Source organism: Ammospiza caudacuta, chromosome 6 (genome assembly GCF_027887145.1).
Source record: "Ammospiza caudacuta isolate bAmmCau1 chromosome 6, bAmmCau1.pri, whole genome shotgun sequence".
Taxonomy (NCBI): Eukaryota; Metazoa; Chordata; class Aves; order Passeriformes; family Passerellidae; genus Ammospiza; species Ammospiza caudacuta.
In genome coordinates this window covers 55,358,442-55,476,021 of record NC_080598.1, presented here as the reverse complement: position 1 = coordinate 55,476,021, position 117,580 = coordinate 55,358,442, and the positions used below count along the sequence as shown (strand labels likewise).

Genomic DNA, 117,580 nt, shown 5'->3' with positions numbered 1-117,580 from the left:
TCCCCCACCACCACTCACACACAGTTTTGGGTCTGCCCAGGAAGGGGAGGGAAGCTCTGCTATCTCCTCGTGTAGATAAAATGTCTGATGCAAACAAGCCCAAAGGGTCTGTGGGAGGTGGGGGCTGTCTGCTGCAACACAATCCATTCACTCATCACCTCACTGAGCCCCAAACCATCTCCTCAGATGTGATCTGACTACAAAGGCTTCGTTCCAAAGGGGAAAGCTGTGAATGATCTCTGTGCAAGGGGAGACACCACGCTGGCACTGAGAGCTGGGTCTGTGGGGCACTGCTAAAGCGCTGAGAGCCAGCGTGGCTGCAGCCCTGCCACTGTAATGAGCAGGGACCCTCATGGGGGTTGGGGCTATTTCATCAATAACACTTGCTCCCCTACCTCCTGCCTGTGAAAAAGGAGAGAAGTTCAGTTCTGGACTCTGCACTGATGCAACGGTAAAATTGCAGTTTAAAATAAGCTCAGAAAGGGGAAGCTGAGGGGCTGTTTCAGCAGCAGCCATAGTCCAGCCTTGCTGCAGTGACCCAGGTGGGCTCCCCTGGGTGTTTCAGCTTCTGTCACGGTGCTTTGGCAGAGCACAGAGCTCAGGGAGGCTTGGCACAGCCTGGATGCAACTTCCAGAGCCTCTGCAGGCTCACACCTTGGCTCTGCTTTCAGCAGCCAGCACATGGTGCAGCCTGACAGTGCCTGGAAGGAGCCTGTGCCACACATGCACGCAAGCAAACTGGGGAACAGGTAGGAAAAACAAAGTGTAGGAAGTGACATCTCTGCTGGCATGCAGGTGAATCCTCATGACAGACTCTAATCCTTCTTGTTAACATACCTAAATTTCTTACTGCCATTTAGCAAGTTGATGCTATTTGGACAAAATGCCACAATCAACATATAAGTTGGCAGGCACAGCAAATTGAAAAGGCTTTGAATAATGTTGTTCCAATTCCTAGCTTGAAAGCTTATAGCTTACAAACAACATAACATGTAACAACATTGTGTATTGATTTCATTAAATAATAGCATGGGGTGGGGGGGGGAAATTGCTCTGAATAGAAGCTTTTAGGAAAATCACTTTATAGTCCGTAGCATCTGATAAAAAACAGTGCTAGCAGCCGAGACCAAGGGGAGAAAGAGCTGAATCAGAGGCCCTCGGGATGCAGTGCCAGTCTCTGCTGCAAGGGTGTGGGAATCCTGCAGCAAATTTTACTAATTCTCCTCCAGCCCTGCAGTAGCAGCGTGTGACTGCAATCCCCCAGCCCCGCTGGGCCCTGCGTGCCCAGGGAGAGCTGCTGCAATCCCGCATGGCCAGGCACAGCCCCAGCCCTCCCCAGCAGCACCTGAGCTCGTGGCCACAATTCATTTTGCCAGAGAAAAACACTTCAGACTAGAAGGGGAGAGATTTAAATCAGGTGTTAGGAGGAAATTCTTCACTGTGAGGGAGGTGAGGCACTCGCACAGGGTACCCAGAGAAGCTGGGGCTGCTCCAGCGCCCTGGAGTTGTTGAAGCTCAGGTTGGATGGGGCTTTGAGAAACCTGGAAAGGTGGTCTTTAAGGTCCCCTCCACACCAAGCCATTCCATGATTCTATAATCTGGGTAGGAGCTAGAGCAGCCCTGCTGGGGTTTTACCAGGACAGCTAGACCAGACTATCAGCAAAAGGCAAAGTTGTCTGGGTGCAGGGGCTGGTCATCTGCAAAAGTGAATTTCTGTCAGATAAATGTACCCAACAACTCCTCTGCTCCCTTACCCCAAACAAGCCCTAGTAGGAAAAAAAGCTGCCCAGTGCATATCCAAGTGGCATTTTCCATCACTTCTATCTCCATTGTCTGCTGGATCTCACAACACTTCCAGCTGGTCTGGCTCTGTGGGGGTAAGGCCAGAGCCTGGCCTCCAGTAAGACAAGCGGGAAAAGCCTCAAAAATGGACAAATTAGCTCATGCTCAGAGCAGCAGGAACTGTGTTGGGTGTGTGAGGCAGCCATTTAACCTCACCATTAAATTTCCATCAGGTGACACCAGTGCCCCTGCCAGGGTGGATCCCCGTTAATTGGGCTTGTCACCTCCCCATCCCTGGCTGCTCTCATTCAGAGCAGCCTGTGAAGGCACAGATCTTGCCAGCCAGAAGCACACTATTAGTAGCACCAGCAGTGGCACTGTTATTGTTAGCCAGTCTTGTATTTATTTTTTAGGAAGTTCTACTGCTGGACTGCAGACCTGCCTGCAATGCTCTTCCAAGGGGGGGCTGGGGAGGGCAGACTCCCCGGCACCAAACCCATCATTAATCTATTTTGAAAACAAGATTGTGTTTTCCAAATAGCACTGCATGACTCGCTCCCATTCTGCCAACACATTTTTATGGTGGTTTGGGATTTTTAGGGGGTTTCTTGGCGATGGGGGAGGAGCTTAATGACATAAGTGTACTAGCGTGCCTGCAGCCAGCCCGGAATAGCGCCTGTGCTCCTCACCCTGGGCTGCTGAGGGACTAAAGCCCTCCTGCATGGGGTGGGCAGCAGAAATCCCCTTCCCAGGCCCTGGCTGTAATGCATTCCAGCTGCAGATGTGCCCATTGCAATTGCAGCAGCGCCGGGAGGCAGCAGCATCACTGGGCACGCAGCAGAGCAGGGGTCTCGCCTGTCTGTCTGTCTGTCTGTCTGTCCCTGCTGGGGCTAAGGATGAGACTCAGTGAGAGGCTGCGTGTCAGAGCTCATGAAGGGTTCGCAGTGCCTGAGCGCACAGCACCGCTCCAGACCCCGGGATTTGCCTGCCCCTCGGTGCACAGCAGCTCAGGATGGCTCACAGGGCTGGCTCGGTGTCCCAGCTGCTGCTGCTGTTCGAGGAGGTGTGTGCTGTCCCGATGGGCAGGACCGGGAGGGACGGGCACAGACCGTCGGCCGTGCAGTGAGCCCAGCATGGAAAGTGAAACCCCGCGTTCAGCTCACGGCTCCGGACCCCTCTGGGGAATTCCCAGCACTCAAGAGCTGTTTGCTTCCTGCGGGGTCCCCGCGGGAGCCTCGGGGCAAGCACAAATGAGTGCGGTGAAGCACAAACCCTGAATTCTCCCTGGGACAGGGGAGGCAGCGGGTCTGCAGCGAGGGCTGGAGAAGCCCAGGGTGAGTTCAGGGTGAGCCCAGGGTGAGCTCCTGCTCCATCCCTGCCTCCAGAGCTTCCCGTGCCCGCGGTGAGTTCCTGCTCCATCCCTGCCTCCAGAGCTTCCCATGCTCAGGGTGAGCTCCTGCTCCATCCCTGCCTCCCGTGCCCTGGGAGCTCCTGCTCCATCCCTGCCTCTGAGGATTCCCGTGCCCAGGGTGAGCTCCTGCTCCATCCCTCTCCAGCCTGCCCCAGGGTGGGTATCACACACCCCAGCAAGCGCTGGCAGAGGTGAGAGCACAGACCTACAGCTCAGGAACAGAAGCTCTGCTTCCAGCAGCGCCTTTGCCTCCTGCTGATCCTGTGCAAGGTTCCTGGCTCCCTGCCTCAGTTTCCCCTCTCTGTAAAAGGGGCTGGCAGCCACTCCTGGTGAGCTCTGAGACCGGCAGGGAGGGGAGGCCCTGCGAGATCCATCACACGGCTCTGCCCTGGAGAGAGGCAGGGAGAGGGAAGGGGAGATGCAGATGTGCCAGCTCTGTAGCAGGAGCAGCAGAAAGGACCTTAGAACCTGGGGTTTCCACAACATTAATTTTACAAAACGAGGAACGGGAAGGGAAGGAAATTAAGAAAGTCAGGTGGGAAACCAGGTGGCTGGTGAAGTCACATAACTCGGGAAACTGAGGCAGAGACAAGCTTCACTTGGGAATCAATTCACTGACAATGAAAAGCCTTTTCAGCAGAGGCTCATCCACTCTTGAGACTCAGACATTCCTGGCAATGAGAATTCCATATGCTACTTGTCAATACTGCAGAAAGTCCCAGCTGCTGCAGGGAAAGGAGCCTTCCCCCCAGGACAGAGCCGGGCCGGCTCGGGAGAACATGAGCGTGCTGCAAAACCAACCTCTGAGAGAGGCCACTGGGTGCTTGGCTGATTTAGAGCAGCTTTGTGCTTATTCATCTTTGTGCAGTGTCCCCTGTGATTGCACACGGCTGCGTGCAAGGCTGGGCAAGTTGGGAGAAATTCAATTATATTGATTTACGGAAGAAAGAGACAACAACAAATGGAATGGGGAGTTGCTATTCCATATTTTATCATCAGCCATTAAGACTTCGTGTTCTAATATCCTCTACCTTTAGAATGAAATTAAAACAATCATTTTCAGGATGAGGTGCTTCTCCACGCAGAGCTGCCAGCTAACCAAGCATTGGCACACATCAGTCAAGAGCTCCTCAAACCTGGGTGCCCTCAGAGACTTGCTGGAAATCAGCTGGAGAAGGTTCCTCTCAGTAAAGGTGCCAAGCATGTTGCCCACTCATATTGCACACCCAGCATGGGCTGCATAAATACACAGAGGGAATCTGAGGAGGTCTCTGTGTAATGTCCCTGCTTCAGACCTACCTTCTGCTGGCTGTTTAGGAGAGCAGGGAAACAGAAAGCTCAAAGTTAAGCTGAAGCAAGCAGAGAATTGTACTGGTCTGTAGCATGTTCCAGCTCCCAGTGACCAAAACATGATTGATTTTAGGGGAGAAAAAAGATTTTTTGAGAGGGGTAATAAAACCAGTCACCCAGAACTTGAGGCTATCAGCTGAGAAATGCCTGGCATCTCCCACTGCTGGATGCACCCATCACCAGAGGCAGCTTGATGTGCTGCTGCTCTGACACGAGGTGTGCTCCCACAAGGAATAAATCCCTGAGCATCTCCTGAACAGTTTACCTCCTCTGCCTCACCTCTCATCAGGTTTTGCAGTACCATGATGGCCCAGATGGAAAACAAAGTGCAAGTGATCCTCCAAAGCTCTTCCTTTCAGCAAGCTTGGTGTGAAACCACCTCATGGAGAGGTGTGCTACCAGGGGAGGAGTTTTCCTCTCCAGCATTCAGGGTTTGCTGGGGACACAGCCAGGCAGCTGCTCTGTCTTGCTGAAGACATTTGTTCTTTTTATGGGCAAGGGCTAAAAGGCTCTTGAGACACATTCCAGCATTGTAATACTGCTCTGAATAGAAAACAATAGAACAAAACTCTGGTTTGATGAAGTAGAGCTTGCTTATGTTAATTGTGGTTTAGAAGCTCTGCTCAGGACTTGAGTGAGTGACCATTTGTTTGCAACATCTTAAGCTACCACTGCATGCAGTTTATGGCAATTTAACAGAGCATTTATAGCCAAGGTTAATAATTTCCCTGCAGTTTTTCTTTGCTCCTTGCCACCACCTGACACCTTGAATGGCTCCTGCCCACCCAGTGCCTCACTGAGCAGCAATGTGCTGCCAAAAAGGCACTGAGGCCTCTTCCAGCTCACCTCGTCCCAGCTGAGTGATGGGAGCTGCTGCTCTGACCCAAAGCACAGCCCCTGATGCTGTCAGTGCTGAGGGCTTCCCAAAAGCCACCCTTAATAAACACCACAGCAGCCTGCACACCCCTCAGGGGCTGGTGGGGCTCGGGTGCAGCTCCCACAGGAGATGAGGAAGGCTGAGGGCACCCGGCCTTCCTCCAGCGAGCAGAGCAGGGTGCTGCCACAGCTCACAGCTGTCTGGCTCTCCTCCAGGTGATGCTTGCTTGCTTCTCACAAGCAAGCCACCCACAGCCAGGCCCTGCCACAGGGGCTTTCCCCAGCACTGCTTTCTGCATGAACCACAGAGGCAGCTCGTGCTCAAAGCCAGGGTGGGTGCAAAGTGACCCCCTGAGCCCTGCACACGGGCACTGCCCAGGGCTCTGCTCCTCAGAGAACCTCCCAAGGGCTTGGGCTGCTACCAGCAAAGGCCTGTCTCTGGATGGGGAGAGCCCAGAGGGCAGCTGCCTCCATAGATGGATGGATGGATGATGGATGGATGGATGGATGGATGGATGGAGGCATGGATGGATGGATGGATGGATGGATGGATGGATGGATGGATGGATGGATGGATAGATGATGGATGGATGGATGGATGGATGGATGGATGATGGATGGATGGATGGATGGATGGATGGATGATGGATGGATGGATGGATGGATGGATGGATGGATGGATGATGGATGGATGGATGGATGGATGGATGGATGGATGGATAGATGATGGATGGATGGATGGATGGATGGATGATGGATGGATGGATGGATGGATGGATGATGGATGGATGGATGGATGGATGGATGGATGGATGGATGATGGATGGATGGATGGATGGATGGATGGATGGAGGCATGGATGGATGGATGGATGGATGGATGGATGGATGGATAGATGATGGATGGATGGATGGATGGATGGATGGATGATGGATGGATGGATGGATGGATGGATGGATGGATGGATGATGGATGGATGGATGGATGGATGGATGGATGGATGGATGGAACCATCTATGCATGGATCCATGGATGGATGCTTCAGTGCCTCCCCCTCCTCAAGGACACCCAGCCCCTGCAGGGCAGCTCACTGAGGGCTCTCTCTGTCCCATCCTGAGCCTGAAGCTCTCCCCTCCCACACCTTGAGGCCATCTCTGGGGAGAGAGGAGCTGGTGTTTGGGTGGAGGGGGCTCTGGGGCATCCCTGGGGTGCAGGGCAGAGCTGTGAGGGGAAGCAGCAGCTGCACACCTTCCCTAGGGAGCAGAGAGCTTAGCTGCAAGTTTCGGTGCCAGTTTCAAAGGCAGTGCTTCTCACAATTAACCCTCTGACCTCCCTGCACGCCCTGCCAGGGTCAGACAGGGCAGGTTGCTCAAATGGGCTTTGTACATCTCTGCGGGTAGAGATGCTGTGTTCTCTCTGAGGGCCCTGTTCCCATGTTTGCCACTGGTGACATCCATAAAATCCAGGCAGGCTGGAATTTAATCTCAGTCAATATCTGAAAATGTCATCAAAGCTGGAGCAGAGCTGGTCTCTCTCACCCTTAGCCCAAATCTGCTCTGTTTCTGTGTAAAGCTGTCACCCTCTGCTCCTTGGGAGCCTGCACCATCTCAGAGGGGCACCAGGACAGAGGGACACTAGGACAGACAGTCTCTCAGCTAGACCTACTCCCCTCTCTGAGCTCACGTGACAATTAACAGATTCAAATATTCTACCTCTTGCCATTTAACCTTTTTGGGCAGAGTTAATTTGCAGAGGCAGATTGTGAGCTCTGTGGGACAGAAATCACATTTTTCTACTGTGTTGTACATAGTAACTGTTTCTATGTAATATTCCATAGAAATAATAGTCTTTATAAGACAGGCTAAATATAACAGCTCTAATGAAGTTACCTCTGGTCTTAAACATTACATGCCACCTTTCCAGCCTGCAGGCCTTCAGCACACACATTGTTCCCCCTTAGCAAAAATAGGGGAGTAGGATGGTTGTTTTTCTGTCCTCAGGCAGCTTTACCTGCTTGCTTTTTGTCTGCAAGCTGCTTAAATAAATCCTTTACTTTCTAAATATCACACGGTGATCCTCAGGACATGTCACATTTCTGTTTTGCCTCCTCCTTCTGCCCAGCTCTGTCCCACCACTCCATGTCCCACCATTCCATGACCTCCTCACCCTCACCCCTGCCTTTTCCTTTCCTGGCATCTCCATCCCTCCCTACTTCCCAGCACTCCCCAAATCTCAGCAGAAAACAGCTCTGCCACCTTTTGCTGTGCTTTTTTTTTTTTTAAATTTCCTGTGAGCGTACCTAAAAACGAGGAGATAACTCTTCTATGAAAGAAAACAAAATCATCCCCCAACCTCAGGAAAAACAAAATGAAGCCTTTTCTTGTTAGCTAGAGCAGAATTGAAACTTCCCTCTAAAAGCTGTCAGCATAATAGCTTCAAAACTAAGGAAACTAATGACTTCAGCTGATGAATTAGGCAGCTCAGGTTGATTGCTACTTGTGAGTTAGATGGCATCACACACACAGTGCAGAAACACATCCAGGCTAAAAACATCCACAGCCATCTCCAGGGCTGCAGACAGTAATGGAAGACAAGGGATTCCTTCCTGGCCTGAATTGAGAGTGCCTTGGATCACTGCACCCTAAAGATGTGGAGTTATTAGATGTGTTTGCTGGGACCATGTGCTCCCATGGCAGGGGAGGCTGCCTGCCATGGCTGGGTGTCTGCAGCTGCTTCTCTGGAACCCCAGTCACAGTTGGCTGCTGGTCCAGAACTGAGAAGTGAAAGACACCCAAATGAAATGCAGTCAGGTCAGGCCTTGGCATTTCACCCATGGCCTGCCTTGCTTCAAATCACTCCCAACTTCTGCTGCCCATGCAGGGGAAAAGAGCTCTCCAGAAGTTACAGATGCTCTACAGACACACAAAACCAAACAGTGGCTCAGTTGTAATTGAGTGTAGATGTGGGGAGGTGGGGCAGGGGGGAGAACTCAGTATTCCTATTATGCATTTCAAGCTCACAGACAGTAAGAGTCTCATTTTCCTTTCCCACCCCCTGCATTCTCCTCCACTGAGGGCAGAGTTTGGAGAACCCAAACAAGCAAAGAGTGCCCTGATGATGTGCCAGGGCAGATGCAGTGGTGGCACTTGCTGTTTGCACACAAGTGCCTTTACTGTGTAAAAGTGACTTCATGCTCCTGTAAAACAAGCCAGAGACCCTGTCCCACACTCCTCCATGACAGCAGGTACACCTGCTATAGCTGTAACTACAGAGCTCTGTCCATTCTATGGGCAAAGAAGGGACATTCCTTATTTGTACCCAAATAATGAATGGATGGAACAGGGGAGCAGTTCCCTTAAAGTTCCCATTTTTCATTCCCTGCAAAGGCCAGGCCCAGGCAAGAGCCCTCTGTTCTGTGGATCCCTGTGTGCTGTGGGCTGTCCTGCACCCTGCCAGGCTGCCCAGGAGCAGGGACAGGAGACTCAGAGCCTCCCAAAGAGCTCAGCACCTGCAGAGCCCTGTGCCCTGCTCTCCCCACTGCTCGCCCCAGCCAGGAGGTCACTCTCTTTGGCACCAGTGACCAGCACAAGTCACAGCCAAAGCCCTGTGGCTGAGGTTGTTTTGTGCAGCCTCTGTGCAAAGGGGACCCCAGCAGGGTGGGGTTAATGCCCCTGGTCCCTGGCTGGCTCCTGGAGGCTGTTCCAGAGGGCAGGGGGGGTTACCTGCTGTAGGCTGACCCTGGCTGGGTGCCCACTCAGTCACTCTATCACTCCTTTGCCACTGGGACTGGGGACAGAATAAGATGGAGAATGACCAGCAGGGTGAGATAAGGCAGTTTTATCACAGCAAAAAGAAACAAGTGGAGATCTGTGCCTGCAAGAGCTGAAGAGGAAAAAGGTCATGGTGTACACCCCATCAGCAGTGATGGTCAGACACTTCCGGGGAAGCAGGAATCAGCGCAGAAAACGGCTCCTCTGGAAGGCAAACACTGAAAACTCACTGAAATGAAACTCATTGGAACCCCCCCTCCCTCCTCTCTCCCTTAGCTTATATCTCTGAGCTGGCATTTTACAGTGTGGAATATCCCTTTGGCTGATTTGGGTCAGCTGGCCTGGTTGTGTCCCCTCCCAGGATCTTGCCCACTGCCATGTCCTTTGGTGGGAGAAGGAATGCCAGAAGGACACAAGGACACTGGGCTGCTGTCATCAACACCCATGCAGCTGCCAGTGCAAAGCAGAGCACTGTGAGGGCTGTGAGCTCTGCCTGTCAGAGCCAGCACAGCTGCCTGATGGGATCCCAGCTTGGGATGTTCAAGTTACAGGTAGCAGGTCAGTTTAGGGAGCTACACCTGGAGCTCCGTGCCTGCAGGAGTTTGAGATGCTCTTCTGAGCACGACACTGTCACAAGGAGCAGCCACCTGCCAGGCCCAAGGCCTCCAGGCTGGGGCTGTAACTTAGCTCCAAAAAAACCAAAAGCCAATGTAATGTTCTCATTTTCTGTTTTACCACTCAAGAAATGCTGAGTTCTCTCATGTGGCCAACAGCACCCAGCTGTCAGTGCTGAGCAAAGGCAGCCACAGCCACCCTGGCACAGCAAGCTGAGTGTGGCCACAGCCAGGGGGAGAGCTGCACCAGCAGGGCTGTGGAGAGGCAGGATCTTCCTTCTGCTCTGCTTTCTGTTCAGGCTTTTCTCCTTTTATCACTTTCATTCCTCCCCTAATCTTTTCCTGCTGTTTTCTTCCTCTTCTCTCCTTGATCTGAACCCACCCATGGTTCATTCCTACCAAAGCCAGTGGATTCAGGCTCTGGCATTTGAAGCTCCCAGCCCTGATCCAAGCTGATTCTCTCAGGCAAGGATCATCATCTCCCACCAAGGCTGCTCCCCAATCTCTGCACTTCATTTCCCCCCTCAGCTTTTTCCTCCCCAGCCCCCAGAGCCCCCATCTGTCTGGGTGGGGTTGGATTTGGGCACTGCCAGCAGATGTCCATGGGGCAGAGGACAGCCCTTGGCTGGATCACTGGAGCAGAGCTCTGAGGCTGCCTGAGCTTTGATGTGATCTGTGAGCCCCCCATGGGTGCACAGGGCCCTTCCCTCTGTCCAGCTCTGCTCACCCCATCACCCCCAGCTCAAGAGTCACACCATGCTCCAAGTCAAATGACATTCACAGTGATTGGTACCTATGTCCTTCATTCCCACTCTGTTTCACTATGGCACAGTGAGAAAATACTCTTCAGGTTCAGCTTAGTGCAAGAAATTCTTTCATTAAATGCTCACCAGAAACCCTGACCTTATCCATGTGCTTATGCAGCACAGGACTCGGCATTAATCCAACCTGCAGCCACCAACAAACCAAATTTGTTGCTAGCAAACATGCAGAAATGCCTGGCAGCTGATGCCTCCATGACCTTGTCTCTGGCATCACAAGGAATTGCTGTTTTCCCTTTAGCTGATGCTTTCTGTTCCATTTCCCAGGACGTTGAACAATCAATCATGAGCTGGGGAGGGAAGAGGGGACGGAAGGAGCTGCAGGACATTTCCAGCCCAAGTGAAAAGCATCAGGATAAGAGTCTGGCACCGAGTCATTCTACAGAAAAATTAGCAATGATCCCCACTGCAACAGGAACAGGAGCTGGCTGGATATCTGTCAGGGTTTTGGCATGTGTGGGTTGGGGTTGTTTGGGGTTTTTTGCTTTTACACAAATTAATTTAGAAATTGAATGCAGAGGTGCCTCTTTTATAGTAGCTCAGCTCAGAAAAATGTCAATTTGCAGTTTTTGTGAGGGTTTAGGTGATAATGTTCCTCTTGCTTTCACTGTAGCAGCTCATTTCTACAGCATGGACACACCAGTTTCCTTTCTCTGCTCATTTGTGAGGAATATATGTCAGCTGTATATATGTTGTTTGTTTTCTGTGTTTGTATTTCAGACCTCCTTTTTTCCCTCTTCAGGCAATCCTTATTGACAGACTAATAAATATTACAGCCTCTCTTTGCTGTGGATTAGGAGGGCTGCAACTCTCAGTTCAAATGCTCAGAATGAGCCATTTTTTCACTGCACATAACAGGGGAGGGGAACAAAAAGCATCATAAAGCACGAGGGCAAGCAGGCAGGGGAACACAAAACGCTCTGTGGCAGCTCTGGGCTCACACTGTACCTGTTCCTGAAAGCTTCATTTGTCATTTCAGGGGTTGGTATAGCAGAGGATCCAGCTGCAGGCTTGAATCCCTGTATTCCCATCTGGGCAGCTCACAGAAATCATCCAGGAGGAAAGACAGACAGCAGCCACCACAGGGTTTGTTGTTTGCAGCAGGCCAGGTAAGGATGGGTGCAGAACAGCAGCGTGCCTGCATTTCTGAGCTGGGCTGAGCTTCCTGAGTCAAGGGCAATCTTCTGGTCTTCTCAAACACCCAAATATCTCAGGATGGCACAGCATCACCTGCTCTCCCAGAGCCAATGCTGCATTAGTTAATCCCGTGCTGCAGGGTGGGACAATTCAAGGAAAGCCACGCCAGATGTGCGGGCAGGATTGACATCACTGATGCAAATTATTATGGCTGCAAAATTCAATGCTTTAGGAAAGGCCAAGGCATTGGCACTAACTAAAATCACTGCTTTTCCTCTAAAAAAACCCCATGTTCCTTGCCTTTCCTGCCGGGAAATTACCCACAGGCTCATGGAGCTTTGAGAGCACAGGGAATCAAATGGATAAAACTGACAGGAGCAAAGGAGAAATGAGATATGAAATTAAATAATGGATTATAACACTTGTCTCTTGTCTGTAAGAATTTGGAAAATAAGAGACAGGAAGCTGCCCAGCACCAGAAATACCATCAATAAAAGCTCATGCAAGATTTTATTTTTATGAAGACATGCTCAAAAGGAAGACAAGCAAAGCATGGCTCTAAAACAAATATAATTTTTCACAGTCAAAAAAGATTAGTCTTGCTCAATAGTCTACAGCTAAGTGGGAAGAGCTGGTAATTAGGTGACACTGAAAAAGAAAGAGAACACTGCAGTCTCACAGAAAAATGTTGGAGGGATATCACTCTCATATAAAGACAGAAACTTCTCAGGTCTGAGATGGGAGATTTACATCCAACTCAGTATACTGAAATGCCTGGTTTAACAGTAGGTTATAAGGGCTGTCAGGGACACCAAAGTGGAAAAGACCCTGCTGAAATGCCTTTCAGCTCACCTAGTTTAGAGATCTAACCTAGGAGAGCAGGAGTTGTGTCCCAGAAGAGGGTATTTCTCTTCATCAAATCAAAAGGGAGGCTTTACAACACAGGTAAACATGGGTTGATCACATGAGTGATATGCAATTGGTCACCATCATCTGAAACCAGGATGGGATTCATCTATCTAACTGAAGAAAAATTCCTATCACAGTACAGGAGCTTGCAGAGAAAAAATAAAGAGAAGCAGAACCAAACAAGGGAACAAAAACAACATAACAGCCCAATTCCCAGTAGCAGGTAAAGACAATGCAGAAAGAAATACCTCTAAAGTAAAATGAAAAAGAAAATAAAAGAAAAACTTAAGCTAGTGTTTCTGAACATGCTGGAGGAAGCCAGATTCACAGGCCAGGGCTGGCAAAGACCTGCTTATTCTGGGAAAACATATATATTGATTTTGGATCATTGTCCTTAACATCCCAAAATAGTGTGATTAAAGATTACAAAACAGTAACCATGTGTCGAAAGTGTGTGTGCCAGTCACAGCAGAACAGCCATGGAAACAACAGATAAACAAAGCTCAGCTCGTCTGTTACAACTTCAATTGTTCCAGGAGGGGAATTATTGTGAATAAAATCCTCTGAGCCCAAAGCAATTTGGCTCAGTTTGGGATCTCAGCTTATCTACCTCAAGGGAAGCAGTGCCTGCTGTCCCAGAACACAGACATGTGTTCTGAGGTGGTGTTCTGTGTGCTGGGGGCAATCCCACCCCCTCTAAAGGGATCCCCAGAGGGGCCAGGCCAGTGAGAGAGCAGCAAACCCTGGTCAGGCTCATGCAGGAACAGGGGAAAAGGGCAGCTCTGGCTCCCTGGGATGGAGAGTGATGCTGGCCAGGCTGTGGCACCTGGAAGGGCATTGAGGGCAGCACAGGGGTGAGGAGGCCAGCCCTGAGAACAACCAAGTCCTGCTGCATTGCTTGTTCAGTGCAAGTCTGTCCGTCTGTCCCTCTGGACAGTGGGGCTGCAGTGTCCCAGAGCAGCCCAGCCAGGGCAGTTTTGGGAACAGCTCGGGTCTGCAGCCAGGGACAAGCAGAAGATGCCTTCAGCTGGCAAGAGGATTCTTTTAGATTTATCTCCTACACTGTGAGATGCATCCAAGTCATTATTGCAGTCGGGCAGCGTCCCCCTCCTCCCACACACGCAGCCTGTGGAGCAGCCAGGGCTGGGCACCCCCAGCCAGCCCTGTGGCTCCATCCCAGCTCCCTGCAGGGGCAGCAGGCTGCTCCCAGGGCACCCAGCACATCCTGGGGCTGCAGCTCCCCGGGCTCTCTCGTGGCTCCTCTGCACCCAGAGCTCTGAGACTTCAGGCTCTGCTGCAAGCCTGATGCTCACGTTTGGAAACCAGGAATTTTTAGCCTCTGGCAGAGGCGCAAGAAAGAATGGAGAAGGGAGAGGGTGATGGAGAAGAATTTGATGCTGCTCTGAGCACAGTGAAAACTATAGAAAGAAAAAATAATCCTGCAGAGGTAGAAGAACTGATTTACAGCTGAGCTCATCCTTAGAGTGGCAGCCACCAACATCTGCTGATGGCAGTGAGAGCCCTCCCACTGTGGCTTCACATCAGCTTCTGTACAAACTCATCTCAGGGCTGGCAGCCATTCTGGGAGGGCTCTTCCAGTGTGTTTTATCGCTTTGGCTCTTGCAAAGGGAACAAATTTGTGTTCCTGATGGCCAAGGGCCACGCGTGACCTTCAGCCTCCCCTCTCACAGAGATTTAAACCCCCAGATCAGATCCCCTGTCCCACCCTGGCTCAGGGATGCTCCAGGCTGGTGAGTCCTGGCACCCATCAGGTTCCTGCCCCCCAGAGCAGGATGACAGCACACATCCAACCTTCCCTCACCTGCTCAGGAGCAGGGCTCAGGTACCCAGCCCAGGGCACACAGCAGCCACCAGCCAGCAACTCCTGCTCACATTCCTCTGCAAAGGACTCAAGATGCTAATGGGTTTTAATTTTCCATGAATTTGCAAAAGCAGTGTCCTGTAAAGCTGCAGATGATTGTTCATGCTTCCTCACCTAGTCTAACATTTATTATATTTTTCAAACAGACATTAGTATTAATTTAATCCTGATTTTTTTTTTTTCCTGAAGCAGGCTATAATTAAATATGCTTTTCCCTGTGACATTTGCTGGGATATAGTGAGGCCAGGGCATTTTTAAAGACTCATTCAATATAACTAGCATTTCAATTAGTGTAAGCACATGAAGTAAACATTTAAAAAAAACAGCCTAGTCATTTGAACTCATCCACATGGGACAATTTTATTTTTAATTGACTGCAGTTTTTTATTTTTTCAAAGGATAGGAAGTCTGATTGAGTGCTGGAAGTCCTAGCAGAGTGTGCATGCTAAAGCATGCTGAATTACATCTCATTTTCTCCTCAGAGCTGTCATTTATTTTCCTTTCTACAACTGAAGCTTCATGTTGACACTTAATCTCTGTGTTCCTGCCCTTACTTGGGGGAGGTTTTCATACAGGAAATTTCCTACTGAGCAGCACTGTTTCCCTGAAGAAACTTCTCTTTTGGTCCATCCCATCAGCATGCCTGAGCATTGACTGGGAAAACAATGAGTAGTATTTTCAATGGCTTACCCTTCCTCTTTAAAAACTGTAACAGAGAAATATAGTATTCATCTCATTCCTCTATTTCAGGGAACATCTCTTAAAAAAATACAATAAAGGCCTCCTTTGGGAGTTCACAGGTCCCAGCTACCTACTGAGAAGTGGGTTATTAAAGCCAGAGTCACATCTCAGAGTGTATCAGTGCAGCATCACACACAGACCCCTGACCTTGCTCGGGGTGCTGGGCAGAGGCAGCAGCACTGCAGCAGGAGCAGCCATGGACACTTTAATAAGTTGTCTCCAATTACCATAGGAGACATTAAGGAAAGAGACATTTAATTACAGCTCTCTGTTAGAGGGAAAAAAAATAAAAACCAAACCCAAACATCATTTTAACCCATCTCCCAGAAGCATGGGGAAGGAAGGCCACCCTCCCTGTTCCAGGTGTCCCTCCTGTGCCACGGTGACCCAGAGTCACGGGAAAGGACACCAGTGACTCCTGGAGAGCAACTGGAAGGCTTCACTTTTCCAACCCACTGCAAAGGCAGCTGCAATACTGCACTGGAGAGGTTCTCCTGCTTGGAGCAGGCTCCCTGTGAGCCTGCAAGCACCCGATGTTTTAGGGGTGGCATACTGGTGAGAGAGCTCAGCACCTGTGCGCCTGTCCCGGAGGCACAGGGAGAAACTCTGGCTGAAGCTGAAGGGACAGGCTCGGGGAAAAGGTGACCCTGACCTTTCCCTGCAGGAAGCAGAGGCCTGGGGCCCCAAGGTGACTGCTCAAAGGTATCTGCAGGAGGCTCCCACCATGGCAGCAGCAGCTCACCCTGCTCAAACCAACTGGGCTGCAGTGGATTGGGCAGGGCTTGGCTCCAGTTCCCCCCAAGACCTGGAGAAACATGGGGAGGGACAGCACTCAGGAAGAAACCCAGCACCTGCACCATTTCTCTTCCCAACAATACTGCTGCCATACCAAAAATGAAGCACAATTACAAAAGCCAACAGAGTTTCTAAAAATAAAAAAATACCAGTAAATGCCTCCATATGAAATGCAGCATTTTATCTAACACTCCCAATTGAGCTGAACGCTGTGCTGCTCACTCTGCCATTCCCAGGAAAAGCACAGTGCATCTCCAATTGATTTACCCTTATTACTCATTTTGTACTGGGCTTTGCAAATTCCTCTCCCAGCACAGCACAGAAATTTTCTCCATTGCTGACAAATGGCAGCTGGCTGACTCCAATAAATCCCACTTGGTCACTACCAAGTATCTCCATAATCATTCCTCCTAACCCAGTGGGTGAAATACTGCATTAGTGGGAGGCAATTTCAGCAGTTGCCTTTGTCTTTCCTCTAGCCTCTTTCACAGATTCCAGAGCTTTATTTCATTATTCCAATTTTTCATTATTTCAGATGCTGGAGATGCTTTCCTCAACTTAGGTACAGGAGGAGATTTGAATGCCATCATCTCTGGGTAGAAAATCACCTTTAGAAAAGCTCAACCCAGAACCATCAGCCACTTCCAAAGGGAACAGAACATCCCACTGCCCTTTTCCCATTCTACCTGGAGGCACTTGGCTTGAGCTGGAACCCAAGGGACCCCTTGGTTGGAGTAAGATTTGTGAGCAGTTTAGCACCGTGTTTGGTTTTGTGCTGCCAGCTCCTACACACTGACAAGTGTCCTTAGCATGACACTTCTGGGGCTGCCATTTCCTGCCCAACAGGAAAATTGCTGACCCAGGGGCTCTTTGCAATTTATCCCTGGCCATGCCCAATATTTGCTGACAAGACCCCAGGGGGAGGGTCCATGATTCCTTCTCCTGGGTGTGAATAACTCACCTCCCCCCCTTTTTTTTTATTGAACTTGCATCATGTGAATACCAGAGATAAACAGGGTAGAAGGAGCAAGACGATGAGTTAAACATGGAAGCAGACCTGCCTGCCATGCCAGTGAAGCTCCTCCACTGGAAACCACGTCCCCACCTCTCCCTGTGGCAGCAGAGAGGAGGCACAGGAGGGCACCACAGGGAGTGCAGAGCTGTGAGCTGTGTCTGGAGTGAAAGGTGACATCTAGAAAGCTCCTTGCTGCAGGAAGAGGTGGCACTCCTGGCTCACCAAGCTCCTGCCCCTCCCAGAGGAGCCTCCATCCACCTCCCTGCCCCCTGGGCTTTGCCTTGAGATCCTGGTGCCCCCCAGGCCCCCCAAGGAAACCACGCTGTTCTTTCCTCGGGAGCACCTGGGGCCTTGCCTGGCCTTTGCCAATTAGAGGCAGAGTTGCAGAGATTGCAGAACTGCCCTCATTTTGTATTTCATTTTTTCATTTAGATTAGTTCAGGGATCAGAAAATGAATGAGCTTAGCTCAAGTCCCACAAGCCTGCTTTTCCTCCAGGCAGCCAAACACGCTGCTCCACTTGCTAGGCAAACATTTAATCACTCCCTGCACCCAGCATCCTCTGTCACACAGGAGGAGGGCTCTGCCTGGGCTCCTCAAAGAGGCAAAGCAGCCTCACAATTATTTCCAAGCAAGCTGTGGCTGATGCACGAGGATGAACACAAAGACAGGAAATCACCTTTTGGGTAGAAGAAACCTTGGACTGGGTTAAATGGATTTCTTGACTTCCAGAGCATCTTCAATGGAGCCATGAAACAGGAACCAGGGAACTGATTGCAGCCAGTAACCTGCCTGTCTGATAATTCATTCCAGGAAACACAGGAGAAGGGAGATCCACCTTTGCAGGTCACCAGTGCCAAATACCACAAGTTTGTGTGGAGGACATTTAAATTCTGTAAAATCTGCCTTCCAATGAGAGCAGCAGCAAACTCACACTACTTGGTTTATTCAAAATAAGACTGGGGGGTAGCTGCCCCCTCATTTACCAGTAGCAGGCTGGGAAGAAGTGGCTGATCAGTGTTTTTAATCTGGCAGAAGGTGATGCAATGAGATATGCTAAGTAGAAAACAAAAAAGATGCTGGGCAAATTAAGGCAGCAAAGGTAACAAAATTGAAGCCACTTGCTTAGAGACCTTGTGAATTCATCATTGCTTGAAGTCAAACCTGGGCATAATTCCAAGAGCTACGTTGTTACAGCTTGAGAATAAATTACAGGTGTGACAGAGCTGATGTTCTGGAAGCACAGAGATATGATAAAGGCCGTGGAAACAGCCACATCAAGCGGATGCTATTAGGAATAAATTGGCTTTCCTCACCTGATGGGAGCTCTGAAATCTGTGGGAGAGGAAAGGGGAGACAGGCATAATTAGAGCAAGCTCCCACAATTGCCTGTACAGATGGCCCATCCACCTGAGGCATCTCCTCCCAAAGAGAACAGCCCCACTTGGGCTGGCAGGCTGGATGGAGCCTTTGGGGTAAATACCAGCAGTGCTGGGCTTGGGAGAGCACTCCCCACTCAGGCACCAAATGCCCAACACTCCCCACTCAGGCACCAAATGCCCAACACTCCCCACTCAGGCACCAAATGCCCAACACTCCCCACTCAGGCACCAAATGCCCAACACTCCCCACTCAGGCACCAAATGCCAAACACTCCTCCCTCAGGTACCAAATGCCAAACACTCCTCACTCAGCACCAAATGTCAAACCCGTGCTCCACTCGCACCACCCGCTCTCTCCTCTGACCTGGGCAATTGGGGCCCTGCTTTGTGGGACCCTCTGTCCCCAGCTGGGCACGCTGGGCTGGCATCCAACACCTGCAACCCACCATGTTACACGTGAAGGCAGCTGCATGTTCAGAACCCCACTCCTTGGTCCCCAGCCTTCCAAACCTACAAGAAGTCATCCCACTTGATCATTTATCACGAGACTTGTGGGTCCTTCATGCATCCCAGCACAGCTTATGCCTCCCCTTCAAATTATATTTGTCTGGACTTTTTTTCAGAGAAATCCCCCAAACAAATAATTAGTGATTCATAACGTATTGAAACAGTCCCCAATTCTTCAGAACAGGCATTGCTTAGGCTGTCATCTGACAAGATTAATCACTTTCCAGGGCCACTGGGAGCACCTTCCCCATCCCTGCCTCCTCAGAGCTTTGCTGACTCTGGCTAGGTACAGGCTGGAGGTGCCACCTGGCACTCCTGCACTCAACATAGGCTGTTGAGAGAGAGTTTCTGTACAAAGATAACCAAACTCAAAGTTTCACAGCAATGAAGAACGTGGTACATCTGTCGCTCAGCTCTGCTAATGATTAATTCCCTTTGCTGCCTCATTTCCAGGACTTTGTCAAGAGCTGATTTCCAGCCTACCACACAGCCTGGGTTGAAGCATCCAGCTATTCACCCTCCCTGGCCAAAAAAACCATCTCCTGCAAAAATTCAGTCCAGGGCTCCAAGTTGCTCCCGGGGCACAGCTTACACTCAGTGCCTCCTTTCCATCCCCAAGGACTCAGTGCCCCCTTTCCTTCCCCAAGGACTCACACCACCTCCCTGGGGCCCCTCACCATTCCTGCCATCGCCCTCTGCAGCCTCAGCCTCACCCCTGGACAAGAGGTGGATTTTTTGCCAGCAGACTTCAGTAGCTTTGAATGGCCAGAGTAATGCAGATTTATGCCAAGCTTCCTACATGGAAGGTCTCCTCATAATGGGGGGCAAAGGGAGTGCAGAGGAAATGCAAGGACACATCCATGCCCCTTCCTCCTGTAGGGTTGACAGTTTCTTCCCTAGTCCTGCTGCAGCTGCTATTTAAGACAGCAGCCTGCACACACTGCCCAGCTTCCAGCCACAAACACATGGCTTCCAAAGGCTTCTGTGGGCATTAATCAAACACTTCAGGACACATACTAATTTACTTAAATGACATGTTACTTTGTCTTCTCATCTGAGACACCTAAACAGATGAACAGAAATCACAAAGTGAATCTCAAAGGAATAATTAGTATACAAAAAATAAACCAAGCCAAGCTAAAGCCACCCAGGCAAGTGGCCCTTGGGGGTCTGCCTGCAAAACAACTCATTTAGAACAAAACAGTCACACACTGAAGAGATTTGGACACTGTTCTCCAAAGCTCCAGCTATTCTAGAACAACCTGCTATAAAAGGCTGCCATGAAAAAAAGGGAACTTGTGATGTGCAGCCAGACTCAGCAGGGAAAACAACCCAAACTTTTCATCCATTACTCAGGAATGGCCTTAGAGACAGGATCATGGCAGCAGTCCCAAGCCCAAACTCCCCCACAGACTGCAATGGGGTTTCCACTGCTCCCAGCACAGGTTCCAGGCACCTTGTGTTGATTTCTAGACACCCACGCTAATCTGCAGCTGGAGCACAGCCCAGCAACCTTGTTGATGTGTATAATACCAAGACATTCTTCATGTGCTCTCCAACTTCACTCTGTGCTTTGATTATGCCTGGTTAGGAGTTTCCAGAAAAACCTGCTAAAAATACCATCCTTGCCAAGGAGCAAGCCAACCCCAAGGGCAACATCCTTCCAGTGTCAGAGACCTTCAGCCTCCAGAGAGCAAGTCCACGCTGACATCTCTCTAGAAGCCTCTTGCATGCAGCTAAGGACCCACTCCCCCAGGCTGCTGCACCACCTCAGCCTGTGATGCTCCTCCAGCTCAGGTCAGCCCCTTCCCACCAGCACTGGCTTTTCATGGGGCTTGTCTTACACCAGCCAAAAATAACCCTCTGCTATTAGACAAGATCCAGCACAAACCTCTTTGACACCACCTTGCTTGATCACACGGCCTATAATGACATCTCTGGGGCTTTTGGTAGCCATGTACCACAAGGATTAGGAATTGTCTCTTCCTTAAGTACTTTTCTATTACTGTGAAACATCAGCTAAAGGTTTTACCTCCCAAACACCCACAGGCTGGCAATGCCAGCCCTAACTGGTCATTATTCTAGGACTAATCCAGGGGAAGGACATGTCCTAGCTCACAGATGAGTTAACCTTGCCTTAGGTTTGGCAGAATTAGCAGCAATTATAGTTTTGCTCCACCTCCATGAGCACGTTAGCAACTCTCAGCAATGCTCTGAGTCCCCCCAAGCAACCAGTAGTTGTTTGAAGCCTTTAGCAGGTTCTGAATTTTTAAACAAAGATATATTCTCCTGAGGGTTTACAGGCCATTAAGTAAACATTTAACTTTTTTGTAAAATGTAAAAACATTGAAAACCATCTCAATTACTCAGCTTTCATTTATACAGCACTGTGACCTCTCCATCCCAGGAGGCTGTAGAAACAAAACTGAGTTACTAAATGAAAAAAACACACCTTTACAAGAAAAACAGAGATGATTCCACTGCTTTATGGCAATCTTTAAATGCAAGAACAGCAACAAAAATCACAAACACCCTCTTAGCTTCATTGTACAGATAACTTTTTCTTTTCATAACAGAAGCAAAATATTGCAGAAGGATGGAAAACTGGACCACATTCACTGCCCTCTTGTTAGTACAATTACTAGTGAAATCCTTGAGATCACCCAGTTCAATCCATGGAATTACCATCTGCAGTGGACAAAGTGAAAAGGAAGATGTTTCATGAAAGCAACAGAATTCCCTGCTCTGTGTCCTCAAACAAACGGGTCCCCCAACTAAGCAGGAAGCCATTTGAGGAGCTGGACATTCTCTCCAGTCAATAAAGCATTGCTGAAGCCTTGCTGCTCCCCAGAACACCAACACATCTCCTCATTAGCAAAGCACATCCTTGTCAGGTTTCTGCCTGACCCACACCTAATGAGAGGCTGGCAGGTAATAATTTAAAACTGCATTTGCTCTAACATCATGAAGTTTTTTACTATCCACTTGATCCAACTCTCCCTCCAGACTCTGTAAATGCACCTAACAAAGTTTGGATTAGGCTCCCTATTTTATTTATGTCTACAGCAGGGGCTACACTCCCTCATTTAGGGGAGTTACGGTTTAAAGCATTAATACAAAAAATACCTTGGGAAATCCAACAGAAGTTAGGGAGTCATAGGTTACTTTTATATATATATACACACATATACACACACACAAAAAAATCAGGTTTTCTCCTCTTATTGTAAGAGATTTTCTCTGCACCTTGAGAGCCAGACTGGCAGAAGAGGAGTTGGTGTATTTCTCATTCTGGAGGCCCTAGGCAGTGCACATTTGAGGGAAGAGAAGATGTAAGTCAGTTGATATTTATTATGATCTTTTTTCTTGACGCTGAATGCTGAACCACAAATCTGGAGGCCTGGCAGATCCCAGCCCTCACTGCTAACAATGCACTAAAGTAAAACCGTGAGGAAGAGAAGTTATCCATCCATGCCTTGGGCTAACGGCATTGTTCATAACAAATTGCTTGACTAGTTTATCTTCCCTGTGTGCATGGAACAGTTCTCTTAAATTATTTTTCTGCTGCTAAATCCCACAGTGGTTCTGGGTCACTCATTGAAAGTCAAAGCAAGAGGCTGCCTGTGATGGAGAACAGGCACAGGGTATTGTTTGCTTCCCGAGCAAAGCACGGCGCTGAACCCACGGCCTTCCCTGATTAATTGCAGAAACTGAAATCTTTATACAAATACTTTTAAAGGATAATTTATTTAAGCTTAAAAGTTATCTTCTCAGAATATTTGTGCCAGTGAGACTTGACCACACAGGGGGGAGAAGCAGTCACGCAGCAAAAGGGAATTAGCTTAAAGGAGAACATCCAATTGACTGCTTTTGGGTTTGGTTTATTAATAGCTGGTTTTAATTTATTTTTTGGGAGCATTAACAGCACAGCATATTGATAAGAGACACAAAGCTACTTTTGGTATTAGAAAAGCTGCCCCTAAAGTTGTACTGGAAAGGCTAAACATAGTAGAAAATATACCATTATAACATTTTCAGCATTAGTGACACTCTTCACAGGACACTTCTTACCTGAGCTGTCCCTTCAAGAGAGGTGGGATACAGGGCTCAAAAGGAATTGAAATTCAGCCCAGTGGGCTTACCCACACAATAAATCTACTTTTACAGAGCACTTACAAGGTTCCAAACCACTGGGGAGCTAGTTCTGTAATCAGAGGCAAATTCCAACAAGCAACAAAAATCTGGGATTTTGAGCACATACTTGTCTAGAAGCTCCAGAAGTTTCCAACCATCCCAGATTCCCCACTGTATCTTGTGTCAAGAACACAATACCCCAGAGGACCTTTCCAAACACTGGTATGAGGCATCAACATTTCTTTGTCCAGCTCCAAGCACAGTGCCCACCACTGCAGCGAGGGGTCCAAGTCCTTGTCCCCTCCTGGGTTAAGCCCAGGCAGCCATGGCACCAGCGTGGTTAATGGCCAGCTCCCACATCAGAGACAGAGCCCTAGGCTCTACCTTGATCTATAATAAGGAAGGGAATAAGCACTTTCAGGATGTAATACATTAGATCAGTTTTCAACATCTAATTTAGGATTAAATTAATTATACCCTAGAAAAGCTTATTTCTCTCTAAGGGATTCTGGACAGCGAGCTCAGGCAGTGATATCCTTATCCACAGATGAATCCTGCACCTCGCCATAGACTAATCAGGCACACGTGGATCTCTGGCAAACCCACTGCACCCATTCTTCTATTTCATTAATTCACTTTCCATTGTGTCTTATTCTAAAACTTGAATACACAAGGCAGCATCAAGAAGTCTGCAGCTGCTGAGATCTCCTATTCATCTTTTTCTAATAGAAATCAGCTCGGTTTTGTCATACACACAGTCTCATCTTCCATTTCAAAAGGAAGTCTAGGTCTTGCTAAGCCATGGTCTCACACATTACGTGTCAGACACATTGGGTCTGTGCCCCCAAAGTGTGCAGAAAGGGAAAAGCATCTCCCACTTCACATTTTATTGTGTGAATCATTCCACACACCTGCTCCTGTTGCAAAATACCTTCATGAAAATGAAGAACACATCCAGAATCAGAACAAACAGCTCACTTCTCCCTCACCCTTGGCTCCAGATACAAATGTATCAGTCAGCATGACCCGACTCCCATTTCCTGATCTGCCCACTGTGAACTCCTTACCTGATCAATGTTTTTACCCGAATCAGAAAATCCTGCCCTTTGGTGCCCTTGTTAGGCTAGGCTGCAGCCTTCCTCCATACAAACTTCTCCCCTTTCAGCAGGGGAAACTTCCAGGTGATTGCTCCATCTATCAAAGTTCAGATCTCCTTGACTCCAGTGTCCTCAATAATTCCCTTCTTGATAACCCTAGAAACTTTGTCCTCAATAATTCCCTTCTTGATAACCTTAGAAACTTTGTTCCCATAAAATTTTACAGTGATTCCTCCTTAGTTCTTCTGCAACAAAAGAAAACAATTTCTCCACCACTCTCAGCAGGCTCTTTGCAGAAATGTTTTTGTTTGATTTTGTTTGTACAAATACATTTTGTTGACTGTTTATTAGAGGCATGACCAGAAATTACATTTGCTTTTACTATTTCAAAGGCTATTTTGGTGGCTGAGCCAGAGCATGCTTTAGAAGTGAATAATAGGTTTGATATCTGGTTTTCTCTCTCCAACATCAGTCTGCATCTTTCAGACTGGAAGATGGTTTATGAAATTAAATTCAGGTTTATACTGTTACTTCATAAAGCTGATACTTGGGGATCATATTAAGATCTTGGTACATTTAGTAGCACCAAGAGTGAACTCTTCCCTTTCAGCCTGAACTCCAGCTTGTACTTGCAAGGCAGCTCCTGCTCTAAGGGAGAAGTGCTTGGTGCCACCATGTTCAGATTCCAGTTTGTTTACGTAGGACAGGCTGTAATACAGCATTAATTCAACACTGCATTCCCATTTACAAACACATACCATTACCAGGCACAGGTACATCACCTGTGCTTCCAAAACCAGTGGCATTATGGCTACTTTACCTTTGCTTTTAGACTATGTGTTCATGCAGGGGAAGTCCCCATTTCCTCACCTTTTTGTGCTGCCTGATTGAAAGGAAGGTACTTCCTTTTTATTTGTTTCTCTTTGTTTTACTTTGGGGTTTGGGGGCACATGGGGAAGAAAGGCTGGTTTGTATTGAAGATTTAAGTGCTTGGAGTTAAGTAACTCCCCTAAGAAAGCAGATTGCTACCTTACAACATTGGTACCATATTCTCTACCAGCAGGAAAATTACAAGGAATGCTTTCCAGTAAGGAAACACCCTCAGCTCTCAAAAATGCTGCTTGTGCTTCCAAAACCCCAAATCAGTCTCCATCCCTACCACTTTGCTTTACAATATAGAAATGCATGACTAATTCCTGCCCTCCATAGGCTGCAGAGGGGGAACCACCAGTGTCCTGCTGCAGGAGTTCTGCTGCCTTTAACACACATGAGCAAAGCACAGAACTTCGTGTCTCCTGTCCTGGGCTAACCCTGGGCTCCCAGAGCACTGCTGGGAAATCTGCTCAAAGCACTTTCAAATCCTCTCTGTGCTTCTGTGTTTAGTGCTCAGCAGCACTCCAGCGTGTGAAGTCAAAACACATGATCTTGTGAAAATTCCAAGGTGCAAAATTTCCTACCCTTCTGAGCATCTTCAATAGCAACATTGCACACTGCTGAGCTTTGAGGGCAAGTGTTGCCTTTTCCTATGAATTTAAATGTGTTTATTTCATGTGAAAGATGACAATCTTGTTAACTTGTACAGCCAAGTGCTTTGTACATGAAGCAAAGAGGCAGCAGTTTATTCTTCAGGTCCTCCTTATCTGAGGGATGACACTGTCAGGAAAGGGAAAACCCTTTTTGTTATCTCCTGACCAAAATCTGAAAGGTAGGGGGTCAGTTACACATCCGAACCACATTTTACATCAATAACATTTTACTACATATTTTATTACATCAATGGCTTGAAAAAATTTTATTTGATGTCAGCAAACATTGGAAATCATAGAAAAATGAATTATGTAGAATTTCACAAAGGAATTTACCCCACTATAATTCCTCATACAGTAAAATAATCCAAAACCAAATGTTACTTTTCAGTGGCTAAGCAATTTTATAATGCTATGAACATTCATCACAGTAAGTGTGCTGAATAATAGAAAACAGGCAAAAAAGACATTTAAAATATTACTTACAACAGCATTATTACAACATACTTTCTTTAAAATCCCAACGAGTATTTCATCACTTCAAAAGCTATACAGCATTTCCATTATATTTGCAAACTTAACCTTATACATCTTTTAAAATCTTGAAAAAACTTCTTTTAAGCAATCTATAAGCAGTTAACAAAATTGATAAAATCTACATAATGGAATACTATACACTCCAGTATAAATTTTATTTTAGGAGAATATGAATGTAAACACTCATTATTATACAACATGCATAGACTATACTGACCTTCCATCTTCTGAACTGTAACTTTCACTGCAATTGTGCTTTACTATCAACAGGAAAAGCTGCATTAATCCAGGGAGTGGCAGAAAGTATTTGCTTTAGGGGCATTGCACAAGATCACTAGATTTGGACTTACTGAAGACAAGCTGGAGCTAATAAAATATTTTTTCTCCTTTTTTTTTGGAAAATATCAGCCCACTCATCGCTGAATGGGCTATGTACAAATTCATACCAATTTGAAAAATAAATGCATTATCAAAAAAAATCTCCTATGATATTTTTGCATTTCATTGACTTGGAGATTTTGTTCACAAATCCAGTGATCAAGTTAGTGTAATGCACTGTTTGGCTCATATTTGGTGTGCAAGAATACCAACAGAATATTAGCGAATTCATAGAATAAAAACTGAAATTTAAAGTGACAATGAGCATATTTTAATACATAATGTTTCTGATGTATTTGTACAAGAAAGAAAAATGTTTGTCAGGACATTGCTTTAAGAGAGAGTAAGAGTTTCACTCTTATTTTAACTATTAAAAAAGTGTTCTAGTGGATATTTATGGGGTCTTCCTGGTTGCAAACTTGTAAAAATATATTAAGAAACCATTATCCCCATAGGTATTAAATATATTGAGACACAACCATTGTGGTTGCACTACCAGGTATGGCTACTACGGTCTTAAGCATCTGATTGTACATTGTTGCTTTACTGTTAAGCACAACTGAGGCATGTATTTTTTTCCCTTGGTTATAAGATTATATTACAAAAATTGATCACTGTTTCAAACCAGTTAAACACGAATATTCAAGTAACAAGGTTGTTTTAATGGATAAGTGAAAAAAGAAGTTACCTAGCACTTTACACAACTACATAAAAATTAAATAGAACAAATGAAATTTGTTTATGCATATGCAATACACTTTTATATCTTTAAGATTTCTAAAACTAAAACTTAAACTATCATTTTCTTTAACGATACCATATTTTGCACAATAACTTATACTTAGGAGAAATAATTTCCCATTTTCCACAAAATATATATAATTATGACATTCACATCGATAGTTTAAGAAACAAAATTTAAGTGAATATTCTTATTTTATGCAGTTATCTTTGTGGACCCTTCTAGTCAGAATGCAACCAGTTGATGTATCTAATGCTTGACCCATTTAACAAAAGAAAAAGAGGGTCTTCACTTAAACAAGGTCAAACCATTTCAAAAGCTAAAATGATTTTATCGCATTTAAAAACATAGTTCAAGAGAATGTAAAAAACTAAACGTTTAAAATACAGTGCTATTATATTGCATGTATCAACTACAATAAGATAGCAGTAAACTGAAAAATAATTAAACAACTTTTTTCTTCCTAATATCACAAATGATACACGTTTCCCCCTACCCCATGGGGATGAAGCCAAAACACAACTTTTCTGATAAGATGGACAGATTTGAGGGCAAAAAACCAATGAGAAGTCCTCACAGGTACCTAAGTCTCCAGCAGAAGCCTGTCCTGATGAGCTCCCCCAGCTGGGATGCAAGCTCCCACACCAGTGAGGACCTGTCTGCATGCATTGGTACCAGCAGGAGGTTTAATATTCAATACCAGAGTGTTTCTAAAGAGCAGCATTGCTTTACACCACAACTGTAACTGGATTCACAGTGCTATTTGCCCGGTCTTTATTCCTAATTCACACTGGCTAACTCCTAGCATTCCTTCCCACAAGAGACTCCCAGCTCCAACCGGCACAGGTCTGAAGGAACATCTGAGCCACCAGAGCTGCCAGGTCACAGCAGCAGCTAGGCAATACAGAGGATAGGGAACAGCTCCCTTCCAGCCTCCCATCACCTCAGAGGGTCTCTCTGGAGCTACTAGAATGGAACTGCTCAGAAACAGCTGCCAAGTGGCTCAAAGGGCCCTTTTGGGGCTCCACACTCTAACCTGCCCTAGGAAATCCCTACCTGCGCTGTGCCTGTGTGTTGCTGCCCAGTTTCTGACATGGAACTTTCCTCCAAGGCTAAGACCAACCTCAGTGCCACAAAAGGCCACCTCCCCTGCCTTTCCTGGGGCTGTGACCACACCGCAGGAGGTGTCAGAGCCAGCTCTGTTGCCCAGCTGACATCAGCCTGCCCTGCTCAGGTACAAAGGGAAAAGCCATCACAGCACACAGCACAGCCCAGCAGCCAAACCTCAGCACCAAGTCCTGGGCCTGGCCCTGAGCTTTATCAACCTCAGCTGCAGGCCAGGCCACAGGCTAGCTCATTTCAAGTTGTGTAAGAATGGTGCTGTACATCACTGTGTGCCATCTTGGCTTCAATCCTCTGTAGAGGAAGAGAGGCAAGGAAGGTCCTTTTCTCCACCTGCAAAGACACCTGGTGGTTTCTTCCAACATCATTAAATTAACCATTTTTAAATGCTTTGTGACTAGTGTTATTTTGCAGCTTTCCCCTGGACAAGAAGTAATACTGCTGCTTCTAGCTTCCCTGGACACTGCTCAGCAGGCAGCAACCACCCTGTTCAAGGTGCAAAGTCCTCCTACGGGACTTGCAAGAATAGCTCCAGTTCAAGCCAGCTAGACAGGCCACAGCATGGGCCATCCGAGCAGAGGGCTGGGATTTGAAAGCTGCATGCACCAAGTATTTGGAAAAGCACCTCTTAGATTTGAAATTGCATATTTTGGTTCAGAACATGAAAGCGATGTGTGCTTCAGAAGGGTTAAAATGGCCAATGAAAATTAACCCAGTTCTTCTCCATTACACTTGCAAGAAACCAAAAACTCCTGAAGGTTGAATTTTGTGCTCCAACCCTCATCCAGACTTCCAGTGGGAGAAGCAGTTGGATGTCTTTGGCAAACAGTGCTCTGAAGAGGAATGAGACACTGGGACAGAAAGTGATCTATGGTAGCCAAATGCAAAAAGGCACATATTCCCCAAAAGGAGAGGCACCAGAGAAAGTTGTTTTGACTTAATCCCACAGATGATCAGGAAAAAGAAAGTTGTGTAGCACTCACTTAACAAGTTACAATGCAAATGCTGATGCCAGGGGTTAAATAGCGTATCAAACAGTTTCAGGTTAAGTATTCCCTTTTGCACTAAATAAAAGCCATTAAAATATACAGGAATAAAATGCTCAATTAGGGAGCTTTCTATGAAGCAAGAACACACAAATACAGTGGAAAAAATTGCACAAACCAGAAGTGTAATGAGTTACATCTACAACCTTGGACTGACCAAATCTTAGAAATAACATTTCCTATCACTTTGCATTATGCATGATTGCTTGCTAACATGTCCTGTCACTGCAGAACAAACCTGCCACGGCTGGCATGTGCACAGGCCCCTCCTTTATAGAAAGCTCACTAATCATAGTGTCATCGTAAGAATACACAGGAAGCGGAGACCACGAGGCCATGCAGCAATACATACTTATACCCTAAGGACCAAGTGTTATAAGAACTCCTAACGTGTAGAGTTACTGTGGGGCTGCTAAGGAGCTCCTTGTTTTGCAGGTTGGTCAAAATTTATAGACAGGTGTTACTGGTTTTAGAAGTCCCCATGCTTAAGCATGACGTTGGTGAAATGGAGAGCTGAGCTACCTGGGTGCTTTTGAAAGAAAGTGGAGGCAGTATGGAGGAATGAGGGGAGATTAAGGCAGATGTAGCACAGGACTGGAAGCGTTTGCCTTTTTTTTGGTAATAGCTGCTTGTCCACAGATATGATGCAGATGGCTGTCTGAGGTTTGCTAATACCTGATATCCTGGATAACACAGTAGTCAACACAAATTGTTCTAGGCTACAGCACCTTCTCACGAAGCAGATGCATATCTGACATCAAGAACAGAAGTAGCCTGGAGGGAAGGGGAGAGAAAAAGCAGACATTTAGTTTAAAATGAATACACATAGGCTTTCTAGCATCTGCAAATTTCAGCCCAAATCTATGGTACTGACAGTGACAAAACATACAACCCTGCCACATGGGGGGAATTCGAACAGCTTTCACTGGGATTTGTTGTTGGGAAACTGAACACATACAAATTAAGACTAGAGTTGATGCTGCTTTAAAACCAACTGCCTCAACTCCCCCCTGCAAATAAAAGGAACTACGGCCCCTTGCTATGGCAAAGCCCAAAGCCCTCACAAGTCTGATGAACCTTTCAGGAGGCTGGTGGCCAGACAGCCAAGGCATGCCAGGGAAGAAAGCACCCACGGGATTTCAGTGTTAGGCCAGCAGAGCCTTCTGGCTACTGCTGAATCCACCTGACTTGACCAGACACTGCCTGTCCCAGTGCCCCCAAGAGCAGGCACCAGCCATGCAGCACTGCACAAGGAGGAACCAGGAACCCTGTCCCAGCCCATGCAGGTCACTTTTGTCACAACCCCAGTGATGTTTCACCTTGGCCCCAGAACCACTGAGCCAGACACCCAGTCAGCACTTGGCTTATGCCACCTCTGAAGGCAGGAGCTCCACATTCACAGCTTCTTTTGGTCTGGTTCCCACCACTCAGCACTTGATCTGCTCCAGAGTGGGCACCTTCCATCACTAATCTCAGGATCACACTTGTTGCTCTAGTTGTCATTTTACCAGACCTTGCTGCCATGCCTTCAGTCTCCCAACTCATTTGGGATCCTCATTGCTCCAGTATCCACCCACCTGGCCACACCAGCCCACTCCAGCTCCTTCTGAAGCCATTGCTTCCCTATGTCAAGTGAAATTCCCCTTTTTTGACCTCAGCTTTCAGAAGCAAGGATGTATCTGAAGCTAGGAAGAATTCCAGAGGGCCCAGAGAAGAAAAGCTCTGCATTATCAACATATAATTCTACAGGACACAGGAAAAGACAGTAGCAAGAGCCACATATCTTTCAAATTGGTGGCTATGTACTAGCACCAATGCTGGTTTGCTCCATCTCTCAATTCTGGAAGAATGGAACAATTTCACTCACACACACCAGTGAAGGCAAGTGTTCTGAGTTTGGTTTTGTCCATTTGTCATACCTTTGGACTTAGTTCCCAAATGTAAGCAACTTTGAATTGCATGTTATTAGGTTTTGTGAAGCAGTGAAGTTCTGCTTTTTAAATGTCTGAAGGACAATGAATGTCCAAGTGATGCAGCCCTAATCAGAGCAACAAAAATATACAGCACACTGAGAAGTCTTTACCCCATGCTCAACCAAAATTTGCCTTATGCTGTTGACTGTGCTTGCATTTACAATGCACAGTTTTTTCACCAAGTCGTCTTTTAAATTAGGCCAAAGGAAGTCCTTGATCAGACTTTTTAACACACAAACCTCTACCATGGTTTTCTTCTACAAGACTAAGTATTAACCTTTATTTTTAATACTGAATTTTTGTAACTAACTTCCATACTTAAACATCCTACAGTCTCTTTGTTAATTTCAAACCCACATGGCCTTTGGAAAAGTGTTAACTCTGAACCTCCATCAAGAACAGGCTGTTCCTAAAATTTGCCTTTACAGAAACAGCTGTAAACTTAAGGAAACTTTGCCTTTAGGCAACTCCAGAGTGAAGTTCCATGCACTCACGTTGCTTATAGCTTTCTTCCCTTCATTTGAGTGAAACCACTCACCAAAAATTAAAGAGCAAGCTTTGGCTTAGAAGATTCTATGATCAAACCTAGCCAAACCTAGAAGAGCTGGGAGAACTGAGTGCAGGGAAAAAATCCAAAATAAAGATGCATGGGGTTTCAGCAGAAAGAGGTATTAAAACATCTATGTTCTGATGAGATACACATACTGTCAGAGGGCTGCAAATTTAATGTTCTCCTTCCACTTTCATACAAGCCTGGATCTCCCAATTCCCCAAATCAGTACTGGAATTGTATACCCAGATGAAGTAAAATATGCACTGACTGAAAATTGACAAAAATGGCTTTTGCAAAGACTATATATATAAATACACACACACATCTATCTGAACTGAGCTCAGATTGGGAATTTGATGTGACTTTTAAATTGGATTTACCTCATCTTCCTCTTCAGACATTTTAGTGGAATTATCAGGAGATTTTACAGGCTTCTGGCTATTGGTTCCATTTGTCTCCTCTTTGCCATGCTCTGCCTCCCACTCCTGTAGGACTTCATCTATGTTGAAACGACGTCGATAATTTACAAAAAAGTTCTTCACTTGCACCACAGATTTGTTTCCAATCACATCAGAGATTGCCTGAAAGTCTCGGCCATATTTCCTGATTGCTAAAAGCAACAAAAACAAAAGCAGTGAGTTATTTCCATAAAGACCACAAATCAGGCTCAAGTCACAGCATAAAGATCCAAAGCTGAAGTTCTGTCAAGGTTTCAAACCTTCTTCAGATTAATGCAGAATAAAAAAAAGTCTAAACTGGGAAAGAGACACAGTTAAAACCAGTGCTGGAGAAGAGAATAGAGGTGTAGTAAAAGATGGGTGGAATCAAATGTAAGGCCTGTTTAAATCTGCCTGTACTGCTTGAAAAGTTACACAGACAAAGATGACAGCAGTGACTCCAGCTGAGTTTCACTTTCTGAAAGCTTGGACAGGCAGACACTATGTCCCAACATTCACATGATGCCATTTATGTTGCTCAGGGAGGGGAAGGAGGAATATTGTATCCCTGTTCAAGTACATTCTTTGGGCATTAGTACATGGCAGTGTCCAAGTCCTCCTTCCTTACCTTCTGAAGAGAAACTCAGCTCTGAAATGAACCAGGGTTTTGACTACCAACAACTGAAGTACAAATAAACTTGTAGTGCCATACCTTGTACAGCAAGAAGCTGCTCATCTGTGGTCCAACGTGCATTAAATTTCTGGACGACCTAGACAGCAACAGCAACAAAAATTAGGTAACTTCATTTATATACTTTCACTTGTATCTGAGCTCATGAAAACCTCTCAAAAGTGCAACAAGGAATTCACTGTTAGTTAAAGTATATTATTAGCATTTATCTTCACAATTAACAAAGGTCAGAAAATTATCTCACCTCTGGAAGTCTGTATTGTTCTATACCACCTTCAAGCTTTTCTTTGAGCGCGCTGTTTGTCTGTTTGATATTCTGAATCTGAAAAGAAAGTTTCATCCCTTTAAGAAGAATTTAAAAAAAAAATCTTTGGACAAGCCCTTTTCCAGCAGCCTTGGCAGGAACCTCAAAAGCTCAGCCTTCCAGTTTTTGTCACAGCCTGCCCTTTCCAAAAAGAAAGTTTGCTATATTGGAATAATGTACAGAAGGAGCAGCTGGCAAATCAGGAGATCCCATTTAATTTATTCTCTGCTGTCTACAAGTTATTTGAAGCAAGAACTGTCCCAACTTCCAGGTCTGTATAAAGCCCAGCATAAGAAGACCAAACCCATCTGCAGCAAGTAATGAATCAAAGACTGCTAAAGAGTTCAGCTTCTCCCGGAGTGCCGGAAAAAGGCTTCAGGCCAAAATACCAATTCTATTAACTTCAATAAAGAGCTTGAGACAGATCTCTGCTTTAGAAACAGCAAAATGCTCAGATCTAGGCGATAAACTCATGTAGCAAACCTGTATTTACTCACAGATATTTGAAAAACATTTGTTTAAAAGGCAGATCCATCAGGGAAGCAAAAGGTACATAAGGAATCTGTATGATACCTGTCTAGGAAAGACTAAGCCAAACAAATTTGCAGCTTCTGAAAGTACCACATGAAAAGGCAAAAGAAAGAGCTGCTGCAGTTGGAAATTGCATACTGCTGAAACCAATGCCACCTGAGGAAAGTCACAATTAAAACTGTAGAAGGAATTCTGAACTGCAAGAAAAGCTAGGGGCCAACAAATGTTCCTTCGAGTCCCTGCTATGAACTTTCCCTTGTTTTACTTCAGGTCAAAAGTAGGCTTGCCCACGGAACTAAAACCTGAGAGATGTAAAACCCAGAGCTGCATTCAGAGCACAAGGACAGTAGCTTGTCAATTAAGGCACGTAGCATTGTGCATCATCACTGCCAAGCTCCAAGTTTCTGCCAGCTTTGCAGACTGCACCAGGCAGTGCCAGCAAACCCAGCAGTGACTCCTGTGCCATCCCGCTCGTACCTGCCGCTTGATTGAGACCAACTCCATGTCCAGTTGTCTGAGTACAGTGGTAGCAGCTGTGGCATTGGCAGAAACAGCCTCCACATCTTCCTGGGAAAGGAACATTCCTTTGGGAGGTTTCCTCTTTGCTCTGTTCTTGGCCTGTGTACTGTGCTTCTCCTTCTTCACCTGAGGGACAGTTTCAGCAGGTGGCACCTGGCAAACAGCAGTCAGTCATTTTACAAAATCAAGTATCTTTAGAGATCCCTTCCAGCTCAAACCATTCTGTGACACTGATTTTTAGCCACATCAAAGGCTGGAGAACAACAATGTCAGTATGCAGACAGGAGGACATTTTTGCTTTCAGTGGCATGTCATACAAACAGTCTTATACAAATCTCTCCTTTCCTTTAGCAGCTTTCAGTGTTTACAGAGATACTGTGGTTGCCTTCTCTACCCATTCTCATTTTGGGAGACAGATGCCCAATTTTGCATTTGTTAAATGTTCTGGTTATTTTCAAACCTCCAAAACCCTTCTTCTTGTTTTCATCATCAGATCTGGACACACCACCAAGAAGGAAACAAAGTGAAGTGTGGAAACAGAAAGAACATAACTAAAATACTTTACTGAGAGTTGTTTTACTACCTGACAGAGACAGGAAGGAATAAATCAAATTTATTTAAAGGCAAAGGATAAAGGAGTGAGGTGACAACAGTGTAATTCTTAGACTGTTACACCATTACTTGGAAGCCAGGTTTTCTTGCATAGCATTTGAATATCAACTGTTCCATCAAAATGGTGCAGTTTTACCTAAAATAAATATTAAGTCTTTTTTTGAAAAAGGAGTATTTCACAAAGCACTTCCTATTTTTATCCTTTATGTCTAAAGCAAAGACAGGTAGATTAGCCAGGACACTTACTACAGATCCTTCAAGAGCAAAGCTGATTCTAAGATAGCAAACCCATTTCTTCCTGAAGTTACACTCAACAATCAACTCATACCTAAGATTTTTTACCCAGTGACTGGAGCCTGGCCAAGAACACAGAACAGAGGGGTGGCAAGGAGAGAAAAAGCAGAGGGGAGGCATTACATGTGAATCCTCTGCTTGATTACTGCAAGCTTTAAACACATTGGCTTCACTTGGTGCTATTGTTTTCCTCCTAATTTGCAGCTACATACAGTTTCTACACAGTTTGTGGCATTTGCCCATTAGCATTGAATGCTTGCCTTTGAAACCACATGAAGCTGAGCACCAAACCCAAGTATGAAGTTCTGACTCCCAAAGGACTCCAGCACAGCTGCCATGAATAAAAGCTTTCACCCTCCTCATGGGCACAATGGCCAGAGCCCCACAGCAGCAGCAGCAGTAGTGTGGACAGTTGCCTGCTCTCAACCTTTTTCTTCCATCCACTGGTGCACAGTATTCCAGGAGATCTAATGCCTAGGGCAAGCCCAGAGGTAACTCTGGCCATTGCAGGAGGGATACCCCTATGTCCCTCACAGCAGGTGGTGAACAGGAGAAACCAGACTGGTTAGCTATGAACAAGTGAAGTAAGCTCTGCTCTCTGCTTCAGAAGGGAGCACTTTGATAACTGAGCCAGGTAAATTATTCAGCATGGACAGACATTTCAGATCCACTCATATTTCATCTACATACACTGCTTCCCAGGACTACACAGCAATGCCTCACTGCAGGTTCAGCCTGTCTGCTGACCAACAGGCAATGCCTGCAGTCCAAACATCCCAGAAGCTTCAACATTAAAGAAAAATGAAAGCAGTTTCAAATTACTGTTTTACACAGTTAAAAAAATGCAAAGCTCTTTTGTGTTGCAGACAAGAACCAGAGCTCCAGCAGAACAGTTTTTGACAGCTCCAAATGCCTCTAGGCCCCAGCAAAAATTGGAACATCTAGTCTGTCCTGGAAACTCTTCATTCCTGGCCACACACATTTCTCTTGAGAATTAAACCAATTTTTGAAAACCAGAGAGAATTAAAATGCAGGGATTTAGAAGGGATTTAGCAGTACTCCTGTTTATTTAGATATTGCCACTGCTATCCAGTGCACTTCAGTCTTACAAACTCCTTAATACAATGTTCCCTTCCTCAGATTTCACTGTGTAAAAAGAAGATAAAGGTATCTCAAGCTGCATAAAAACAGAGCATGAAGTAGGAGGCACTTCCAGGAACAAGGAAGATACAAAGGAAGCAGGTCTAGGTCATGACCTCAGTATTACAGAGTCAATATGCAAGGAAATCCAAACAGTTGCACTAACAATTAAATTTAAAAAAAGAACATTCTTCTTCCAATGATCCTCAAAAGAGGAAACAGATGAAAGATTTCAGATACTCTGAGAAATCCCAGTATTACGGGGTAAGTCAGATAGCAACCAACAGGTCTCAGAGCTGAAAAAACCATCTCTGCAGATCTGGGACAGGGAGGTTCCTTACAGTAAGAGTCCTGGGCTGCTGGCACATCACAGCCCCTGCATGTCTGACCACATCACTAAAGAAACCTAATGACCAAGGACAAACTTGTCCCCTCCTGGTTACCTGCTCTGTCTCTCAAGGCATTTCAATAAGCCCTAAATTCAGGTACTGTAGGATCAGAATCACTGAATCCTTAAGTTGGAGAAGACCTCCAAGATCACAGAGTCCAACCTTTGACCAAACACTCATCAACCAAACCACATCACTAAGTGCCATGTCCAGTCATTTCTTGAACACTTCCAGGGATGGTGACTCTGCTATGTTCCCAGGCAGCCCATTCCAGTGCTTGACAATCCTTTCAGTGAAAAAATTCTTCTTCATGTCCAACCTGAACCCTCCTTAAGGACGTTTTCTCTCATTGTATCCCTGGATGTCTGGGAGAAGAGACCAATCTCCACTTTGCTACAGCCTTTCAGGCAGCTGCAGAGAGAGATAGAGGTCTCTCCTGAGACTCCTCCTCTCCAGACTGAACAGGCACAGCTGAACTCTGAACAGGCTATGAAGGCTGTCAGCTCCATTTTCAGGACAATCCCTGTCCTGAAGAGTCCCCACAAGGCTGCCATGGCACACACAGCCAGACTCAATACACTGCATGAGTTTCAGATTGGTTCGAGTGCCATGGCCTGTACCAGTGTTACAAGGAGGGCACAAAGCCTCCTCCCACACTAACATTTTCTGCAAAAATATCTTGATGGTAGCTGTCCAAACCAGACATCTGATCTGTTTTGGCCTTACATGCAGCCAAGCTGGAGAAGAACTATCCTTCTCTCTTCTGCAGCAAGTTCAGGACATGTCAGCATTGGTTGGGAAATAATAAAGGGGGTTGAACAGAGTTCTATTACAGATGAAAGCTTTTGAAGAGCTTACAGAAAAATCTTAACTGCAAATTCATTAAAATAATGGGAAATGAGACAATAGCATTATTTACAAAACACTATAGAGTTACAGTACACTGCTGGAACTTAGCCAAGTGAGAACCCTTCCTGAGTGTTACTGAGGCTTCTGAGAACTCAGTTTCTTGTAAGGATTAATACAAATGGCTTCACATCCACTCTGCCTCCAGGAAGACATCAGGAACATGCTGGTTCCATCAGTGGAAACAACAGCAAAACTTTCCTGGAAAGTCTAGAGAGCACCCTCACGTGGGTGAAGAGCAGATGGAAATGTGGTGATTTTTCAGTTATTTCCATGCAAAATTATTTGTTGGAGGAATTAACCTCACAGAGTGACTGACAAAACCATTACTCTAGAACCCTTTTTAGACTGTGTGGGATCATGTCTTTAAACACTTCTAGAGGGTTTTCCCTAAAGATAACCTTTAAAAAAATTAAGAAATAGAATGACCAGGAGAGAGAGACTGGGAGAGAAATCAGGCTAGAAGAAACCAGGAAAGGGAGCTAACTTCAAGGAAAGAAAGTCTTAATCATCTTCCTGTAACTCATACATTCAACCCACACTGCTGCTGAACAAGGTGTTTTTATTTAGTAACAGGTAACCTGCAGGTTAGGCACATGGAGATGAAGTATATGATCTCCTGCAGGGCATCACAGGCTGGGTTTTTGTAACTGTTGTATTTGTGTAGCTATTTTCATCCAGAACTCTATGCCCACAGAAAATGAAGTACTTGAAGTGAAACACAAGTACTACATTTTGAGCTGATGTGACAACAGGTTAAGGTCACCCTGCCAGACAAAATTAACTAGGCACAAAAGCTTTCTCCCTTACTTTTCACCAATACAGCTGCAATCCTGGTGCTGGTGAAGTGACAAGGATTGCTGGGGATTTCAATACATCAGGAATGTACCTTAGAGTCTAACATGTATATAAACATTCTTCTGTTGGTCTACCTAGAACAAAAGGATGGATCCCCCCCTCCACCAAGCCATCTCCATAGGGGGATGTGCTTCTACTCCATCTCCATGCAGTTAAGTTGATTTAAACCACTGAGGGTGGTTTAAGCTAACACAGAGAGAAGATAAAAGGGACTGGAAACAATCACATAGTACATTAGCATGGGATGGTGAAGTGTTAAATTTTCCCAGCTCTATCCATAACAACTTCTTTATCTATACTTGTCTTGATCTAAGAATAATTCTGAAGACAATTCTTTTCTTGTATGACAACTAGACAAAGTACTGAAGAAAATTAGATACTGTCACAAAGTAGCTAGTAAATAAACACTTTCATTTGTACAGGAGTAAGAAACAGAATTATACCTCCTTTTTGCTCTCCTTGTTTTGTTCAACTTCAATGTCAATAGGGTTATTTCCATTTGCTTCTTCCATTTCATCCTCACTGGAAGACAAAAGCAGACAGTACTGTATTAGTTTGTGAGGCTCTCTTTTTCTATAAACAGCATTCTAAAACAAAAGCATGAATGCCACAGCAAGCCCAAAAGCCTTCCCTAATTTTCTTCCCAGGATGTGGGTTTTTTGGGGAGTTGGTGTTGATTTTATTTGGTATCAGTTCAAGTCAATGAATTCTAAATTCTGAGGATAGTGCATACAGGGACACTTCTCAGCAGTGTACTTAGGCAAAATAAATCTACACAAATGAAGGCAAGAGACATGAAATTAATTCCACAAGTTATCTTTGAAAGAACATGGGACACTAAGCATTTTTACTTTAGGCAAACTGAGACAGAAAGAAAGACTTAAAAATACAGCAAGTAGCTAAAACACAGATTCCATACAATTCCTTAATATTCAGCAAAACAGAGATGCACAAGATGAACTCCCTCAAGAACAAGCATAAACAATGCTTGGTTTTTCTTTTCTTTTTTTTTTTTTTTTTCAGTGACAGCCTCACATTTTATTCTCCCCAGAAAAAGAAAAAGATGTTATCAGTTACAGAGTAATAATAGGCATGAAATTGAGGCCATATTGAAAGCAACCTTGGCACACCTGTACAGTCTGGTTTAGGTGGAATTTTAATCAGACATCAAATCAAATGTGTTTTCATTATTTAGAATTTTTCTAATGTACACAACCAAAGTAAATTGCATTGTCCATTTGAAATGATGCCCAGAAACAGAAGAAATAAGCTGATGTAATCAAAGCATCTTCATTAATCAAAAAAAAATAAGCCTATTTTGTCATATCAAACTTCACAGTCTGTGCTGAGAAGCATCAGCTGGTGCAGATACGTCCCAGCTCCAGGGCAGGGCAGGGCTGTGCTCGCAGGGAGCAGGAGGCAGCAGGCACAGCACGTGCTGCTGAGCTTGGCTGTGGCATCAGCTCTCACCTGGACACGTCCCTGCTGCAGCCACATCCCAAGGAGGAATGGGCTGCCAGCCTTCTCCACAAGAGCAGGCACTTGTACAAACCACTTCTGCTCTCCCAAGCCACCTGGCTCAGCAGCTGATTCACAATTTATTTTGGGTAATGATGATTCCAAGGAATCCACTCCCAAGCAGCCCCTCCCAGAGCTGCACACACAAAGTCCATCACATTTGTATGGGAACAGGTGCTGAATACCTGGTCCCAAATGCACTGAGAGCTGTGTTAGTGGCAATCTGAGGGGTTGGGGAATTTCCCTGCCTAGCCACAAAAGGGATATAGAGGTATTTGAGTGAGGTACCTCAGACTGCCTCTTCTCTTAACCCCATCTCTAAAGGAATTTCCTTGTGTTCTCAGCTAGGTTCAGATTTCAGCCTTTTCACAAGTCTTTGCTGTGCTGATAGTTTGTTCTTGTATTCTAGCAAGTCCCCTAGACATGAGCTGAATTAAAGCCCACCTCCTCATTTCTGCAGACACAGAATTTGCCATAACCAAAGAACACTTTTGAAGTTCTGCCAACACCAAATGGCACAGTACAACCTGAAAATCCAGGCACCCTAAACTCACCCAGAGTGGATCCCACACCCTGCATGGCTGCACTGACAAATCCTTTGAGGGTGCAGGGGTTTGACTAGTTTACATAATGGAGGGGAAGAACAGAAATCAAACATCAAGCTAAGTTTGGTGCTTAGCTTCCTGCAGATGTAAACCAAGTTAAGCATTCCCAATCCAGCTGCCTTCCTCAAAGGTTACAAAATTACAGCACATGGCAGCCCATACAGTTCTTTCCCATTCACCAGATGGCCTGAGGTGCTACTTTTCCTAGCAAACAGCCATAGGTACTGAGAGGTATATTTCTAAATTCCAGTAATTTCATTTATGAGCACAGAACAAAAAGAGAGATGAGTATTAAAAGACCTTAAACTGCATGGTCCAAGACAAACACATACTCCATACAAAAAATCCCCCCCCCATCAATAACTTAGTGGGAAAGCTGAAGAACTAAACAAACAAAAAACCCCAACAACCAGGATGGGGAGAAGAAAAATAGACAGTCTTTGCAGAGAAGAGAAAATAATGGAAAAAGAGACTCAGGTCAAAGAAAGCCAACCAAATACTGGACAAGTTGGCTGTCAGTATTCTCCTGGCCCTGCCTGCTAAGTATTGCTGACCTAAAGGAGAGATGGGAGAGGTTGAGTGAGTCATTGGTGCAGCACAGCTCAACCCTAGAAACACTTTTCTTCCCCCTTCCCAAACAAGAGTTGCTCACATGCAGTGGACCCAGCAAACAGCCAACTGGGAAATGCAACAACCCCGCTGAGGGGAAAGGTGTTTGCAGAATTTTGCCCAATTATGTCAGAAGTCTTCCAAAGGCAGGCACACTTCAAATCTGGTTTGCAAATACATTCATTGCATTTTAGAGCAGGTTGAGAAGGTACCTGCATCAAGAAATTGGAGTTGCTGCTGTTCAGTGGTTGTTTTTGTCAGTCACCTGAAACCTCTGCATTTCTGAGGCTCTTTCAGCTCCAGAACTAGGTGAAGCCACCAAGTGACAATAACTGTACAGATACTTACACTGCTGACCTTCCTTCAAGGGCTTGCCTGGGTATCAGGGAGGGTGAGCTTGCAGAAAAGGCATGACTCAAGCTCATTTGCTAAATCTCAGTGTCTAATGACCTCCTGAACACCACCAGCCTCACCCAAAAGCCAAAGCACCCAGCACCACTCCCTGGAACAGCTCAGCCAGAGAGCTCATCCTAAGCTCCCCTGTGCTACCCTCTTCTCAGTCACTCAAAATCAGAGCCTTAACTTCATCTTTCTCAGAAAACAGTTTGGCCCAGCAGCCTTTTCTTGGTCACAGTTTTCTAAGATGCAGAAGAGGAAGGGTCTGTGTGTGTACAGGCACAGGCTCAGAGGGCTCCTGCACTGGAGCCTGTTTCCTGTAGCAGGTGCACGTTCTCACTCTGCTGAGCATCACATGGAGGAAATAAAGGCAGATTTCAGCTCTTTCATTAATTCCTTTTACTGTCCTGCTTATCAGCTTATCAGCTTTTCTGGTTCTGCTGACAACAGTGCCAATCAGATTGTAAACAGATTTAATTTCAATTTCCCAACCCTCAAGCAGTATCACAGAAAAAGTTCTAGAATGGTGGGACTGTAACCAGTGCACTGGAGGGCAATCAGGAATTGCAGTGTCAGAAAGGGAACACAGCTTACTGCCAAGTGCCTTTTGGCTTTAAGCAAAGCAAAACATAGCAGGGAAGAGGGGTGGGGAAAGGTGTGGTACCAGGAAACATTTTGGGGAAAATCCTGTAACTGGTTTCTTACAAGCTAACAGGAATTTCTGGGACAGACTAAAGAAATCAGTGTGTGCAATACAAGACCTTTCTGCTTGCAAACCTACCTTTCCTCACGTTCCCTTTTTTGCTTCCGAGCATGACGGTCCATCACACTGGTTTTAGTCCTTGTCTTCTTCCAGGAGTAGTAAAATTTCACCAGGCTGGCTATTGATTTGTCAGGAAGCTGTAAATTAAACATGTATCCTTTTATATGTTTATATGTAAAGTATCCCCAGAAGATACACATACAGTTGTTTTTCCAAGGAATATCTGACCTCTTGATATTGGATTCTCTCAAAGGCTCAAGCAAGGCAGTTCTGCAGCCTTTCTAAAAATGATCTATGGGGAGCATTTCAGGTTAGTGTCCTACTATTTAGGACATTAAGGTCTCCAAAGAGCATCTCAGCAAGCTTCCCTCACCAGTCAAGCAGCTGGTTCCCTCCAGAAAAGGGGAACACAGCAAGAGCAAATCTGAAATGAGGCCTCAAAAGCGAGGTAACAATTTTAAAGCCAGAACAGACCTAAAACAGACAGTTTTAAAGCCAACACAGACATATGTAAACAATCACAGAAACTGCTGAATTGCAAACATCCCAAGCATGTCTTTGATGTTTGGTTAAATAGGTTTATTCACACCATTCACATGACAAAGTCTATTCAAAGGTCTCAACAAAGGATATTTTCAAAAGGTGAAATGCTACTGTATGGTGAACTGAGAGTACAGAAAAATGGAAATTTTTTTTTGTCCTCTTACACAAATGCCATTACCTTGTAACTAAGAATGAAAAGTCTGCCTCCAAAAAGCACAGAACTACATTAAGACTAATTCTCTACTTTTGAGGCACTTTACAGGGATGCTCTTACACAGGACTTTTGAAAGGTGAAAGTCCAGTCTTTCCTGATGAATAAAACATGTTTTACTTAAGTGTCTGATTCAGTTTGAAGGGCAGAGCAGGTGAGGAGGAAAACAAAACACTGAGCAAGAGCCAGATCTCTTTCACTCAAACACTGCAGTTTAAGTCTTCACCTGAGACAAGCCTGGTTCTCAAACTGCAGACTGACTTTAGGTTCTAATAACAGATCACATCAGCACTCCCACTCTGGCTCACAGCTGCACACAGGCAGAAATCCACCTGGCAAAGCACAGGTGCTAAGTCAATATTGTGTTGCCAACAGCCATGCAACAGGCTGGTGTTCTGAAATTAAAAAGAGTTCCACAGAACCAACCCAGGGACAAGGCTGTTCATGACAAACATCCACTTGGCTATAAACCTGTACTAAGAGTGACAAAATATCAGAACCAGCTCTGGTAAATAATCTAAGTTGCCTTTCATTCTCTGGCTTTGGAGATTTCTCCCCTCAGTTCCAATCTGTAGGGGTGCTAATGGGGCAGCATCTATAAACTAACAACTAACTCCTGAGCCATTGATTCCTGTCCCCTGCTAGACACAAAGCTTCATGCCATTTAATTCCTTTCATGCAGAATCGCCTTCCTGGGAGTAACAGTAAAAAAATATCATTACCTAGGGAACAGTGCAGGAGCTTGGCATCCCTGCACTGGAATGCACTTCACTCAGGGACAGAGCCATGCTTCTGCACATAAACCAAAGTGAGAATTTCTTGCTTTGGCAGTTAACCAGCCAACAGGGTGGGCTTTATGTTCCCTTTTTCCCCAGGACATTCCCCTGCCCTATTTTCCCTCCTACAGAAGAACTCAGGAATAAAGCAGCTCCACTCTTCAACAGGTCCACCACCTGACCCAAGGGAATGGGAGACCCTAGGACTCCAAGAACATTTGGAAATAAATGTCAGTGAAGGACAAGGAACATGAAGGAAGACATGATGAAAACAAGCCTCTTTCTGCCATCCTTTTGAAAAGGGACCTTCATCCTTGGAAGGCAAGTCACCTTTTACTTTTCAGCAGGATCAGCAATACAGACCTGTGTCACATGTACTTTAAAGAGGCTCAACACTCTGCAACAGCCTAGGCTCACTTCAAAGGGTCACAGACAGTGGAACTGGGTCCTGCTGGAACACTCAAGAGGCTACTTTACTGAAGGAGAGCAAAGGACAAAGTCTAGTTCCCACCCAGGTGATGAACCGCTTGAAGACACTCTCAAGATACAATTAATAAAAATTTTTACAACCCATCCTCTCCCTCTTTCAAAAGAAAACTGCACATTCCCTAGTCCTTTCCTTTCAGGCAGAAATCTATCCCTGAAGTTTTCAATCATACATTTGAAACAGCATCATTACCAACCTAAAGCAAAGGACTGAAGCTTGCAAGGATGTATAAACCTCCATCACAGCATCTGCTGACAGTCCCAAATCACATTAAGCACAGACTTCATCATTCAATAAAATTAATTCCTAAAAATCAGGCTATAAGAAAGGAAATCAACTTTGCACAGAGATGATATTTACTGCATATGTGTGGGCATGTCTACAGACCATGCCTGGACTCCAGCTGAGACAAACACTACCATAGCACAAAAGGGGGCTGAAAACGGTAATTTCCAACAAAAAAAAAAAAAAAAAAAAAAAAAAAAAAAAAAAAACCAAAAAAACAACAAAAAAACCAAACAAACAAACAAAAAAAAAAATCACAGTCATAGTTTATCCTGAACCAGTAAAGCACTTCAGGAAAACACTTCTACAGAGACTCCGGGAATAATATTGTTTCTTTCTATTCATGGTACCATTCTCCCTCTCATCCCCTTTGGCCTGCTCTCTCTCAAGAGCATCAGACACACATTCAGCACAAACAACACTGAAGACAACAGTCTGTTCTGCTTTCCCACTCCTGCAACGCCACTTACCATCTGCTGGATCCTGTGAAAGGTTTTCCCATGGAAACTGAAGGCCTGTTCAAACAAGACCTTGTCTTCCACTGTCCATTCATCTGGGAATGGAGTAAAGTTTGGCAGATCTGCCAAAGACTTCTCAATGTTGTGCTTGTGCCAAAACAGCATGCCGAGAGCCTAGAAATAACACAGACACCAAGGTGACAATTGTAATCAAAAGAAACACTACTGGAAAATGGAAAGGGAGAGCTATGACATTTTTCTCAGGCAACACATTAGACATAATTTCTGAGTGCAAGAAACCTGGAGTCCTAGGCTGTGAAGACCAGACCGAAGTTTATCAAAACTACACAGGTCATCATGTGATAAAAGATTAGCAACAGGAAGGTGGGAGAAAAAACTTAAGCAATTACTTCAACTTTACTGATAATGGTATGCACAGATAAGAGCAAAGGCTTGGGAAGTCTACCTAAAAAAGACTGGAGGCAGCTTCTTTCCAGTGCTGGACTCCATTTCCTGGCAATTAGAAGGATGGTTTCTTTGACAGGGGTTTTTTATAATTGTTTATGGGGTTCTTTCCGAGGAGGAACAGGAAAAGAGAAGAGAATGAAACAAGAACTGGAAGAAGGAAAGGCAGAGAACATGCATCACCTTGACTTGCTGCTAAGAAATCCCTAGCCCAAAGGAGGAATAAATCTCACACATTCTGGGGGCTGCTCTTTTGTTCCCTTGAGAGAACAAGGGAACAAAATGAGAGACCAAAATGAGAGACCTCATTTTGCTGTTGCAGTCTCTGCTTCTCAGTTCCAAAGTGCCTGTGCTTCATCACCTGCAAACCCTTCCCCTTCTGCTGTCTCTGAGGCACTCGTGCACAGCCCCCCTCTCCTAGGGCTCCACAGCCCCTGTGTGTTGTGACACAACACTACCCCTGGCATGCCAGCAAACACTGCAAGTCATTTTGGGAAGGCCTGACTCTGCAGAGCTAAAAACCAGCCTTTCACAATTGCTGTGAAGTGAAAACAACCCCTAACATGCTGAGTAAAACGTAAGAGTAACCCTCTCATCATATGCAAACTCAGCTCAGGTTTCACAGCCATAGTTACCCTTAGCTAGTAGTTTCACCCTGGCTGCCCAGCGTTACAAAATCCCTCCAAAATCGGGGTTTCCCCATTACTTTGCTATGCAAAAAAGTAGTTCCTTTATGGGATCTCACACCCCTGAGACACTGCAGAGAGCATGCATATAAATGTTAATGTTAGCCAAGATCTTGCCCAGATCCTGCTGGACTCTCAGTGCTGCCTGGACACCGTCTCCCTTCTGCCATCACACAGAACAAGTAGTAATAATCTCAGTCCTAGCACATTCACTTGAGATGTCACAGAAGCCACACAGCCGTTCTGGCAAGGATGGGTCAAAGAAACTATTCTGCAGTCATGAAGGACTGAGTTTCCTCTCCCCTGACAATCTCATTCAGCTTCAAATATATATCTATCCAACATCTCTATGAGGAAACAAGGGATAAACAAGGAGTGAGACATTTCAGGAGGGCAGGGCAGCATTATATAGCACTGAGGTGTTAGTGAGGACTAAGGGAAGAGCTGCTTATATAAAGCAAGAGGTAAACAAGAAGATTTTCCTTATAGGCTTTTTTAAGAGGAGATCAGTATTCATCTCCCACCTGTGCTGCCCTGGAAGAACTCTGCACTCTTAGACAGGTGAGCACAGGGCCTTCCCAGGCTCCTTTGTCCCAGGGTGTCTGACAAAGGCTGGCAGGGAAGGCCAGGTCACAGCCAGACTTACTGTGGTGCTTCTAGAAGTCTGACACTACTACAGCACAGCACAACAACCCACAGCTGTAGTTCCTGCCCTGCCAGAGCTCACTGGCCTGTGGGGAGCCTGCCCTTTGCCTGGCCAGGCTGCAGGGACTCCCAGCAGCACAGCCCTGAGCCTCCAGCCATGATCCAACAGCAGCAAAGCCAAGAGCAGGGCACTGAGCCATGGGCAAGGGGAGTGAAAGGACAGGGATGGGAGCTGGGCTGGCACGGATCGGGCAGCTGGACAGGAACCTGCTGGGCAGAGCAGCACCAGCCAGCACACACCCCAGCACCCTGCCAGCAGCTCCCACCCCCTGCAGCACACTGGCACATCCCAGCCTTTAAAGAGATGTTTTGGGCAGTGGGCACAGGTGGGAAAAAGGCAATCTCTGTAGATGACTGTCAGCCAAGCCCCCTGGACAGAGGAGCAAAGTGACTGGCTGTCAGGGAATGCACGTGTGGGACAGGGCTGCCTTGGCCAGCAGAGCCCACAGACAGTGGCCAATTGCTAAAGTGAGCTTTTACTGGCTTCCAGGGAGTCTGTATCAGCTTGTCCAGTTACTCAGCCAACAGCAACGCAGATGATACCTGCTGAAGACAGGGTTTCCCTTGGTGACACAAATAATCATCCTGATTTGAAAGCCTTGACACTTGTCCCTGTAATACAAAATGAATGTGTGCCTTCCAGAGCAACAAAACCTAGATCTTCTCCAGTTATTTCCTGAAAATGCCTAGCACAACTCTCTAGGAAATCCCAAAGGACATGGCAAACATGTTTAACTCCAGAGTATTATGTGAGAGTGCTACAGAAGGAATGAGAAAATTTTTAGGAGCAGGGACACTTTCACAAGCTGCTCAGTCACTTTACGCTCTGATATGGCAAGTCATGCAACTTCTGTACACAGAGGGGGAGAGAAAAATGGAGAAAAAGACTCAAAGGAATGAGTGGGAGGTCTGTATTTTCAACATTAAAATTAATGCAAATCTTTGTTAGCTAAATTTAATTTTTTCAAACCACAAGAATTCAGTGGGTTTTTTTTTAAATCACAAGCTTCATTTTCATCAGTCTTCTGTATCAGTCTTTCCTTTCCAAACAACACTTCTCCACTAAAATAATGAAACCCATTTTTACTATTCCAAGACCATCACTCTTGGCAAATGTTATGCACAATAACCAATACTAGGGTATACCAATATCAGCCAAAGGGAGTTACCATCTTTATTTTCATTTTAAGTTCACAGCCTTTTGATGTCTTCACATTCACTTGATTGCTGTTTTCTGCTTTTAGAAACTCCAATTATCAAGCCTGATGATTCCTGGTTTTGCCAGAAATTTTGCTGGCTATCTCAACCTCAGTGTTCTTGTTCAGCAAGAAGTCTTTCTGAGCATGAGTATCAACGACTGAAAGTCTGACTCAAGGATGACAGCAGAATCATTTACATAGAAGCCCTTTCCCATCCCAAGTATTTGTTTCTATGCTCACAGCCTCTGCCTGAACAATTTCATAAACTTTCGGGTTTTTGTACTTGTAGAGACAGTATATGATTTGCCAATACACTGAGTTGTGAGATTCCCTGCCTTCCCTTTCCGAGCAAGTATGAGTGCATGAGGAAACTCCACAGAATTCAGACACAAGCTCCCAGGCACAAATCTACTCATCTCCCCAGCAAGTTTTGAAATCATTGTCAGTTAACACAGGAAAGATTAGTAGACAATCTTAGACCACAGGGAACAAAGGAGAGGTCTGTTCCTCACACCAGGATTTCCAGCCCTAAGTTACAGGTCATGGCTAAGGTCAGTGGCCACTGGCAAAGTCATCCCCTGTTTAGTGCAGTGACAGGCAAGGTGCTCATCTGTGAAATGCAAAATGATTTGCAGCACAGTTTTAAGGTAAATAACTGTGGGTATCAGTTTGCCTCAGAAAAGCACATGATGGTTCAATAGCTCATTAATAACTGGCAAGACATCTATGAAGCAGAGACAGAGCAGTCAGCTGGAAACTGCAGTGCAATCAGGCAGCTGTCCAAAGATAAGCCAATCTTTTTAACATTGTTTAGGGGGTCTGAAAGTGCTCAAGAAGCAGTCACCAGAGGAAGCATAATACTCATGGCCAGACTCCATTAGAAATGATAATGCTTTTGTTTTTCTCCTTCTTTTTGACTCTTGATGTAAAACTAGGGGTAAACTCTGTATCCACAGAGTACAGGCTACTATCAGGGACAGTCAACTCTGGGACAAGTACTAGAGGAAAAAACATAGAAGGTACAGAAAGAAAAAAGCAGTTCTAGGCAGTCACTTGAAGTCATGTTTGAATACTTGCTGAAAAATATTTTAAAATAAAGTACTCAAAGGGTTGTTACCTGCTCCATATTGTATCCATGCTTCTCTTTAGCAATGGCAATATATTCATCCACTGAAAAACAAAGAGAAGGTGTAAGTGCATTTCATATAATGATCTCATCTCCCCTTTTCTTTCCCAATCTAAAACCCAGATCTGCAGCCCTGACTTCAGCCCTCCACAGAGAACTTTCATGAACAGCTCCTGTTTCCAGCAATTCAGGAACAGAAGAAAATGTAAGAAAAACAAGCCACCAGACAAACTATGTATTCTCCTTAAGCCTAAATGATCCATGATATCCAATCCAGTCCCAGTACTTCTGAAACACAGCCTATAGTATTTCAGAACTTGTTCATCAAAACTGTAGACATGACTGTGTCAGCTGCTTTTTGGGGTGAGTGTTCATTTTGTGGTGGGTTTTTTATTGGTTGGTTGGTGGTGATTTTTTTAATAGACCCAAATTAGTTGTTTTCTTAAGGAAAAACATCCCCAGACACAATCCATGCCTTCCAATACTGCCTGAATCCTAGTGTTGCAGCACAACCACTGCAGATATCTTGGTAAATTTTTCATTTCTCAAATCTCAGCAATTTTTATCTTGGACCAAACCCCACACTCTTGTATCATTATGCCCCATGAGCTTTTAATCTTTACAATGTGAATGTGCACTGGGAAGTTACGTTTTGTATAGTGGGACTAAACCAAATGTCTTCACTCAGAGTGACTGAGCCCACATTATGTCCAACAGCACCTATTTGAGAGGAATGGACCAAAGTTAGGAGCAGTGGTGGTGTTGTGAAGACTGTGCCCTTGTGTCTGATCATTATTAACCACACTGTAATGATAGTAACACCCTTGAAAACAAATTAATCCAAAAGGTGAGACTCCTGCTTCACCTTTTACAGGTTGCCTGTACAGTCCCCAATAACATGCTAGTAGTACCCTCACCTAAAACTGATACACACAGCCAAAGTTTTCATCCTTATACAAAAATCAGACTTCACAATGAGTCACACAGCAATGAACTCAAAAATCATTCTCCCTTCTTTTTCTACAGATACCCAGGGAAGGATGAAAGCAAGTTACAGTGCTGAGCACCAGACTCACGGAGAGCATACACAGCAAGGAAATGGTTCTGTGCGCTCTGCAGCTAAGGAAGCTGCATTTCCCACAGTCTGGACCTCAAATGTGCTTCTTGCCTATTTTCTATCTTTATGAACACTTTTATAGAATAGCATAGTATTCTTTAAAGCTTTTCCATCAAGCTGGGACAGTCCTCAATTATTCCTTCAGCTTATTAAGTAAGCTATAAGCTCAAAAGGTACTGGGAAAACAGAAAGGATAAATCAGAAAACACACAGCAGGAGAGCACCAGCCTCTTATTTTCAACTTGTCATTAATAATAAGAATTTAAATCTAGGTACTTAAAAGTAGACATCCCATGTTTAGACTAGCCAATATGACATGGGGTAGAAATCACAGACCTTCACGTGAAAAGTACAAAAACTTTGCATTACTTTTTACAAAAATATGTTGGAAAAGAGGGACTTGTTAAGTGCCCTACAAAAGTACATAAGAATATTAATACAGCCACATGATGTGCCAGGAGAAGAGCATGCTATAAACACAGGCACAGCTCCACATTAGCAAGGACATTCCATGAGGTTCTTGTCCTTCCAGGCTCCCACCTGCACACCATGGCAACTCCCCACAGGAGTTGCTGACAAACCTGTACATTGCTCCATGTTTTAGATCCACTCAGTAAATGTTTTATTAGCCTGTTGGAAAAAGGTCTAGCCACAACCATTCATTTGCATTACTACAACACAAACACATCTGTCTCTCTAAGTCAACAAATTATTTCTAAGAACCACGTTGAACTGAGATGAAAATCATCCATTCTTGCAAACAACCTTTTCTTGTACAAGGGAAACATAATAAAATAGTTGCAAAGGCAGTGGAGGTGCTTGGGACAATGACCAACTTCCTAGGCTGAATCTGCTGCATTGCCTAATAGAACATCCTGAGGGCTACCAATGCCTAGTACAAACCCTGAAAATCAGCTTCACCACAGAAAAAAAAAAAAAACAACTTGCAAAACCACATCACAAGCAGAGAACATGATCCAGAAGAGACATAGAGGGTAAACAGGGACAGAGAAGGGAACTGCCTCATATATACACCATCCCTTCCCTCCACATGCCCAGTGGGGCAGGGAACCTCAGCAGGATGGGGGGCAGAACAGCAACTTCAGGTGCCTCCAGAGTTACAAAACCAAATCAAGAGCAAAGGCTGCCAGGAAACCCTATATGCAGCATTTCCCTGTAGTTCAGCTAAATGCTCTCTGCTTCCTTAAAAAACAGATATTGCACATGCAGTGTTATATATTTTGTTTAAGGAGGACATGAAGGAAGGAGGAGGGAAAGGAGCTGAATTCTCTCAAGTCCAAGGCTGAATTAAGCTCCTGAATGCTAAGTACTACTGCATTAACTACCCTGCTTTCACTGTGCAAAGATCTACAGCTCCTCATTTGACTTCAGCATCTGATCCTTTAATACATACAGAGAAGAGATGAGGTTGTTCTCCTTTCCAGCATATTATCCTTCTTATGCCTGATGTTAAGTAACGAAAACGCACTTGCTCCCCAAAAAATCATTACAGCCTTTTCTCTCCTAACTAAGCAACAATATTAGCAAGGTCCCCACATATAATTTCCCTTCCAACAAGGCAATACACCACTGAGCCAAACAGTAGATTGTGAGTGACTAGACAATATGAAAGTAAGCTTTCAGGGAAAGATGCTTTTACTGTCATGGTAGGCTCTGTAACACCTCAGTGTTATATCTCATTGTTACAGTGGAGAAAGAGAAAAGAATAAGAAAAAGGCAATAAGGCAGTAAACTGACCGTGAGCACACAGCAGTAGTACTCCTAAGCACTAAAAGAGCATCTGTGGGCGAAGGACAGACAAGGAGTACACCACCACGCTGTCACCTTGGCTTGTTTCCTGCCTGCTTACTGCCCCTCCTGCTCGTCATTTCTTGGCTAATTGTGAGCTCACTCGCTCTGATGCTGGCACCAGAGGAATGACAGTCCCCTGAGCAATCCTTCCCATCACTCTTTCTTTACCTTCCCCCTCCATATGAAGTAGGCAAGGAAGAGCACGGCACCAGCTGAGTCACACGATCCCTTTAGTCTCCCATACCAGTAAAGCCTGGAATTGCCACAAGCTCAATGCTTCACATGCCACACCAGATAAAGAAGTGTCCTGTTCCATCCCTGCCTTCCCTCTGCACCTCCAGCAAGCACAGGGCAGCGGGCACGTGGAATTGTGCTCGCTGTGTTTCAGTGGCATTCATTCAGTCACGCTCGGTGTGTAACCCAGCAATCTGCTTAGACATCACAGGAGCCTGGGGCAGAGCCCTGCTTACACCACAGAGACAGCTTGCCAGCACAGCTCTGAGCTGCTTTCCAGAAGAGAACAAGCAAGAGCAGCAGAGCAATCCCAGCCCATTTCCCCCAGCATAAAATACACCACCAAGCACTCTTCTTACCAGCATAACTTTTTCCTGAACAGGGCAGGTAAGAGCATCCTCACCTCCCATCCAACTCATTTCCTTACACCAGAAAGATATTTCAACACAGACCAGGCCAAAAATACAATGAAACTTGAATACAGACAGTTGTGTGACAGGAGGTGCATTGCTCCTCTGAAGGCTCTTGTTGCTACTAGAAACCAGATGGGGGGAGGGACAGACAAGAGAACCATAAAATGTATTTCTTCACCTACTTGGCTACATTTCTTCTCTTATGTGCATTTTAGCTGGGTTGGGGTGAGCAGGATCCCTCTGTCCACCCCACACCCAAAATGGAGTGAGCATTGGCCCAAAGAGCCCCTTCCTACAGCCAGTCATGCTTAGGAAAGCAGGAGCAGCACAAAAGGCAGGGATGCAAAGGGAACAGAGCCTCACATACACGCTGTCACCAGCAAAGAGGTGCACAGAGTGCGCAGATGCTACAAGACATCTCCCAGACAAGAGGTAACTGAAGGACCCTGGGTGTAACACTAAGACAGCCAAAGAGGTAAGGGAAATGGAAGGGAGTGGCAAAGGAAGCACAGAAAGATGTTTCCTGCCCTCTAGAGAGGGGAGTTTGACCAAAATGGTGCCCTTAACTCCCTGAATTGTTTTCTTGTTCCCAGCCAGCTTTCTCATAAAGATTTGCCTTTTGCTCACTCACCTCCCTGCAAAAATTCCTCACCAGAGGCAAAAGAAAGAGGAACCTCTTGGCTGACACAGGGAAGGAAGAAAAAGAGCAAACAACTGCATTGCTGATTTTCAGTCCCACATCCTCGAACAGTGAATTGAGACGTAAATCATGAGCATTTATTTCAGGAGGGCGGGAGAACTGTGAAAAGAGAAATGCCTGAAAAGAATGACTCCCCTTATCACCATTTGATCACATTTCAATCTCTGAGTGGGTCCTTGTGGAGAATTTCTCCCCCCACCCAAACTGCTTATAAATGGTCCCACAAGAATCACATTGTGTTCAGCAGAGGCAATGACTCCAAGGCAGGTTTGCAGCATGAGTGAGTGTGCTAAAGCCTATAGAAAGCAACAGGAATGCAGAGGTAGAGCTGTTGCTGCAACCTCAGTTCACCCCTATTACTAGGGTACTGCAGGAGCTCTGCACACTTTGCATATTACGTGATGCAATACCCTGGCAGAAGAGGGTGAAATGAGGACAAAAGCAGCATCCTTTGCAGCCTCAGTAATGTGCTTCACAGGGTTTGATCAATGCTGGAACCTGCAAGGAATTCTGGATGTTGCCATACATCTTTCCCTCCCCTCCATCTCCCCTGAGAATAGGAAAAAAAAAAATGAAAGAAAAAAAAAAGAGATAGTCAAGACCCAAAATAAATCTATACTATATAAAGAAAATAAAGACATGTAGACACGTGAAACTTTTCCAAATTCCAAAACACAATTACGACGGTACTCAAACAACGGAGCAGTTTTCGCCTCGCCGATGAAAGCGAGCAGCTGCATTGCCGCGCCGCTGCCCCGGCAATGCACCCGCGGAACGCTCCTGCCACCTCGTGGTCCCAGCTCGGCACAGAAAGCTGCCAAAGCACAGCAGCCTGCTCAACCTGCTCTCCCTAAAGTTAGCTGCAACTGGAAACAGGGGAGGCAGGCGAAAACCCCCAACAAAATCACTTAAATGAAACTAAACTCCACCTGATCTCGGAGGTCGTTCTAACCTTAATTATTCTGAGCTTCTATTCAAAAGGTTCTTATGCCTTGGAAAAGCTATTTTCTCTTCTTGGTAAGAGGTGATGTAACAGGCAGGAGAAGAGAGGGAGACAGAGCACAGAGGTGTTTTGTGTCCTGTGCTGACCCACCTGGGCAGGCACACAGCTTCCTTTATCACCTTTTCTAGGAACAGAGACTGCTAGTTACACAGACACAAAGGCTACCTAAAAACCTCTTCACACAACTGAAGGCACAAGAGGATTTGGGCTTCAAGTCCACTGCATCTGCAGCAGATGAGGATAAAGTCTGGATGCAACTGCAAGGCAAAGGAGAAGTTACCCCTTACCTGGAGAAGCTTACTTGGATAGGACCAAGAGAAAATATGCTGGAGCAGGACATGGTAACTTGAGTCATGGGACTCCTCAGAATCTATCAACCTCCCACCCACCCCCTGTTGCTCAGATTTTACTTCTGTACCAAGGGTCACAGGGTACCAGTGCATGAGAAATCTCCTAGGGCCGCAGGACCAGACTAAGCACTCCTATCTTCCATCCACCTCCTTCCACTTGTGAGCACAGGCACCTGCCTGGAATCCCAGGGACCCACACTGGCACACTGTGCCACCCAAAAGCTCTTTCCCAGCACATCAGTTTCCTCCCCAAGCATGCAGTTTAAGGCATACAAGCACTGAGTGGTGGCTGGCAGTATGGAGATGCTCTGACCTCCTAGGAGGAGCAGTCCTGGACTGTCCTGTCACCAGCCCTACCCACACAGGCTGCCCCTTTGTCCTGTGCCAGCTCTGCAGCCACTCAAGGCACTGACCACCACCAAAGCTGAAAGCTACTCATAGAAGTTTTATATGACTGTGTAGCATATAAAAATCTCTTTTATTGGGAGGTTGCACAAGCCTGAGAAATGATGAGCCCTCCTAGTTTCAGCAAGGAATGAGACTGACTCAAACCAAAAGTGAGACTCATTCCTTGCCCCAGCACAGTACAGTGGCAGGGATAATCAGGCAGGTAGGAACAGGTCTACATAAACTTGCACTGGTGAGGAAAAATCTGTTCACAGAACCACACCTGGAGCATAGAAACTGCAGCCTGAGAGAGAATAAATCAAGGAATAAAATAGAGTGCTCCACTGCTGGGAGATTTATCCCTTTAAAAACCCTAATAGTTTCCTTTGTCACACAAAGGCAATCGGTCCCCAAGCAGTGCACACTAATAAACTAAAAAGAAACACTGTATTTCCTACCTCCTTTTTTATTATTTTTAATACTGCTCTTTGCATGGCCTGCACCTAAGGACAAGTTCAAAGCTGAAACCTCAGTGATGGTTAAAGACACCACTCATCTGCCTTTAGATTTTGCTTCACCAGCTAGAAAGCTGTACTACAGACACTATGAACTGACTAATTAGCATCATTTTTGTGGCTTGCCAAAACTATTTAAACTCTTTACTAAGGAAGGCCTTCTGTTAGTACACACGTAACTTTTAAAGCCTTTACCAATGGATGTTCCTTCCTGAAGCTGCACCCTCTGCTGACACCATCACACCATGAAAAGTCTCTAAAAACAGCATGTACACAGGGCAGTGTGTTAATGAGGACTGCCAGAAGGGAAGCCAGATGGGTGATGCTCTCTGCTGCTGCTCTCTCCTTCAGAAGGGCCATGTGGATGCCCATGGTAAGGACATGCACAGAGGATCCTCTGGGAAAAAAGAATGCTTCTTACACATCCATCACATTCAACCTACAGTCAGAACTTTGCTCTGCCATATCAAATGAGTTAGCTTTAGCATAGTCTGCCATAGCAAATGAGTTAGCTTTAGCATAGTCTGCCATAGCAAATGAACACCACTTTACTGGAGGAATGGCACAGGTTTAAATATCTACAGAGCCCTGGGTACCACAAACCCAGATGTTGCCAGATGTGCTACAGAAAACTATGAGAGAGATCTGACAAGGCAGTAACAAAGAGGAAATATTGTCTTTGGGATCTAGCACAGAACAGGAAGAGCCAAATGAGATAACCATGGGACCTAAACTGTGACCATATGAAATCCAAGCATGGCTATCATTTAGAACTGCAAGCCTGATCCTAAATCAGACACAGACGCTGGACTGTATTAAATGTAATTATCAGAGCAATTGATATTGGGTTTAAAGCCCATGTGAGAAACAAAACACATTAGCTTCTGGCAGGGAGCAAACATTCATTCCCACGTATGACAACAAGTTACAAGACAGGATAAATGCATACAGAAAACACTGAAACAACAAAGTGAGTTTATGGCAGAATAGCTCTTTGCATTATTCAGTACAGTGCTCTCAATTCAGTCCGAGAAGCTCTAAAGCCAGATTTATTCTACTGTCAAACTTTGGCTTGAGTTCACTCCACTAGGAGGTCACAGCCTAGGATTATATACTTCAACTACAGTCAGCAACACACCCAAGCAACTCAAGTAGCAACTTGAGCATTATCAACACAGTTGTGGCAAGAGGTAGATTGTTAAATCAAATATAATTATTGTTCAGTGCAGGGGATTCTAACTTGGGTTAGAAGTAACTCCTTTGCACAGATTTTTGCATAGAAATTATCATGTTCACTCCCTGAGAATGCCTGATCCAGTGAATGCTTTCCAAAAGCCATATTTGCCAATTTGAAAATAAACACCCCAACAAACACCACCACCAACACACCAATCTGATACACACTAATGACACAATCAGTATGGGAGGCCACAGAGTCAGGTTACTAGCAATCCCATACAAGGTTTCAGAACTCTGCCTAGGAACATTCTCATCTCTTCATCCACGTCATGCTTTATACATTGAAATTCTTGGTCTGCAAAACAGTCAGCAGGAATACTATAAAACTTCATTGAGCAACCTGCTGCCAACCAGCTTCAGAAGCCACCAAGGAATATCCAGACTGAAAACACTCTAAAGAGAGTGAAACCTTCCACAAGGTCAATTTTCCAACCTCAAAGAGATTTTGAAAGCTCCTAAAAACCAGAACTATAATATTCTCTGCTGTTGGAGGAATGCAGACTAATGAAAGCCCTGTATCAGAGCCAGGATTCCTAAAGAGCATGTGTAACTCCACTTCCCCACAACACAGGGTCTTTGTGCAGGACGAGGGAACATGCACAAGGGGCATGCAGGAGCAGAATAGCCAACAGGTTAAATTACAGCTCATTATTATTGTTACTGATAATAAGGCCTGTGACAAGAAAGGAGAAGCCACGCTGACTCCCTTTATATTGGACACAAAAGCAAAAGAAATGATCAATTTGTCCCATGGCTACCTCCTTGAGGGATGCCACTTGGGCAGAAAGGAAGCATCAGGCAAGCCAGCAGTCAGCAAGAGGAAGGAGACAAGTCTGAGTCACACAGTTGCTGCCCTCAGCAGATGGGCATCACCCCACCACAGGCAGGTCAGCCTTTGGGAGACACTAACATTCAGCGCATCCCTTCTTGCATTTATCTGCTTCCTATAGGCTTAGAAGCAGAAGAGGTACAAAGCTGTGTCTGACCTCTCTAAGGAGTCCATGCAGAAAGACAGCAAAGTTCCACAGCCAGACCTTGAATGACATAATCCTTACAGTAGCCTCTAAACCAAAGCAGTAGTGTTATGCTGAGGGATATTATGGCAATAAAATACTGCCAAATTAAGTTGTTTTAGAAAAAATTGAGTTACAGATTCATAGAGCACATGCTGAAACTTGGATTACATGCAGGCTTCTCAGCCCTCAAGGCTGACCCTAAGACACTCTGTGGAAAAGCCTATGATAAATCAATGTTACTAAATAGACCCTGGAATATGAGTGGTGGGTTACCACGGTTTTAGTCAGGAGTTAGAAACCCAGTCCTTACTGAGAAGTTAGTATGTATTTATATTACCACTAATGCTCGCAATGCTAGAAAATTCACTACAACCCTACCACAATTTGAACCTGCACAAGAAGCACATGAACAGGGAAGTAACTTAAGGTAGAGTGCAAAAGTAAGAGTACAGGAAAATTAAGTAGTAGGAGTGGTTCCTAATTAGAGCAAATGATGTCACAGCAAACACATAACGATGAGGGAAGCTCTGGCACATGTCCTGGAGAAAGCCAAGCTGCTTTGCCTCCTGCACTAGCAGGTCTGTAAAGGTCACACTTGGCAGTACATGAACTCATCAGAGCAAGCTGTTAGGGCTATGACCTCCTCAAGCATTCCTCCATGAAGACATCTCCCACAAGAGCTCCTCCCTGCCTGTGCACAGCTTCCATCACATACCTATAAACACGCATTTGCTGACTAACTTTGCTCTAAGGAAAAAAATTAAAAAAAAAATAACACAGAAAGTTACACTCAGTTTTCTGACCCTTCCTAATTTTTGCTCACAGCTACCATAAGAGACCAGACAAAACAACCCAGTCCTCTGCAATGCCCCAAGCCTGCCATTCCCAGCAGCACTGGGGCACACTCAGCCCGTCCCAGGGCAGGGCCAGGCAGGGTGAAGCAGCTGCAGCTCCTCCTTCTCGTCATACTGGTCCTACAACTCACACAGCACCCATCAGGCTGGCTAAGGCTGCTCCCAAATGAATTTCAGATCAAGGCTCACTGCCAGCTAACTCTGAACACAGCCATCATCACTCCATTACATCCACATCATCCTGTCTCTAAACTTCTCTCAGGAAAAGCTTCCCCGGAGCCCAGCACCGGCTGGATCCCGCAGCAGCAGCAGCAGCAGCATTTCAAAGTGGGTCAGCCTGACCCGATCAGAGCAGGCCTGGATCACACTGCAGGGAAAAGGAGGCACTAACAGGTGGCAGGAGAGAACAAGGCACATGAAGAAACTGGTGACTGCCTCCCCCTCCCAGCACAGCAGCAACAATTCCTCCAGGAAAACACAGCTACCTTAGATAAGACATCCTTTTCTTGGATAGTCTCCAACACATTCTCTTCTTCAGGCTTTTTTTTGTTTGTGGGCTTTGGGGGAAAAAAAAAAACAAACCAAAACAAAAAACAATCCACTGTACCTTTGTTGCAATCCATCCAAATATGCACCCTAGTTCTCTCAAACTAAATTGCTTTCCTGACTCCACTACTGTGAAAGGGTTAAACATTCATCTTAATTTAAATATGCATTCAGGATGCAGATACATCAACCTGCAGCAATAATGATGAAAGAACTGCTCTGAGATTTCCACACAGAGCTGCAACAGCAGCTAGCACAGCAGATGACAAACAAAGGGGAAACTGCAGCTAAGTTAGAGGCAACTCAGCCATTTCAGGGATACACCCACAGCCTTTGAATTCTGGTTATCATCTTTTTGCTATTCATAATATGCTACTATAAGCATCAAAAGTTGCCTTAGTTAAAACTAAAAATTGCATTCCTTCACCTTTGTCTTTTGAGCATTTTCTGAAGTGCAGTGACTGCAGCTGCTGGGAAGAGTGGTCATGACATTTATATTATTTCTATTGTATTTCTATTTTATATTATTCACTTTTATTATTTCTACAGCTAAATTCAAGCAGAACCTTAAATTAAACACTAATTCTTTCATTTCTGAATTCATGGAAATGCATTCTTCAGCTACTGTATTTACATCCAAGCTTCACAGCTGCCAGGTTCGCTGCATGATATGAAATTTGGATTAGGGATAAACATAAACCCAATTCTGCTTCTACATTAATCCTTTTTGCTGCCACTGGGACAGACAACAAACTGATATTTCTAGGTAAGGAGCACACACAAACAGCACAAACCTAAGTTTGGATTTTTTTGCCATCTTTACTTGCGCAACAAAAGGTCAGCATGTACCTTCAGGAGACAATCACAGCTCCTGAAGTCCACCCCTTAGAGACCTAGCAGCTCTTTTTTCAGTACTCATACATACTACTACCAAAAAAACAAGGAAACCAACACCTCAACAAGTAAAAGCTCGGACACAAACAAGCAGAAAAATCCCAAAACAGAAGCACACTACACATACATCTTCCTCCACAACCTCCCACAGCCCTCAGCCAACTGCAAAAAAAACCCCAACTATAGCCTCAGCTGAGAGTTCAACAACACTTTTTTCTCTCTGGTAGCAAAGCCCAAGCAGCTCCTACTCTCGCATCCCTGGCCAAGGTAGCTGCACTTTCACTGAGCATCAACACAACCTTTTGTGGAGTCACAAACCAGGTCATGACAGAGGACAGAGCGGAGAGCGGATTCAAAATAAAACAACAATTTCAACTGTTTCAAGGACTTTGATTAGGGAATGATGGAGAGGAGGGATTTAAGAACAGCTTTTCTGATACAAGACATATCCTCTGCCTCACTGCTGCTGCCTGAGGAAGGGTGCCTGTGTGCTGGGGAGGACGTGGCTCTCAAATATCCCTGAAGCAATATTCCCTTCCATTTTAAATACATCCTGTAAATAGGGGCTTTATTTTCTAAAAGGGAGATTTTAAGATCAGCACTTTCCCCAGACTACACTCTCCCATTTGTGGTTTTCTGCTCATATTTATTTATTGCACTCTACACCCCATGGAAAATGAGAGCTAATGACGATGTGAGAGAGTCACATGTTCACAGAGCTCACAGGGCAAAATAAGTAAGCCAAGGGGAAAGGCTATGTCCAAACATAAGCTCTTCCTAAAACAGCTATGGCCAGACACACACTGAAAACAGAGACCAGCTACATAAATCATGACCAGACACATGCAATAAACCTTAGAAGACATTTTCATGTTCTTTATTCTGATAAGTCATTTTAAATTAGAGAATAGACAAAACAGATTCCCAAGCTTGCTCAACATTCTCTTTGGAAGAAAAATTAGTTATCCAGAGCCCATTTTATGCAAAGACTAACCCTTGAACTAAAGCAAGAGACAGACTCTGGCCACTTAAACCTGCAACCTGTCCTCAGAAATTCTGGCATTCACCATCACAACAGAGAGGAGCCAAAATTCACTTGCACCCTAAGAAGGCTGCTGACACACTAAGGACCAGGGCACACTTAAAAATGTTGTTGGGACATGGGCTTTTCAAATCCTGAATGCCAACTTGTAACTTCTTAGAGTGGAGCACCACCAACTGCCAAACAGTTACCCAGCCTGTGGCACAGCTAACTAAACCTTGCCCATCCAAACACCACAGGGTTAATATCTTCAGTAACCATAGCAACCAGCACTTCTTCCTCCATCAGAGCCTCAGCTGGCACATTACTGCCTTCCCAGCATCAGGTTTTGCAGCACATTTAGGGACTGCTCCCTTTCCCCCCAGCCACAGGACCGGAGCACTCAGCTGTTTCACCTAATTCTGGCATTTCTCTGTCCCCGTGTCCCCTGGTGGTTCTATTTCCCCCCCACAGAGGGAAGGGGGATGTGTGAATTCCCCCAATGTGCATCAAGGCAGGCATAATGTAAAGCAGGGAGCCAGCTGCAGCCTCAAAAGAGGAGATGCCACAGGATAACACAGGAAGGGACTGGTGAATGCTGAAGGTGGCAATGCCAATCAGCCATCAGGTTAAATGGAAGCAGCACTGCAAGACCAGAAGATCCAGCTGCCATCCATGACCCAGTGTCCCACAGGTATTAGGAACAGTGCTTGCCTGCTCATGACACCCCATAAACTGTAAATCCACTGGAGATATCCACCAAGATATCAGTGAGAAAACAAAACTCCCATCTAGCAGCACATGTATTCTGTCAAAAAGAGAGACAAAAAATTAGTTTCAAAGCAGAGCTTATCACTAGCAAAACAATACATCTTCTTTTCTTGTATGCACCTCTGAACTGCAGATGCATAAAAGCAATAATCACATCCTAGCCTCTCTCCTGGTTTCCATGCCTCACTCCTGGGCAGCTGCTGCATGCCAACACTTGCTCACTTCTAAACCAACCCAAAGTCATTTATTTGGTTCCACTCACTGGTGTGCTTGGCACAGAGAGAGACACTGCTGTTTTATTAATAGCTTCATGCTGGCCCAGCTCGATCCTGTGCAGGGTTTCCACAGCATCATTACAATGCAGTTTTCACTATCTCCCCTCCTCCTTCACCACGTGCCACTCCAAGAGAGCAGATGCCTGTCTTCCACCTAGCTGTTCCTGCTCCTCAATGTCACCTTGCTCAAGGCATCATTCTTTCTCCTGTTTCCTTCCCCACCCTTTGTGACAGAGTCCCAGCACAGCCAGAACAGCTGCCCTCCAAGGCACCAAGGCCACAGAGCCTCTTGGGAGTCTCACTTGGACAGCAAGCTCTTTGTGAGAGGTGTGACCCAGCCACAGCACAGGGTATTTGGAGCAGAACTAGAAGGGGAGCAGTTATTTTAAGTCCAAATGTTCAGTTCCTGCGTAGTGACATTTCTTTCTTTCATCTTCAAAAGAGAAAGGACAAACTTCTAGTTTTGGGCTACCTTTGTGACTACTGTGGTGGCACTGCTATGCAAGTGACCCCTCAAAGGCACAAGTCTGGCAGCAGATATGGACCATGTTGGCAGCATTCAACTTTGGTACTAATATGGGCAAGGCAGTAAGTGGTTTGTACCCAGGATTAATGGTTAGCAAGGCAGAGGATTAAAAAAAAAAAATCAGCAATATACCAACACATACTTTTGCTTTCGTGTTCTCTTAATACATCCATCATTTCATGACATCCAGGCAAAAGGTTTCTCCAGTGTAATTAAAACATTTCTCCAGCACACAGGGTGCATGGGACCTCAACAAGCTTTTAACTAATTGTGAGAGCCTGGAGCATCAGGTGTGCAGATATCCACCAGGTCTTGGCTGACACACTGGTCTTGCTGGGATTCATTTCAGCAGCTTACAGGAGACCCTCCCACAACCTCCAACAGTTTAGCCAGCCCACTGCCAAACCCATCAGGTGCACTGCTCTGAGCACTGTCACAGATCTGCTCAGTGTTTTTAGCACAGATTCCCCTTTAACAAGGGTTATCCACAAGTTCCACTGATTGCACAGAACTCTCCTGCTCACAAGAGCTACAGCTCACTCTGAGAAAGAGCTGATTGTGCTGCTTCCATCTTCTTGCAGAGCCTCAGCCACAGGAACAGAGAAGAGCTCTGTGATTCTCAGGCACAGGATGGATTCAAGGCTTTGGAGTACAAACAAAAGAAACCACAGGTACCAATGGGTGCTGACTGGAAGGATTTGTTCACCACACTTCCCCCTGAGAAGCAGCATTGAAATGGATGTGTTAGCTGGGACTCACCAATGTACAGCCCAAGGGGCTACACCAACCTCCTGGAGACCAGAGGAGAACTCCTTCCACTTGCAATTTCACATTGCCAATGAATGATCTCCCCCACCAAAGATAATACATCACAAAAATCCATGGTTTAAAAAGGCATCAAGAAATACAAGAATTCGTCACTTCCCTGGATAACTTCCAGTAGTCAATCTCCAAAAAAAAACCTCCACACACTTGGACATTTCAGTCTGTGTGGGCTTATTTTGCAGCCATCTATTTGTATTATGTGTGTCTCTTATTATGTCAAAATTTCTCTTTGAGAGAATAATTGACAATAGTCCCCTCTCAATCTCTTTTCATAAGCTAAACAGATGGGAGTTTGCTTCAGCTTCTGTTTCCAAATTGTTCCAGCAGCTCCTGTCTCCACCCTTTTCTCAGTTTTTAAACACTAAAGGCAAGGTTCATTCCCCTGAATGCTGCTGGGTGGAGAGGCAGCTAACTGTTCAGTGACTACCTCACTCATTACACCCACACCATCTTCTGGGTCAAGCAGGACACTGGGAAGCTTTGCTGAATTACCTGCCCACAGTTTCCCCAAGACTGCTCTCTAAGCCATTTCCTTCCAAACCCCAGGCTGGATGTAGAAAGCCAGAGATCTCAGTACTGAGATTCACAACCCTGCAGTTGGTCATTAAGAGCCCATTGCTTTGGCAGCAGGCCAAGTGAGGAAAAGACCCAAAGCACTCCACAAGACTGTCAGTAGCATTAATTTTATTTACCATCCTGTCCGTCTACCGGCTCATCCACGATTCCATATCAATTCCCACATCACTGATGGAAATGCTGATCATCATCAGTCCTCTCACACATCCCCCTGGATGACATTTAATTTGGATTCACTATAACGATGCCAAGACTCGTCAGTGAACTTGAGGGATACTGGAGAGACCTCCTGGCTGCTGATGTTATTTCACCATAAACCAAAAAGCAGATTAGAGAACTCAGCTTGTGATACATTTAGTAAGTGCTCTACAGCCATTGCAGAGTACTGGTGTTTTGGAGGAAGTTCCCATGCTTTGCAAGGAAGGGAATCAGGCTCTCATGCAATCAGTGCCTAACAGCTCTCTTGAATACATTAGAGCAATAAACTTACTTCTACCAATCAATCCATTTTTAGTTTCAAAAAAACAAAAGCTCCTACCTTCAGCAGGTTTGTTTTTCACAGCTCATTTTTAACAAGTGCCAGATAGAGACAGGAATACCTGATTCCTTTCAAAAGGATCAGCTCAGATTGACACAAAACAAAGCTATGACCAACCAGCCCCCACCCTGTTCTCTCATTCCCTGCACAGCTGCCCTCTTCCCATCTGCCACCCCAAGGTCCCCTCAGCCACTCTCACAATGCTCCTTTGGATTTTTACTATTACTAGATACCTAATTTCTTAACTCCATCCCTCTGTATCAAATAGGCACCCGGGAGGTATTTTTTGTGCCATGTATGGTGCACTAACCTCATACTTCACTTTCCCAAACTCCAAATGAGTATTACTATTTTTTTGCTATACAGCAAGCAAAAACACCTTCTCTTTTGGAAGGTGAACTCACTAGTGAGTCTTACACTCTTACTAAAATATTCAAAATGTTGAGAAACTCATTCTAGCCCCCATCTAATATTCACATTGTTTTCCCCAACTCTTTCACTGTACTAAAAGATAGCTGCCACCTAGTTTTTATTTATCAATGTCAAACTACTTTTTAAATTACCCTTTATGTTAATGACATCTTCTTAGCAAATATTACATCCCCTCCAGGCTCTCTGAGTATATTTCTGTGCCAATTACCACAGAACACTCAGTTGAGAATTATTTTACTCAATTCCTCCTTTTCTTCCTCCATTCTATTTTCTCTCTTCAAGAAATCAGTTCCTATCAGGCAGGAGTTAAAGGTTCCAAAGCTGAGCTGAGATTCAAAAGCCCATGAACAGTCACTCTTCTGGGTGGTGGCAACTATTTCTAGCTGTTATACCTCTTAAGAGGTTTCTAATAACTGTCAAATACATTCCTCTCCTCATCAGTCTTATTTATTTCAGCATCCAATAGCCAGCAGGGAGCAGACAAGGAGAGAAGGCAAACATGATCCTTGCAAAGCCTTTTTTATCTGCAGATCAGCACCATCATCGTTCTGTAACTTAAGGGGTAACTTGCTCAGTGAACAAATGCCCCAGGGCAGAGCACAGGCCCTTCATGACAGAGCCAGTTGCTGCAGAGTCTCTGCTGCCTTAATTTGCAAATGCCACTACATCTTCACATGTGCCTTAGCATGCATCCCAGGCCTTGGGTCTACAGGAAAATCAGGTATTCACTTAATAGTGCCACCACAAGAACTGCAGAGGAACAGGAATGCATGATTCTCATTCCTGGCCCCCAAAATCAGAAACAAGGTAAAAGCACAAAGTCAAAATAAGCTCTTTTCAGCTGCCTCCCCCCAAAGCGCTTAGGTTTAGTTACTGCATTCAAACTGCAGCCCTTTAATCAAGGAGCCCTACTTATTCATGAGGAGAACTGTAGCTAGACAAGCCTTTCAAACACAGGCTCTGCCATCTGGCAGCAGCACTGAGACTTGTTCCCAGACACACACAGAGCGCTGGTAATTGCCCTCACGTGGACTTGCAAGGCACTGCAATTGTTCTGGATTTTAAAACCTCCATGGGCTCCAGATGTGGATTTGTCTTTGTGGAGGAAAAGGTACTACTAATTATCAAATATTTCCCGGACCCCCCAGCCCCTAGCACTTTTCATTTTGCTCTCCCCCTTTATTTCTGTGGTCTTCTACAGCACCAACAGCAAAAAAAAAAAAAAAAAAAAAAAGTCAATCGTGTAGGTCTGCAGATCAGTAGCTTAAAAAATTCATACCATGGAATAATGTTTGTCACATTTCTCTTGCTTTCCCTGTCCCCGTGGATTTGACACTGAGTAACTGCCCAGTGGAGAACAATCATCTGGGGATTGCTTTGTAGGCTTTCCTTTTTTCAAATTAATTTTAATTCATAATGGAAAGGTCACAGACATAAGCTCTCTACCAAAAGTGGCAACTTTGCATTCTTCAAGTGATACATGTAAGGAAAGAAGGGAATAAAAGTAGTGGAAGAGACTTACATTTTGCTTCAGACAGATTCTGGTTAGGTGACCAGACCAGCATGCCGAGATTCTCTCTCTCCTGACTTCGCCTTGCAAGTTTGGCTTAAGAGAAAACAGACACAAACCAAGTTACAGAGAAAGTAATTTCAGATGCAAAATGGATACAAAAACGACTTATCACACATCTGCAACTTTTAATCAAGATATAAAACCCATCCACAGAGTTAAAACCTCATCTTCCCATTCAGACCTGAGGCTTTTCCTTGTTTCTTCAATGCATCAGCCTCTATATAACATGACAGACACTGCACACCCTCATGCAGCACACTAAGCAGCATACGTTAGATCTAAATTAAAAGTTAATTAATGTTTCTCTTCCAGCACACTTGATTATTTTTCTTCCAGCCATCATTAAATGAAAAAGGGAGGAGCTAGGCTCAGGCAGCAGGCTCCAAGCTCTGGACATCATGAGACTGCAGAGTGCAGACAGATTAACCCTTCAGGGTAGGCACATGCATAAAACCTCCCACACCACACTTCTGAGCACCTCCTGCACTGTCCCAGCAGCCCCTCTGAGCCTCCATGCCCCATACAATCAGGAATGCCCACCCAGGTGACACTGGGTCCCTCAGGTCACAAGCAGGTCCCAGTCTCAGCTGCTCCAGAGAAATCAAAATGCATCCACACCCACATTGAGACACAAACCCACACTCAGACAAGTCTGTTTTTAACCAGCTTAACACCTGGCTGGCAGGAGAGCTCTGAAAGTCTCAAGTGAAGATCTACAGCTGCACATAGTTTGTAAAAGCAACTTCAAACTAAGGTATGTTTCAAGAGCAAGCTCTTGTCAATTCTGATGATGTTCGGTCACAAGCAGTCAAAAGAAGGAAGAGGATGAGAAGAGAAAAAAAAGCAACTCCCTCCTTTGAGTCAGCACACACACAGCCAGCCCAACCACCCGCCCTGGCAGAGAGAAACTTGCAAATCTTGTTATAAATGAGTACCTGCAGTGCTATTTCCACTACAAAATGCCACATAACGCTCAAGTTTTATGCAATATTTCAACACATATTTTCTCTGTGCTGTGCAATTAGACATATAACCATCACTGCATGATGCATTCAAACAGGTCAGAAAAGATCTAGTAACACAAAGTTACATTACACTACTGTGAACACTCATGGTTTCACCACTGTTTTTAACCTGAAATCTGCTCAGCTAAGAACAGTCAGGATTCAGATGACAAAAATATTTTAACATTAAATTTAAAGTACAAATAGCACATATTAAAAATAACCACCTGTCAGCAACATATCTACACTGAACTACCATGTTTCTTTCACAACAGACACCATGATTATCTTTCACTCAGGTTTTTGGGAAGGTTTCACGTTGTTTTATTTTAGGGTGGTTAGCAACTGCACATACAAGGTATTTTGCACGCTCTGCATGTTCATTACTTTCCAACTAGGCAAAAAAAAAAGGAGTGAGAAGAGACAACATCCTCTGTTGGCAAGAGATGGGAGGTGAAGACCAGACACAGAACACAAAGAGTGTCTGAAATTAAAATTACAAGTCTTGAAACATTTGGCATTAAATTTTACCTTCTTCCTCATTTCAAGTCTGGGCTGGAATGCAAAGGAGTCAACCCTAAGCCTCCCCTTTATCAAATTTTTCTCTTCAGTCTCCTTATCCAGGACAGCCTGTTCTACTGAAGTCTAACATGGGGTTCATAGAACAGAAGAGTAAAAAGTCTCTCTCCTTACTTTAACCTACACTGAAAAAGCACATTCTTATCCCATAAAAATACTCAAAGACAGCAATCATCAGTCAGGTGTTCATGAATTTAAACACTTCCATCCCAATCCCAACACACCCCCACCAGTACCCACTGCAGCTCAGGGGATGCCCAAACACTGCCAGGTGAGGTGTGACACCAGGAAATGTCAGCCTGCCTTTAGCAGAGAACCCACCTCAATCAGGAAAAGGAAAGTTTTCTCTCAATTTAGCAGTCTGAACCTCCTCTGCCCTGGGACACATGAGGTGCACATCGCAGCCCAGCTGCCCTGTCAGGAGCAGGGCTCCATTAGCTCTGCTCAGGTTGGGTGAAGTTTCACCTCCCATGGTTAAAACCCCAAGTTCGGCTTTGGGGCATTGCAGAGGGAGCCCCACAGCCCTTCCAGGTGATACCCAGTGCAGGGAGGTGCTGCAGGACCTCATGGCACCCAAAAGCAACGTGGCCAAACGTGCTCCTCATGCTGCTCCACAGCTCTACAACAGGAGCCCAGAAACCCCCTCTGCCAAGGAAATGCCTTGGGTTAAGGAGCTACCTCCTTCCAGCCAGGCATTCCCTCCTCCCTGGGCACCACACACAGAGGTGCCTGCAGATGCTGGGCTTCATGCCACCCTCAGGACCCCCATTTGCCCAATTCCCACAGCCAAGTGTCAGTTCCTCTCTCCTGCCCCTCTGTAGCACCAACCAGCCAAGTTACACTGGGCTCATCAAAGGGTGTGGAGCAGCACCTCCAGTGTTCCTGCAACTTGTCCCCTGCTCCACCTCTCCACCCAAGCCCACACCTATCCACCCTCGGGCCTCATTCCTTGACAGCTGTAGAGGCCACTCCAAGGCACATACAGTAGGGTTATGCTGAAACTCATGCTTTTCTGCAAAGGACAGAAGCACCTAAAGGCTAACACACATAGAAAGATGGGAGTGGCGTGCTCCTCAGGCATCCATAAAGGCTGATTCTCCCTCCCTACATTCCAAGATGCTTGCCAGGGCCTTCACCTTCTGGCACCACATCCTCCCCAGCACCCCTTCTCAAGCCCACAGCCCCACATTTACTGTGCCTCATATGTAAGGCAGACATGACAGGCTTTCTTCCAGAACAGTGCTGACCCCACCACAAATATACACAGCATAATACTCTTACTGCATGATGTACCAACAAAAAGCTTAAGAGCTTGCTCAGAATTTGGAATCACATTGAAATGAAATCACTGCTTCAGAGCATCAGCCACGAGAGCAGAAGAGGGGCCTCAGAGCAGAGTGGCTGTTCCATCCCTTTATAGCACCATTCCAAGCACAGCTGCAATGCTCACCAACACTGTCCCATGCTTCTGAACAAGGACTATCAGGATGAATTCTGACACTCTGCACTTCAGTGATAAAGCTGTAAAGATAATTCAATTTAATCTGTTGCATATTTCATGTAAAAATAGCCAAGTCAGAAGGGCAAGGGTTATTCTTTTTTTAGGAGAACAGATCAATTTAAGATCAATGAGGTTTGCTTGTTTAAGCAACTGCAGTTAAACCAGTGCAACCTGTGCTTAGAGAAGCTGTATAGTGGCAGACAAGATCTGACATTTCAGGTCATCCTACACTTTCATCTAGCTACCCACCAGGTATTTGTAAAGTCTCTGCCACAGCCATTAGCTCCATGTCAGTGGTTGTGGGAGCCAACACTCTGTAATCACTTTCCCACTGTTGGCTTTCCCATTTGTCCCAAGTCTGTCAGGAATCATGGCTGCTTCCTCCAAGAGGAAAAACCTCCTACTACAACCAGCACCCCCTAAATTTTGTTCCACTATCAGAATTCACAGGGAATGCAAACTTCCAATGCCTTTACCCAGGCAGAGAATGCAGCCCCAACCAGGCACAGTAGTATCATGTTGCTTTTTCCACAACAGTTACCATATCTGTCTCTTTTCTTACCACTAGAATATAACCCCTACTCCACAGACTATACACTAAAACTCAGGAGAGAACCAATCCAGCCTAAAATTCACTTTGAGAAGAAAAAGGTATTTTAAGAGTTTGTCCCATTTTACAGATGTGGTTTACTGCACAAGCCCAAAAAGTTCTACTGTGGAAGGGAGGAAATGAAGCAGAGCAGAAGACATATATATCACTATTATTCTAAAATGTTGTGGAGGGGGTTTGGAGTTCCCCTCCCCCAGAGCTGTGAGGGCACATCTCAAAACCAGTGTGCAGAAATACACTGATTTGCACAGGAGAGAAATTACACAGCCCCTTTATTTCCCATCACTTCTTCCCAAAGACTGAGGCTCTCCATCCCTGGGGGCTCCCTGAGCTAATAATGCACCTGGACATGCAAGAGCAGCACACTGCAAGATTTGGTACCCTGATCCACAGCAGCTAAGGCTCTCCTCACCTCTACCCATGAGCTGTCAAGCCAGGACATCTGCTAGGAAAAGGGAAACAGGGATTTCTCCAAACTACCAAAGGAACTGCCAAAGGTCACTGTAGCAGTGTACATCCATCAAGTCCCCCCTACAGGTCAGAGAGTATCTCCCCTGTCCTTCTGACCCCTCCCAAATTTCAAGTTAGCCATGGAAACAGTTGTATCAGAAGGAAATAATCAGAAGGTTCAAGAGCACCACTGCTAAAGAGCATTGTTTCCCCTTCCACCATCTACTTGACAAACCAAAGCAGGGCATCTACCTGAGCTTTAAAAATATAAAAGTAATCCAACAAAAAAAGCTATTAGCTTTAACTCCATACCAGTTCCTGGATTTCTACCACATATATTTAGAGACAAGAAGAAGAGTAAGGAAGTAGAGACAGTCAGGATACCTCCCTCACCCACAGCACCAGCTTAAACTACCTTAAGGCCCACGGGTGGAATGGACACCATTCACAAAGAGAGTGCAGGAAGGCAAAACACTGTCTGCAAGCAGGAGCCCAGCACTGAGCAGCTTCAGCCTGACACATGACATTTTATTTTTCTTCCCCAAGTTAGAGAAGAAACATGCCAGAATAAACTCAGTAGGAGCAGAGGCCTCTCAAAGAGCCACCAAGCACTCTGTCATCTGTTACTTTGCTTCTGTGCAAGGCAGCAGTGCCAGCTCCCACTCGAGTTCCTGCACTTGAGGGACCTGCTCTGTCTCACAGCTCTCCCCAAGGATGCTGCATGATCCAGGCACAACTGTGAGCCATTCAGGAGCTTTACATTTCCTTTGGACACCTGGACTGACCTCCTGGAGAAAGGATACTCCCCTCCTGCAGATGACAAGACACATTTTGCTCCTAGTTGCATCCTGCCCAAGTCGAAGTGAGGCTTGGGCAGGATGCCTCCAGCATTTTTCCTTCTCCATAACCCTCTCAGTAATCTCTGATGTTGTTGCTGTTGCTGTTTGCACAAGGCATTTCAGAGCTATTGAAACCCTCTGGATTTCAAAGCAAAGCACAGTAACACATGACTGTGTGAGGGCACTGCAACACACACCATGGAGAGTGGGACCTTGCTCTAGTCAGCTGCTTCTGTTATTTAGAATAAGGTAACTCAGAAGAGTAGGTCCACAGTCAGGTGCTGGATACAAACACATCCTTCTGTACTTTCTCTAGGAAGCAAACAGGAGCCTTAAACCAAAGTTTAAAAGCACTTGCCATAAAACTACAGGCAATTCTTCAGGCACTGATCTTTTGCAAAACAACAGGTAAGAATATACTTCCAGATCTGAACAACGTCTTCCATGAAGTTAATAAAGATTATACAACAACTGAAATACTCAAGGTGAAGGATGGCAAGATTCCCACCTAAAAAAGCTATTCCTTTACTAACAGCACTTACTGATCTCCCCCAGCTGATACTAACTCATTTTTAAATCACACAGTGCAGATCTTAAAAGAAAGTGTAAGAAACACCTCTTCCTTTTAATATGCAACCCTGAGCATTATATATAAAACATGCATTGTGTAATATCCAAAGGTGAATAGATGCTTTTATTGTTTGGAAGAACTGGAGCTGCCATACAATAACTTAGCTGTTGAATGCTTCTTAAAGCAGTTTTGGATCAAGTCTAATGTATTTACTTCTAGTGAAGTGAGATTAAACAAGTGCTTCCATTCCCAACTCTGCATTTTCTTTGTCAATGCAGAACTTAAATTTATTGCATAGTGTAAAATTCCCTGTTTACAGTACCCATGATGGCTGTTAAACAAAATAAGACAAGGGAGGCACAGGCTCCCAGAGCACAAAAAAATTCTCTTATGGGTTCACTGGTATTACTCAAGCTCACAGTGTAATTGTAAATGCACAGCTGTGGTACAACAGCACAACACCTATGTGACACAAGAGAATTCAAACAAAATTCAGGGTCAGAAGAAAAGCTTTTTCCACTTTCCTTCCTCACTACTGGCACTGGTGTCCCAAGCAGCAACTCAAAGACATTTGAAGAACTTTGCTGCTCATCTCCACTTCCTCCTGCATGTGACTTCTCCCTGAGTCAGCAGATAATGCTTGTGATCCCCTTTCATTCCTGTTTTCCAAGGACTGCCTAGTCATAGCAGCTGGTACTTCATAGAAATACCATCACTGAACAGACTATAGCAGCATTAAATGAAACAGAACTGGAATCCTGCAAACTGAGAAACATTTTTTAATTAAAAAGCTATAAATGAAGCAGCAGTTAGCTCTTCCTATACACGACTACACCCGGCTGGCACTATAATCTATATGCAAATAAAGTTCTGAGGGCATTTTTGTATCTGCCTAGGGAAACAAAAGCAACTATTTGGGTTTCTATACAGAGCAGCAGCACTGGAAACATGGAGTCAAGAGCATTACTGCCTCAAAATGACTGTAGGTGCTGTGCTACAAAACTCCACAGTATCATGTTACAACTGTGAGCAAAATATTGCTTTAAAAATTACCCAGTTAAAGATTAATCACCCAGCAATGATTACAAAGGTCACTTTGCAGTGATAAAAATTATTACCATTAGGAGAACTGAAAGAGAAAATGAGAAAAAGCATAGATGGTAATAGCTGCCTTTTCTCTAAAGTAATCTAGTTCAACCCATCCTAAGTTTAAACTCTGCATCTTTATATTATTATTTTTAAACCTTTTAAGAACACATCTGACCCAAGATGCCTTTCCAGTTTAACACCCAACTGTAACACAAAAGCTGTGCCCTACATTCTGCCCACAGCCCAGGCCAGACCGAACAATAAAGCCAGAACAGATGTTGAGGCCTTGCCTTGTATTTTCTTCTTGAATAACACGAGCCTGTTCATTCCCTCCTGCAAGCAGGTGGCACCAATGTGCAGCCATAGATGAGGTCTGAATAACTATACAAGCAAACAGCCTTTCCATATGCACTTTAAGTGTGCAACATTTTCTACACCCATACAATTCCAACCTGAGCTCTTCAGTGAGTTCTGCACACATAAGCCCTGCAATCCACACACAGGCAGGAAGCACATTACCCCACCAGGAGCATGAATATAGCCCTGCACATGCTTAGCATTGAGCAGCACACCTATGCTAATCACAACGGGCTTTTGTCTAGACATGGCTGGGCTTTTGTACTGAAACCTGAAAGGGTTAGGGTTTTTTTAAAGAGAAAGTATAAAATTAAGAGGACAGAAAATGCACATTTGATCAAGATTTTATCAGACATCTCTTGCAAGCCTTTTAAAAACACCATCCACTTTTTTTGTTTTTTAAGGAGGACAGCTGTTAACTATACCACAGCAATCCTGAATGCACAGCCAGAAAGCAGCAACCAGAACAAAGCCAAAGCCTGCAGCACTTGTGTGACACTGAGCTGATGAGGCTCACCTGCCCTCCCATGCACACTTCTCCCTGCTCCACAGCTTCTGTTCTCCCTAACACGATGACACTTCTTTCTTTCCTTCCTTTTTCCCCTTCCACGCTATTCCCCTTCCAGTCTCATTCAGGTGACCAAAAAGTTACACAGGAATGCCTACATGCACGCAAGTTAAAATCCACATATTGAATTTAATACACAGAAAAGGAACAACAATAACACAGCAGTTTCCTCAAGTGCTAGGTCCTGTGCTGCTGACAAACATCTAGACACTGCTGAATCTATTTGAAGCCAAAGAACCTACTCATGAGGAAGCAAAGATAAGGCAAACAAACCCTCTCTCTCCATCACAGATCTTGATTCTGCTGCCTCCCCTGATCTTTGACAATCAGCAACTCCTACATGCACAGCTCCACATTCATACAGCCTCCCAATTCTTTACTAAGCTAGCCCTCAGCTCTTCCCACCCACTGAACAGGGTTCTCTGTTGTGTTCCCTTAAGAACAAGAGCAGCTGCTTGGGCCAGTCCTGCCCATTATTCACAGGCAGCACTTAGGAATAACAAGACCAGGACCAGCAGAGAGACTTCCTGAGCTGGTACTGTATCTGCATCACTGGATTTAATGGCCCTTCATGGAAGGAGGGAGTAAAAAAAAAAAAAAAAAAAAAAGTCCATCAAATAGACTAATCCTTTTTGAACCCATTTATAATTTTGGCATCTACAACATCCTGTGGCAGAGTGCTTCAATTTAATTATATGTTTGTTGTCTGAAGGAGAACAAAGAAAGCCCATGCACACACTCCCTTCTCTACTCTAAAGCTGCTACCCAGCCATTTCATTTGGTGGCCCCATTTCCTGCCTTATGAGAAGCAGAGAATAACTGCACCCTGTTCACCTCATTCGTGCCTCTTGCTGTTTTACAGATCTCCTACTACACATTCTCAGTCGTCTGCTTTCCAAGAGAGGCAGTCCAGGCTTTTCTGCTTCTCCCTCGTATGGAGATGGGAAACAAGAACAATTCCTGTACTTTAGTTATCTTACAGCTGTCAGCAGCATGTACACATGGGGGAGGGATGGGAATGGGACACAACCAGAACTGTACACAGTGTTCAAAGAGAGGGTACAACACAGGATTTATAAAACATGCCGTAATGAGGTGTTATTTTGTTCTCAGATGCTTTCACAACAGCTTTTAACAATATACTTGCTTTTCCATTATTACCATTGAGTTGATGAAAAAAAACACTGTCTACCAAGATCTTTATCTGGAAAGGTAACACCAAATTTAAAGACCACTGCTGTACAAACAGTTAAGGGCAGTTTAGAGGCCACTACTGTACACACACAGTTAAGGGCTGTTCCACCCTACTCTCCCCCTCAATATTAGTTAGCACATAACAAGTGCCACCTGTCACAGGACTGAACACTGTGCCCATTCCCTCCATTTAGCAGATGCCCACACTCCCTCCCCCCTGCTGCCCCCTCCTCCCATTCACACACTGTTTTCTGACAAGAGAACAATCCAGCTGCTAGTAGTAAAAATAAGGTGAAAAACAGAAATAACAAGATACATAATTTGAAATGGGGAATACACAAGTGTTACTTTATTTGGAGAGTGACAAGTGCAAGAGTGACTCCCCTCCACCCTCAGGTACAGGACACCCTTGGCTTCCCAAGGCTTCTTTCCCCAGGAAAAGTGACACAAGGAGCAAGAAGACAAGAGAAAAGTTTCTCGGACCTTTCATCTCCCCCTCTTCCCTTTCCTGCTTAACAGCAATGCTGCCTAGACCACCCATTCAAGTAGTCCCCATTCCTCAGCTCAGGCCACCCTTTTCCATTCCATGGCAAGACACACAGGCTGCGTTTTACTCATCTTTCCCACACGTTAAGAACCAGCTGGCCTATTTCTATTGCCCTATGCAAGAAGAAACTAAAAAAGTCTCAAGTGCTCACTAAGCACAATGTACTTTTTGGTATTTTTAGCAACACCCCTTCCCACCCATCAAAAGTTCACAACAGCCTTCTTTTCAGATAGCTTAAACTGATTAGTGGAAGTAACAAGTGGCTAGGAAGCACCAATGACATAAAATGTAGATTCTTGGTGAACAGAGTGACTGGTTTTTGTTTTTTTTCCACTTCCAAAAACCTTGCCAGGATGACAGTCAGGAACATATCTGACTAACTAGAACCTAGTCTCCAAAGAGTATGGGATGTGGGCACCTCTCATCCTCACCCCACACCTCAGGAGATCAGAATACATTTAAAAAAACTAATGACCAGCTATTCTCAATGGCTTACAAAATAAGGCTGCTGGGCACACATGTTACTGCTTGGCAAGACAGTACAGTGAAAGACAAGCAGACAGGACATACTCATGTCTGCATCCAGACTAGAGTCAACCCAAAAGGACAACTGAGAGAGAAATTCCATGTTACTCTGCTCTTACAATACCAAATATTTTTACACAGTCCAATCAACCAATCAAGCACAGTCAGCTCTCAAAGACAGTAAAGGTTTGTCACATTATTATTCTTTAAAGCCTGGGTCAAACACCAACACTTCTCAAGGCCACAAGCAGGAAAACCCATCACACAACAGCAGCAAACACATCTTCCAAACTCAGCTGAGTGCTCTGAATAGGCTGGACATCCACCAAGGAAGGCACCACCACGGCACCTCCCTGATGGAGGCAGTGTCCTCCAAGGGCAGCAGAACCAAGCCCTGCCAGCCTGCCCAGGAGAGGCCTCACCTCTGTGCTGAAGTCACCTAAACTATCCCATTTCTACCCAAAGCTGGTTTGACAGAGGTGGCCTGGCTGGCAGAGCTGTGGAGACAGCAGCCTCTGAAAAGGGGACACGGTGTCCTCTCCCAACACAGCCACCTCCAGAAACAGATACCTGTCCTCGGGCCAACGCCAGCACACAAGAAGCTTATACATCAAATCCCACCCAGCACTGAGTCATGCACGGTGTGGTGTGCAACTGCAATCAACAGGCCGCGAGCATGCCCAGTTTAACCCACACAAATCCGACTTCTAAACGTCTGTGACAGTTGCATATCCTCCTCTCACCCCCATCCATGACACTCTTCCAGGTCCTTATCCTCACAGCACCCCTACAGCAGATGAGAGCTTTTATCAACACACACACACGCAAAGCTGACTGCCGGGCTTGCAGAGGCTGAGCAAGGTTTCCCCAACCCCATATAAGAGCCCGAAGTGTGGCTCATCCTCCCTCATCACCCCACTCTCAGAAATGCTGAAATCAAATAGGGACCCACAGATAACACATTTGTGATATTTCAAACCAGATCTTGAAAACTCAGTCTGCTTCCAGCTCTCCTCAGAGATGACTGGTGCATTCATTAGCCCACAAGCTCCCCAAGGTACAGACAGTCCCTCTCCTTTTGTCTGCACGGGGGCCACCTCCACAGGGTGCTGTAAGGATAATATTCATACCCAAAAACACGAAGTCAGATTTAACATGCCCTTGAAATGCAGGCGGCTCCCGGATCACAATTTTCCAACAGATTTCACAAGTTAGTTTGTTTTTTCCCCATTTCTGCCAAACTCAGAGGCGCAGTACTGACTATAATTAAAACATAGCGAACAACCATGGCATCCTGGTTTTAACATTCAACTTTTACTAAAAGACTATCCAAAACAACTTATCTGGTTTCTCTCCTTCTCCTGCCTTCAAAGAATCTCAGAACTAGTTTGTCCTGCATCTACATTAATAATCAGAGCAAGAACGCCGTGTGATAACAGGAGAGGCTAAGCAATCCATCACAGCTGCACAGCAAGCACTGCCTTGCACTCACTCTGCAGGTTTCCCACTTCGTGCTGAACCTAGCTGATCCTAAAAGGTGCCAAGTAACAGTGAGCCAAGCCCGGGAGACACAGGCTCTGGGCATTAAGCAGCAGCAAGTACGCTCGCAGCCCAGAGGAACAAAACAGGGGCAGAGCTCTGCAAAGACAGGGGCAGAGCTCTGCTGGATTTTCCTGAGCTGCCTCTGCTTTAGGATTACAAACGCTCCTTCTGCAGTGCCAGCATTTGCATACCACAGCATATTTACAAAGAAATCAATCGGGACACGAGCCCGGAGGTGAACACGGAGAAGAGGCCCGCAGCACTCGGGGCAGCCTGCAGAAAAGCTCGTGGCTTTCTGCTCAGTCGCTCCAGGGAAAGGCAAACCGGCAGTGAAATAACACAGGATCCCCTTCCCCACCCTGCCTAACAAAGAGCACACAAGTTTCAGGCACAGGGCCCTACAGGCTCTCAAACGCAGCCACCACGTGGTGAGCGAGCATCAGGAGCAGAGCGCACACAAAGAGCCCAGAAGCAGCAGGAGACGGGGAGAGGGCTGGGAAAGCCTCGGCAGCCAGGAGGCGGACGGGGGAAGGGGAGAGGCAGGCTCCTTCCCCAGCCATGGCCAGCAGGAAGCGAGCACAAAGGGGACAGCGAGGCCAGGCAGATAAGGAGAAGCCCGCGGAATGCCAGGCTGGCAGTGCAGATAAACTGAGGAGCCAGGACGGGGCTGGAAGGAGCCGAGTGTGGTTTGGTGAAAAGCTGAGGGAGGAACCCGGCTTGGCACTGGAGGCAGAGGAAGGGTTTGCACAGCACTCACCTGAGCCAGAGCATGTCGCTCGCACGCTGCAGCACAGCACACACAGCTACAAAATTAACTTAATTTTACTGTGTTCGGGGCCATTAGTCTTTCCAATCCAAGGAGTGAGATCCTATTCAGCACATAAAGGCTTCTCTACTGAGGCTGAAAATTCTTGTTTTCCCCAATTTGGAATATCTTTTAGGCATAATGTATGTTCAGGCCAAAATAACCCCTCTAGGCCAAAATAACGCCTCTCTCCTTTTCTTCCAAAAACCATCATCATCGTGAAAGCAACCAGATCGTCGCTGCATATGTTAAGAGCCCAGAGGTCTTATTTTCCCTTTCCACAAATCAGAGAATGGAAAAAGCAACAGCAGCAAAAAAGTAGTGGCCATCCCCTAGCAGCTGTTTGACAGGAATACAGATGTGCCTCCCTGCACATCAGTTATGCTGCCCCACACTGCTCTCAATAAACTCAGTGTGGCTTCCCAGTTCATTTGCTTCACCCAGTGAATACTGGATAACTCCACAAAAGCAAGCAGTGACTCTCCATACTGCACCATATTGAGCTCTAGACACCTAAAGACTCTTTAAGCAATTGTCCCTGTCCTCCCACCTTCAGTGCTACCACCCTGGCCACTGGAACAGACTCTGTATTAACACCTTCTGAGCATCAGTGACCCAAAGCACTTCCTTGTTCTGCCACCAGTTTGCTTCAAATCCCAACCTCAGCTTCCCCCAGGTTGTACAGAAGTGCTTAATGGGGCTTGTACACATGAATGCAGAAGTTAAAAAAAAAAAGCACAGCAACAAGAACAAGGCAGCAAGGGAAACAAAACACGCAGGGACATAAAGAGGACAGAGAGCCTCAGGGGAGGGCCAGTATTTAGAGTTACTGGAGACTGAGAAGCTAAACCATGCTAAGATTGCTGGGTCTTCAAAGGGGGAAAAAAGTCTGCAGAGCATCTTTGAGAACACAACAGCCGTACAGGTGCACATGCAGGCTGGAGCACAGAAAAGCTGAGACATACTGGCACCAGAGAAGAAAGCAGACTGTCAAAACTACAAGACAAGACAGGCCAGTGAATACATATCATTTACCTGTAGCAAGGGGCTCTGCCAAGCATTCTGAGACACCTCTATACTCCTCAGCAGAAGAGCTGTGTCCTCTTCACTTCTGTCCTGGCCTGCATTTTCTCTGTAACTTTCCCACACTATTTATTTCTTTTACTGAAAGATGACCATTTTCCCTGACATCTGGATTTTCACAGGCTGCTCTTTCAATAAAATACTTTAAAGAAGAGACTGCAGGAACAGGTACCATGAAACAGGTTGTAGCAACCTCTATTCTTAGTTCAGCTGAGCTCTGATCCGTGACCAGGAGCTGCAGGTACTGCTGCAACCCTGTGCATTTGAAAGTTTTTAGTCTTCTGCTCTGTGCCACCACTCACATACAAATTGCTACAAGTCCAGTTATATCTATGTTGAAAGGCAAGAATAAGTGTCAAAATAATTCAGGGTACATTGGTTCCACATACTTCTGCTCTTCCTTCTACCTCAGAAAATCCTTCAGCCCCACCTCCCCCCTTGCACATGCACAACCCCTCAGCAAAAGCTTTGCACACATTACACCAACACTTGTTAGCGTGGCCAGGGACCCTGCTGAGATCCTCAGCTCCCTAAAGACTCCAATTGGTCTGACTTTCTAACAACAAAGCTATTTGTAGTCAGATATTTATAATACTGGCAGTGATTCTTGGTATAATTACTGATACCTAGCCTGAATATACAACAGCAAAGGTGGAAGAGCCCATAGCCTGTAAAAAATACTCAGGAGTAAACCAGCTTCACCAAACAAAATAACTAAAGCTCCTTTCCTGTGCCAGATTTCTGCAGCATGCTTTTACTGAGCAGAACAACAAGAACATCTTCCTCTGCTTGTTGCAAAGATCCCACCCAAATGATGCCCACAGAAGGCACTGCCTGGCTGTACTGGCCCCAGATGCAAGACTCCAAACATGCCCTTGTTAACACTTCCTACACCTCCACTGCTGCATGAGGGCATCCAGCTGCAACACTGACATGATCACCCTCCCACACCCCCACAGACAGCTCTCCACTATCCTGCAACAGCTGCAGGAGCTTCCTGCAGAAGATACAACAGGTGCTGCAGTGCAAGACACAGAAGGAGCAGAGAAATGGGATTCTTTGAAGCCCAAGACATATACCATTATTCAGTAGGAACATGGTCTAAGTTTTCTGAGCAGCTGAATGCTAGATCTTTGCACCCAGATATTTTTCTGGTATATTAGAAATACGTTACAGACACCATATATATATGTGTTTTATAGATATATGTATATATACACACACACACACTCTCTCTCTCTATATATATTACATAAGACTCAAACACAAGCGTTTCTGCTCCAGCAAGGCCTGAACATCAGTAATGCTTGCAAGATCATTGGCACAAGGCAGGGAGACAAAAAAACCCCTGACAATTCCCAGAAATACAGGATATTCTTTTCCTCCAGGTCATGATTATCCCAGGTACCAGAACAGGTATCCAGGCTGGTAAGGCACATGCTTGATCAACTCACATGGCCTCCAGAAAAACAGTCCCAACAACAACAGTCTGAGACCTGTAACCACCTTCGGCACAGTACCTCAGGCTGCCAAACTGCTGACAGCTGGGCCTTGCCTGTTTCCCTGCCCCCACAGAGAAAGACAGAAGAAAGCTGCTTACAACACTCCATAAAAAACCACTTTCTCATAGCAGTGTTCCAGGTCCGCTGCCAGCTGTTCCAGACTTGCAGAACAGGACAATCCCACTGCATCTGATGCTGTCCTGAACCAGAGGCATCAGCTTACACGCAGGAGAGTTTAGATGTTTGTTGCTGCTGAGTTTGGTCTAAATCTGCACAGTCCCCTCCAAAAATCTTCTGTTTCTCCTTCTTCCCCCATCCTCATTCCCCCGCCCCTAGACACAACAGTTTGACGACGTGCAGGAACAGGTTCATCAAAAGACATGATCAGTGCAAGAACAGTTCAACAAGTCCCAGAGCCCTGGCATGTCCCCTGACAACCTCAGCAGCTCCTTATGCAACTACCCCGTCAGTATGCAGAAGAGTCACATGAGACTAGCACAGAGCCTGGGAGAGCAGCTTTTAAGTTATTCCTGCACAAGAAAAAGGAGTGATAATTAAGCAATGTCTTGTAAGATTCCTAGACTCTGTTTGAGAGTCCTTCCTCCCTTGACTAGAGCAGCACACCAAGAACACTACACTCCCTTTTACACAGTTTGTTTAAATATCAGTGCTATCTCCACCAGAGAACTCTGCAGCAATTTCTAGGAAAGATGACACCAGAGCACAGTTTCCACATCCCTGGCTTACTGCCCTTGAACAGTTCTTTCTGTGCAGAGTCGGCAAGGTTGAAAACTTGTTTCCGTCTGACACTGACTCACGATGCAGCCTCCCCTCCCTTGCAGCCTAACCACGAGCAGAGCCCTGCTCAAGTCCCAGGGTCTGCAGGAACACAGGAACTACACATTTTTTCACCAAGCCCCACTTTGCTCAGTTGATGCTACTGAAAAGTTAAAGCTTTCACAAAGGTTCTCCTTTGCCTCTCAATCCCTAAAACCGGAGGTCATGTGGCAGCAGCTCAGCGAGTGCCCTGCAGCTCAGGCTCTGTGCAAGGCAAGGGCACCGTGCCTTTGCTCATCCCCCTGCAAGGGAACATTTCCCCTGCAGGAGCAGGGCACAGACAAAAGGCACAGGAAACACACCAGGCATGGTATGTAGGGACAAAATGTAAACATTTGTCTCTTACGGCCATCTCCCCACAGAATACTGCCCAGTGCACACATGTTGGGTGGGCAGTTGTTGCTCCCTCGTCAAGTTTATGATCTGTCATGTCCAACTGTGCCCTATGATGCTGGCACCTTCCAGAACACAGAACTCAGTTAATTGTATCAGCCAAGGACGTGCTACCAATACCACTAGGAAAGCAGATTTTTGTGCTTTCAGAAGCAATTCCTCTGCCGTTCCTACAGAACCATCAATTTTGGCCACTAAAACCTTGCCACAAGGGGATGAACTACCTTTTTTTTTTTTTTTTTAACTAGAAGCAGCAATTATCCTCCCTAGTTTTGCCAGTTAGCTATCCTAACAATCTTCCAGGCTTCTTGGCTCTCCTGCATAAAACTCTTGAAACTACAGCACATTCCTACCACTTCTGCTGTTATTAAACAACCTTATGAGGTTCCCTTGTTCCTCCCATTTCCTTCATTTGGCTGATTCCAGCATCATTCTCAGCACTGCCACTAAAAGCAGCACTTGTGATCTGAGAGGGGAACTTCCCCAGCCACCCAAATTTTGGCAGAACAATGTACTAGAGGATAGAAGGAATGGTTTGGGCATGTGCTGTCTCCTTACATCATCATGTAAAGACAATCAGTCTTGTTCCCCTCATGTGTCTTCCAGAGGTGTAATTATTTCTGGAAGTCTAGAAACACAGGGAGTGAAAACTACTTTTTTCTTTCTACCTTTCCCAGAAGTTTTCAAAGGAGTCAGATGTAAGAAGTTGGAACTTCACTGTCTCATTTAGGAATGAGAAACATGTCATGCTTATTTAAGTTAGCTTATAAATTTCCACCAGGTATGCTTTCAAATAAAGCTCTTTAATACAGGGTACATTTGTCACTGTTCAAAGGTGAGACCAGAACATCACAGCACACTGCAGTAATAAATGTATTTGTTGCCAGTTGGTGAATCTCTAAAATGAGAAAAAGGAGGGAAGAAAAGTGTCAGAAATAGGAAGTATCAATATTGTTAACTCAAACAGAAGGTTAAATATCCTGGGGGCTCTGAAATAGTACATAAATAAAGACCTAGTGTCATAATGCAAATATAGAGAAACAAGCACAACATCCCAGTCTGCATGGAAGCATCCTTCATTGTGACATAAAAACATCAAGGACAAAAAGTAAATCTGATCTCATGTTATCACTAATTAAATTCACATGTACCAATTTTCTTTTTTTAAATGAAACATACATTCAAATTCATTAGTGACAGAAAACATTCTGAATAACTTAATTTCAACAGTCATTTCCATTTAAAGCTTTTAACTTTTACTCTTAAATATATCTCAAGAGTATCTCTTCTGATTTTTCCACAATGGGCATGGTGAGAGGAAAGTGGACTCAGAGCTTATAAATTACTCTCCTTCCCTGTCGAGTCCTCACATCAAGTACATAACATCCATGACTTTTCCATTGAGATTAAGAGGTATTTCATGTACTGCATCTTGCCTAGAGAAGTATCTGGCCTTCATGAAACACAATGCCATCATCCATTAATTAGCCCTAGGTGTCTTTTACTTCCAGTTATAAGGATATGTGTTAGTCTGACCTTCTGACTTTGAGCCCAGAGTTTGTAAGACACCCATAAAACCATTTTATTCGTTTATTAAAACAAACAGCGAACCCAAGGGTATCATTATTTTTTTCTCCTAGACCTAAAAGATCTGATCCTTGGAATGGGACTCTCTGCATTTCATTACTGATTCATGAAGACCTACCCTGCTAAGTTGCTTTGTGGCCAGAAGCCCCATGTTTTCTCCTCTGAAGCAGCACTACAACAAAAGCTTAGATCACCTGCTAGAATGCTTATGCAATGCAGTTCTGAAGAAAAAGCTGTATAAAAATGGATTTATTTCTGACTACCATAGGAAGTGACTGAGCATGGGACTAGGATGCTATTGGAAAACCATGTTTTGTTCCCTGGAGCAGAAGTAAGTCATTTTACCTCAGTGCCTCAATTTGCTCCTGCCTTCAACGCTGATGATCCTCAGCACTTTGCAGAGGGCTAGAAAGCCTAAGGGCCATGATCAGGACATGCCACACTCCAGGGCAAAAAGAATTCCTGCACTTCCACAGCCAGGCAAGGACTGATCTTGGGGGGATTTCTCACGACAGTAAGTCAATCCCAGTTACCTCCTGGTGGCCACAGCATCCATCCCACCCAAAGGATGAATCACCCACTGTTAACAGCTCACCAACACAGGCAGATCAGTGTGCCTGCTGAAGAACAACTTCTACAGTAAACTCAACTACAAAAATGTCTTGTCTGAGGTGAAAGGAAAAACAAACAAAAATGTAGAGTCCTGCAGGAGTGCTATTGCACTTTGAGGTCACATTCCCAGTTATGTCTAATTTTTCCAGTACAGACATCACCAGCAGTTGCATATCTGGTTCCAGTGCGAATGAGAGCAGACACCAGGGTCAGGCCAGTTAACTGGGCAAGTCTCCTGGAAGCTTTGTCCCTTCTGCTTCAGACAAAGGCCTTTCCAGGATCCACATATCATAAAATGCTCCTGGCCACAGAGGGAAAAACAAAAACCATTACTCCAGCCAGACAAAAGAAAGGTATCTTTGGCCTCACAGCCTCAGAACGGAGTCTAGTAGGAAATGAGAAGCCTTGACTACCTAGCAAAGCCCCCAGCTACCCAAACATCACAAAAGTCCCTTCTAAATAAGAGACCCCATAAGGAAAGGAAAAGGAAGACAAAAGGAAGCTATTCCAAAGTGACTGGACTTCCGCTGTAAGGGTTATAGAGCCTTAGCTACCACAGATTAAATTCACAGCCTAGTTCAGCTCTCACAGGAGAGGATTTCTAGTACAGACCAAGAGTTAGAAGCACATGCAGATCTGCAGCCAGAGATGTGCTACACAGCTCAAGCTTTACTTGAACTACTACAAGAATACAGCAGGACAGTGATACCCATATGCCTGAGCTACCAACAGGAGTGCATGAAGTTCTTTCTTACACCCAGGAGCCTCACTGCAGAGTACAGTTAACTTACCTGTAGCTCTAAGCCAAGCTAGGACAGTTATGACATAACTCAAATCTCTGTACACACACAGGGATGAGAGCAAGTTAAACTGAGCAGTTACTGTGAAAAGGAGCCTCACCACATTATGCCCACTCTAGCACTGCAGGGAGATTGCTCCATGGTGATACTGGCATGACTGTATCAATTCAGCAGCAGAACTTCACCAGGAAGCCAAAATCCTCTGTGTCCTTTGAGTGTGCTCCTCAGAGGCTGCTGAACTAAACCTTCCTTTCCTACAGTCAGGTTAAAACAGACAGCAACCTGCAGGCTGAGTCCAAAGATGCTCTGCCATTCTGCAATGTCTTTACATATGGTATCTTTGGAGGCAATATTGCCAAAATACAACAGAAGGACAAGGCAGGACCAATCCCACCATCCCTCAAATCCCGTATTTCTCCAAAATGAAACTTGATAAATTATTTTATGTCAAGAGAAAGTCTAGCCCTAGCTCAGGACGACTGATGGAAAAGGAATTTAACTGTCTGCTAAAGTGCTGGATGGAAAAAAATCAGACTGAACCACCCAGTTATTTACAGGATTGCAGACTTCCTGTTTTGATGCAAGTCAGCAAGATCTTCTGGAAAACCCAGGAACAAAGAGCAGTAGTTCAGGGTGATAAGTTAGTTACAGAGAAGCTAATGATCTATCTCTGTTAAGACTTCAAAATAGAGGAAACTGCATCTATGCCTCTCCTTTTCTAGCACTATTTCAAAAACTAATGCACAGGCAAAAGTAGTTAAAAAAAGTAATAAAGTAATGAACTAGGTACCAGTCATAACAAAGGAGACTCTCTCTGCCTTTGGAGTTTCAGATACAGCTCTCCTCCCCTGCTTCCCCCGTCCATCCTTCTGTATGTGCCTGAATAAACATCAGTTTATTCCAACCAGGCACTGCCACTCTGGTTCCAAGCACAGAACACCTTTGGGAGACAAGTGGGCAAAAGTGATTCTGAAAAGTTCAGAACGGTCTTACCTGCACACCAGGTGAACTGCCTGAAAAAGATCTGCTATTGAAGCAAAAAACTGAAGCAATGAAAACATGACATTTAGGTTCTAGCAATCTTTTTTGTTCTTATAACAAAAGCTCTTAGACTACTAAAAAACATTTTAACATACCACTAAGCTTCAATCAAGTCTCTTGCCAACTTAGGACTGCAGAGAATCACAGGTGATAGGATAAGACAATACCGTGGACTAAAACTAGCTACATAAAAGTGGTAAGACGGGGGAAAAAAACACAATTCTTTCACATCATAAATTGGAAAGAGGATAAATGGCAATACAAGGCCCAGCCTGCAGTCCTCCAACCCAAAAGGGACTTGTTCCACTGACCCAGCTGGGCTCTGGGTTATGGCATTTACACTCTGAAGTTCATGGATTCACTCCATAGCAGTTAAGTACAAAAGCATCCCCGGAGCGTTCCCACTATGTACCCTGCTCTACTGGCAGAGCTGTGCTCTGTGCACTTGGAGTGAATCACCTCCCAGCAAGTCCTGCTGCACAAGGGTGTGGTTTGCTGGTCACACAGCACCTATATGGGGGATTTCTGATTGCCAGCAGATGACACATAACCCTACCTCAATATAAATAACAGTGTATCCCACCATCACAAGCCTGCACACAGCCAGTAACTCCAAAAATTTTTAAAGCTGTAATTGATAAAGCCATGATGAAAGACCTTTGCATGGTGACAGAATCAGTCACAGTGTCACTTAAGAATGATGTGCCTCAAGGACTGCTCTCAAAATACCAGCAACATTGCTCCCTGCTTCCCTGCAAGTATCTCTACTGCACAACGTGGTGCTGCACACCTCTCTCTTCCAAGGCCCTAGAATAATTACTGAGAAAGATCATTCACTTAAAAGCATAAAATTTCACAGAGCTGAGAAGACACAAGCAGCAGGCAGCCAGACTTCCAGCAACTGCTCCTGCACCCGGAGGCTCCATCCGGGATCCTCTGCATACCCTGTGCCAAGCAGGGACCAAGCCAGCACAACACACTTCAGACTTGCTGCTCAGCCCACCAGTGTTCGCACTCTGACAACTCAAAAGCAAGTTTCCAGGAATAAGTAGCAGGGATTTTTGTCACTAGACGGACAGATAACTTTTGTTAGCATGCTAAACACACCCTACAAGAAGTCCTCTGAAAACCAAGGAACAGCTACAGACCAATCTGTCTGATACTAAATGCCCTGCATAGCTAGGAATGCACCTTACAGAAATACAACTGCCAGAACCCTTGGGTGCAGACTAGCGAGCAGGTTGACGAGCCAGAGTTTGTTTCATTCTTCTCTCTGCAAGCCATTCTCACAAGGTACTGATTAGGACAATGTCTGCTTGGCTGCAGGATCTAGGAGAAGCTGTTCTAGCTACTCTGACCTCTTGCCCTCTTCTTGGCTCACCTGTGTGCCCATCTGTCAGAACACACGTCAAACTCCAGCCTGATGTAATTGGTCATAGCCTTGGAGCAGCTCCTGCTTGTCCATGTCATGACAGCATCTCTTCATGGTAAAGTAGGTCACCAGGAGGCCTTGAACCCTGAGAGGGGCCTCCTTAAATTATGCTTCAGCATCAGAGTAACAAGAGCTTATTCCCCTCAGGATGCCCTAAGGCTCCATTATAACTGAACCCAGGAAGATAATTTCACTATCCAATAGACCGCGGTTTTCACAGACCACAGCAGACACATTCAGGACCTGCTTTTAATCTCTCCCTTCCCAGAGCCAACTGAACACGAGTTCTGTTGAAGTTTGCAAATAACAGGCGTGCTGTGCAGACACACCTTGCACAGAGTGGGCTGGAACAAACCTGAGATGTGCTACCAAGGACTCCTGATGAACATGGCAGGCACCCAGCACCCTCTGGCTACCTTGCACATGGCTGAGTGACAAATGCTGTGGTGTCTCTGTAGACCAGCTGTCCCCTCATCACTTCCTAGGGGATAGTTCTGTAGCTGTCTCTCAATGAAGGTTCTAAATTCATTTCCTGTTTTACAGCATCGTGGGGAAAATCAGCATAGCTCAGAGACATGAGACAATGAACGGTGTGACTGATGCAGAGGGTGTTTATTTAGGCAGGCAGCTAGAGAGAAATCTGGAAGAACTGAACATGCTTCTATTAGCATCACTTGGCATTCCCTTCTTCAGTCTTTGCAGTAAATCAGGCCTTTGAGTGCAGAAAATTCTGGGCTTTAGGCACTTGCTTGAATCCAGTCTGCCAGAACACTTACCTGAGAGTTTCCCTGCCTTCTCTGGTACCTTGTAGTCCCCTCACAGATTTTCAGGGCACAGGTCTTCAGATTTTCAGAAACACTTTTCTGTGACTATTTCACAAACAAAAAGCATGGAACACAAATTGTCAACAAACACCCTCCAAAACCTTTGTGTAAGGGGTAAGAGGGTTTCTCCTGAACCGGTGAAACCCCCTGGCTCCAGGGCTGTGGCTGCTCTACGATGCCAGGCTGCACCCACAGAAGTGACATTCAGAAAGAGGGACAACACCAAAGCAGTCAGACCTGAGAACTCCCCCAGCTTCAGTGGTCCCTGGGAGCAGTTTTACTCTCATAAGCAAGCAGGAGAGGCAGCACCATGAACTACAAAGTTAAGCTAACACAGAGAGATGTGCCCATACATGAGCAGTACTGGACAGTGCAGGGAATCTGCACTCCAGATTACAGGCAGGGAGAAGGAGTTAAATTTTGAGATGTGTCAAGGCTTCTCATAAGGCACAGAACAGGTCTGGCACAACAGAGGCTAAACCCAACACACATTTACTGCTCATGTATTTCTCTTCCTTCCAAGCAGCCTGAAGGGGAAATGTGTAAATTTAGCCTGTGCTTTCCCTGGTAGAAACATCTCTCCCTCTCGCCCAGTGCACAAATGCAGGCTCCTCCCAGAGGTGGCCAGGCAAGCCAAGCACTGCTGCACCTGCTTTGCTTAGCAATAAAGGCAGATGGAGCACACTGTCTCCATGAGGAATTCACAGTGGAATTAGTTAGTGCACCTCAGTTAGCCTGCAGCCAGAAACACTTCTGACTTTTGGAAGACGGATTACAGAGGAACATTTCTTCCTGTTCTACCTCCAGAAGGTGAATTAGTCTGTTATGGTCGGACCAGACCTCAGATGCATCAGTTCTGCTCCTATGACAGACCACAAACACTGACATCTCCTCTTCCCACCTTACTTGTCACCGGATCACATGGGGAATTCCAGCCCTGCCTCATAAAGTACAAACTCTTCCCAGGCTGCTGTTTTCTTCTCTGATGTTTCTACATTCACACACATTTGTCCACTCCACTCTCATCCCCATACTGAACAACACAGGTAGTCTTAACATAAAATGGAGAGACTAAAAGGTTCAGCTTTCTGCCCAAGGTCACACTGGAAGTCAAGCAACGAGTTTCCTATGGTGAAACACCTGTCATCATTTCCACCAAGTGGAAAGATTCTCACGTGTCAGGATTTCAGGTGACTTTGCTTAATGAAACCAAGCTTTTCTTTGAGTGCTCTCCCTGCCACCACCTCTTACTTTCAGATATCACTGTTCTTTGCTGCAGGGCAGAGTACTCTAAACAAAGTTTACCTTCTCTTATTAAGGGAAGATTTGTCTGTTGTCCCACTTGAAAAATCAACTGGAGGATATTTTTTCAGAACAAGGTTTTAAACCACTGAGCCAAAAGGAGGAAGGGGAAGAAACACCATCCCACCATTATCTGTATACCACACTGGCTCACCTCCCAACTGATTTCCCATTCATTCAAGTCCAGCCTCCTATTGTATAAAGAGCAGTGACCCAGCTGGGGGCCAAGAGAATGCAAAACTTAAGAACCTGATAAATGCTTAGCTGTGGAGAACATACATGCAGAGTAGAGGTGCTAATTACTCATCTTACCACGCAGATTAACTGTACTCTGAAATAGGAACAGTTTCTACTTTTCCCGTGGCACACAAATGTCCCAAGCTCCTGTATGTGGACTGAAGTACCAAGAGCCATAAATGCTGCAGGCAAGAGCATTTATTTTCCCCAATCCCAGCACAAGCTCATACTCTGACAATCCAAATGACTGAAAGAGGGGAACGAGTTATTTTTCTTCCCTTGCCACTGCCCACCTCTTGTTCCTACACATCTAAACCCTGGAAGGAATCTATCAGTCAGCTTCACTCATCAGTCAAGACACTGGCAGTGGTCAGATGTGCCCGAGAGCCCTCCAGAGGCTTGTGTCACATCCCAGCATCCTACGTGTGCTTTCTCCCATCACTGCCAATTAGTCAGACATCTGTACAGAAGGGCCATTTTTGGTGTGCTGACAGCTTCCCCTGTCCAGCTCATCTCAGGCTCTGTCCAGGATCATTACTTCATCCTCTCCCTCTCTTCACTAACACTGTAGCTGCGCCTGGCCACGACCAAAGATTATTTATTTATGGCCATTTGGAGGCATTATTCTCACCACTTCCCTCAGTGCTAGTCCATGCTCCTACTCCACTCAGCTGTAGTTGCACGGAGCTAGCCCACCACAATGTTAAATAGCCACTTAAACATCTGTTTTGACGAGAAAAGCTTTGTCATCCTACAGCTGTGTGACACCAGTGCATCTGTGAAACAACAGGGTGTAACTGTACCAAAATCCAAGTACAACAGGGTCTCATGCCTGTATAGCAATGGCACTAAGTGCCTGTTCTTATTGCAGAACATCTGATGAAATTCACACCAGAATGACCATCTGCTGCATAAAGGACACCCCAATGGCAAAGGAGGGTCCTGGTCTGAACTGTACCATGGGGACAGGGCACAAGTGACTGACTGCTTGTTTTCCAGAAGGAACTGACATTACTCACAAGATCTGAGTTAGACAAGGCCTGTCCCAGCCACTTAGAGGTCCAGAAACATAGATGAAAACAAGATTTCCACCAAATATTTCCATTGTATCTCCAAAAAAGATACCTTGCTTCATCCCTGAGCAGCACAAAGCACTGGATCTATAAAGAAGGGAAGTTAGAGGTGGAAAGAGAGAAAGCTGCAAGGGTTTCTTAACCCAAACAAGTATTTAGCCAAGAACTTAGAAGAGTAAAACACAGAGGTGGAAGAAAAGGACCTCTGCAGTAAAACTCAAGCCTGAACAGAAGTAACAAGACTTTAGAAAATGCACTCAGAGCTGAACCCAGACTCAAGAGCCTGCAAAGCACATGTCCTGCAACTTTACTCAGCTGAATCCTGTGCCAAGAGCTGGCCTGCATGGTCACTTACAGCGTTTGGCTCTTCCTGCACCTGGCTCGGGCACATTCCCTGGAGCCAGCAGTTCATCTGGCTCACTCACACTTCCAGCAGCCTGCCACAATCCAGGGAACCACACACAGACCCCATGCCCTGACAGCAGTACAGAGGGACACTGCCTGGCTTCAAAGGACAGGCAGGACAACCAACAGGAGGGGTAAAATACACTGGCAGGACAGCAGAAACACGCAGCTGCAATCCCCCCCACACCTTTCCACAGGCTGTGGCAAGCCAGTCAGGAGCTCCATGGTGACAAGCCCAGCACAGCAGGGCCACGTAAATAGTGCTGTGGAGGACATCCCACTTTGCTGATGGCCACGGGAAATCACAAGTGACAGCAACAACAGTAGCTGCCAAACACAACATGTACCCCACTACTTAAGCCCTCAACTTCTAAGCACACTGCTTCTGAAAAGGGTAAAACCAAAGTCACAGCAAAGAAGACCTGCAGAGCAGCTGAATGGGCAGAGCAGCTGCAGGTCTGGCAGAGGGCAGGTGAGCAGAGAAAGCCACAGGTCTCCTTGCCTGGGAGGAGAGACAGCAAGGACAGGCCCGGCTCTCCCATCACCAGGCAATCCCTGCCTGTTTGCTCAGGGTGCCAGAGCAGCACCCAGCCACGTATGTAAGCCTCTAACACAGACAAGAGCTGCTGCAGGCAGAAGAAGAAGCTCAGCTCGATGTGGAGGTTTCAGGCCATCAGACAGCAGCCTTTGGCTAGTTCAAGACTGTCATGAGTGTAGCTTCCCTTCTAGCACCACCCCAACTAGCCCTGGCTGTCTTCCAATGCCAGAAATTCAATTCAAGACCACCTTCTCCAAAGTTCAGGAAAGTGGATTTGCACTCACCCGAACTGAAAACTGTGTTTAATCTATCAAATCACAAAACAACATAGAGAACAGTCAAGTATCTTTAGAAGAGGACACTAAAAACATGAGATATTTTTTAATTTATATTTTGCCCAGTGTCACTTTCCAGCTGATCTTGGTTTTCTTCCTTCTTTCTATTACCCCCGCCCATCTTAGACACTTAAGTTTCCAGCTCTGCTGACCTCACAAGTCCTTCTCACATCATTCTTGAATCTTCACCATTTCTCTCTCCCTACAGTTGCCCTCCAGGACTACAAAATCTTGCCAAAATGCAGAAGATAAAACACACTGTTGTTGTCAAGTCAGCTTGTCCTTTTAACATATGGCACACAGAGTTTTGTTTCATCTCAAACTCAAAGCAATGAAGTTTAGCAGTCAGCTCTCATTACAGTATTGCAGGAGGAGAAATTTTAGGCTCATTAGAAAACAGTGTATTGAAATTTCTGCATGAAAATCATGAACACTGGAAGTAACTTAAAAAAAAAATCAAAAGCAACAGAAAGACACATTTCATACAGCCTGAAAGCAATTCTGCCATTTGTTTTAAGCTTTCCAGTAACATAAACATGGCCTTTGAGTTAGCATTTCATTTCAAACCACTTTAGAAATATGTGACTGCTCTGTGATTGTTCTATTCTTGTGGACATTTTGCTGGAAAAAGTAAACCTGGATACATATGTTCTCTAGTCAGTGGTCACTGACTCCCTAAAACAAAGGGCAAAAAACCCAAGGGCATCAAAATATGCTTTCAATTACTTTTACATTATTGATGAGAATCAGGTATTTACTCCCTACTGCATAATCTCCATGTGTCAGGGACTATACTACTCACCAGGATGTTCTGCTTCAAACTTGTTTAAAAATGCTTTTGTATTTTGACCAAGTTCTCCACCAAGCCCATACAACAGTTATTAATCAAACAGGGAGAATGTGACATGCAATAGAATTGCTTTGCTAAAATTCACTACAACTGTCATTCCTAAAGTTTCCAGGTACTTCCTGAAAACATCCCCTTCCCTCCATTCCCATGAGATGCAGAGATTGATGAAATACACCTCTGCAAAGGAAACTCCAGAGGTAAGCCCTATTCAGATCTTGGCTACAGCTTCACTTCGTCACAAAAGTGAATTTTAGTTAGAATGAATATGCCCAGAAAGATATGGAAAGATGGATTTCTTTTGAAGGCAGTATCCCATATCAAATCTGTTTCCACCTAGAGCACAGCTACTTAGAACATTTTGTTCAAACTGAAAAATTTCCAGCCCTTTGATTACAAAGGCAACCTGCCAAGTAAGAGTATAAAATTAGCACATTAGTGCAGTAGTGTCTTCCTTAGTTTGGATGCAGCTTCAGTGCCTCAACTGCATACCATAGTTTTATTGGGGTAAAACTGAGCTAAGAGCAACTAGATTCATTCTTCTCTACTCCAGAGGCTGAGAATCACTTTTACAGCAGTGAAATACAGATATCAAGCCAAATTGTGTCTACTGATGAACAAGTAAGAGCAGGGCAGCAGTAAGAGTGCAAAGCCAATCCTAGCACACAAGGAGAGCCCTGCTGCAAGAGCCAACAAGCACCAGGGTAAGCAGCAGCACCCGACCCTGGCAGCCCTTCCTGCTGCAGGGCATATTGCAGCACAGGTGTTTCCCACTGTGCCTTCCAAGTGCCAAGTCCATTTTTCAAACCCTGCTTGTAACTGCTGCTGACTTTAGAAACATAAGCTATTTTAAAAATGCATCATCAAAAAAAGGTTAAATACAACTTTTTTCCTTTTATTCTTATGTTTGACAAACAGTTCAGCAGGCATCTGTCCAACATAAGCAAGCTCTGGATGTGCACCTGCTCTAAGCTTTGTCCCAGTCCTGGCTGCATGAATTAAATCCACTATATTAATATACAAACAATGTCTCCTACCCCATCACATCTCCTCATACCCCCTCACCCAGCAGACACTGAAATCATTGCACAAGCACCACTCCTGCACCCAGTGGTTTCCTTCTCTCCAGCTGCTGCTACAGAAGTATTGCTGTGGGCAGCACAGTGAAGGGAGTGATAATCAGACAGGACAGCATTCCACCAAACTGAGCTGGAGGTGGCTGCTCCTAGAGGAGCCCAGTGTGGGCTCCCAGAGTCTCTTTCACAAGGGCTCAGGTAAAAGGGTATCAAACACTCCCCTGCCCAGCAAGTGTCTGAGCAACAAGGACTGCATCTAAGTCTAACTCTCCAAGAGCTCATTTATTTGCTTTTATGATCTCTAAAAATATTATTAGGGGTTCAAGAAGCTCTGTCTTTATTTTTCTTCCATCCTTCAAAATAACTTAAGCAAGATGAGTACAATAAACAACATGAATCTGCCTAACATAACTACTCACACACACACTTTAAACAGCTTTAGCATTTATAAATGTTTTCCCAATTTCCATCCATCCTTTCAAACCAGCAGTGGTCAGTTTCAGATTGCCATCTCCACTCTGCACCAGTACACTGATGTTCCCCAGTCACTAGCTGCACCAGATCTCCAAAACTGCAAGATCTCCCTACTCCAATAATCTTTGCATCTGCTCCAGTAGAAAAAGTAATTTTTCACCCAAATCTACAAATACACTCCTAAACCCTTGCCAAATTTTCAGCCTGCTGGCAGAATGGCTGGATTTGTGCCTGCCCTGTTTGCACCACAAGGACTGCACCTGAGTTGTGTATGGAGGACAGCTTGCTGTTTCATCTGAAACTGCCCAAGAAAAGAAACTGATCCCATGCATTCACAATCCAGGCAAATCTTGGGGGAGAATCATCTTAAAAACCAAACCAAGAGGACTAAAAACCCATCCAAAATATAGAAAGAGCTAGAGCACAATGCAGCAGTTTCCCAGAGAGCAGACCCACTTCTCAGAGCCAGTACACACAGGAAGAAATGATCTGCCAAGCAACTCAGCTCTTGGGCTGAAATCCAGAGGACAGCTCTGAAAAATCATCCTTCCACCACCACATTCCCACCAGCAAGCCTCTCTCCCAAGTTATCTGATACTTGCATGAAGCTGAGCAGGAGAAGAGAGGTGCTGAGAAGTTCAGATGAGATCCAGCTGTACCCTCCGAGCCTCCCCTCAGCACACGCAGTGATGAGCCTGAGGCTGAGACTACAGCCAAGAGAAAAGCTCCTGCTTTTCTCAGGAAAAATGCTCATTGCCTGCAGATTGGAGTCAGCCAGCAACCTCAGGGTTTGCTTTATTCACAGAACAGGCAAGGAGACCTCTCCTCTCCCTCCAAATACAGACTTCAGAGCTACTCTGAGCAACTCAGCCTCGGTGCCCAGCAGGCAGGGCCAGCTCAAGGCTCCAGACGAGCACTGAGCCAGTGCCAGGGCAGCCCTGGCTGAAGGGAAGATCAGCTCCCTCACCTTTCTCACACACTTGTCTGCTCATCACAGCACAACAGTTCAGAAGAGTGACATGACTGGCCAAAGTGAACAACACTTCACCAGCTAAAGTGGGGGGGAGCATTTGCTCCTACAAGAACAAGTTCCTTCCACAGGAGAAGCTGAGGCAGAAATTCTTCAGTGATGAAACAAAAGCCTTAAGGAGCCTGAAAAGGCAGAAACATCACTGCTACACAAATGCTTGAAAAGCAGGCAGATACTATGTCCAGAGAGGCATGCAAGTTATAAAAGAGGTTAAGGGACAGATTTCTGATATATTTTCCTCTCTTACAGAGCAAAATGATAATAAAGTAAAAATCATGACCACTTTCTTCCAGCCTGAGGGAACAACACAACTACAATGAAGATCAGACCTGGCTGTCTCTCCTGGATGAACAAAGTACCAAGAAAAGAGGACTCAGGAGCACAGAGAAGAGCACAGAATCTAAGCAGGGCTGGGTTGGTAAGCAGGTGGAGAGAATCTGTAAACGGTAGTAAAACTCCAATGAAAGTTGGAGAACCACAAATAGCACTCAGGAAACAAAAAAAGGGCTGAGACATACTAAAGGAAAGAAATCTTTTCTTGTAGGAGTTGACTACAGAAGTGTTTGGGGCAAATTAAGCAGATAGGCTTCCTCCTCAGAAGCAGGTAATTTATGGAAGGACAAACAAGGACAACTGCAGTTTGTTAGGGTGGTCAGTAAGGAAAGGTGTAGCAGTGAGCCAAGATGCAATGAGAAAACAACTTCAAAGCAATTGCTGTGGGAGGTTAAATTAGGTAAGAGTGTATTTTGCAAAGAAAGAAAAAGAGCAGGTGGTAATTGGGAGCAGTTACTGCAGAGCAAATGCTTATAAAATAAAAAAGATCCATTTAAACCAGTGGCCAGAGCCTAACTAATTACTGCTGTGATACAGGAAGCCAACAGCTGCAGGGACAAAGACATGCTGGAGCTCAGCCCTCAAGTAGCATATAGGGGCTATCCCCCTCTGAAAGTTTGGGTCTCCAGTTCCCTCTGGGCCCCATAATGTGCCACACATCCTTTGTCACACGTTGACAACGAAAATAACTTGAGGAAACAGGCTGTCCTTGTTTCTTGAGCATGAAATGCCAAAACACAAGCTTGGGACTGAACAACTTAACAAGTTAAAAGGTCTACACCAGCTTATGCAGCACACAGAGCACCTATGCTAACAGTGTGGAAAAGCAGTGCAATTTTTGAAAGTGTTTACCTTGCTTTAGTCATAATTTTAATTTTTACAGCCAGAGTTTAAAAGTGATCTTGTGATATTTTAAGCCCATGACCTTTGTTTAGAGTGCATGTCACTTGTAGCAGTACCTATTTTAATGCAGGCTAAAACTTTTAGACTGAGTGGCACAAAGGTTTTGCACTGGGAGGCACATGGCTTTACTTCACAGCACTTGCTTTCTCACAAAAGGTTGTGTCAAAACCTACCTGCTGAAACTGCCACCCCCCCAGCCACCACCTACTCATGATTCAGATGTCAAAGAGGGGTTTCCCCCAAGGCTGGCTGGTGTCAGGGGACTCTTCTGGGGCTGGCTTCATTCTGCCAGCCTAAACAAAGACCCAAAGTTAGGGGTGAGCCCAGTTATCTTCCCCTACAGAAGTGGCAGAATATCGGGAGTGGGGTTTTTTGTTGTTGTTAAGACTACTTAATCCACACATTGAGCTGGGTCTGCCTAGCAACAAGTTAGAGTTTTAAACTTGTATCATCCTACTTGTGTTCCCATGGCTACTGTCATGAACAGTGTGGTAGCAGCTGCACAAATCAGCACAAGGGTCCCAGGAGGGACATCTTTAAGATTCCCAGACAGAAAACAATACTGAGAAAGTACAAATGCTACACCTGGTATGCCTGCCTGCCTTCAGAATCCTGCACTCCTCCCAGAAGCACCTACACCAGCTCCCTCCTAAGGATGGAGAGACATCAGCCAAAGGAATAGATGCACACGTTGCTATAACTGAACATTTTACATTCTTTAGAACAAAAGAGCTTGGGTTACAGATGTGACACTTTTAGCTTCTCACACAGCTGTTAGCAACCTAAATGCAGAACTGCACAACTCCAGCCAACAGCACCTGCTGCATGGGGCAGTGGGCTCTCAACACAGGGTGGGAGGAGAAAATTTACACAGGGCCAAAACTCAAACCAGGGTTACTGATGAGAGCAGGGGATGAATGAGACACCCAAAGAAGATGGGAAGTCAGAGGAAATAGAAAAAAACTCCTTGCATTTCAATGCAAGCTGCATGTAAAGAATTGCTACAAAAACAATCCTGTTACATAGACCAAATCTTCCCAGTCCTGTCAACTCAGTTCTGCCAGACAGAAGGTGATTTCCTACTCAAGGGAGGTTTTTCTTAGTCTTTATCCACCCCCAAGCCCTGTGTAGAACTGGAATCTCTCTGTACCCTCTCCAGGGACCAACAGGCACTGTACCTCTGCAAGCCTTGTTTATCCAAACTCCTTAGAGATTTCTGAACCCAGAAGCCACAACTGCAATTACACATTTGTTATGTTGTGCTTTCACATCAGGATTACAAAGTCTAGAAGGACACCAATTCAAGGTCATGCACACTAGTAATTATTCTCAATACCAAACTTTCAAATCAAAGTCTGTCTATTAACTAAAACCTGATAAACCAACCTGATAAAACATCCAGCCATCTAAAAGTATATGCACAAGCTATGCCAGATACCTACCAGATACCAGCTATCCCAGACACCTACAGAGAGCAGAACTGAAAAGCTGCAATAGACAGCCACGGGGCTACTCCCCTATTAGACACTGCACTGCAAAAGCAAGCTCTCTCAGGTCACTATTTGTGAAATCCATCCAGGTCCAGAGCACAGAGTTAGGGGAGGGAGCAGGAAAGGTTTAATAACTTTAAGGACAAAAACTCACAGCCTTAAACTCCTGCCCCTAAAAGGGCATGGATATTTTTCCAGAGCCACACCTAGTCACACCACAGAGTACCTATGAGACCCTACTGATGTCCCCTAAACATACCTGCACAATAGAGGGACAGGGCTGAGGGGGAGAGAACAGACTAGAATTGCTTCACAAAAGGGGATTTTTGCAATTTTATCACATTACTGCAGCCTCCTCCCCCCAGAGAGGCAACATTTACCAATACTTCCTTTATGAAGTTAAAAGAGCAAGCTGCTGCATAAAGCTGAATTTTTGAAGATACTTGGAAAGGTAGGTAAAACTGTCTGGTTTAATCCCAAAATCTTACATAAGAATACAGAAAATTTACTGAGTTTGACACCTACCATACTTAAAGCCAGTGCTCATCACAATCAGTTACATTTCAAAACAATGTGAGGAGCACAAAAGCATCCCAATTCTCCAGTATGCTGGAGAAACTTCCACTGCCTTCACTAAGGCTGAACACATCCTCTTGCACTTTCAGAAAGCACAAAGTCATCAAAACTCACACATGGAACAAAAATTAAAGCCTTGAAATTTTAAAGAAACAGACACCTAATCAAGCATTCCTTAAAAACTGCTTTTTAAGATCAAGTTTAACTTACAAATCAACTTTGTATTACAAGAACTGAACTTCAAACTGCTCTTTCAAGTTTAAACACCTAAAGTGGGATTGCTCATCTTGTTACACTGCCAAGCCCAAGGCTCAAAAGACAAGGTCACCCAGGGCAGAAAGAGGTACAGACTTCAAGGAAAGGGGTATACTCTAGCTAGCCCTAAGTTCCTGTGTTTTATTTACTCTCTACACTCAGCTGCTAATCACCATGTTTCAATCCTACCTTATATTTGGCATGGGCAAGGCAAGCAGAACCAGAACCACAACGAGAAATTGCCCTGTCCGAGGGAAGCAGGTACTAGCACTAACCACAAGTTTCTGAGGAGGCAGTTACCTCAGATTTACCTTCCTGGCACATCTTAGGAATTGCATACTGAAGTTGCAACACAGTTAAATACATCCATAAGTCCAGCAGAGCACTGTCATCCCCACTCCTGTGCAGGTATGTGACAGGGCTAGAGCCCACTGTAAGCCGCATTACAGAGTGTGCCTTGATCACAGAGGCAAAGATTTCCGAGCTAATTATAATGACTAATCACAGGGAGCTCTAAGCCTTCCCTTGGCCAAGTCACAGACCTAACTAGGACTGAAAACAAGAGTTTTAAGAGCACCTCATTAAGCAGCAGGAACCAGCTATGAAGAACAAAGCAGTCACTCTACCTAGCATTAATTCCAGTGCAGCCATTAATACATTTGTCAGTACATGAGACAGCTGTTACCTCCACATACAAACACTGCATGTGCCAGGCAGGCAAGGAAGCCACAGGCTTTGGCTACACCGAGATTTGTTTGTTTACAACAGCATTAAGGTTTGAGAAGGATGTTCTCAGTGCTGTTTGAATAATGAGAAAGCTCCAAAGCCGTGCCTTGAAACGTCTGAGTGGGAGCTGTGCTCACCTCTAGAGCCTCTGCACCCCTTCAGGATGAGTGAACAGGCTGGGTGAAAGCTGATTCTGGGCAATGTAGACTCAAAAACAGCCTCCCCTCAGGCAAGCAGCCCTCAGGTAGAAAAGATATGGCACCAAATCAACAGCTGTACTCCTGCTGAGGTACCAGAGGTATGGATAACAGTTTCCAACTTGAGCACTACTCACCTTTTTCCCCAGGATGGGTTTTAAAAACAGAGGATAAGCTGAAGTGTCAGCACCTACAAGTCAGCTTCACTCTGTAGAAGCAGGACTGCAGCCTTTCCTGCCCTGGAGATTGGACCAGCAGTATGTACCACGGACAGAAAAAGATGAGATGGAATATCCCACACACCAGCAGAATTGTCAGCCCAGTAAGGAGACTGCAGGAGTCACCTTCCCCCTTCCCCAGGGCTGCTGGACACCAGCCTGGCCCTCTGACTGTACCTAAATTCCTGCAGTGCTGAAACAAAAACCCAAGGGTTTGGCCACAGTTTCTGGTGGAGCAGTTCGAGGTTGAGGACGTTTTCATCTGCTCTGCACTACAGCACATTCACAGAGGCTGTGACCTCTGAGGAGGAGGGCAAGACAAATATAGCCCATGAGGAAGTATGGCACTGAGCACACTACAACTAGGGGGAAAAGCTCCTCTTCTCCCACCAGAGTTTAAATTTTCCAGTACCTGAATTTTCCACCACATAATTCTGAAAACACACTCTTGTTGGGCAGGATGCACATCTCCTCAAACAACAGTGAAGGACCCAAGGTGTGTGTGGTTTACCAAGACACCAGGCAGCCTCTGTCAGTTCAAACACCCTGGGCATTGGTACCTTATGGTTTGGTATTTCTGATTAGATCAAACACCCTCTTAACTCTTCCTTCTTTTCCAAAGGGACTGTTGTGCTGAGTTCCTGCCTGTTGAGTTTAAGGCACAGTCATTTCAAGAGATGAGATAGCTCTCCAGCATACCAGTATTTCCAGTTTCAGGAGTTTGGTTTTGAATTTTCCACTTGCTTAGATGGAGCTCCCAAGGTCTCACCTAAAAAGAAATCTTTTTTTCTCATCCCTTTTCTGATGAGTCCATTCAGCAAAACACCATTTTTTCCACACCCACTGGGTACTCACACTACTTGCAAACAACTAAGACTGCAAGGCACAGGACTAGCTACAAAGAAGGAACCAGAAAAAGTAGGCTGGGAGCTGGATTTGTCAAGTGTAAGTCATAAGGGGCTTATAATAACCTCTTGTTAAAAGGTTACAGTCCTGGCTGTGGAGGTCAATAGGTGCCTCTGCCCAGAACCCCATGAAGTAGCTGATGACACAACCTAATAAAACATGGCCTTTACAGCCATCAGAGAAATACAACAGTTCTAGGGGAATCAGACAGACACCCAGGGGCTGTCCCGATATTACACTTTAAATCTTTGAACCTAAATAGGCAGAGAGCAGGCACATTTTAACAGCCAGAGTTGGATGGATGTGCTACCTTCCTCCCCTAGGACATGGCCATGCCACCACTTCCACACAGTGATCAGGCACTCGAGGATATATGACAGCCGTGGCTATCTTGGTTGTTTGTGGTTTTTTTTAATTCTTCTTAGACACAACTACACTGACAAGGTTTCTCACTATAGTGAAAGAAGTTGCTGGTTTCTTTCTTTTTTCCCTTCTTTTCTTGGCAAAGCTGAAACAACAAAGTCTTGGTCACTCTGGGAATACCAAATGTTTGTGCAGGAGCACACAGGGTGCAGCTACAGTGTGGACCAGAGAACAGGCTCCTCAAGGATTACTGACATTCTGGCACTGAGCACCTTCCAGCAGGCTTTTCTGAACTGAGGGGTGGAAGCACTACAGGTGCATTTCCCTTCACCATTTTTACTGTTACAGTACAAAACCAAAAAACTGGGAAGACAGCAAACCTGCAAGCAAGGGACTGAAGTCTCACAGCTGACATACATCCCAAACTTGCATTTCCACAAGGTGCTGTTGAGTCAAACCTGCTTTTCCTCATCTGTTTATACTGGAAAGAGCCCCAGAAGCTGCCTTCCAAAGATGACCAGCACAACCAATGTCCAAAGGTACAAGATGTGGCTTGTAGTTTTACTGCCATTGCAACAAATAAGGAAATGTAAAGTTGTAATGCTACACAGGACAAAAAAAACCAAAGTTCATCTGCCTTCAATACCAGTCAAAATTTGGGAGTAACTGTTCTCTTCAGGGAGTTATTAAACCCTCCTCAAAATTATGGAAGCTTTAATCATTAGTGAAATTCACTGGCTGTGTTAAAGTGCTCACTAATGTTTTCTTCCTCCTATTTTCAGTGTTCCAATAGCATAAATTAATAAGCAACAAATAAAACAGTCAAGTACAATATCAGTGTTTCCCCATATGAAAGATTTTTATTTAGCTTTAGGATATGCAATGTTTCCTTCCACTGAGTTTTTCCATTAACAGGACATGTGGGTTTCATTTGTATGGATTAAAAGAACCATAATAGTTTGCCTCTTCAAAATCTTCCGTGTCTGTTTCAGAACTCACAAGAAATGCTGACCTACTAGTATCAGCCTTTGTTTAACACACAGAATCTTGGGCTGGCAAATAATTGATTCTGAGCTCTAATAAGAGAAGAAATAGCAGGCACAATAGCAATTGTGCAATTTTTCACATCACATCTGTGAAATCAAGGCTGAACAGTGAAACATAGGTGAAGTGCAATTTTACTGAGTCCAGTGAGCTCTGGCACAGGATTTTCAGCCTAAGAAGTTTCACCTATTCTTTTCCCAAGCTGAACTGGCTTGTTTAATACACACACTGCCTCTGCAAAAGCCATGCCTTTACTGCACAGCTGCTCTTATTATACAAATAACAATAAAGGTCTAAGTACTGTATTATTATACAACAATAATAAAGCTGTAAGTTTTTGAGATAATAAAAGAAGTAGGATCAAGGTAGTGACAACATACTTTCCCAGAACACGGGGAGATGGGGATAGGTCAAAAGGATGGCAACATTAACTTTGGCAAAGCACCTACAGGCTGCGCCAGCTGATGGAATAGGCCTTGCATTGTAAAGAGACTTTCTAAAGGAGCTGTGAGTAAGAACCACCTCCTACAGAGGATTCCAAAAGCATTTTTACAGTCACATCAGGCCTTCCTTGGCCACCGCCACAGCAAGTTTTAGCCACAAGGAATATTTTAAACTTACACTTACACCAAGGTATTTTAATTCAGAATGTGAACTTGTCATTTTCTGGTTTCTGGAACTGTCATTTTCTTTCAAGAATGAAGGAAAAGCAAAGCAGCAGCTTTGTTAACCCTTTTCCTCATACTCTGGTAAAGCAAGGGAGAGACAAGAACTTTCTATCCTTCCCCATGCCAACAAAATATGATGAAGTCCCTTCCCTTTCTAAACTTAGGCAACCACTGAGAACACTCTCTTCACATGCAGCCCATACCATGCAGTAGTGTTTTGCTCTTCTCTGACTATTTAACTCATGATACCGAGATTAACATCCCACCACTGCCTTGTTCTAGCTCTCTTTTCTCCTGCAGCTGCACAGAAAAAGATTTCAGATCTTTCAGAGCTTTCCTAATTTCACTGCTCTTTGCAGCAGCTCCCATGTGGCTGAGAAGTGAAACAAAATGAAATGCTTTCTCTGCCCCTCTGCATGGGGACAGAGGAACTCCCACGTAAAATGCTGATGTAAGAAGAAGCAGTTACAGATATACCTCAGCCAAAGGTATAACTGAACATTAAGTTTAAAAAAAGAAATACACACAAGGCCTGGTCTGTGTGATTTTCCCCTCAGCACAGTCCGAGCAGCACCAGCACTCCACATTTTGCCAGCCAGCTAGAAGGTAAAAAGCCTCCACAACTCAACAATAACTAACTTTCAAGCTTTAGGATCTTTTGGTCAGCCAATCACTAAAACTTTCAGTGAGAAACAGACACAGCATCTGTGCACTCTGATAACACTATTCCATAGATTTAACTTCTGACATTACCAGTAAGACAGGACAACAGTTTTATTCAAAAGGTCTAAGTGCAGCATTTTTGGCTTATTTAGGGTTTTCTTTCTTAAAGAGGGAAACAAAAGAAACATGACAAATGAACTTAATGTAGCTTTTAGCCTTTAGGACCAAGAAGAGATGACAAAAATCAGGCAACAACGTGGCATTGCAAAATGATTCCTGGGTAATTCCACAACAATTACCCAGGAAACAAACTCTTCCATACACAAGCAGATAAAAGTTCACTCCAAACTTCATACCTAAAAGATTTACTTTTCAGAAACAGAAAAAAACCACCCAGAGGCCAGTAAAGGAGGATCTGATGTCCATTCAGGTCATCAGAAGACTGATCATTTACTTTGGGTGAGCCTACTATGAGCTTGCTGTACATTGTGAACTCAAACACAATCACCTGCTGATCCCATCTTAAGGTACAGATTACTCAGAAAAAAAATTGTTTCCTCAGATCACACTCTTCCCCCTCCCTTCCACTCCACACAGCACAGAAAGCAATAACCTTTGCATAGGTCACTGTATGTCTGTAAGTTTAAACCAGAACAATTCACATCTGAGTACACAACAGAGAGGAAGCAGCTCACAATATTTTTCCCCCTCTACCTATTATGTTCAATAAATGAATTGCTCAAAAGAGCATAATTCACCAGGGTGACCATAAAGCCCAAGTACTGTTGTGATAGGTGGCTGATAAGTCGGTGTGATGCACGTTGTGTGCTACAGAAACGCTGCGTTTGACCTACAGATTGAACACCAGTGTCAACTGCTGCCTAGCTAACAGCTCCCCCTTCCTCCCCCTCCCTCCTCCTCCTCCCCCCTGTCCGCCCCCTTTTTCCTCCTGGTCAACCAAGAAATGGACCTCCCTTGTATCTTATTTTGGCAGGAAAACGAAGGGGAGAAGGAGTGGGGAAAAATTATTCTGTAAATGAATACAAGTGATAGTGAACTTAAGAAAAAAAAAATCCTCTTTGCCCTCCCCCCCACCCTGAGATCTTAACAGTTAGGAATGGACATTTATATTTAATAATAAAAAGGCATCCAGCATTAGTGCACAGTCTGAGGATGACCCACGATAAATCTTTTTCCTGAGTCCACACAACAGTAACTCTCAGGATTATTCGATAAGGAGACACTGTGGCTTTCCACACCATTCTTTTTGTTTTAGTGTGAGAGGTGCGGAGGATTCAATTAAGTTTGGGCTGGGCAAACGGACAACTCCAAACGCTGGGATCTCCAGACAGAAGGAGGGCTTTCACTAGCTACAACCTCCACTTACAAAGGAACAATACCAAAAAAGAAAAAAAGCTTGGATTTCAAACTAAAGAGGTCAACAGCCTGTCTTTCAATACACGGAGATACATCAGTACCACCGTGCTTCCAGCACCTGCCTTTCAGCACAGCTCCAATTCCTTTGTTTGCTCAAAATTTGCTTCCATACCACTTTAAATTAGCTTACAAAGAACCGAAGCAGAATAGCTGGAACGTGAAACAATTTTTTTTTGGAAGACAGAGGCAAACAGCTTCTTAGGGAGAGAGAAAATTAAAACACAGACCTAAGTCACTTCTAAATACCTTCGAAAAAAATTATAATTATAACTTGATGTCTTTTAGTTCCACCCCTATCACTGAAACCACAGAAACACGAGTTCATGAGAGGACGGAACAAAAAAAAGAAAGAAAAACAAACAAAAAAAAAAAAAATCCGAACAAAAGGGAAAAAAATGGAAAAAGAAAGAAAGAAGAAGAAGAAGAAAAAAAACCCACCCAACTGCCATCTCCTGCCTCCTCCAGCCCTGCCAGCTTCCCTGTTCCTCCCTGCCTGCAAAGCGCCCTCTGGAAAGCATCGAGACTTCTTTTATCAACCGTGTGCGCCGGGGAAGGGGGGAGGAAGGGGGGTCCTTGTTCTTGCTCTGGCTGTTTCAGAGTGCAATTAGGGGCAGATTATTTTTGGACCCGATGAGCGGAACCCGGGGGGAGGGGGTTGGGGGGGGTCGTACCCCACTCATCGGGGGGCGGAGGGTCCAAAGCGCTGGATGAGGGGGAGGAGTTGCCCCCCTTAAAACATAATAAAGACTTACCGGGGTCGAAATCAGGGACCACCGCCTGGTACTGCGGCCCGACCCTCATTCCGCCGCCAGCTGAGGGAGGCAGAGGGAGAAGCGTTACCCGCGTGGGCCCGAGCGGCCCCTAGAACCAACCCCCCCAAAAAACGCACCCCGCACCCGCTCCTCACCGTGCTCCTCATCGCTGGACGAGCCCGAGCTCCCCTCCTCCCAGGAGTTCACGCTGCTGTTGCCGTTGGGGGCGGCGGATAAACTTTTGCTGCCGCCGTTGTTGTTATTATTCGCCCCGGCGGCGTTCTGGTTCCTGCCCCGCCGTTTCCCCGAGACCTCCGGGCCCTTCTCGATCATGGCTGGCATTTAGGGGAGGAAGGGGAGGGGGGTGTGGAGAAGAAGGGAAGGGAGGGGGGAGAAGATCAGAGTTTAAAAACTGCGGGGGGGGGGGCTGTGGGAGGCGCCAAGGGCGGGCGGGAGCCGGGGCGGGCCGGGCCGGTGCGCGGCGGTGGCGGCGCTGCTACATCCCCCACCACGATCGCCCCGAACTTTGAGGCTCATCCCAGCCCTGCGCTGGGACTCCGCTCAACCTGCGCTGCTGCCCGCGGCCAGCCCCGCCTCCTCCCGCTCCTGCCCCTTCCCATTGGCCAAACCTACATTTTGGGAGGCCATCCCGCCCCTCCATTGGCCGGCGCCGCCTGTCCATCGCGGCGGCCCGGCGCTTCCGTTCGCTGGGCGCGGTGGAGGCGGACCGCGGGCCGTGTGTGTGCGGGATCCGCGATCTCTCCGCGATCTCTCCGCCCAGCGATACCTCTGCTCCGCGCTCCTCGGCTGCGAGCGGAGCGGAGCGGAAGGCGGGGCCGCACCCCCCACCGGGGAGCCCCTCCCCGGCTGCTCCCCCTGCTCGGCCCCGGTTCCACCGCCCCACCGGGAACGCGGACCCGGGAGGAGCGTGGCGAGGGACTACTTTGCCCCCCCCCCACCCGCCTCCCCCGTGGCGGAAGGTTACGGCGTAGTTTGAATGAGATTCCATACAAAGCTCAGTTGCCCGCGGGGAGCTGAGCCCGGTAGGGTTGGGGTCTGTGGTTGCTCTGTCCGGGACGGCTCCCGCCGGCAGCAGTGCCAGAGTCCCACGAGGGGACGGGAGTCCCAGCGGCCAGCAGTGCTTTGAGGAGAGCAGGGGCGCAGCCCGACCGAAGCGGCGCCGAGAGTGCGGGACAGCGCCGGGGTCGGAGAGAGCAGCGGCGGCAGCCAGCCGGGGAGCGGCACCGCGCGGACGGGTCCGCTGCGCTGCCCCATCAGCCGGGCGCTGCCAGCCGCTCCCGGGCCAGAGCCGCCCGCCGGGGACCCCGCACGGTGCCCAAGGAGCCGCCTCACCCTCGCCCCGGGCGCCGCCCCGGGTCCGCCCAAGCAACTCCGTGGCTCCCCCTCGGCCCCTTGTGCCGAGCCGGATCCGCGCCCCCGTTCCCCGCGAGTCCCGCGCCCCGCATTTCCAGCGGATCCCGCTCCCCACGCGGCCCCGGGGCGGAGCCGGCCCCGAGCCCTCTCGGGGGGCGGCCGCGTCCCACGCTCCGTGCCTTCCCCGCCGTGACCCGGCTGCGGGCCGAGCTGCGGAACAAAAGCGGCGGCGGCGCCGCGTTCCCGTCCCTCGGCACACGAGGCTCCTGCCGGGAAAACCCGCACGGCGTGGGGGAGAACTGCTGGGGGGAAAGGAGGCGTCCAGCCCCGCCGTGGCCAAAATGGGCAACCGAAGGGTGTCCAGACCGCACGCTGTTATTTGCGACTCGAACTGTACATCAGGCTGAGGCAGCACAATGCACGGTCATGGAAAGCAGCTTGTGGGGTGTGTCTGCTATTTTCATTCAAATTAACTTCTGTAGCAAGTTTTTTTTTTATTGGCCCGAGCAATTAAAAGTGCCATTTGACTAGCAGCGGTTATCTCGTATCAGCCAAACTGTCCCCAGCCACTCCCCGCCTCCCTCTGCCATTTTAATCCAAGGGAATTTGCACAGGGGGAGGGGGAAAGAGCTGCCGGGGGAGAGCCATCGTCTCCAGCCTGGCCTTACCATTCCTTCTCTATCTTGTGCCTAAGATTATCAAAATTATTTCACTTCCAGGGAGTAGTTTGGAAAGGGTCCTTAATATTCACGCACTATTCTTCTCCATTAAAATTAAGAAAATAAATACCTTGTTGAGGTGTGTGGTAGTTTGCTTCAGCATACTGTGGTCTTTACAGTATCTCCTTTCCCATCTTCACTCGGTGTGTGTGTTGTGTGTACATACTGATATGCAGTCAGTTTCCTTTGTTTACACATGCATGTACCTGTGAGTATTTATTCACCCCAGTTATTTACCACTGAAAAACTAAGCTTATTTTCACTACATAAAAATAACTACGTATATAAAACGAACTTTTTCTAGCTCACAAAACTAAAATTTATTATGCTGGCTGTAGATCCCACATTCTTTAAAAATACCAGTTCTAAATTAGGGGAGTAATTAGTGATGCTCTTAAACCCCAGCACTGACAGCCACAAATATTTCCCATTGCAAAGTGTATTAGTTCTGTAGTAGAGAATACATTGTCATGATAGACAGGAGTGCAAACATGGCTGAGTGTTCATTATCCTTCTCCTCTGTATTTGAGGATTTCTACTCCAGAAATGCAAGGGCAGGAAGGGAACATATGATCTTTCATTTTAAAATGAGCTTTGAAGGTCCCAGTACTGAAGGGGGGAAAAAAAGAAGTTCACCAAAGACTTAGGCTGAAATATACCTGAACCTGAACTTGAACTTGAACCTGAGACCACATATGACATTTGGAAACGTGTGTACAGCTTAGGCTGAGACACACACCTGTGCACAGTTTTGCAAATCTGGGCCTAATTTTGGTCTTCCTTCACTTCCTCTTCCTCCCTCCCTCCTCCTCTCTTCGTGGCCATTACCCACTTAGGCCCCAGGATTAAAACCTTAAGTCAGTCATCTCAATTATTTACAACACAATTTCCCTCACTTGAACTGTTGAGACTGCGGGCCCTTCACCGCGGTGTGCCTGTCCCGAGCCTGCCCGCAGCCCCTCCCGCAGCGGGCTCAGCAGCTCCAGCCTGTCCCACGGGCTGGGAAGCAGCACATTCCCTGCTCCCCAGCTCCTGGGGGATGCCAGCCCTGCCCGAGCCGTGCCCCAGGCCAGCCGGGCACGCTCTGCCCCCGCTGCCCTCCTGCCAGGCTGCTCCTTGGCCCCAGCCGGCGATAAGCAGCTGCCCAGGAGCAGCAGCAGCTCTGGGCCTCTCCCTGGCTGACAAGGGCTGCGTGTGTGCCCTGTGCGTGGATGTGTGTGTGTGTGTGTGCCCTGTGCATGTGTGTCTGCCCTGTGTGTGTGTGTGTGTGTGTGCCCTGTGCGTGTGTGTGTGCCCTGTGCATGTGTGTCTGCCCTGTGTGTGTGTGTGTGCCCTGTGCATGTGTGTCTGCCCTGTGCGTGGATGTGTGTGCGTGTGTGCCCTGTGCATGTGTGTCTGCCCTGTGTGTGTGTGTGTGTGTGTGTGTGTGCGTGTGTGCCCTGTGCGCGTGTGTGTCCTGTGTGTGTGTGCGTGTGTGTGTGTGTGCATGCGTGTGCCCTGTGCATGTGTGTGCCCTGTGTGTGTGTGTGTGCATGCATGTCTGCCCTGTGTGTGCATGTGTGTGCATGTGTGTGCCCTGTGCATGTGTGTCTGCCCTGTGTGTGCATGTGTGTGCATGTGTGTGCCCTGTGCATGTGTGTGTGCCCTGTGCATGTGTGTGTGCATGTGTGCCTGTGTGTCTGCCCTGTGTGTGTGTGTGTGCATGTGTGTGTCCTGTGCATGTGTGTGTGCCCTGTGCGTGTGTGTCTGTCCTGTGTGTGTGTGCATGCGTGTCTGCCCTGTGCATGTGTGTGTGCCCTGTGCGTGGATGTGTGTGCGTGTGTGCCCTGTGCATGTGTGTCTGCCCTGTGCGTGGATGTGTGTGTGTGTGTGTGCCCTGTGCATGTGTGTCTGCCCTGTGTGTGTGTGTGTGTGTGCCCTGTGCGTGTGTGTGTGCCCTGTGCATGTGTCTGCCCTGTGTGTGTGTGTGTGCCCTGTGCATGTGTGTGTGTGCCCTGTGTGTGTGTGTGTGTGTGCCCTGTGCGTGTGTGTGTGCCCTGTGCATGTGTGTCTGCCCTGTGTGTGTGTGTGTGTGCCCTGTGCATGTGTGTCTGCCCTGTGCGTGGATGTGTGTGCGTGTGTGCCCTGTGCATGTGTGTCTGCCCTGTGTGTGTGTGTGTGTGTGCGTGTGTGTGTGCATGCGTGTGCCCTGTGCATGTGTGTGCCCTGTGCGTGTGTGTGTGCATGCGTGTCTGCCCTGTGTGTGCATGTGTGTGCATGTGTGTGCCCTGTGCATGTGTGTCTGCCCTGTGTGTGCATGTGTGTGCATGTGTGTGCCCTGTGCATGTGTGTGTGCCCTGTGCATGTGTGTGTGCATGTGTGCCTGTGTGTCTGCCCTGTGTGTGTGTGTGTGCATGTGTGTGCCCTGTGCATGTGTGTGTGCCCTGTGCGTGTGTGTCTGTCCTGTGTGTGTGTGCATGCGTGTCTGCCCTGTGCATGTGTGTGCCCTGTGCGTGGATGTGTGTGCGTGTGTGCCCTGTGCATGTGTGTCTGCCCTGTGTGTGTGTGTGTGTGTGCCCTGTGCGTGTGTGCCCTGTGCGTGTGTGTGTGTCCTGTGTGTGTGCATGCGTGTGCCCTGTGCATGTGTGTGCCCTGTGCGTGTGTGTGTGCATGCGCGTGCCCTGTGCATGCGTGTGCCCTGTGCGTGTGTGTGTGCATGCGTGTCTGCCCTGTGCGTGTGTCTGCCCTGTGTGTGTGTGTGTTCCCTGTGCGTGTGTGCGTGCCCTGTGCGTGTGTGTGTGTGCCCTGTGCATGTGTGTGTGTGCCCTGTGTGTGTGTGCCCTGTGTGTCCCCAGAGCAGGAAGTCTCTGCGTTGTCACCGTCCCAGCCCATCTGCACCTGTCACAGCTGTTGTCCCAGGCCAACAACACTCTCTTCATCCACAGCAGGGCTGCTCTTCATTTTCCAGCCTTTCTGCAGAAATTCATGAGCCTGAATATAACATCTCTGATGCTGATGGAGCTTTTTGTTTCTAACCATTGAGAAAATTCTTCCTGTTTGTTTCTGCTTTCTGAACAGTGGTGTTTGGTTTCTTTATGCTTAAGCTAGAAGCCTGAATTTTTGGGAGTGTCTCAAAACAGCACAACAGATTTTGGTGTTGTTCTTGAAGGAAACTTTGAAAAATTGTTTTCTGGCCATAAAGAAAACTCTTTGAAGAGTGTAGGCAATGTGTACACAGACACTGTACACAAAGTACAGAACTGTGTTTTATTTTTTAGCAGCAACAGTGAATACACTTTATGCAGCCTCTAATGCCAAAAGAGCAACAAATTATCCTCTGTCTCACAGCACTTGCTCTGGAGAAAACCTGTGTTAACACTTCATTATTTTTAAGCTCTGCAAAGTGGGACAGATGAGAAGGAAACTCTTTGAACACTAAGAGCGCCTCTGGTAGGTACAGGGTCTTGTTTACCTGGATCAAAACTTCATTTAGACACATCAGGCCAGGATCCCACACATGACTGCACACACCTGTATGTCCTGCTCAGGCTCCTCAAGAGGAATTTCGTGTATGATCTGCAGCAGACTCAGTTATGTAAAGCAGGGATTGTATCTTCCTTGCACCTGAGCTTGGCTGCAACTTCTGGACAATACTGTAATGTAGTGGTTAACCTGCTCACCTGTTTAGATAACAGAGGAAAAAGAGTGGAAAAAAAAGTCTCTTCCTTATGAAGACAGTGTCACTGTTGTGCATATACTGTGGCCTAACAGGTTGGACCAGCCAGGACCGTCATATTAAAAAATTTCTTGAAATTTGTTTCTCTTTGTTAAGGGGAAAGCACCTCTCTCTGCCAATTTTTAAAGGAAAACTTTTCTTATTGTCATTAACCCTGTGAGTCCCAGAAATAAAATACAGATGGAAGTAGAAATGCAGCCAGGATGCCCAACAACTGAGCAACTTTTATTCCCTGGATGAAAAGAGGAGTGTCTTCTGCCTCATTTTTGGTCTCCTTCCTGGCCAGCGGAGTGTTTCAAGCCTTTCCCCAGGACAGCAATGCTTAAGAGTGTGCTTGGGGCTGCTAGCTCTTGCAACAAAGGGTTAGGAGAGTTAAAACCCTTCCCATTAGCTGGAGTTGTAGGCAGCAGCTCTGTCACCTCCTTCCTAATGTATTTTCCTTGAAAACAGATGCACTAAAAATGCTTACCCCAGTGAGTATACTTGTGTGTTTACACAAGTATATATGTATGTATGTATATACATGTAGCTGGTTACCAGTAGTAAAAGGACAATTAATCATGCTCTAGACTGACTGTTTTTAATACTCAGAGGCTATTAATCAGGAAAGTGTTGCCCTTTGAACAAGATGTTTTTACAGTCAACACTATGGGCTGTTTTCTTACCCCTGGTGCTAAGCTGCCTGCAAATGCAGAGAGGAAATCGGGATTATTATCTCTTACTTTAGAACTTGGTGCTCCAAGTTTGACAACAATTTTGGCTGGAATTTGGAAGGAATGCACATGAGATGATGCCAGGTTCTCTTAGGTTTCAAGGGGACTTGGGTGTTCAACCCTCAAATCTCTGGAAGCATTTATGTGCCTAAAAGACATAAACAGGCATGATATGCAAGTTTCAAAAGCATCTCCTTTTGCTGAAAAAAAAAAAAACCCAAGGGGAATCTAATTTCATTTTAATGTGACTAAAAGACTTTTAAAATCTATCCCTAAATCTCTTGCGGGCCTTTGGAAATTTGTCCTTGGAGCCTTTCAGCCTAAAAGTTGCTTTTAGAGAAGGAATTATATAGTAAATTTTAATCCAAACTTTTATTTCCCACTGGAGAGAATGGCTCATATCCTGTAGTGAGTGGGAGGCCAGCGGAAAAAATCGAGGGGGGAAACTGTGGTGGGAGTGAGAGGGTGCAGAGCTGGGGCTGGATCAGCAGCGGGAGGCAGGAAAGGGCTGCTGGCAGCTGCAGGGCGAGCATGGCAGGAGCAGGGGAGCCTCTGCAGCTGAGGAGGAAGCACTGTCTTGGCCTGGAGCAGGCCACAGGGGAGTCACTAAGGGATGACCTGGGAGGAGGGAGAGGATGAGACTGAAATCCTGCACAGGCAGGGGCTGGCGATGCCAGGAGAGCAGTGGGACGAGGGCACAGGACAATCTTGTGGGCAGAGCTGCAGAGAACTCCCTGTCTGTCCCCAGCAAAGCATGCACGCAGCCCCCAGTGGGTTTTTCAGCATTTGTGCTAGGAGATATTTCACAGCTTGTGAAGCTGATGGGAACAGGAGTCACCCATCTGTACATGCTACTGTGAGCACCCCTTTGCCGAGTTTTGGCTCCTTTTTGGCAGGGACATACAGCTTTCCCTGCCACCCTGTTTCCCGGACAGGACTCAATTTCTTCCCTTTCCTCCTGGGAGCTCCTCTCAGTGAATTACACCTGAAGCTGTTGAGGAGCCCTGCTGCCCCTCAGCTGCCCAACCAGCAGTGCTCCAGGGCTGGGCACCCTTGGCTGGCAGCATCCAGAGCGGGCAGCCCCTCTCTGTCCCCCACCCTGCACCCCCCATCAGCCCTGGGGAAGAGCTCAGGAGGAAAATGGGAAATCACAGCAGTGAGGGTAGGTGAGAAGGGTCCTGATGGCATTAACCCCTCCATAGCTGGTGGCTTCTCCCAAAAAACAAACCTTGAGTGAGGTGGGACAGGCATCTTCCCCTCCCTGAGGATGAGGCATGCAGCAAAATCAGAGTAGAAAGCCTCAGACAGCTGATGGGTTTGCTTCACTCAGTTCTGTGCTTAAGTTAATCTCCATATCTGATGAGAAACACACTCTGTGAAGAGATTCATCACTCCTTAAAAAAACATATGGGGGAAAAAATTTCCTTTTAGGGAGCCACTTAATCGTAGGGATGATTGCAGTTAACACAGCACTTAACCTGGGAATATGCCACTCTCTTTTTATAGACTTCCATTTCACTTGTCTCTGGGGCAGCCAGTGAGCAGTGCTAGTCTGTGAAGGGAGATGGAATTGCAGGGGACAGCTGCCATCATTTTTAGGGTGTCTGAGAGTCAAATAACATAGTTCTTCTCACAGGAGATTTTGAACAAGAAATGCACACAATCCCTTCAGAGACCTCTGTTACAAGACCTAGTGGGACAAGGATTGAGGTTTAACAGCAGACACCCATTGTAAGAGCTTTGCAAGGAATACAATCCCTTGCATTTCAGGGTTTAAATCAACCTTTTTTTTTTTTTTCTTTTTTTTTAATTGAGTGAGGGAAGCAGTTCTCCCCAGGAGATCATGCAGTCCTGTGCATGAGTTACCTTTGAAGGACTCTGCTACGTCAAGGATAACAGATTATGAGAAACACCACATGGATCCAGCAGGAAAACTCCTCTATGCCAGCCCCTCCATGGTGGCAGCTTTCCAGTGGCTTTCCATGTCATTGCAGTCCAGGGTGGGAGCAGAAAAGACTGCCCAGAGAGAGGTGTCCTAGACAGAGGTGTCCCAGAGAGAGGTGTCCCAGAGAGAGGTGTCCCACCTTTGCCCCATGTCAGGCAGCCCCCCCTGCACCCTCCCACAGAGGTGCTGGTGTCCAGGGCTCTGAGCACAGCAAAGTCCCTCAGCCAGGTGGTCTCCTGCCTCCCTGGGAGTCCTCCATGTGTCTTGCTGCTATCCTGGTAATCCCAGCAATGGGGACGAGAAGTCCAGCTGAGAGGCAGCTGCTTACTCCTGAAATCATACCAAAAAATCCCTGCATTGGCTTTCTGCCAACACAGCCCCCTTTACTCCACCACTCAGCCAATCTCTTCCCATGACACAAGGGATTTTAGGGAAATCCAGCCAGGGCTGTCCTACAGGGCCTCTGAGCACTGGCATTCCCAGGGGAAAGGGAACTATTAGAATTAATCTGAAACTCCCTTCAGAACTCATAGTTGTCATAGGTCCAAGCAAACTGTTGTAACAGAGTAAAAATGTACAGGTTGGTATGTCCATACATGCATATGAACATGAAGAAAATCATCTTATTCATTGCTGTGCTGAAATCTCTGGAAATTCCCTTTGTTGTAAAACCAGCAGAAGGATCAGGCCCAGCTTCTGTGAACACATCCCTAAGGCAGCACAGCTCAACAGGACTCTAGTGCCAGCTTTTGATTGTACACTTTCTCTTCATTCAGCCTAAATATAATCTGGAAATGTCAAATGCTAGTGATCTCAGAGGAAGGAGAGAGAAATACAGGTTAGTTCCTTACTGGTATTTGTCTAAAGAAAACCCTCAACACATGAAAACCCAGAAAAGAAATTTTTAAAAATCAGTGGAACCTCTGCTTGCTGTCAAGTCATGAACCAAATCATGAACCAAAAGAAACAATTTTATAAAAAGCCATGACCTAGTACCTCTGAAAATCACAATAAAAAAAAATAAAATAAAAGCTACATTCCTATCTGCCCCAAGCTTTCCCCTTATTAAGCATGGAACACACCAAATACAGATTCATTTCCCCTGCCCAGCAGCACTGAGCACAGGAGATGGATGGTTTTTCATTGGTACCCTCTTACAGCCACTGCCCCTCTGGGATTCCTCTGATGACACCAGAAATGTTGCACCAAACTCAGATATCAGACCAAATCTTTATTCTGTGGTCTTCCTCTTCTCAGTTACATGGGTGTAAATCAAAGGTTTAAACTGATCCCAACCTGTTCAGTGGCACTGGAAGACTCTGGATTAATATCAAGCAAAGGCATCTGTCTCCTGCTGTTTCTGTGCCTGTGGTATCAATCGTGATTTTGAAAATTATTATTTCTATACAGTCTGTAATGACTTAGAAGGAACAGTTACAGCCTGTTGTGCAAATGTGAATAATACTTGCTTTTTAAAAATGTGGATTTTTCATACGACAGGAACTAATGGCCCTTTCAGAGCAGTTATGGTCTATCTTGTCAATTTGGTTTCTATTCATGCATGCTAAGTGAATTTTTATAGCTAAACTAGGAGTCCTTAAAAAGGGGCCTTATACTGGAAATGCAGATGTGACTTACTGTGAGTTGTGCGAGGAGATCATCCCTGCCCCTGGGGAGCCAGAGCCAGTAATCAGAATTCCCTTTTCCTGTGCACATAACACGACTTGCAGGCACTCTTTCATCTG

The 117,580-nt window shown here is 45.7% G+C and overlaps 1 protein-coding gene across 1 annotated transcript; it reads right to left on the bottom strand.

Annotated features, from left to right (window-relative positions):
* Positions 1-25,991: 25,991 nt before the first annotated feature.
* Positions 25,992-107,759, bottom strand: RCOR1 (REST corepressor 1). The gene is made up of 12 exons (XM_058806198.1): positions 107,525-107,759; positions 107,370-107,429; positions 67,179-67,262; positions 49,604-49,656; positions 45,444-45,605; positions 42,690-42,808; positions 39,224-39,302; positions 34,540-34,734; positions 33,472-33,549; positions 33,249-33,306; positions 32,480-32,709; positions 25,992-30,347 (listed from the first exon to the last, which is right to left on the bottom strand). Exons 1-12 carry the CDS (start codon positions 107,709-107,711, stop codon positions 30,306-30,308), a joined length of 1,347 nt encoding a protein of 448 aa, XP_058662181.1. The 5' UTR covers positions 107,712-107,759; the 3' UTR covers positions 25,992-30,305.
* Between the last annotated feature and the right edge of the window lie 9,821 nt (positions 107,760-117,580).

Coding starts and splice junctions, on each gene's coding strand:
- RCOR1 (XM_058806198.1), bottom strand. CDS start 107,711: ATGCCAGCCATGATCGAGAAGGGCCCGGAGGTCTCGGGGAAACGGCGG. Junction 49,657..67,178: donor GAATCTGTCTGAAGCAAAAT/GTAAGTCTCTTC, acceptor TTTGTTTTTCAG/TGGATGAATATATTGCCATT. Junction 32,710..33,248: donor GCAGCTTCTTGCTGTACAAG/GTATGGCACTAC, acceptor TGTTGCTTTTAG/CAATCAGGAAATATGGCCGA.